This window comes from Apium graveolens, chromosome 7 (assembly GCF_009905375.1).
Source record: "Apium graveolens cultivar Ventura chromosome 7, ASM990537v1, whole genome shotgun sequence".
Classification (NCBI taxonomy): domain Eukaryota; kingdom Viridiplantae; phylum Streptophyta; class Magnoliopsida; order Apiales; family Apiaceae; genus Apium; species Apium graveolens.
The window spans coordinates 68877614-69021792 of record NC_133653.1 but is presented as its reverse complement, the minus strand read 5'-3'; positions in this window follow the sequence as shown (position 1 = coordinate 69021792).

Genomic DNA, 144179 nt, shown 5'->3' with positions numbered 1-144179 from the left:
TAAGAGTAATTAAGCATACCTAATGTAACACCCCCAAATCCGGGGTCGGGGATCCGGGTTGTCACGAGTTCCATTTCCCTTAATAACACCCAATCTTAATAATTACTCAACTACTCTGTACTGTGACCCCACAATAAACACACACACCACACATTATAGTCTCAGAGATGAACATCCAAAAATAATCACAAGTCGTTTTATTCCACAATTATATGACAATACACCTTAAAAGGTTTTCTGAATAAATTTACATTTCTTTGCCATTATTACGATTCATAAATATACATAAATCTGGTACATCAAAAGTTGAAAGCCTAGCCTATTGGTAGCTCCTACCTCAGCTACAGCGACATCAACGCCTATAGGAAACTGCGGAATGTTTCCTATCCGCTCGCGAATTGGGAGCTTGGTCCTGTTCATCTTGTCTATCTGATGTTGTGTGATGAAAGAAGAAAGCAAGGGTGAGCAGCAAGCCCACCAAAATAATATGTATAATGATTAACAATATATGAGCCTACTCATAATACTCATGAAAGTCTTGGTCAAAAGAAATGAACCAAGTTTGATATCTTAATGCGATGAAGTCGCAAAATATTCAGTATATATACATATATACTTTTCAAAATATTGGAAGTCCTCTTCCATGCATAATATACACAAAGTCCCAGTGTATAACTGTATAAAAATATCGTTGCAAGGTGATCTCATATATCTAACCTTGTCTCAACGTTTTTCTGAAAATCTTTGTCATGCATAAGATAATCATTTACTAGATATAAGTTTAAAAGATGAAGTTACAAGATACTCCAATATACTTATATCTTTTCCAAATACTAGTTGAACTACCACCGTTCAAGTTATAATTAGTTCAAAAGTTCATCACATAGATGAGACTACAAGACCAGATTTGAATAGATTAAATCTTTTAAAATATCATCAAAATAAAATGAAGTTACGAGATACTTCATTTGATGTAAACATCATTTTGAAAACTTGACCCTGCCAACACTCAACAATCGCCCAACCGTAGCCTTTCTATAGAAGTACTCTGGGTAGTGTTGCAGAAATTATCCAATTGGATGATGAACTCATTACGGGAGTTTGCCACGCCAGGAAGACCACTTACGATGATCAGTCGTAGTAGTACAACCCCACCATTTTCTACATGTAGAGGAGAACCTGTCGGATTTACTTGTCAACCGAACACTGAACTCCTAAGGAATGGACCGCCTTAGCGGAACTTCCAGGCCATTTGGGCCAATATAATAAGGCTGGGCCGGCGCTACTCGGCCACTTACGCCACTCCTAGTTCAGATGAAATCCATGACTCTGAAACGTAAAGCTCGTCCCCACTTTCCCCAAGTAGAAACTTGTTGATACGGCTCCACCAAGAAGTCGTATCTATTTGGAAAGGAGAACTCACCAATATTTCCCAGGCGATGCTTGTTAATGGATTAACTTGTTCCAAGAATTTTACTTCCCGAGTGTTGGGTAAGTAATCGATTCATTTAACAAAACAGCAACCTTGTTATGAATATAAAACACACCACAGAGCCGGATCCCTCAGGTTTTGAGCGAGTATTTAAATCCCCTTCGAAAGGAGAATCTTAAATATAAAAATGAGTTTTAGGATCCGCTCTAACTTTTAAAAATCATTTTGAAGACTCGCAAAATATTTTTAAGAATGTTTGGAGTGATGCTGATTTAATAAAATAAATCAATCCCCAGAATATTTAGAAAATGTCTGAATATTATTATTTAAATAATATTCCCATAAAGAATAATCTTTATAAAATAATTGAAGTAGAAGTATTAAAACTTATACTTGAAATGAATAGCACATAATCAAAGATATACTTATACGAAAGTAATATCTTTATTTGAATAATCAAAAATAAGTTTGATTATCGACACCTTATTCTTTAATACAATAAAGAATATTATTAAGTAATAAGCGGAGTCATAATACCTCGAATGAATACTATAAATAATATTCATAAAATAAAGGAGTCATACATCCTCAAATGAATATCCAAGTAATATTCAATAATAATATAAACTGAGTCATAAGCCATCGAATGAATATTCAAATAATATTCAAATAATAAAATAAACTGAGTCATAAGCCCTCGAATGAATACTCAAATTAATATTCAATTAAGTAAAATAAAGGTATCGAATAAACCTTATTCGATCCATAGTTTTAAAAACTATATCCATATATATATAAATAAATATATATATATATAATATACTCGGGAACATCGACTCCCGGTTTAGAAATATGTTCACCTTTTATCCCCTATACTAAGGGTATACGCAACTACTTGCTTATTTCTAGCATAGGTATTATGCAACTATAAGCATTGAAATCAACAGATAGATAACCAGATTACGAAACAGACATGCTTATATACCATATCAGCATGCTCCAATATATTGCAAAATTTGCTAATAACAATCATGCACTATCACAAGATAATGCATATACATATATTTACATCACAACAACAGTATATCGGGTAGAAAACTTGCCTGAGCGACTGGGGGTTACGAATGGCTCGGGACGAGTCTGGTAACCTATAAACAACAAGTAAGTTGGAATTAAACCAAAGTCACTTGTAAATCTATACTCTAACCAACTCAGACTCTAACGCTCGTTTTGCGCTTACTGATTCTCTTAAGTCACTCGAGTACCCTCGGCTCCACCATTTTTAATAATTTAACCTTTACGAGTTTTAAGGCGATTCCTTCGCGAGTGTCTTACCAACTGCCTAACACTCTTACCATAATTGTTTCATACATTAATTAACCCTTTTTGGTCTTTAACCTATGTTTCAAAGTAAGGCGAGGGGAAAAGTTTCGTTCGCGAAACGCCGTTACTTGAAACGGTCGTTTCTCCTAAACCGTGCATCGGAATCGAACGAACTACATATCAAAACGAAGCTCGTAATATGAACTATCTAAAAATGGCAATGGTCAAAATCTAGCAGGGGGTTCTCGGGTCCTAATGTTATGCACAAAAACAGTCTAAAGAAAATCGGACGTTACGACGGCTATGTTTACGCGTTTTCCCAATTTTAAACCATTCAAAACCAACCACAAATCAACCCCAAATCAATCATACAACCAATATCCCTCCAAACCACATAATAACAGCCCCAACAAATCCACATTAACCATTTATACTTATTCCCCACATGAACTAAAAGCTTTACTTAGGTTCTTTAACTAATTACCAAGATTTACAACTCCAACAATGCAACAAAACCAACTAATCTCTACAAACTCAACCAAACTTCAACCAATCAAGCATCATGCTTCACATATGCTATATCAAACACATTCAATCCTAATTACTCAAAACTAAAGCTAGGGTTTGTAGTTTATACCTTCCTTGGAGAGTGGAGAATCAAGAGAATGGCTTGGAATCACCCTTAAAGTCCTTATCCAAGCTTAATCTAAACAAAACTTCAAGAACACAAATTTTAGTTCTTGAAAAACACTATTCACCATCTTCTTTCATGATTTATAGAAAAAGATTGGCTTGGAATTAGAAGCTTAAACTTATAGGAAGTATGTAACTATCCATGGGGAAGCTTAGATAATTACCTTGCTAAATAGTAAGTGGTGGAGCTTGGATCTTCAATTTTTAAGAAATGGGCCGAGAGCTAGCTTGGGAAGAAAGAGATTTTTGTGTTTTGTTTGATGAAAAATGAAATGATTGGCTTGGTGGATGAGATTTTGATTTGTTTTTAGTTAATTACCTTGTTGCCCTTGAGTTTGTGTGGTTAAAAAGTCACCACATCTCCTTCCTTCCCATGTCATGCTTGTGTCATTCTCATGATGTCATCCTCCCCTCCTTGTCCTCTTCTCATTGGTTGGGTGACATCATCCTCTCTAATCCCTTTGATTGACTTCCTAATTGTTTGCCTAATGACCGCTGATCTGTTATACGGTTCGCTTAACTTTCGTTTTCGTTTATCGTTTGAGGGATCATACCCGGGATCTTATTACTTAGGTTCCCTTAACCTTTCTCAATATATTGTATTCCTTTTATGATCCTCTCTTATAATCCTTTAATTTAAATCCTTTTTATCCTGTTACCTTATACTCAATTCTTTCCGTATCTATTGGATTTCCGAGAAAAATCAAAGTGTTCGGATTTGGATTCTGACGATCTTTACATACACTTATATCCCATATAAAGTACTAATAAAATCTCAGAATATCCATATCAGAACCCCTACATAGTGTGGCATGAAAAGTTTTCTCATTCAGCAAAAACACTATTCATAAGGGTTTCAAAATTTCCAAAAAATTGGGGTTATTACAGTCTCCCCTCCTTAAAAGGATTCCGTCCCGGAATCAGATAGAAAATGAATAGGGATACTCTCTTAGTATTGCACTTTCTAACTCTCAAGTAATTTTCCCACATTGTGGTTCTACCACCAAACTCTGCCTAGTTTGATAATCCTTCTCCTAAGCACTTGTTCCTTTTCACTCTATAACCCTTCCTGGTTGCTCCATATAGGTTACATCTGGTTGCTTGTCTATGCGCTCATATGCCCCTATTTATCTGGCATCTGAATTACAATTCCTTAACATTGATAAGTGAAACACGTTACGACTTGCTACACGTTCGGGGGGTAAGGCTAGCTCATATGCTAACCTCCCAATACTTCTTAACACATCCAAGGGTCCAACAATTGGTGGACTTAGCTTTCCTTTCTTTCCGAATCTCATTAATTCTTTTCAAGGGAATAATTTTAACAATACAAGGTTGCCTCCTTCCTATTCTTTGTCCTTTCGTGTCAAATCAACATACTTCTTATGTCCATCTGGGGCTACTACCAGCTGTCCTCTGATTAGATCTATTATATCCCTGGTCCTTTGGACTACTGCGGGTCCGAGCATCTTGCGCTCTACAACTTCATCCTAACATAAGGGAGATCGACATTGTCTTCCCTCAAGGATCTCATAAGGCGATACCTCAATACTGACATATGATCTATTATCGTAAGATAACTTAATCCGCGTTAAGTGATCATTCCAAATTCTTTCAAGTCTATTGCACAGACTCTCATTATAGCTTCTAATCATTATAGCTTTTGCTTAGCTTCTAATCATTATAGCTTCTAATCATTATAGCTCTGATACCACTTCTGTAACACCCCCAAATCCGGGGTCGGGGATCCGAGTTGTCACGAGTTCCATTTCCCTTAATAACACCCAATCTTTTCCAGTTTGTAATCGCTATCACCTTCCGTTCCTAATATTATACTGGTTATACTTTTGCTCGTTAGCGTTCTATAACCTTTTAATAACCACGTCAACCTTAGTATCACGAATGTGTCCCCATTCCGCATACTACCACCACTTTATTACTCCTTTTTCAGTTGTTTCTATTTTCCAAAATTTGATCAATCAAATAGAAGTAAAGGAATTTGTTGAGAGATCACTATGATCATGAACACTTGTTATATCACATAGTTAGTACAGAAGGTGGCCAGCCTTTAGTACTTGACAAGCAATTAAACAATAGCTGGTATCCTACTAGGCTTCTATCACACAGATAGATAGTCATTCGGCAATACCTCCCCTTTCTGGAAGGGTTGTTTTTCTCAGCTTACATGAAATGTAAAGAAGAGAAAAGAACGAATTGAAGAGAATTGTATATATGAAAAAAATATACTGCCACAAAATATCTGGCTTGGAACCTACCTCTGAACTATAGAGGTTTGTCATAGGAGAACAAATCATATACGTATATAAATCAACATTAAGCATTATAGCCTCGTATTTCCCATGCCTAAATATTTTCGCTATCCCGTCCATCATTCTATGGACCCACACTCTTCCTCGAGCTTATACACAATCACCTTTGAAACTCCCTCGACATCGAAAATCGAATCTGTGATCTCATTCTATACATCATCGTTACTAGAATTCTATGCTTGCACCGCAACCTTCCTCGTATAATAATACGACTCTCTATTGATAAGAAAGAATAATTATTCACTAGGTAGATACTCTACTTAATTAGTCTATCAATGATAACTTATACACTACCACGACCCGATTAGTGGTACTCAATCTCAACACCCATTCCAATACAACTCTCACGGTTGTATTCAGCTCAATACTCGCAGAATCATTGCTGCCTTACTATGGTCCACCACTGACCTACTGTCGCCATTCACTTTCCGTGAAATCTTAATATCTAACCATACGGAGTCCATACATGTCATATCAAATCCTTCTAAGGAGGTAACATAATCACCATTCATGATTCATGGAGTACACTCCTGATTCTGACAGACATACATGACATGAAGCAGATAAAATTGCAGAAGAGTTTCCATCAAAGCAACGATAGCAGGTTAATACCATTCGTAATCATATGCCTTCAATAGAAGACTTAACTCAAAGGTTTGTTTAGTCCTTTTTGAAACATGGTCCTGGCTTATCTCAAGATAGGATCTTCTGAGATAGATAGCCCGCTCATGGCGATTACCCGAATTAAACCTTTACCAACTACTATTACGGTCGGGTATTGCACAGTCATCAGAAGGAATGTCAATCTTCCAAACCATAATACAACCTTCACAGCTTTAACCATCATCACTGTATTCCTCTCGCACGAGCGCCTATAATTATACTCTTACCTTTAAAGTGTCGGCCACCTCTTTGGCCTTTCCTGATAGTACAATTTCCTTACAGTCAATGTCATTTTAACCACCTCCAAATAATTTTCTACCTCATTTCAATCACAGCTTATGTGAAGATGTTTTCCTTAAAATCTGATGAGTAAAAAAAAATCACCATTATTCCATAAGTTATTGCCTCAGTCTATCCGCGTCTCATTATTTATCCTTCGAACTATCTCAAGGTTTCCTCGAATCCTCCCAACTTAAAGGGGGTATAATATATGTATCTCTTATGCCTTCAACCATCAATTTTAACTCATGGTGGATCATCATCATCCTGACGATTACATACTTTTCTATTTCTATTGCTATGAGTCTTTAGGGTTTCCTCATACCCAACTCCCTTATCATTCCTCAAACTCTATTGCCTTTATATTCCTTTCCACTTCAGTTTCTTTTTTTTATTTTCCTTTCTCTTATCATTATTTCACAAACCAATCACAATATAAGCATTGATTTCAAACATCCCGTCATTCTGGATTCGTGTCCTCAGAACGAATCTTGACAACTTTTACAACTTAGATTCATAATTTATCATACTTGTCTGCCTTTGTTCTGGCTCTAAAGCTTTTACACTATCTCCTTATCTTTGGGAATTACTTTCCCGAAAACAATTGACTGGACTTAAATCAGTTTATTATAATCTCTTGCTCCGTGCCTTCCTTGGTCTTTCACCAGCGGGTGGTCTATTTCTTAGGAGGGTAAGTGACAAAACAGTCTTTTGTGGTTCGTCAATCATTCAGAATCTCAAATAATTCCTCTATTTCCTTTAGCCAGGCTCTTGCCTCGACTAGGTCAACCTGTTCCTTGGAACTCTGAGAGCTTAGAGACTTACAGGTCCTGAAAGAATTTCCTATCGCATTGTTTCCTCAAGGTGGTGGTTGGGGATAATAGTCTAAGTTCTGTCTAGACAGGTCCATGAATTGCCGTATAGGAGTACCATCTCGGGTCTCCTTTCCTTACTCGACTTTCTGTTTCCTTAGTATGAAATGTTTCATCCTACTCCCCATAATTGGGGTCATCTTTTAATTTAAAATCCTCATTTTCCACTCCATTATGTCATGGGTTCCTTCTATCTTGATGGCGACCTCCCTGACTATCACGTTCAGGGTTTGCTCTAGATCTTATTCCTCAAACTATGGCTCTCATCTAAGTTCTCATCTTTACGCTCTTGAACTTTCGGAACCCAAATTCTATAGGAATATCTCATTATTCCCTTATCATCTTTCTCGGTATTAATCTCATATTTATTTGTTGGCTCTCTGCCTTCATTCATCACCTTTTTCTGGCATAATATGCTCTTTTCCAATAATTCGGTCTCTATTGCAATCTCAAACAGCTTTTCGGTACCGGCTCCGGTTACCTTCACTTCTATTTCCATTTTCTCAAAAACTGTTATAAACTCTCTCAAAGACATTATCATCTAGAGTCTCTCCTTTTTACTAAGGGCATCAGCCACCACATTGGCTTTCCACGAATGATAAAGAATCTCATAATCGTAATCCTTGATTAGCTCTAACCACCTCATTTGGCGCATGCTGAGCTCTTTCTGCGTGAAAATGTACTAGAGCACTTATGGCTTAGGTAAATCTCGCACTTCTCTCCATACAAGTAGTGCCTCCAATCTTTAGGGCAAAACTATTGCCACGAGCCCAAGCTCATGGGTGGGGATATCGAATTTTAAATTCCCTTAATTGTCTTGACGCAGACGCGATTATCTTGCTGTGCTATATAAGAAGCACCCTAATTCCTTATGCGAAGCGTCACTTACAAATCACAAAATCTCCTTTTTCCATCCGGCAACTCCAGCATAGGGGCCATCACCAACCTCTGCTTCAGTTCTTGAAAGCTGTTCTCGCATTTCTCTGTCCATTCGAACTTCTCAGTTGATAGGAATAAATAAATTATGATTAAATACTGCAAGGTGTGAGCTGCTAGGCCCAATAAAAAGATATATGATACTCAGACCGGAAAGGTTAAGCCTGATAGACCAGATCAGGTCTGATGGAATAAAGAAGGCCCAAAAGCCCTGATTATTAATTAATTTCGTAATTAATTAATAAAGTAAAAATCAGCTATTGAGAAGAGTCCCGATATGGATATAAATCCTTATAGATTATCCTCAAGGGGATCTAAAAGGATAAGGAATCAGTTTCCTACTATTTAGGACTCCTAAGTCCATTCTAATTATGAGACTTGCCCACCAAGTCTCCTATACCAAGTCCAATTCAAGGACTCCCAACATCTATATAAGGGGCCTCACCCCACATATCAGAACTACGTTTTTTGGCTTGATTCTCTAATTCACAGAGATACGTAGGCATCTCGTAAAGGCAGATCGAGCCACGAAACACGAGAGCAGCCATTAAAAGCCTTGAGCTCCCGAATCTTAGTAATAAATACAGCAAATAATAACCTTAGTTTTTTATTCATAACATTTGGCGCCCACCGTGGGGCAAGGAACAACAACCATGGCGAGAACACGGAAGACAACCAGCACTCTGGAGGAGGGAACACCATCAGGGACAACTCAGGTGATTTCGTCAACCGTGGAGATTCCTCCCCACTCAACTTATGCATCTACTCAAGCGGAGACCCAGATAAGGGCAACTCAATCTCAGCCACAAGGAACGACTCCCCCGACTATTTAAGGTACGAATCCTCGAGTTCAACAAGTACATATACCTGTGAATTCTCGACCCGTCGGGTATGAATATTCAACTGTTGTTACCACTAACCCCCCTTATGGGATGCCCCTTCACCCTGAGGTTGGAGGAAGCGGATATGCTGGGCGAAGTGAAGCACGAGGGCAGTCGCCCCCCTATATACGAGGTCTGGGTCCTATCCCTGAGGATCGGGAATTTTCTGGTCCTTACACTGAGAGAGACTCCGAATCTTCGGATGATGAAGTGGCCCCAAGAAGGAGGCGTCCTGGAAAAGAGCCAATGGCCGATGGAAGGCAACGCCCCCAAAGCACCCCAGGGGCGAATCCCCAAGAAGTGCAAGAAAGGATCAGGGCTCATGAGGCTGAAATCCAAAGGCTGAGGCGTGATTTGGAGGCTCACCAGACCCCAGATACCTCCTAGGGGGAGAAATCCTCCTCCTGTCATAGACCTGGATGGTCCGGTAAGAAGAAGGGCTGCTGTCCCAAGAACTGATCCAAGCAATCTCCTTCCCCTTGGAGATCCTGATGATCCAACTCCACCCTTCATAGAAGAGATAATGAATGCCCATATCTCAAGGAAATTCAAGATGCCCACTATCAAAGCCTATGATGGCACGGGAGACCCCGCTAATCATGTTAGGACATTCTCTAATGCACTGCTGCTGCAACCCGTGAATGATGCTATAAAGTGTCAGGCCTTCCCTCAAACCCTGTCGGGTATGGCTCAAAGATGGTACAGTCGCCTGCCCCCAAATTCTATTGGATCGTTCAGAGAATTAAGCCAGGCTTTTATTAAGCAATTCATCAGTGGAAGAGTCCATGAGAAAAGTTCAGCATCTCTTATGAGTCTTGTGCAGGGAGCTAAGGAATCCTTAAGAGATTACCTGAATCGTTTTACAAAGGAGGCTTTAAAAGTCCCAGACCTTGATGATAAGGTAGCCATGATAGCACTGCAACAAGGAACCAGGGATGAGTTTTTCAAGATGTCCTTGGCCAAACGTCCCCCTGAAAATATGTTGCAACTCCAAGAGAGGGCAGGGAAGTATATCAAGGTTGAAGAAAGCATGAGGAAGACCGTAGTAAGTAATGAGCCCACTGGAGGCAAGAAGCGAAAAACTGATCTGGAGTATATCGCTAAGGACAAATATCCTAGAACCGAACAAAACCCTGATTCAACCCCCAAGAAGGGAGGACCTGGGCAAAAGTTCACTGAATACGCTAAGCTGAGTGCTCCTAGAAGTCAGATTTTGATGGAAATTGAGAAAGATAGAGATATTCGCTAGCCTAAGCCCTTAAAGGCTGATCCCGCCAAGCTAGATAAGAGCAAATATTGCAGGTTTCACAAGGATGTTGGCCATGACACCGATGAGTGTAGGCAATTGAAGGATGAAATTGAGTTTTTGATTCGAAAAGGAAGATTGAACAAGTATACTGGAGATGGAGGGGACAGAAACAATAATGGAAGGAAGAACTTTGAAGATCGTAGGAGGGACCAAGACGATCAGGGGCGGAATCCCCAACCTAGAGGGCCGGTTATAAATGCAATTTTTGGAGGACCGCGACGCCCTCGAGAGCCTGTGATAAACACAATCTTTGGAGGTCCAACTGCTGCTGGATTGTCCAAAAATTCCAGAAAGGCATATACGAGGGAGGTTATGCATATTGTTGGAGAAGCCCCGAAGAGGGCCAGGACAGAAGTAACATTGGCTTTTGATGATTCTGACCTAGAGGGCGTGAAGTTTCCCCATGACGACCCGCTGGTCATAACACCGATAATAGGAAATAGCCCGGTTAAGAGGGTCCTTGTGGATAATGGTGCTTCTGTGGATATCTTGCTCCACGACACCTTTCTAAGGATGGGGTATAACGACTCCCAGTTGACACCCACCGACATGCCGATATATGGATTTGCTGGAGTAGAATATCCTGTGGAAGGGATAATCAAATTGCCAACCACCATAGGTACGGAGCCAAGGCAAGCAACGCAGATGCTGGATTTCGTGGTGGTAAAGGCTAGTTCAACTTATAATGCTATCATGGGGAGAACAGGGATACATGCCTTCAAGGCAGTCCCCTCTTCCTACCATTCAGTCATGAAGTTTCCCACCCGAAATGGGATTGGAGAAGAAAGAGGAGATCAAAAAATGGCTAGAAGCTGTTATGTGGCCTCTTTGAGGGCAGATGGAGTCGGGGGGCAGGTTCTTCCTATTGAAGATATGGATGTTCGAGAAAATGATGAGAATAGAGGAAGGCCAGCAGAAGAATTGGTTTCGGTTCCTTTAGACCCCAAGAATCCTGAGAGGATGACTTTCATTGGAGCCACATTAGAGGAGCCCCTTAAAGGGAAGTTAGTGAAATTTTTGCAAGAAAATAGTGACGTGTTTGCATGGTCAGCAGCTGATATGCCAGGCATAGACCCGGAGTTAATTACTCACAAGCTAAACGTGGATCCAAGCCGGAAGACAGTGAAACAAAAGAAAAGAAATTTTGCCCCGGAAAGACAAGAGGCTATAAAACAGGAAGTAGAAAAGCTCTTAGAGGCTGGTTTTATTGAGGAGATTCAATTTCCGGAGTGGTTAGCAAACCCTGTAATGGTGAAGAAGGCTAATGGAAAGTGGAGGATGTGTATAGATTTCACTGATCTGAATGATGCATGCCCCAAAGACTGTTTCCCGCTGCCTAGAATTGATACTTTGATTGACGCCACTGCTGGACATGAGATGCTGAGTTTCATGGATGGATTTAGCGGATACAATCAGATCAAAATGCATAAGGATGACATTCCAAAGGTATCATTTATCACTGACTTTGGTGTTTATTGTTATCTTGTTATGGCGTTTGGTCTCAAGAATGCAGGAGCCACCTATCAGAGGTTGGTGAATAAAATTTTTAAGGATCTTATTGGGAAGACTATAGAAGTCTATGTTGATGACATGCTAGTCAAGAGTCTAGTAAAGACTGATCATATAACCCATTTGAGGGAAGCTTTTGAGGTCCTAAGGTACCACAAGATGATGTTGAATCCAACGAAGTGTGCTTTCGGAGTAGGATCTGGAAAATTCTTGGGGTTGATGGTCTCAAAGAGGGGAATTGAGGCCAACCCCGATAAAATAAAGGCAATCCTGGATATGGAACCACCAAAAACTGTCAAGGATGTACAGAAGCTCACAGGAAGGGTTGCGGCGCTAGGACGATTCATCTCCAAGTCAGGAGATAAGTGCTTGTCATTCTTCAAATCATTAAAGAACATTAAAGACTTTGTATGGAGTGAGGAAAATCAGAAGGCATTTGAAGAGTTAAAGAAGTATATGGGCCAGGCCCCGTTGTTGGCCAAGCCAGTTCTGAGTGAAGTTTTATCCTTGTACTTGGCTGTTTCAGAGAGCGCCTTGAGCGCAGTGTTGGTTAAGGAGGAACTGAAAGTCCAGAAACCCGTATACTATGTCAGCAAAATCTTGCATGGTGCAGAGTTGAATTATTCAACTATTGAGAAATTCGCTTTAGCCTTGGTAATGGCTTCAAGAAAACTGCGTCCTTATTTTCAAGCTCACCAGATTGAAGTGCTAACAAATCAGCCACTGAGAAACATCATTCACAGTCCCAAGGCAAGTGGGAGACTGATTAAGTGGGCAATAGAGTTGGGAGAGTTCGATCTCAAGTATAAGCCACGTACGGCCATAAAAGCCCAGGCACTAGCTGACTTCGTGGTGGAATGTACCATACCCAACCAAGAAGTCGGGGGGCAGGAAGATACCATACCTCAAGACAAGGGAGTCGACAATGGGGACAAGGAGAAAGAATATTGGGTTCTCTATTTTGATGGAGCATCAAAAACAAATTCCAGTGGAGCAGGGTTGGTTTTGCAAAGCCCTGATGGATTCTTAATTGAGTATGCTATGAAGCTAGACTTCCCAACCACAAATAATGAGGCAGAGTATGAAGCCCTGATTGCTGGCCTTGGTCTAGCTGGGACACTTAGGGTCAAAAACTTAAAGGTCGACAATGGGGACAAGGAGAAAGAATATTGGGTTCTCTATTTTGATGGAGCATCAAAAACAAATTCCAGTGGAGCAGGGTTGGTTTTGCAAAGCCCTGATGGATTCTTAATTGAGTATGCTATGAAGCTAGACTTCCCAACCATAAACAATGAGGCAGAGTATGAAGCCCTGATTGCTGGCCTTGGTCTAGCTGGGACACTTAGGGTCAAAAACTTAAAGGTCCGTGGAGACTCGAAGCTGATTATATCCCAGGTAAAGGGAGAATTTGAGGCAAGAGATGATACGATGGCTAAGTATGTTCGCCTAGTAAGGGCTGTGATGACCCAATTTAATGAATGCCATGTTGAACACATTCCAAGGGAAGAAAATGCTAAAGCAGATGCGCTATCAAAGTGTGTTTCATCTGAGATTAAAGAGAGTTCAGGAAGTGTGTACTTCCGTATTTTGAAGACACGAAGCATAGATGTTAAGCTTGTGGCTCCCATAGGCTTGGGGATGTCATGGATTGATTCCATCAAGGCTCACATTCAGACCGGTTGGTTGCCAAGTGATGCAACTGAGGCACGGAAGTTAACTATTCGAGCACTATGGTACTCCTTGATAGATGGAATTCTATATAAGAGATCTTTCGTGGTTCCTTACTTGAGGTGTCTCAGGCCCGACGAGGCACGCTTGGCTCTTGAGGAAGTGCATGAAGGTATTTGTGGGCAACACTTGGGGGGCAGGGCCTTGGCTCATAAGATAACCCATTTAGGCTTCTATTGGCCAGAAATGATGGCTGATGCCAAAGAATATGTGAAGAAGTGTGATCGCTGTCAGAAGCATGCACCAGTTGTTAGATAACCCCCCGAGATGCTAACCTCTATCAACTCACCTATTCCCTTTGCCATGTGGGGGATGGATATTCTAGGGCCTTTTCCTATGGCCACGGCATAAAGGAAATTTTTTATTGTAGCCATTGATTATTTCACCAAGTGGATCGAAGCCAAAACCTTAGCCAAAATCACAACTAAGCAGGTTGCACAATTCCTGTGGGAAAACATTATGTGCCGATATGGAATTTCCCGTATCCTCGTCACTGACAATGGAGCACAATTCAACAATAAGGAATTCAAGAAGTATTGTGAAGAAAATGAAATTGAGTTACGATTCACCTCTGTGGCTCACCCGCAAGCCAATGGGCAAGCAGAGGTAGCAAATCGAATAATCCTGGATGGACTAAAGAAGAGGATCGAGAAGTCAAGAAATAATTGGGTGGATGAAATACTTCCAATATTATGGGCCTACAGGACTACCTGTAGAGTCACGACAGGAGCAACCCCCTTCATGTTGGCATATGGGGCAGAAGCAGTAGTTCCAGTAGAGATATCACATTCCTCTCCAAGGATTCAAGCTTTCAATTCAGAAGAAAATGAGGAAGGGCAGAGGTTAGCCCTGGATTTAATCGATGAAGTGCGAGATAAAGCACATGCAAAGATAGTAGAATATCAGAAAAAGGCTTCATTCTACTACAACCTAAGGGTTAAAGAGAGGTTTTTCAAACAAGGTGACCTAGTCTTGAGAAAAATAGAGGCTTCTGGTGTCGGACAGAAAGGAAAGCTTGCCCCAAATTGGGAAGGGCCGTATAGAGTCAAGAGCGTTCAGGGTAGAGGAACCTACAAGCTGGAGACTATGGATGGTTTTGAAGTCCCGAGAACCTGGCACGCACAAAACCTGAAGGTTTACTACGTGTAAGATGGTCGAAGTACGATTCTCACTTGTCATTATGACAAGTAGGTTTAAAAGCACCTTGAAGCTTTGTTTGCATAGGATTTTAATTTTTTAGCTATTATAGATCAGGGTCGAACCCACATTATGTAAGGTTTTGGAAAACCAGACTTGAAATTGAAGAGTTCGAAATTATTTCAACCTATGGATGTTTGAGTTGTGATAATACTTGTGTGGCCCATTAAACCAAGTTTGAATATTAAAGTATCGGAAAAATGAAGGAGAGAATGCAAATAAGGAAAGTAGCATATAAAATAGCCCCGGAGGGTAATAAGTTTTAATACAAACAAAAGTCCAGACATAAGTTAAGGATAAAATTACAGAATAGAAAAACTTCTCCTCCATGCGGGAGCCTTCATTCTCTTTCTCCTTATCAGCGCCTTTAGCGTCCTTCGCAGGAGAAGCGGGAGGAGAAGCAGTGTTAGGATCCAAGATGCGATCATCTGGCTGAGAGGAGTTGAAGAGGGCGTCTATGCTGTCCTCTGACTCAGCCTGCTCAGGACTTATAAAGTCCTTAGGGTCGACTAAGCCCGAATACTTCTCAGAAATCGCCTTCACGGCCGTATCCCATCCCTGAGTGAACTGTGGGGAATAAAGACCCTCATCATGAATCTCCATGAGGTTCTTAAACTTGTCAGAACCCATGTAGTCATCAATGAGCGTTTCCTTATCGCTCCTAAGTTTCACCAGCTCGGAATGAGCCTTATCCAGCTCCTCCTTCTTCGTGTCCAACTTCTTCTCCAGGACCTTGGCTCTCTCCTCCCACTTCTTCATCTCCTTCTCAAAATCATCAGAGTTACCCTTCCAGGATCTAGCCTGATGTAGGGCCGCCTGGAAATAGGTATTACTCTGCAAAGAAATATGTATGAGTTAGCACAAATTCATTGGGATACAAGAAAAGTTGAAATTCACAAAAGGAAGAGAAGAAAAAAGAAAATTACCGCAGCTTGGGCTTGAGAACCCAGAAGCTAAATAGTCTCGATATCACTCCCCGTAACAATGTCAGTGAAATCGTGGGCAGTGATGGAATGGTACGACCAATCCTTGGCATGTTTGGTGGATCCAACCACCGTATCGCTCCTCCTGAAGCCCCAGTTAGGCCTGAAGGAATGTGCCTTAAGTGGAGGATCCACATCGTCCCCCAGCTCGACCACCGGGACGTGGGGCTTAAGGAAAGAAGGACCGTCAGGTTTGCTCCTGGGGTCCCTGTTTAACTTGGCCCTCTTCTGGCGGCCAGATTCCCCCTCATTGGGCCTATTGACATTATTAATAGCCTCACAAGCTGAAAGGAAAAGTAGAAGGAATATTAAAATCCAGAAAAAAAAGAAAAAGTGCGATTAAAGAGAAGGAAAAATAATTACGCATGTATAAATTTACCCTTATCACTGGCCTGGGAGAGACCAACTTTCTTCAAGGAAAACTCCTCTAAAAGGGTCCAGGTGTCTGTTTTCCCATCATCTGAAATTAAGGCTTGATAGGCCACCTCCTCCTCATCAGTTAATCTGATGCTACCAGCACTACCATCTGATACTTTGCAAAATGGCCTACGGACGAGTGTGGCCCAATCACCCCCAGCCCAGGTCAGCCTGACAAACTCATCCCTCCATTTAGGGTTGTTCTCGACTATAGAGTTACTATCAAAGATATGGGGAATTTTGGGCCGTTGGCGAATTAAAACCCAGTCCGGCTGACTCATGGAACTATTATAGAATTGGAAAACTTTCCTAAAGACAGCTACGGAAAGAGGGAAGCTATTCCTGAGACAAAGGACCATAAAATAGATAATGTTCCTCCAGGCGTTAGGAGGGAGTTGACAAGGGTTGATTTGTACATCGGCTAGTAAACGAGGAATAAATTCGTGGAATGGGAACCTAAGACCTGCGGTCAGGGCTCCTCGATAAATGAACAGGGTATCCCCCTCCCAATTACAAGTCCTATCCCCAGGGGCGGCTGGAGTGATCCTAAGGTGGGGTGGAAGTCTGTACAGGGTGTTCATAGACTCTATCCTACCATCTAACTCATGAAAAGTATTACCATGATTATACGAATCTAACTCAGATAGAGAAGGATATTCATCACCTCTCGAGTTAATCATATCAATGAGGGAAGTATATGGAGATTGAATTTGAATGTTTGTACCTCTCTTAAAGACATTCATCTTCTGCAAACGAGCCAGGTCACGGTCCGCCATTGATATGCTTCGGCTGAAGGCTTGAAACCCAGAAATACTTGAGAATGGTGGAGCTGAGGTGGCTTTGGTCACCGGAAATCGCCTTCTCAAAGGGAGAACTCTAGAGAAAATTGTGAGAGAAAATGAGAAGTGGGAAGTGAAGTGAGGATTCTCACTCCACACTGCACTTATATAGGCGAAAAGCTCGGAATACGAGGCGTTTTTAGGCCCATTTAGCCAGGCCCAACCTAGAGGCCCATCTACAAGAAGTATCAGGAACAATCTAGAAGCTCCTGTGGAATTTAAAAGGTCAAAAATCGACCAGAATCTTAAAATGGTTCGATCAGAGTCCTGATCGATGCAAAAGAGGATCCTGATCAATATCTTATTCGAACAGGAGGGAAGAAATCCCCTAGGATCGATCAGAGTCCTGATCGACGCAGAAGAGAGTCCTGATCGATATTCCATTCGATCAGAATGGTCGAGAGCCACTTAATTCGATCAGAGTCCTGATCGACACAGAAGAGAGTCCTGATTGATATCTTATTCGAACAGAAGGGAAGAAATCCCCTAAGATCGATCAGAGTCCTGATCGACACAGAAGAGAGTCCTGATCGATATTCCATTCGATCAAAATGGTCGAGAGCCACTTAATTCGATCAGAGTCCTGATCGAAATCGATCAAGAATCTTGGTCGATTAAGCCCGTGTAACAATCGACTAGGGTGTCACTTTGAAGGCCAATTCGGTCAGAATCCTGATCGAAATCGATCAGGAATCCTGTCGACCAGAGTGTAAGATCCTGAGCTAATTCGATCAGGATCCTGATCGATTTTGGCTGCATCCTGATCGATTTTGGCTGCATCCTGATCGATTTTGTCTGCATCCTGATCGATTTTGAATGCATTCTGATCGATTTTAAGCCAGAAAATTAAGGATAAGTCCCAGAAAATTAGGGAAAAATCCAGAAATTAAAGGAAAATCCCAGAAAATTAGGGAAAAATCCAGAAATTAAAGGAAAAATCCCAGAAAATTAGGGAAAAATCCAGAAATTAAAGGAAAAATCCCAGAAAATTAGGGAAAATCCCGGAAATTAGGGAAAAATTCCTGGAATTAAGATAATTCCTGAATAAAAGGAAGATTCATTGTAAATGTGTAGGTCGCTCCACACTTTACGCAAAAACGAAACCCTGTAAGGGAATAAACAGACTTAACTTCTGCGAAACCTAATCAATGTTTCCCAAAAGTTGGGGGGCAAATGATAGGAATAAATAAATTATGATTAAATACTGCAAGGTGTGAGCTGCTAGGCCCAATAAAAAGATATATGATACTCAGACCGGAAAGGTTAAGCCTGATAGACCAGATCAGGTCTGATGGAATAAAGAAGGCCCAAAAGCCCTGATTATTAATTAATTTCGTAATTAATTAATAAAGTAAAAATCAGCTATTGAGAAGAGTCCCGATATGGATATAAATCCTTATAGATTATCCTCAAGGGGATCTAAAAGGATAAGGAATCAGTTTCCTACTATTTAGGACTCCTAAGTCCATTCTAATTATGAGACTTGCCCACCAAGTCTCCTATACCAAGTCCAATTCAAGGACTCCCAACATCTATATAAGGGGCCTCACCCCACATATCAGAACTACGTTTTTTGGCTTGATTCTCTAATTCACAGAGATACGTAGGCATCTCGTAAAGGCAGATCGAGCCACGAAACACGAGAGCAGCCATTAAAAGCCTTGAGCTCCCGAATCTTAGTAATAAATACAGCAAATAATAACCTTAGTTTTTTATCCATAACATCAGTCTTACGAGTAAGCCGCGTTAAAGGGGCTACTATCTTTACAACTTGAACGAACCTCCGGTAGTGACCGGCCAATCCTACCTCTGGTAGTCGACCTAACCATGGTCATCAATTCATCAGTGGTCCTTTATCCAATCTTGTCAGGATCCTCCATGGGATCCTCCTCAACAACTATCCCTTCTAGGACAACATCCTCAACCGCTACATCCTCAATATCAACATCATCCGGTCCTGCATTAGGATACTCAATCGGATCCACAATCCGATCTCCAATTAGTAATAAAACATCATCGCGCTGTTGCTCCTCAACCTCAGGGTTCGGAGTCCCGCTACCATATATGATAACGAACTACGCTCCTATTACGATATTTATAAGGGTTCCCATAAGGGTTTTAACTGTCAGTACTACGTTAGGTAGCCCGACTATGAACTTGGCAAGAGTTCTTATTATCTTTGTGAACTTATTATCTTAACGTCCCATCATCTCTGAGGTTTATAACGCTTAGCTCTGATACCACTTCTGTAACACCCCCAAATCCGGGGTCGGGGATCCGGGTTGTCACGAGTTCTATTTCCCTTAATAACACCCAATCTTAATAATTACTCAACTACTCTGTACTGTGACCCCACAATAAACACACACACCACACATTATAGTCTCAGAGATGAACATCCAAAAATAATCACAAGTCATTTTATTCCACAATTATATGACAATACACCTTAAAAGGTTTTCTGAATAAATTTGCATTTCTTTGCCATTATTACGATTCATAAATATACATAAATCTGGTACATCAAAAGTTGAAAGCCTAGCCTATTGGTAGCTCCTACCTCAGCTACAGCGACATCAACGCCTATAGGAAACTGCGGAATGTTTCCTATCCGCTCGCGAATTGGGAGCTTGGTCCTGTTCATCTTGTCTATCTGATGTTGTGTGATGAAAGAAGAAAGCAAGGGTGAGCAGCAAGCCCACCAAAATAATATGTATAATGATTAACAATATATGAGCCTACTCATAATACTCATGAAAGTCTTGGTCAAAAGAAATGAACCAAGTTTGATATCTTAATGCGATGAAGTCGCAAAATATTCAGTATATATACATATATACTTTTCAAAATATTGGAAGTCCTCTTCCATGCATAATATACACAAAGTCCCAGTGTATAACTGTATAAAAATATCGTTACAAGGTGATCTCATATATCTAACCTTGTCTCAACGTTTTTCTGAAAATCTTTGTCATGCATAAGATAATCATTTACTAGATATAAGTTTAAAAGATGAAGTTACAAGATACTCCAATATACTTATATCTTTTCCAAATACTACTTGAACTACCACCGTTCAAGTTATAATTAGTTCAAAAGTTCATCACATAGATGAGACTACAAGACCAGATTTGAATAGATTAAATCTTTTAAAATATCATCAAAATAAAATAAAGTTACGAGATACTTCATTTGATGTAAACATCATTTTGAAAACTTGACCCTGCCAACACTCAACAATCGCCCAACCGTAGCCTTTCTATCGAAGTGCTCTGGGTAGTGTTGCAGAAATTATCCAATTGGATGATGAACTCATTACGGGAGTTTGCCGCGCCAGGAAGACCACTTACGATGATCAGTCGTAGTAGTACAACCCCACCATTTTCTACATGTAGAGGAGAACCTGTCGGATTTACTTGTCAACCGAACACTGAACTCCTAAGGAATGGACCGCCTTAGCGGAACTTCCAGGCCATTTGGGCCAATATAATAAGGCTGGGCCGGCACTACTCGGCCACTTACGCCACTCCTAGTTCAGATGAAATCCATGACTCTGAAACGTAAAGCTCGTCCCCACTTTCCCCAAGTAGAAACTTGTTGATACGGCTCCACCAAGAAGTCGTATCTATTTGGAAAGGAGAACTCACCGATATTTCCCAGGCGATGCCTGTTAATGGATTAACTTGTTCCAAGAATTTTACTTCCCGAGTGTTGGGTAAGTAATCGATTCATTTAACAAAACAGCAACCTTGTTGCGAATATAAAACACACCACAGAGCCGGATCCCTCAGGTTTTGAGCGAGTATTTAAATCCCCTTCGAAAGGAGAATCTTAAATATAAAAATGAGTTTTAGGATCCGCTCTAACTTTTAAAAATCATTTTGAAGACTCGCAAAATAATTTTAAGAATGTTTGGAGTGATACTGATTTAATAAAATAAATCAATCCCCAGAATATTTAGAAAATGTCTGAATATTATTATTTAAATAATATTCCCATAAAGAATAATCTTTATAAAATAATTGAAGTAGAAGTATTAAAACTTATACTTGAAATGAATAGCACATAATCAAAGATATACTTATACGAAAGTAATATCTTTATTTGAATAATCAAAAATAAGTTTGATTATCGACACCTTATTCTTTAATACAATAAAGAATATTATTAAGTAATAAGCGGAGTCATAATACCTCGAATGAATACTATAAATAATATTCATAAAATAAAGGAGTCATACATCCTCAAATGAATATCCAAGTAATATTCAATAATAATATAAACTGAGTCATAAGCCCTCGAATGAATATTCAAATAATATTCAAATAATAAAATAAACTGAGTCATAAGCCCTCGAATGAATACTCAAATTAATATTCAATTAAGTAAAATAAAGGTATCGAATAAACCTTATTCGATCCATAGTTTTAAAAACTATATCCATATATATATAAATATATATATATATAATATATTCGGGAACATCGACTCCCGGTTTAGAAATATGTTCACCTTTTATCCCCTATACTAAGGGTATACGCAACTACTTGCTTATTTCTAGCATAGGTATTATGCAACTATAAGCATTGAAATCAACAGATAGATAACCAGATTACGAAACAGACATGCTTATATACCATATCAGCATGCTCCAATATATCGCAAAATTTGCTAATAACAATCATGCACTATCACAAGATAATGCATATACATATATTTACATCACAACAACAGTATATCGGGTAGAAAACTTGCCTGAGCGACTGGGGGTTACGAATGGCTCGGGACGAGTCTGGTAACCTATAAACAACAAGTAAGTTGGAATTAAACCAAAGTCACTTGTAAATCTATACTCTAACCAACTCAGACTCTAACGCTCGTTTTGCGCTTACTGATTCTCTTAAGTCACTCGAGTACCCTCGGCTCCACCATTTTTAATAATTTAACCTTTACGAGTTTTAAGGCGATTCCTTCGCGAGTGTCTTACCAACTGCCTAACACTCTTACCATAATTGTTTCATACATTAATTAACCCTTTTTGGTCTTTAACCTATGTTTCAAAGTAAGGCGAGGGGAAAAGTTTCGTTCGCGAAACGCCGTTACTTGAAATGGTCGTTTCTCCTAAACCGTGCATCGGAATCGAACGAACTACATATCAAAACGAAGCTCGTAATATGAACTATCTAAACATGGCAATGGTCAAAATCTAGGAGGGGGTTCTCGGGTCCTAATGTTATGCACAAAAACAGTCTAAAGAAAATCGGACGTTACGACGGCTATGTTTACGTGTTTTCCCAATTTTAAACCATTCAAAACCAACCACAAATCAACCCCAAATCAATCATACAACCAATATCCCTCCAAACCACATCATAACAGCCCCAACAAATCCACATTAACCATTTATACTTATTCCCCACATGAACTAAAAGCTTTACTTAGGTTCTTTAACTAATTACCAAGATTTACAACTCCAACAATGCAACAAAACCAACTAATTTCTACAAACTCAACCAAACTTCAACCAATCAAGCATCATGCTTCACATATGCTATATCAAACACATTCAATCCTAATTACTCAAAACTAAAGCTAGGGTTTGTAGTTTATACCTTCCTTGGAGAGTGGAGAATCAAGAGAATGGCTTGGAATCACCCTTAAAGTCCTTATCCAAGCTTAATCTAAACAAAACTTCAAGAACACAAATTTTAGTTCTTGAAAAACACTATTCACCATCTTCTTTCATGATTTATAGAAAAAGATTGGCTTGGAATTAGAAGCTTAAACTTATAGGAAGTATGTAACTATCCATGGGGAAGCTTAGATAATTACCTTGCTAAATAGTAAGTGGTGGAGCTTGGATCTTCAATTTTTAAGAAATGGGCCGAGAGCTAGCTTGGGAAGAAAGGGATTTTTGTGTTTTGTTTGATGAAAAATGAAATGATTGGCTTGGTGGATGAGATTTTGATTTGTTTTTAGTTAATTACCTTGTTGCCCTTGAGTTTGTGTGGTTAAAAAGTCACCACATCTCCTTCCTTCCCATGTCATGCTTGTGTCATTCTCATGATGTCATCCTCCCCTCCTTGTCCTCTTCTCATTGGTTGGGTGACATCATCCTCTCTAATCCCTTTGATTAACTTCCTAATTGTTTGCCTAATGACCGCTGATCTGTTATACGGTTCGCTTAACTTTCGTTTTCGTTTATCGTTTGAGGGATCATACCCGGGATCTTATTACTTAGGTTCCCTTAACCTTTCTCAATATATTGTATTCCTTTTATGATCCTCTCTTATAATCCTTTAATTTAAATCTTTTTTATCCTGTTACCTTATACTCAATTCTTTCCGTATCTATTGGATTTCCGGGAAAAATCAAAGTGTTCGGATTTGGATTCTGACGATCTTTACATACACTTATATCCCATATAAAGTACTAATAAAATCTCAGAATATCCATATCAGAACCCCTACATAGTGTGGCATGAAAAGTTTTCTCATTCAGCAAAAACACTATTCATAAGGGTTTCAAAATTTCCCAAAAATTGGGTTTATTACACTTAACTCACTTACCAACCTTGATAAGGTGGATTCATCTAGTGGCTTGGTAAAGATATCTGTAAGTTGCTTTTCACTTGGAATAAAATGTAATTCCACAGTACCATTCATCACATGTTCCCTTATGAAATGGTACTTGATGTCTATGTGCTTTGTCCTTGAATGTTGCACTGGATTTTCAGTGATGGCAATTGCACTTGTGTTATCACAGAAAATAGGAATCCTCTCAACTTGCAAACCATAGTCTAGCAATTGATTTTTCATCCATAAAATCTGTGCACAACAACTGCCAGCAACAATATATTCAGCTTCAGCTGTAGAAATAGAAACTGAATTTTGCTTTTTACTGAACCAGGACACAAGCTTGTTTCCTAGAAATTGACAAGTTCCTGTTGTGCTCTTTCTATCAATTCTACAACCTGCATAATCTGCATCTGAATAACCAGTTAGATCAAAACCAGAGTCTCTAGGGTACCAAATGCCAAGTTTTGGTGTTCCCTTGAGATATCTGAAAATTCTCTTAATAGCTATCAAGTGAGATTCTCTAGGATCATCCTGAAATCTAGCACATAAACATGTATCAAACATTATATCTGACCTACTAGCTGTTATGTACAGAAGTGAGCCAACCATGCCCCTATAACTTGAAATATCCACAGACTTTTCAGTAGTGTTTAGTTCAAGCTTAGTTGCAGTGGCCATGGGAGTTTTTGCAGATGTGCAATCCATTAGATCAAACTTCTTTAAAAGATCAAAAATATATTTATTTTGACTAATGAATATTCCATCACTAACTTGCTTAACTTGCAAACCAAGAAAGTAAGTTAGTTCTCCCATCATACTCATTTCATACTTACTTTGCATCAATTTGGAAAACTTTTTGCAAAGTTTCTCATCTTTAGAGCCAAATATAATATCATCTACATAAATTTGAATAAGTATACTAGAGCCATTAACATTTCTGAAAAATAAAGTTTTATCTACAGTACCTCTTGTGAAATGATTTTCCAAAAGGAACTTTGATAAAGTGTCATACCAGGCTCTAGGTGCTTGTTGCAGTCCATAAAGTGCTTTCAGAAGATAATAGACATATTCTGGAAAATTTGGATCTTCAAAACCAGGAGGTTGACTAACATACACTTCTTCCTCCAAATCTCCATTTAGAAAGACACTTTTGACATCCATTTGATAGACCTTGAAATTGGCATGGGCTGCATAGGCTAAGAAGATTCTGATGGCTTCAAGTCTTGCAACAGGAGCAAAAGTTTCATCAAAATCTATTCCTTCTTGCTGACAATAACCCTTAGCAACCAATCTAGCTTTATTCCTGATTACTATGCCATTTTCATCCATCTTGTTTCTGAATACCCACTTGGTGTCTATTGGATTCTTTCCTTTAGGCTTGGGTACCAGCTTCCATACATTATTCCTTTCAAATTGGTTTAGCTCCTCCTACATAGCTAAAGTCCAATCAGGATCCAACAAAGCTTCTTCTACCTTCTTTGGTTCTTCCTTTGACAGAAAGCTACTGTATAGACATTCTTCCTGAGTTGTTCTTCTTCTTTGAACTCTAGAAGAAACATCACCAATGATAAGCTCAAAGGGGTGATCTTTTGTCCATTTCCTTTGTTGAGGCAGATTAGCTCTAGATGAAGAGACCTCATGATTGTCTTGATGTGTGATTGAGTTTTGATTGCTAGAAACTCCCCCTGAGTTTGTGGATCTTTGATTTGAGAAGGGGGAAGTTTGGATCTTCCGACGGATGAAGCATTATGCAACTTGACGGATGTTGAGTTTTGTGCTTCATTGGTGGTAGATTTGTCTGCATTATCCTTAGACACTGTTTCTTGATCACTCTCATCATCACTGTCATCACTAACCATCTCCACATTGTCGAATTTGAGGCTCTCATGGTAATCTCCATCTTTCAGTTCTTCAATCTTTTTATCATCAAACACAACATGTATAGATTCCACAACAATGTTGGTTCTTAGATTGTAGACTCTATATGCTTTACCAACAGCATATCCAACAAAAATTCCTTCATCTGCTTTAGCATCAAACTTCCCATTTTGATCAGTTTGATTTCTCAGGATATAGCATTTGCAGCCAAAGATATGAAGAAAGTTTAGAGTTGGCTTCTTGTTCTTGAACAATTGAAAGGGAGTCATGCATCTTGCTTGATTAATCATAGAAATGTTCTAAGTGTAGCATGCAGTATTTACAGCTTCAGCCCAGAAATATGTTGGTAGTTTAGATTCTTCAAGCATTGTCCTTGCAGCTTCTATAAGTGATATGTTCTTCCTTTCCACTACTCCATTCTGTTTTGGAGTCCTTGCTGCTGAAAACTCATGCAGAATCCCATTTTCTTCACAAAATGCCCTCATGACAGAATTCTTGAACTCAGTTCCATTATCACTCCTGATTCCTCTAACTTTGAAATCAGGATAATTGTTGACTTTCCTTATGTCATTGATGATGATTTCACTAGCCTCATCTTTACACTTTAGAAAATATGTCCAAGAGAACTTTGAGAAATCATCTACAATTACTAAGCAAAATCTTTTCCTTGAGATGGACAATACATTGACTGGTCCAAACAAATCCATGTGAAGCAGTTGCAAAGGCTCTTCAATTGCTGAATCAAGTTTCTTCCTGAATGATGTTTTAATCTGCTTCCCTTTTTGGCAGGCATCACACAGTCCATCCTTTGTAAACTCCACTAGAGGAATGCCTCTTACTAGTTCTTTCTTTACCAGCTCATTCATGGTCTTGAAGTTTAAATGGGATAGCTTCTTGTGCCATAGTCAACTTTCATCCTGACTTGCTTTACTGAGAAGGCAAGTTACGGATTCTGCTTTGGATGAGTTGAAATCAGCTAGATACACATTTCCTCTTCTCACACCAGTGAGAACCACTTTGTTGTTTTGATTATTAGTCACAGATTGTGTTTGAGACCATCCACTAAGGCAACCTCCTCCATGATGACATTGTCCTTTGAAATCAAGCCATATCCCACAGTATAACCCTTGTTGTCATCTCCAAAAGTAATACTTGGGCCAGCTCTCTCCTTAAACTCTGTGAGCAGGGTAGAATCACCAGTCATGTGTCTTGAACAACCACTATCCAAGTACCAAAGATTCCTTCTTTTTCCCTGCACACATCAAAATCAAATCAAGTTGATTTTGGTACCCAAGTTTCCTTGGGTCCTGCCTTGTTAGCTTTCTTCTTCTGTTTCTTAGGTTTTATCTCATTTGACTTAGGAATTTCAGATTCTTCCTTAGTCATTTGGGTTGGACCTTTGAAACCATTCAATGCAACAGAATTATCATGCATATTGTGGCTAACAGGAAACGGCATTCTTGGTGTAAACATGTTATTCCAGTAAGGCATGCTAAATGGCATTTGAGGCATACTGTATGCAGCATAATATGGATTAGGTGCAAATGGCATATTAGCAAACTGTGCATTCATGTTCTGTGTAGGCATAACATTAACAGGCATGGGAGGCATGGCATTCATGTTAGGAAATTGAGACTGAACAGACATGGGAGTAGGCATGGCAGATTTGTGATTAACAGACAAATGATTTACACTACCACACTTGACACAGATTTTTCTAATAGCATATTTATCAGGTGTGTAGTTATTGTGTTTGTTAATCCCTAGTTTACCATTCCTATTGTTTTTCCTTTTAGTCTCTGTTTTTACCTCAATTTTCTCAAGTCTGTCACTTAACTGTTTGACAGTCATATGACCAACATTAGCCTTTTTCCCTTTCTTAACTTGACTTGACTCTCCTGAAACAAAGTTCTTGGAAACAGATCCATACTTCTCATTCAGCTTGATTAGTTTGGCTTTGCTAATGGGCTTGCTCACAGCCGACGGATGAGGATTTTCATCTTTCGACGAATAACACTTTTTGTTATCTGACGGATAGTCCTCATCATCCGTCGAGTCTACATCTGTTAGCAAACCATCTACCAAATTAGGTTCTAGTTTCTCTTTGCTCTTTTTCCAGACTTCATCACAAAAAGACTCAATTCCTTGAACTTTGGTGATTTGAGCATGGACATCCCTGGATGTTTTCCATGCTTTAATCACCTCTTGTTCACGCTCAAGCTGCTTCTTTAAAATCTCTTCCTTTTTCAAGGACTCGGTTAATTCCTCCTTGGCAAACTTACATTTAATTCTTAGTTTCTCAAAATCAACAAACTGAGACTCAAGCACATTATTCCTCTCACTTAAAAACAAGTTGTTTTCTTTGATTTTAGCATTTTCTTTAGTAAGAGACTTAAGTGTAACACGCAAATGATATGATTCTATAGACATGTCATTTATGGCATCATTACACTCAGCTTTAGATAAATATGCAAGGTTTGTAGTAATTACCTGATTGCTTAAGGAACTTGTCTCTGTTTCATCAGACTTGGCCATTAGGGCTAGATTGACATAGCTGACATCTTCATCTTCATCCAAACCATCTGCTGCCCAGTCATTCTCTTGTGTAATAAAAGCCCTTTCCTTTTGTTTGAGTAGATCAAAGTATTTTTGCTTATAATCCACAGACTCAAACCTTTTCTTACTGGAATTTGACTTTTTACACTCATTTGCAAAATGCCCTGCCAAGCCACATTTGAAACATTTGAATTTTGACTTATCCACCATGTTTCTATTTGGCTTGGCTGCATCAAAGTTCTTCTTGAACTTGAGCTTGGAAAATCTCCTGGAAAGAAATGCTAGGTGCTCATCAATGTCCTCCATGTCATCTTGGCTCAATGAATCTTCACTTTCTACTACAAACCCCTTGCCCTTGTTCTCACAGACCTTAGAAGTTGACTCAACAGCTTCCATCTTCACTTCCTTCTCCTTTTCTAAATCAGCAACTAGTGCAATGGATCCTCCTTTCTTCTTTCCTCTCTCCATCCTTTCATCCTGCTCTATCTCAAGCTCATAGGTCGTCAGGATGCCATACAGTCTCTCCAAAGTAAACTCTTTATAATCTTGTGAGTTTCTTAATGAGACTGTCATAGGTTTCCATTCCTTTGGAAGAGATCTAAGGAATTTCAGATTAGAGTCTTTAGTCTGATAGACTCTTCCATGCAACTTAAGAGCATTTAGTAGCTTTTGAAATCTACTAAAAATGTCAGTGAGTGACTCACTTTCCTCATTGTGAAAATGCTCATATTGCTGAATCAAGAGCTGCATCTTGTTTTCTCTAACTTGCTCAGTGCCATCACAGATTATCTGTATAGTATCCCAAACTTCCTTGGCAGTTTTGCAGTTGATAATGTTGTCAAACATGTCTGCATCAACTCCATTGAACAGAATGTTCATGGCCTTTTTATCCTTCCTGACTTGTTCAATGTCAGGATCAGACCATTCGTGCCTTGGCTTGGGAACTCATGGCTCGTTTCCTGTTGCAGCTCTCATTGGAACGTGAGGGCCTCTTTCTATACAGTCCACATAGGCCTCATCTTGAGAAAGCATATGAAGATGCATCTTTACCTTCCAATGATGGTAATTATCTTTATCTAGAAAAGGAATCTTGACTCCAACGTCTTTCTTGTTCATCTTGCTGAATTGTTTTGATCTTTAAACTCTTTGTAGATTAAGAGCTCGCTCTGATACCAATTGTTAGTCCCTTAACAATATAGCAAGAATTACAGAAGGGGGGTTGAATGGAATTCTTAAACCTTTTTCTCGAAATAAAAATGTTCAAACTTGAATATAGATATAAGTGTTTTGATTAGCACAATGCGGAATAGAAACTTAATTGAATCAAAACATAAGTAATTAAAAACAAGAGTCTATAAAAACTTTCTGGTGGATTTAAACAATTCCACCAGAGATATATATTATATATATCGAGAGAACTCTGTGTGCAAGAATGCTCACAGCTGCTTACAAATTAAACTTCTGAGAATACAGGGAAATGCTAATGATTCTGCTTACAAAGATTTCTCTGTTTTTGTATCTCAGCTCTCTTATTTCTATTTGCTACGTTCTTGGTTTATATATTACCTAGATTACAAAGTCAAAAAGACTGAATAAATATAAAAACTATCAGTCTTAAGCTTTGCTACTTTTCATCCTCTATTACCCAGTTAATGGGCTTCCACAGTAGGTTTGTATACATCTCGACGCCTGTGCCCTGTTGTCACTGTTCAACTGCTGTTTGAATTCTTTATATGATCATCCGTTGGACTTTATGAATATCCATTGGATATATGATCATCCGTCGAGTTTGTGAACATCCGTTGATGGCTTCATTGATCATCCGTCGACTGCTATATTAAACATCCGTTGATAGCTATTTGATCATCCGTCGATGGCTTTGTTAATCATCCGTCGGTAACTATTTTGGCACTTGACTTCATTTCACTTATGCAGAATTACAAGACATCATTTATATACAATTAATCAACCTATTCTGCATATCTAGTTAAAGTCAATATGACTTATAGGTTACTACAAAATCTATACAAAGATGTATACAGAACTGTGCTACAGACTTATTATTACATAAGCTACTCACTCGATGGATAATAAGTCATCATCCGTCGGGACTGTAATGAGTTATCCGTCAGGACTATAATTCTTATCCGTCGAGTGCTACATTATTTCACTAAGTAAAATCTACTTAGATGTTTTGTTTATGAAATCATCAAGTACACAACATATGCACAACAATTTAGTAGTTTTTGAAATCTACTAAATATGTCAGTGAGTGACTTACTTTCTTCACTATGAAAATGCTCATATTGCTGAATCAGGAGTTGCATTTTGTTTTCCCTTACCTGCTCAGTTCCATCACATATAACTTGAATAGTATCCCAGACATCCTTAGCAGTTTTGTATTTTATGATGTTGTTAAACATGTCACCATCAACACTATTAAACAGAATATTCATGGCCTTATCCTTATGAACTTGTTCAATATCTGGATCAGACCATTCTGCTCTAGATTTTGGGATGGATGGCTCATTTCCTGTAGTAGCTCTCACAGGAATATTGTGGCGCCCTCCAAACCCGGGTCAGAAGTTTGGGGTCCACACACACACCTTAATTATAACCTGCTTATAACAATAATAAAGATAATAATAATATGCAGTGACCCTACTTACCAACTACCATGGATTGCAACAGGTTAAAGTATGAACACAAGCCAAACACATCTACTTATATTACAAACCGTTCAAATTCCAACCATTCAAACTCAAACTGAGTATTAAACATTATTACAAACTTTTACAAACTTAAATTATTCCAAAAGAAGCCTGCTAGCTTAACTCGATCAACCTGAACCCCTAGCTCTCGCGCTGGACTGGGGATCCTCGCTACCAACTTGTTCCTTTTTAACTGGAAAGAATATAAACAACATCGCACAAATGAGCTAACTAGCTCAGCAAGTCACAATGACAAAACTGAGAATAATGATCATCAGGTAAATATGGTTATGATATCAAGTGAACAGTGAATTATGATTTAGTATTGGATATTATACTTTTATTTTAAAAACCAAGGTTAGACTGCTGATCAGTCACGCACTAACCCCGAGCAAAGCACACATCATTGCTCTAACTATTGGATCCAAGGCACACATTGGCCTAACTTGATCATTATATGGTCTGACCATGAATCTGGTCCACAATTTTATAAAAACAATCCAATTCTAGCATATTAACAGAATAAGCAACTATAAACAATACACAGATTCATTAACAACATTGGATGTTTTATAATGAAATGGTTTTAGAGTTCATGAGGATCAATATGGCATTTTCAAAGCTTAGCTGTTGGGTAATGAAAGAATTGGATAACAAAAGAATCAGTGTTTCAAGGTTTCAAGGATTTTGCCTTTCAAAGCATAGGATACAATGGTTTGAGTGTGTGGGTAATTCGATTCAGTGTTCAGTATTTAGTTTGTATGTATTTGTGGAGAAGTATCGTATACTTGAGGTTCGTCTTTGGGTATGCAATAATCAATGGCTTAGAAAGAATAGGTTTACGGCTCAAGAACAATAACTAGAATCAGGGTTTGGGTTTCAGTGCTTCAAAGCACTTGCAATATCAACAGGATTACCAAGTACTACAATATCTCGAGAAAGTTCAGAACATTTGCCTGGTATTAGCTAACTATACTGTACTGGCTTCCAATCTCAACCGCCTTACTCCTCAACTATCTGTTTCCCTTTCCTACGTCTTGCCTCTTCTGCTCACATATCATAAGCATCTATCAATATTCAACTCATATGATTCTATTCAACACATACTTCTATCTACCCTTCGTTTTACCCAAATCCGATTAACGGATTGAAAGTTATGCAATGATCAAGTAAATATCGAATATACAGACCGACAGTCAACCAACAAGTCACATATAACACATAATACGTTACATAATCAATGATATATCATTTATAAAGAAATTTCGGGTCATAAATAGGCTTTCTGGTATTTAAAATGATTTTTAAAATATTTTTCGGAATTAAAACGGGTCATTGGATCAATTTCGGGGTAATAAACAGGGTTCGGTTGGCCAATTCTGGCTTCGAAACAATTTTATAATAATTATCGAGCCTTGGAAATAATTTAGAATAATATTTTAAAACTCGAAACTATTTTTCAGAATTTTTAAATCATTTTTAAATAATTAAATCTAATTAAATAATTAATTAAAATCAATTAATAATTAATAAATCAATTAATCAATTAATTTTCGAATTAATTGACCAATTAATCAATTAAAAATTACCTGAAATTAATTAACTAATTAATTCAGATTTATTTTTGAAATAAAAATAATTTTCGGAATTAAAATAATATTTTTTAGAATTTTCAGAAATTAAAAACGAATTTTTATAATAACAATGAATAGGAAATATGATTTTTGAATATTTTTAAAACAGGAATCCTAAATTTGCAAAGTCTGGAAACTTCAGGGACCAAACTGCATCGTCCCCAAAAGTTTAGGTATCAAACTGCAATTTTACACCCCCGTCGCCGGAAAATGCAGGGGTGGCCGGAGAACACGATTACGGCCTCCTCACCTTACCACAAGCTCTAGATCACATCAACAAATTACCAGGAACACAACCATGCAATCAAAACAACCTAACAATCCCTGAGTTGGCCGGAATTTGGCCGTGTAGTTTGCCAGTTTCCGGCGAACTTCGAAAATATTCAAAACACAACTCCCTTCTCTACAGTCCTCGTTGATTCATGAAACTTATACGACTGGATTGCAAATTTCACAGAGAACACAACCCACTATAGCACAACATCTATCTATTCTAGGATAAGAAACCCCCAAATTTCAATTAAGAACATTCATACGGGTTATAAACCCTAATTTTATAATTCGAAAATCAAACTCAATTTTGAAAATGTTATTGAACTCCAAATCAGACGTATAATATATCAAAATCATCAGGAAAACAAGCTCTACAACATGCAATCATCAAATCATACAAACAATCATCCGAACAAAAATTCATATTTTTACTAAAATTAATTCGAAAATAAATAAAATTATAGAAAAATAACCTTGATTTCTGCAGGTGTATGGATTACAGAATCTGGTAGAGCACTTCAAGACCTTCAGATTGGTTACTCGAGCTTTCCAAACTGAATTCAATAACACCTCCAAAAACTTGCTTGATTCTTAGAACAGTTTATGAATTTAGGCTTTTTCTCTGAAAATTATATAATTATCTGTCTGCAAATGATTTTGATACGAAATAAAATACGGTAAAAGGCAATTTATAATTACGGAAAATTAGTATCCCGTTGGATCATTCCGGATATAAAACGGTACGTTTATTTATAAAACTGATCCAAACGGTATCGATTTTCAGGATAATTATCCAAACCAGTACAATTTGTACTACGGTCTTGGTCTAAGCGCCTGGTTACACGTATTACGAGGTGATAATTGGGATAGTTTAATAAAAAGCTCCCTTTTATCAAAAATATGGGTTTTATTGATTTACCCAAACGAATATTGTATCGAAAATGTGGCGCCGGGACCCGCGCAGAACAAACCGTACGCCGGATCGAAAAAGTCAAAACATGGAAAATGCTCGGAATATTACAATTAGGTTAGGAAGGAGTTCTCGGAAGAGTTTCGGGTTCCAAAAATGTAACAACGGATGATGTCGGTTGGTTCCCGTTTTTATAAAATAGATTTTAAATACACGGAAAAAGATTTTAGAAATTTCATATAATTCTTATAAATTCATAAATCATCACAAAAATAATTAGGAAGATATGACAATTATCTATATTTTATTTTGGACATATAAAAATTAAAATACTCAATTAATATTATTTTTGAATATCCAAATACAGATAACACTTAACAATTTAATTCACAGAATAGATACCGAACACATATAATAATTATTTAATAGCAAAATGCTTACACGATATATCCCAGATATTACATCATTCCCCCCTTAAAAGGATTCTGTCCTCAGAATCTCCTAAGAAAACAAATGAGGGTACTTTTCTCTCATATCACTTTCTAACTCCCCGGTTGACACTTCAACCTTTGGGTTTCTCCACAATACTCTTACTAACCTCGTTAGTCCTTTCCAGGGTGATACTTTCAGTAATACCAAGCTTCCCTCTTCAAACTCCATGTCTTTCCTTGACTGGTCTGCATATTTCCTCTGACGATTTTGTGCGGCTATTAATCTCTTCTGGATAATTTCAACAACTTTCTTTGTCTGCTGCACCAATTCAGGTCCAAGTATTTTGCGTTCTCCTACTTCGTCCCAATATACTGGAGATCTACATTTGCGTCCATAAAGGGCTTCATAGGGTGGCATTCCAATGCTGGCATGATAACTGTTGTTATAAGCAAACTCTACCAGAGGTAAATGCTTGTCCCAACTTCCTTTGAAATCAATAGCACAAACACGTAACATGTCCTCGATTGTATGGAACGTTCTTTCACTTTGGCCGTCCGTCTGCGGGTGATAGGCCGTACTCATATTCAATCTCGTTCCCAAACATTCTTGAAAACTTTTCCAAAATCTTGAATTAAATCTTGGATCTCGATCAGATACGATAGACACAGGAACTCCATGACGAACTACAATTTCCTTCAGGTACATATGGACCAACTTGTCGAGCGAAAATCTTTCATTTATAGGCAGAAAATGAGCTGACTTGGTAAGTCTATCCACTATAACCCAAATGGCATCATGATTAGCCCTTGTCCTTGGTAATCCAACTATAAAATCCATGGCAATATGTTCCCACTTCCACTCTGGAATCTCCAATGGCTCTAGCAATCCGCTTGGTCTCTGATGCTCTGCTTTACTCTCTGACAGGTATAACATTTACTAACTCATTCCGCAATTTCCCTCTTCATATCTGGCCACCAATAATTCTCCTTTAAATCTCTTTACATTTTGGTACTCCCCGGATGGATGGAATATCTTGAATTATGCGCTTCCTGTAAAATTTCATTCTTCAGCTCCGTCACCGGTGGAATCCAAATTCTAGATGAAAACCTCAGATACCTTGATCATCCTTTTGCGTGCATAATTCTTCACCTACCAAACGATTTATATCCTGATTCATTACATCTTCTTATCGTTTCTTTATTTTCTCCAACAACTCCGGTTGGAAAGTCATACTATACACTTTTGCTTCCTCAGGATTGCAAACTCTAATCTCCAATTCCAATTTCTGAAATTCCTTATATATCTCTTCAGGTATTGATAGCACATTTAACCTTTCCTTTCGACTTAACGCGTCTGCTACAATGTTCGCTTTACCGGGATGATAATTAATCGAGCAATCATAATCTTTAATCAATTCTAACCATCTCCTTTGCCTCATATTAAGTTCCTTCTGGGTGAATATATACTTCAAACTTTTATGATCTGTATAAATCTCACACTTTTCTCCATAAAGGTAATATCTCCAAATTTTCAAAGCAAACACTATGGCTGCTAGCTCCAAATCATGAGTAGGATACTTCTATTCGTGTGGTTTCAATTGCCTTGACGCATACACAATCACCTTATCGTGCTGCATTAGAACGCATCCTAATCCTTTGCGAGAAGCATCACTATAAATTATGAAATTCCCTTGATCGTCTGGAAGTGACAAAACAGGTGCCGTGATTAATCTTCGCTTCAACTCCTGAAAACTCTCTTCGCACTTGTCGTTCCATATAAACTTTTCATTCTTTCATGTAAGCTTTGTCAATGGTGTTGCAATCCTTGAGAAATTATGGACGAATCATCGATAATATCCCGCCAATCCCAAGAAACTTCTTACCTTGGTGGGTGTTCTCGGTCTCTCCCAATTCGTAATTACTTTGATCTTTGCCGGGTCCACTTTGATCCCTTCGCTACTGACTATGTGTCCTAAGAACTGAACTTCCTGTAGCCAAAACTCACACTTCGAGAATTTAGCATATAACTTCTTTTTCCTTTAAAATCTCCAAAGATGTTCTCAAATGTTTCGCATGATCCTCTTCCGTCTTTAAATAAATTAAAATATCATCAATAAACACAATAACGAACTTGTCCAAATACTCCTTGAAAATTCTGTTCATCAGGTTCATAAACGCTGCTGGGGCATTGGTCAATCCAAAAGACATTACTAAAAATTCATAATGTCCATATCTTGTTCGGAAAGCTGTCTTTGGTATATCTTCTGGCTTGATCTTCAGTTGATGATATCCCGATCTTAAATCAATTTTGGAGAAATACTTGGCTTCCTTCAATTGGTCAAATAAATCGTCAATTCTAGATAACAGATACTTGTTCTTGATTGTAAGCTTGTTGAGCTCCCTATAGTCGATACACCGTCTCATGTTTCCATCTTTCTTCTTGACAAATAATACCGGTGCTCCCCATGGGGACACACTGGGTCTGATTACTCCTTTCTCTAACAGCTCTTGCAATTGCTTCGCTAGCTCTTTCATCTCAACGGGCGCCATTCTATATGGGGCCTTGGATATTGGTTCTGTTCCAGGTGCTAAGTCGATTGCAAATTCAATTTCTCTATCTGGAGGAAGTCCTGGTAACTCGTCAGGAAACACGTTTGGAAATTCATTCACTACTGGAATATCTTCAGGTTTTGCTGGCTCCTGACTTCTGTCGATCACATATGCTACAAAATGCTCGCATCCTTGCCGTAATAACTTCTTAGCTTGAATCATTGTTAAGAACTTCTTTACTTGCTTCTGGCCCTTGAACGTTACTATCCTTTCGTCTGGCATTTTTATCATTACCTTCTTACTTCGACAATCTATCTGGGCATCATGCTTAGATAACCAATCCATCCCTAATATAACGTCAAATTCTCCTAACTTAAATGGTATCAAATCTACACAAAACTTACTACCAGAGATCTCAATCTCACAATTCTCACAAACTTGATTAACATATATATGTTCTTGATTTGTTAATTCCACAGTCATTATTTCATTTAAATACTCAACTGGACAATTTAACTTACTAACAAAATCTTGTGAAACAAACGATCGAGTTGCTCCCGAATCTATTAACACTTTGGCACATAAAGAATTCACATTAAGCGTACCTTCCACGACATCCGTATCCTGGATAGCATCCTTCACAGACATGTCAAAAACTCTAGCCCTTGGGGTCTCATTCACTGCTAGGGTAGATCCCATAATCCTCAATACATTACTAACTGGGGCTGGTGTCTTGCAATCCCTGGCCATATGTCCTGGCTTTCCACATTTGAAGCACGTAAATCCAATGGGTGGAACCTTTATTGCTGGATTCCGGATAGGCTGATCCTTATTTGCTGGCTCTCTTGCTGGCTGATTTCGGCACTCCCTCGAATAGTTCCCTTTCTGGTTGCATTTGAAACATACCACATTTAACTTATTACAAACTCCTCCATGCTTCTTTCCACATACTTGACAATCTAGAAAAGTTAATCTCAACTGATTCGGCTGATTCGCATTAACTGGACGGTTTCCCTGGCCTCCGTCGCTTGCATTCTGTCTCTTAAAATTAAAATTCCTTCCTGGCTGAAACTTTCCCTTCTTAAAATTTGGAAACTTCCCTGGTTGTGACTGACGTTCATTCCCTTCAAATTTCCTTTTCTTACTTTCCTTCTCCTTCTGTGATATCTCACTCTCTGTCTCCGCGATCATGGCCTTTTGTACCACTCCTGCATAGGTCTCCAACTCAAAAATAGCTACCTTTCCTCTGATCCATGGCTTCAAGCCTTGCTGGAATCTCTTAGCTTTCTTCCTGTCAGTATCCACATATGACGACACATACCTTGACAATTCCTCAAACTTACTTTCATAATCTGCCACCGATATGTTCCCTTGCTTTAATTCTAAAAACTTCAGCTCCATCTGATCCTGGACAAACAGAGGAAAATACTTTTCTAAAAATAATTCCTTAAACCTCTCCCAAGTAGTAACATCTGTACCTTCTAATGTCTTCACCATCTCCCATCAATAGGTGGCCTCATTCTTCAGATAGTAACTTGCAAACTCAACTTTCCGTTCCTCCTTTACTTTCACTAAGGCAAATGCCTTATCTATTTCCTTTAACAAAACATTTGCTTCAATCGACTCTAAGGAACCCTTGAATTCTGGTGGGTTTATCGCCTGAAAAGTTTTAAAGGTTACCTGGGAATTGGTCTGTCTTTGTTTTTGTTGTGCCAGGTGAACTGTTTGTTGAGCCAAGATTTGAAGAATCTGGGCTATTGCTGGGTCCATGGGTCCTGGGTTCACATTTGGATTTGTATCATCTTGGTTGTTAATGTTGTTGGTTTCTTCATTCTAGGTGTTGGTGCGGGTATTTCTTCTAGGAGGCATTTTCTGTAAAGAATCAAACAACTTATTTAGCTTTTAAATCAAATCTTTTGCATAAAAGAACAGTTTTGTAAAACATAAATATCTCTTTTTGAAAACAATTGTAACTAAGTAAATTGCATGCTTCTTTACAGAATATAAACAGTTATGGAAAACGGGGTACATGGTATCATAGGGTATAGCTGGTGCAATAAATAAGGTAAAGTAAAACAGGTGTAATAAAGTAAATGTCAGTGCTGGAAAAGAAAAAGGTACTGATATATATAGATCAAAAGTTTAGGGTAGTACAAGCGTAAAGACGCTTCGAAAGTAAAAGCAAAAAGGGTACAACAACCTACTCACTAGTCAGCATAGCTAGTCTATAAATACAACTCAAAATTCTACTGATACACACTACACACTACTGTACATACTATACAACTATAACAACACTGCTCAGCATCTCCATCTCTGAATCTCTGACTCATGGCAAGTCTGGACCTCCAATCTCCTCAAGCTCTTCTAGAACCCACTTAGCCCACTCTACTAAGAAATTAGGGGTGATGTCCTCATGTGTAGCCTCAGCAATCCTCACTGCAGCTGTCCTACGGAACGCCTGTAGCATCTCTCTGAGTTGCCTCTCACCACTCCCAATCTCTCTGGTACGCATAATATGTAGTAACTCTTGAATCTGACCCTGAAGGAATCACTGCTCCATAAGGCAAGCCTCAAACTGATGATATGGGGCAGGGTAGGAAGAGAACTGGAAAGGTACTCCTGTGACTGAATGACCAGTAAAGCCTGAATCAGCAGGTGGGGGTCCTCTGACAGGTGGCCTCATGCCTGGAGGTGGAATAGCCTGCAGTGGTACGGGCTGCAACACAGGTGGAGGTAGAATAGCCAATGCTGGTGGAATAACAGGACGTGGATCCGATAATGGCGCTCCGACTGAAGGCTCTGAGTGATCAGCTGATACGGGGGTAAAAGAGTCAGCCATCGCTTCTATCTAAAATCATATCGCAATATAAGAATCTCGAACCACGACGCGAATTATAATAATACCGGTTATACCGAAGCACTCAACCTTTCGACGTTCTATCTTTCTATTCCTTACTTCTAATCCTAACCCTCTACCCATTCCCGTCAACCTAGGCTTGTGTCAGTGACTTATAACCTGTAGCTCTGATACCAAACCTGTGGCGCCCTCCAAACCTGGGTCAGAAGTTTGGGGTCCATACACACCTTAATTATAACCTGCTTATAACAATAATAAAGATAATAATAATATGCAGTGACCCTCCTTACTAACTACCATGGATCACAACAGGTTAAAGTATGCACACAAGCCAAACACATCTACTTATATTACAAACCGTTCAAATCCCAACCATTCAAACTCAAACTGAGTATTAAACATTATTACAAACTTTTACAAACTTAAATTATTCCAAAAGAAGCCTGCTAGCTTAACTCGATCAACCTAAACCCCTAGCTCTCGCGCTGGACTGGGGATCCTCGCTACCAACTTGTTCCTTTTTAACTGGAAAGAATATAAACAACATCGCACAAATGAGCTAACTAGCTCAGCAAGTCACAATGACAAAACCGAGAATAATGATCATCAGGTAAATATGGTTATGATATCAAGTGAACAATGAATTATGATTTAGAATTGGATATTATACTTTTATTTTAAAAACCAAGGTTAGGCTGCTGATCAGTCACGCACTAACCCCGAGCAAAGCACACATCATTGCTCTAACTATTGGATCCAAGGCACACACTGGCCTAACTTGACCATTATATGGTCTGACCATGAATTTGATCCATAATTTTATAAAAACAATCCAATTCTAGCATATTAACAGAATAAGCAACTATAAACAATACACAGATTCATTAACAACATTGGATGTTTCATAATGAAATGGTTTCAGAGTTCATGAGGATCAATATGGCATTTTCAAAGCTTAGCTGTTGGGTAATGAAAGAATTGGATAACAAAGGAATCAGTGTTTCAAGGTTTCAAGGATTTTGCCTTTCAAAGCATAGGATACAATGGTTTGAGTGTGTGGGTAATTCGATTCAGTGTTCGGTATTTAGTTTGTATGTATTTGTGGAGTAGTATCGTATACTTGAGGTTCGTCTTTGGGTATGCAATAATCAATGGCTTAGAAAGAATAGGGTTTACGGCTCAAGAACAATAACTAGAATCAGGGTTTGGGTTTCAGTGCTTCAAAGCACTTGCAATATCAACAGGACTACCAAGTACTACAATATCTCGAGAAAGTTCAGAACATTTGCCTGGTATTAGCTTACTATACTGTACTCGCTTCCAATCTCAACCGCCTTACTCCTCAACTATTTGTTTCCCTTTCCTACGTCTTGCCTCTTCTGCTCACATATCATAAGCATCTATCAATATTCAACTCATATGATTCTATTCAACATATACTTCTATCTACCCTTCGTTTTACCCAAATCCGATTAACGGATTGAAAGTTATGCAATGATCAAGTAAATATCGAATATACAGACCGACAGTCAACCAACAAGTCATATATAACACATAATAAGTTACATAATCAATGATATATCATTTATAAAGAAATTTCGGGTCATAAATAGGCTTTCTGGTATTTAAAATGATTTTTAAAACATTTTTCGGAATTAAAACGGGTCGTTGGATCAATTTCGGGGTAATAAACAGGGTTCGGTTGGCCAATTCTGGCTTCGAAACAATTTTATAATAATTATCAAGCCTTGGAAATAATTTAGAATAATATTTTAAAACTTGAAACTATTTTTCGAAATTTTAAAATTATTTTTAAATAATTAAATCTAATTAAATAATTAATTAAAATCAATTAATATTTAATTAAATCAATTAATCAATTAATTTTCGAATTAATTGACCAATTACTCAATTAAAAATTAACTGAAATTAATTAACTAAATAATTCAAATTTATTTTTGAAATAAAAATAATTTTCGGAATTAAAATAATAATTTTTAGAATTTTCAGAAATTAAAAACGAATTTTTATAATAACAATAAATAGGAAATATGATTTTTGAATATTTTTAAAACAGGAATCCTAAATTTGCAAAGTCTGGAAACTTCAGAGACCAAACTGCATCGTCCCCAAAAGTTTAGGTATCAAACTGCAATTTTACACCCCCGTCGCCGGAAAATGTAGGGGTGGCCGGAGAACACGATTATGACCTCCTCACCTTACCACAAGCTCCAGATCACATCAACGAATTACCAAGAACACAACCATGCAATCAAAACAACCTAACAATTCCTGAGTTGGCTGGAATTTGGCCGTGAAGTTTACCAGTTTCCGGCGAACGTCGAAAATATTCAAAACACAACTCCCTTCTCTACAGACCTCGTTGATTCATGAAACTTATACGACTAGATTGCAAATTTTAGAGAGAACACAACCCACTATACCACAACATCTATCTATTCCAGGATAAGAAACCCCCAAATTTCAATTAAGAACATTCATACGGGTTATAAACCCTAATTTTAAAATTTGAAAATCAAACTCAATTTTGAACATGTTATTGAACTCCAAATCAGACGTATAATATATCAAAATCATCAGGAAAACAAGCTCTACAACATGCATCATCAAATCATATAAACAATCATCCGAACAAAAATTCATATTTTTACTAAAATTAATTCGAAAATAAATAAAATTATAGAAAAATAACCTTGATTTCTGCAGGTGTATGGATTACAGAATCTGGTATAGCTCTTCAAGACCTTCAGATTGGTTACTCGAGCTTTCCAAACTGAATTCAATAACACCTCCAAAAGCTTGTTTGATTCTTAGAACAGTTTATGAATTTAGGGTTTTTCTCTGAAAATTATATAATTATCTGTCTGCAAATGATTTTGATACGAAATAAAATATGGTAAAAGGCTATTTATAATTACGGAAAATTAGTATCCCGTTGGATCATTCCGGATATAAAACGGTACATTTATTTATAAAACTGATCCAAACGGTATCGGTTTTCGGGATAATTATCCAAACCAGTACAATTTGTACTGCGGTCTTGGTCTCAGCGCCTGGTTACACGTATTACGAGGTGATAATTGGGATAGTTTAATAAAAAGCTCCCGTTTATCGAAAATACGGGTTTTATTGATTTATCCAAACGATTATTGTATCGAAAATGTGGCGCCGGGACCCGCGCAGAATAAACCGTACGCCGGATCGAAAAAGTCAAAACATGGAAAATGCTCGGAATATTACAATTAGGTTTGGAAGGAGTTCTCGGAAGAGTTTCGGGTTCCAAAAATGTAACATGGAAAATACTGAACACATAATAATTATTTAATAGCAAAATGCTTACACGATATATCTCGGATATTACAAATATGAGGACCTTTCTCAATGTAGTCCACATATTCTTCATCTTAAGAAAGAAGATGCATGTGCATTTTCACCTTCCAGTGATGATAACTGTCTTTGTCCAGAAATGGAATCTTCACTCTAACATCTTTTCTGTTCATCTTGTTAACTGTTGTGATCTTTAAACTCTTTGTACTTCAAGAGCTTGCTCTGATACCAATTGTTAATCTCAAACAATCTAACAAAGAATTACAGAAGGAGGTTGAATGTAATTCTGGCTACTTTTTTAATTATAAGAATTGTTCTACTATTAATGTATATCAGTGTTTGATTGGGCTAAAGTGCGGAATGAAAGTATTGAAGAAATCAAACACAAAGTAATCAAATACAAGTATTTAAAAAATTTCTGGTGGATTGAATTTATCCACCAGCGATATATATTAATTTGATAAATCTGTGACGCAATGGATTTACACGCAGCTGCTTACAAGTAGAACTTACAAGTATAGAGAAATTCTTTACATATATAGCTTTATCTATTTCTCTGGTAATTGCTTACTAACTTGGATATTTTTTCTACTTGCTACACTTGGTTTATATATCACCAAGTTACATGATGAAAAGACATAGAAATAAGACAAAATGTTTCTAGTCTAATTTCATGCTCCTTTCTTTCTCAATCCAACATCTTTGAATATCTTCAGTCAAACATGAAAATGGTCTAAAACCTGATAATAGGCTGCCACATTCCTTTTGCATATAATTAACGCATATGACTGTCAAGTCACTATCAACTGCTCTTTTAAATTTGTTCATCCATTGGAACTCTGTGGGATCATCCGTTGAAGTTTTATTGGATCATCCGTTGAGACATTAGTTGATTATCCTTTGATGCCTTGTGGAATATCCGTTGAGGCTATCTTCATGGAAGTTGACTCTATTTCATTTATACAAGATTACAAGGCATTAAATATTCAATTGACCAACCTATCTTGCATATCAATCTGGTAGTCAACATGACTTAAAACATTCTACAACATCTAGTTCTCTAAGGCATTACAATATGCATAAATGTGCTACTAAACTTATTAATGTATAAGCTACCCTTTCAACGGATGTTAAAAGTGATCATCCGTTGAAGGCTACAAAATCACTGAATTAAATCTACTAAGTGTTTTGTTTAACTTATCATCAAGTACACAACATATTCCTAACAATCTCCCCATCCAATAGTTCCTGAAGTTTCTGAGCTAATTACTTCCTTCCTACTGGAGCCATACGGTGCGGAGCTCTTGACACTGGTTCGGATCCGGTTACTAAATCAATGGCAAACTCTATCTCACGATCTGGTGGCAATCCTGGCAACTCATCTGGAAAAACTTCCGAAAATTCCCTTACTATTGGAATCTCATCCAGATTAGGTGCCTCTTTCTTGGTGTCCACTATATGAACTGTAACGCCGAGGAAATTACGCTTGTATTATATCTTATTGATAATAAATTATGTGTTTTAATATGTCATTTATGTGTAATTAGCTATGAAACCCTAATTGCTACGTGTTATGTGTATTCCGTATTGTCCAGGTATTTTCAGGGTATTTTCTGGATGTTTTATTTCATATTTACAGCCTTCGTATTAAAAGTTATACGATCCCGAATTATGATTTTATAGCTGATATTTCAAATAAAATAATTGGCCTTATTTTTCATAAAACGGCTTGTACCATTACTTTATTCTGAACATCTAGATATTTTATAAATTTTCTCGTTTCGCGAAAAATGACTTTTCAGGGCCCCATTAGGTGTCAAAAACCCCACAAAAATCACATTTTTTTTTATAAAATTATAGGACTTTCATTTATACCATATCTTTTCATTTTTGAATTATTCACAATTTTTGAGAATTTTTGGCATATATATTGTATATATATAACATTTAAAAATTAAATTTTAACACTCAAAAATTATAAAATTAGGGGCCAATTAATTTTAAAAGTTGTATAATTAAGGCCTTAATTTTAATTAGGAGTATTATTTTAACTACTATAAATAGCCTAATTTTATTTAATTATTATTAGTTAATTACAGAAAATCAGAAAAATAATTAAAATTCTCTAAAATTCGGGTCGGGTATTCCAGGGTCGAGTCTAAGATTAAACCGTGATTTCAAGCTTATTTCTGCATCAAATCGTGTGATTCAAGTACCCAAATTGAAGGTTTTGATATGTTCTTTATATTTTTATCATCAATTTCATGTTTTAATTCGTCGTTTTTTTATTTTCGAATTCTAGGGTTTATGTTCAAATTGGGTCTTTTTGATTCTAAGGTTATTCGGATGATTTAATGATTGATATAGCTTTATCTGATGATTTATAATCGATTCATGGTGTTTAATTAAACAAAAGATTCCTGGATAGTGATATTTGATTACTAGGGTTTATACTCAATTTTTTATTTATACGTTTTAATTTTTGGTGAATGTAACACCCCCAAATCCGGGGCCGGGGATCCGGGTTGTCACGAGTTCCATTTCCCTTAATAACACTCAATCTTTATAAACAACCAATTACTGCGTACTGTGACCCCACAATATACACACACACCACAAGTTATAGTCTCAAAGATGAATACCAAAAATAACATAAGTCATTTTATTCCACAATTATAAACCATTTCACCTCAAAAGGGTTTCTGAATAATTTACATATTCTTTGCCATTATTACAATTCATAATATACATAAGTCTGGTTTATCAATAGTTGAAGGCCTAGCCTATTGGCAGTTCCTACCTCAGCTACGGCGGCATCAACGCTTCCAGAAAACTGCAGAACGTTTCCTAACCGCTTGCGAATTGGAAGTTTGGTCCTGTTCATCTTTGATATCTGTTGTTGTGTGATGAAAGAAGAAAGCAAGGGTGAGCAACAAGCCCACCGAAATAATATGTATAATAATTAACAATATATGAGCATTCTCATAGTACTCATGAAAGTCTTGGTCAAGAAGAAATGAACCAAGTTGATATCTTAACGCGACCAAGTCGCCAAATATTCAGTATATATACACATATATACTTTTCACAATCTTTGAAATCCTCTGACATGTATAATATACACAGAGTTCCAGTTTATAACTGTATAAAAATATCGTTGCAAGGTGATCTCATATATCTAACCTTGTCTCAACGTTTTTCTGAAAATCTTTGTCATGCATAAGATAATCATTAACTGGATATAAGTTGAAAAGATGAAGTTACAAGATACTCCAATATACTTATATCTTTTCTGAATACTACTTGAACCACCACCGTTCAAGGTATAACAGTTTCGAAAGTTCATCACAAAGATGAGACTACAAGATAAGACTTGAATAGGTTCAATCTTTGAAATATTGTTTAAAAGAAATGAAGTTACGAGATACTTCATTTGAGGGAAACATCATTATAACTGTTTGACCCTGTCAATGCTTCAGCAATCACCCATCCGTAGCCTTTCGATCGAATGCTCCGGGTAGTGTTGCAGAAATATCCAAACTGAATGATGAACTCATTACGGGAGTTTGCCGAGCCAGGAAGACCACTTACGATGATCAGCCGCAGTAGTGCAACCCCACCATTTTCTACATGTAGAGGAGAACCTGTCGGATTTACTTGTCAACCGAACACTGGACTCCTAAGGAATGGACCGTCTTAGCGGAACTTCCAGGCCATTTGGGCCAATATAATAAGGCTGGGTCGGCGCCACTCGACCACTTACGCCACTCCTAGTTCAGATTAAATCCATGACTCTGAAACGTAAAGCTTGTCCCCCCTTTCCCCAAGTAGCTTGTTGATACGGCTCCACCAAGAAGTCATATCTAGTTGGAAAGGAAAACTCACCGATATTTCCCAGGCGGTTCCTGTTAATGGATTAACTTGTTCTAAGAATTTTACTTCCCGAGTGTTGGGTAAGTAATCAAAAACTCTTTTATCAAAACAGCAACCTTGTTGCGAATATAAAACACACCACAGAGCCGGATCCCTCAGGTTTTGAGCGAATATTTAAATCCCCTTCGAAAGGAGGAGCTTAAATTTAAAAATGAGTTTTGGGATCCGCCCTAACTTTTAAAATCATTTTGAAGACTTGAAAATATTTTAAAGAATGTTTAGAGTAACGCTGATTTAATAAAATAAATCAGTCCCGATATGTTAGAAAGTATCTGAATATTATTATTTAAATAATATTCCTATAAGGGTGATCCTTATAAAAATAATCGAGGTAGGAGTTTTAAAACTCATACTTGAAATGAATAATAAATAACCAAAGATATACTTATACGAAAGTATGATCTTTATTTGAATAATCAAAAATAAGTTTGATTATCGAAACATTATTCTTTAATAAAATAAAGAATATTATTTAGTAAATAAGTGGAGTCATAAGTCCTCGAATGAATATTCAAAAATAATATTCATTAAAAAAAATAAACGGAGTCATAAGTCCTCGAATGAATATTCAAAATAATTTCATTAAATAGAATAAACGGAGTCATAAGCCCTCGAATGAATATTCAAAATAATATTCATTAATAAAAATAAAGTTATCGAATAAACCTTATTCGATTAATAGTTTTAAAAACTATATCTATATATATATATATAAATATATATAATATACTCGGGAACATCGACTCCCGGTTTTAGAAAATGTTCACCTTTGGGTCCCCTATACTAAGGGTATACGCAATTACTGCTTATCTCTAGCATAGGTATTATGCAACTATAAGCATTGGAATCAACAGATAGATATCAAGATTACGAAACAGACATGCATATATACCATATCAGCATGTTCCAATATATCGTAAGATTTGCTAATAACATTCATGCACTTATCACAAGATAATGCATATACATATATACATCACAACAACAGTATAACGGGTAGAAAACTTGCCTGAGCGACTGGGGGTGGTAAAAGTCCTGGGATGAGTCTGGTAACCTATAAACATCATATAAGTTGGAATTAAACCAAAGTCGCTTAAGAATCTATACTTTAACCAATTAGACCCTAACGTTCGCTTTTGCGCTTAACGATTCACTTAAGTCGCTCGAGTACCCTCGGCTCCAACATTTTTAATAAATTAACCATTAAGATTTTTAAGGCGATTCCTTCGCGAGTACCCTACCAACTGTCTAACCCACTTTATATAATTGTTTCATAATCCAGTTAGTCATTTAAGAGCCTTAACCAATGTTTCAAAGTAAGGCGAGGGGTAATGGTTCGTTCGCGAAACGCCGTTACTTAAAATGGTCGTTTCTCCTAAACCGTACATCGGGTTCAAGCGAACCACATATCAAAACGAAGCTCGTAACATGAACTATCTAATCACGACAATGGTCAAAACCTAACAGTGAGTTCACGGGTCCTGATGTTAAGAACAAAAACAGTCTAAGGTAAATCGGGCATTACGACGGCTATGTTTACGCGATTACCAAGTTTTAAACCACTCCAAACAACCACCATTCAACTCACAACCAACAATACAACCAAACCTCATCCAAACCTTACTACATCAGTCCCCAAACCTCAAGATTTTCCTATTTATACAACCCCACACATGAACTACTAGCTATACTTAAGTTTCATTAACTATAAACAAGATTTCAACATCCAAATCACTACAAATCCAATCCAAACTCTAAACACACAAGCATCATGCTTCTCATTTACTATAACCATCAAAACCATCTTAATACTCAAAGTAAAGTTAGGGTTTGGAGGTGTTATACCTTCCTTGGAGTGATTAGAGTAGCTAGGAAGCCTTAAGAAGCATTGAGATAGCTTAGGAATGCTTGGATCTTAAAGGAAATCAAAGAAAATAAAGTTAGTAATCTTGAAAACACTATTCATCATCTTCTTCCTTGATTTATTGGAAGAGATTCATGAAGAAATAGAAGCTTAAACTCCTAGGATATACTTATCTAATTACCTTAGACCTTGGGTAATTACCTTGCAAATTAACAAAGCTAGAATCTTGATTTTTGAAAATTTTCTCCTTGAAAACATGAAAAAGCCGAGAGCTCTTCTTGAATAATGAAGTCAACTTTGTGTTTTGTGATTTGTGATTTGTTTTGCTTGGTTGTTTTGTTTTATTTTGCTTAATTACCTTTTAACCATGGTAAAATTTGTTAGAAAATTAGGATTTTAGAGCTTAATTTAATTATGTTTTTGATGTTAATCCTAAAATCTAATGATTGGAAATTGTTCAATGATATTTGAACTTAAATTTTCATGTATGGTTTTAAGAATTTTCTTAATGAAATCCATAATAAATGAGAGTTGAAAGTAGCTTGGAAAAGCTTGGAAAAATTTGAGAATGTTTGTCCCACATTGAAATAAATAAAGGAGGGTGTGTGCTTTATATGGTATTACCCACATGAGTAGTATACAACTACTAAGGTGTGTGATGGTCCATTGTGTTGTTATGTGCTTCACGCGCACACACACACACACACGCGCCGCCGCCCCGCCACGCACCGCACCGCACCGGACCGGACCGGGTCGGGTCGGGTCGACGGGCGATTTGGGCAAATGTCTCGGCGTCTCGCGTACGCGAGGCGACCTGGGCGAGGATTTTATTTATTTGAGAATTATTTTAATTCGAATTTATTTATCGGTGACTGGATTATTGGGCTGGGTACTGAAATAGGCTAAGTCACTTTGTTAGTGGGCTTAGTCTAAATACATTGTTGAACCTGCAAATAATCTGATCTGTAACAAGTTCTGATATCAGAATCAGAACTTAAGAACTGATGAATAAAATCAGAACTTAACAAGTTCTGATATCAGAATCAAAACTTAAGTACTGATGAATCAAATCAGAACTTAACTTAAGTTCTGATAATAATGTGGGTGTTAATGTGAAAAGCTGTTACAAATAATTTAAATTCAAAAGCTGATCAGTTTTGATTTTTTCATTAATGAATTCAAAATCTGATCAGTTTTGATTTTTTCATTAATGAAGCAGTTTAATTCAGACATTAAGTGTGTGGACAGTTTCATTTTTTCCTCTCCTATAAATAGAGGTTAAAGTGAATGTATTATACACACTACATTCTCTTCTCTTCTCTTCAACCTCTCTACATTTCTCTCCCAAAAGTCCTGAAGTGCTGATATTTTCCGGCGACTGAGGTGCTGGTCGAAGTGGAGTTTTTGTTGTTGCTGTTAACATAAACTCCGAGCTGTTTTATCCTGGTGGAGATATTGTGCGCATCCCAAACGCAGCAGGTAGGGGCAATATTCTCTTCAAGAGCAGCCAGGACTTCGAGCAAGGCCTGGTGACTCAGCTGTGATCATTTTTCTTGGCATTTTGTATCTGTGAACCTGTATTTCAGTCACTGTTAAAAGCTATGGTTTCGGGTACATCTTTCTTTCTCTCTTCATTATTTCAGATACTGATTTTGTTTACCTGCATGTTTTGTTTTGTTAACTGTGGTCTTGGCCTAAACTTGTTAAATTCTTTATACACTTGCTTCTATGTTGCTATATTTGTTAGTGAGATTTACAACATTCTTGAAGAGAATATTGGTTATATAGAATTTAGCATAATAGTTAACGAAAGTGAGGTTATCGTTGGTGGTGGTAGCAGTTCGGGTGCAACTGCTGGGGCCATTGATTGGACCACCTATAGTTTCCCACAGGCTGTTGAACTAACCGGTTTACCGGAGAAATTCAACGATGGCATTGGCTTTTCTCGCTGGCAGAAAAGGATGAAGTTGTGGCTGACTATAAAGGGTCTGTGGCCGGTTGTGGAATATGAGAAACCAGTAGTGGATCAAGAGAAGGTTGACACAGTTAAGGCTTTTACGAAGTGGGCTGAGAAGGATGGAGTGGCTAGGGCGGCCATTCTGGCGGCACTAACAAACACTTTGTTTGATGTCTATTCTTCTGATTCCTACTCTGCAAAACTCTTATGGGAGAAGCTAGACCAGACACATAATACTGACTCACAAGGTCTAGAAAAGTATTCTGTGGCAAGGTTCCTCGAGTTCAAGCTGGTGGATAATAAGTCCATGACTGAGCAGGTGCATGAGTTCGAGATGATAGTGTATGCTTTGAAGGAGTCTGGAATGAATCTCCCGGAGAAGTTCAAGGTGATGAGTGTGATTGAAAAACTCCCGAAGTCTTGGGAAGAGTTCTCTCTCTCCCTGAAAAGACAGAAAGGAGAGATCACCTGGACCAACCTTATGCTGGACATCTCGGTGCAAGAACAACACAAGTCCAAATAGGGACATGTGATGCCAACTGAACACGGTACCTCGAAGGTAAACATAGCAACTGTAGGACAAAAGAGGAAGGCTTTTGCTAAGAAAGCTAATAGTAATAAACCTAAGAGTGACAAGGACAAGGCCAAGAAACCCAAGGAAAACAAACCATGCTGGTCTTGTGGGCAGGTTGGGCACTGGAGTAAGGACTGCCCTACGAAGAAAGCAAAGAAAACCGAGGTAGCGCAAGCAAATGTTGTGCTTGGAACCGCAAGTGGGCCTGTAGTGAACATGGTTGTTGGTGAGGCTACGGCTTCTGAAACCGACGTTGACCGGTATGTATCCTACAACCCTGTGATATTTTCTACCTATCTGTCAAATGAATGGTTGATAGATACTGGAGCTAATGTACATATTTGTGCTGATATTAGTTTATTTGTATCTTATCAACAGAGTCATAGCCTGACTGTGAAGATGGGGAATGCTAGTGTTGCTCAAGTACATGGAGTTGGAAACGTGGATCTGAAGTTCCCTTCAGGACGTATTCTATCTATGACGAGAGTGCATCATGTTCCCAACATGCGTAGAAATATAATAAGTGGAAGCTGTTTAGTTTCTAGTGGTTTTGAAATTTCGTTCAAGTGTAATAAAGTAGTTCTTATTCACACTGGTACATTCTTTGGCAAGGGTTACTTGTCAAATGGTTTATTTGTTATTAATGCGGATCCCGTTTTGGGAAATTTGAATAATAATGTTATTCCTACTGTTAACTGTATTGAGTCCTCAAATATATGGCATGCTAGACTAGGTCATTTAAACTTTGGTGCTCTTAAGAACATGATGAACTTAGAGTTGATTTCAAAATATACCATAGAAAAGAATTCTAAATGTCAAGTATGTGTGTCTGCTAAACAGATAAGGAAACCTTTTCATAACGTTGTTAGGGATTCAGACTTGTTAGATTTAGTACACACTGATATTTGTGAATTTGGTGGTGTGTTGACCAAGGACCAGTTTAGATACTTCATTACTTTTATAGATGATAGTAGTAGATACTGTTATGTTTATTTACTTAGACATAAGGATGAAGCACTTAGTAAATTCATTATATATAAAACTGAAGTAGAAAAACAAACTAGTAAGTTACTTAAAAGATTGAGATCTGATAGAGGTGGTGAGTATACGAGTAATGCTTTTAATGAATTTTGTGCAAACAATGGTATAGTTCATGAAGTTACTCCACCATACACACCTGAGTCTAATGGGGTTGTTGAGCGAAAGAACAGAACATTTAAAGATATAATTAATAGTATGTTTATTAACTCTGGGTTGCCTAAATACATGTGGGGGGAGGCTCTAAATACGGCTTGCCATATTTTGAATAGAGTCCCTCTGAAACACATGGATAAAACACCCTTGGAGTTATGGAAAGGCAGGATGACTAGTCTTAAGTATCTTCGTGTGTGGGGGTGCCTTGCTAAGGTGCTTGTTCCTGAACATAAGAGAAAGAAACTAGGTCCAAAGACTGTTGACTGTATCTTTCTGGGCTATCTTGAAACCACTACAGCTATGAGATTTTTAGTGTTAAAATCTGACATAGATGGTATAGTGGCAAACACGATAGTTGAATTTCGAGATGCGACATTCTTTGAGGATGTCTACCCTATGAAGACTAGAATACCTGAAACGACTTCTGAGGAAGATCCTACTCACACATCAAGTTCTATTCCTGATCATGTGGAAAAGATGACAAATATGGGGGCGGAACCTAGTAGTAGCTCTATTCCTAAGGAACTAGAGGAACCAAGGAGAAGTAAGCGTGCAAAGGTAGTCAAGGATTTTAGAGGTGATTTCATCACTTACAATATCGAGGACGAACCTTTAACTTTCCGGCAAGCTATGGATTCTTTTGAGTCAAGGCACTGGAAGGGCACTGTTAAGAGTGAAATTGACTCTATTGTTTCTAATGGAACATGGGAGTTGGTTGATCTCCCTCCTGGGTGTTCTACTATTGGGTGCAAATGGGTCTTTAAAAGGAAGTTGAACCCTGACGGCTCAATAGATAAGTACAAAGCTAGACTGGTAGCTAAGGGTTTTAAGCAAAAGGAAGGAATTGATTATTTTGATACATACTCTCCGGTTGCAAGAATGGTAACAATCCGAATGCTTATAGCATTGGCTTCAGTCGATGGTCTTATCATCCATCAGATGGATGTAAAGACGGCTTTTCTTCATGGTGAACTTGAAGAAGAGATTTATATGGATCAGCCTGATGGATTTGTTGCATCAGGCAATGAAAGAAAGTATGTAAGTTGATCAAGTCCATCTATGGCTTGAAACAAGCTCCCAGAGATTGGCATAAAAAGTTTGATGAAACTATATTGCCTTTCAGTTATAAGATTAATGAAAGTGATAAGTGTGTCTACACTAAAGTTAAAGGTAATGAGTGTGTTATTTTATGCCTATATGTGGATGACATTTTATTGTTTGGAACTAATATTGAGATTATTAACGAGACTAAAGAATTCTTGAAAAGACATTTTGAAATGAAGGATATGGGTGAGGCAAGTGTGATTCTTGGAATCAAACTGGTTCAGTCCACTAAAGGAATAACCTTGACTCAATCTCATTATATAGAGAAATCTATACTTGAGAAATATGGTTATTCACAGTGTAGAATCGCTAGTACACCTTATGATTCGAAAGTTTCCCTTGTCAAGAATACTTCAGGAGTGCCTGTGTCTCAGTTAAGGTATTCTCAGATTATTGGGAGCTTGCAGTATCTTGCTAACTGTACTAGACCAGATATTTCATATTCTGTGTCTAAATTGGCTAGATATACAAGCTGTCCAAACAGAACTCATTGGGATGCTCTTGATAGAGTACTTAGATATCTAAAAGGCACAATGTACCTTAGTTTACACTACAGGAGATTTCCTGGTGTACAGTGATGCAAGTTGGATAGCTAAGAAGGGTACAGTGATGCAAGTTGGATAGCTAAGAAGTCTGGTTCCAATGGAGTGACTGGATACGTGTTCACCTTGGCTGGTGGAGCAATATCCGGGAAGTCAAGCAGACAGACTATAGTTACTCGGTCTACTTTTGAGGCTGAGTTGTGTGCACTTGATGCCACAGGGACGGAGGCTGAATGGTTACACGGACTTATGTCTGCAATACCTGTAGTAAGCAGACCGCTTCCTGCTATTGCTATTCACTGTGATAGTCGAACAACTATCGATAAAATTAGCAGTAAAAAGCATAATGCTAAAACTAAGAGACACATCCAAGTTAGACTCAAGTCTATAAGGGGTTTAGTGACTGATAGGATTATAGCTATAGAGTTCATAGGAACTCAGAATAATATAGCTGATCCTCTTACTAAAGGACTGGAACCTGCAGTGATCCTTAAGTCAAGGTTGGGGATGGGACTGTCAACCCATCATAATTCATCAACAGTGGGAACCCAATACACATGAGAGGAGATCCCTCGAAGTGTATTCAATGGGTAATAACAAGTTGTAAGGATGAGTTGGTAGTACCTTTGCTACATAGATGATACTATAGTATCTGAGTCTATCCCCTGTAAACCTAGAAGGTACTGACACTGCCAGAAAAGCAAGAGTGTTAAAACTCTGAATGGGATCAAGTCATTTGACGAGATAGAGGCAGTATATCTCTGGAGATGCCCAGCTAAGCGAATGTAATTATGTGGTCGCAATTAGAGGATAGGGTTAATCCTTGAAGCATTCGACGAACAGGATCGAGACATGACCATTAATGTCTCAAAGCCGTAGATTGGCACCATAACCTTTGACTTGTCGTCGTCTATGGAATATGGTTATACTAAACGGATTAAGATTCAAGGTGAAACATTCCATCTGAGTCCAATAGCCATTGAAGTAGAGGAATTAGGAGGGTTCAAACCCGGAAGGGTACCGACTCTGAAAAACAAGTCATGATGGGAAATTGATCACATTTCCGTATGAATTTGTGGGGGATTGTTAGAAAATTAGGATTTCAGAGCTTAATTTAATTATGTTCTTGATGTTAATCCTAAAATCTAATGATTGGAAATTGTTCAATGATATTTGAACTTAAATTTTCATGTATGGTTTTAAGAATTTTCTTAATGAAATCCATATGAAATGAGAGTTGAAAGTAGCTTGGAAAAGCTCGGAAAAATTTGAGAATGTTTGTCCCACATTGAAATAAATAAAGGAGGGTGTGTGCTTTATATGGTATTACCCACATGAGTAGTATACAACTACTAAGGTGTGTGATGGTCCATTGTGTTGTTATGTGCTTCACGCGCCCACACACACACGCGCGCCGCCGCCCCGCCACGCCACGCACCGGACCGGGTCGGGTCGAAGGGCGATTTGGGCGAATGTCTCGGCGTCTCGCGTACGCGAGGCGACCTGGGCGAGGATTTTATTTATTTGAGAATTATTTTAATTCGAATTTATTTATCGGTGACTGAATTATTGGGCTGGGTACTGAAATAGGCTAAGTCACTTTGTTAGTGGGCTTAGTCTAAATACATTGTTGAACCTGCAAATAATCTGATCTGTAACAAGTTCTGATATCAGAATCAGAACTTAAGAACTGATGAATAAAATCAGAACTTAACAAGTTCTGATATCAGAATCAAAACTTAAGTACTGATGAATCAAATCAGAACTTAACTTAAGTTCTGACAATAATGTGGGTGTTAATGTGAAAAGCTGTTACAAATAATTTAAATTCAAAAGCTGATCAGTTTTGATTTTTTCATTAATGAATTCAAAATCTGATCAGTTTTGATTTTTTCATTAATGAAGCAGTTTAATTCAGACATTAAGTGTGTGGACAGTTTCATTTTTTCCTCTCCTATAAATAGAGGTTAAAGTGAATGTATTATACACACTACATTCTCTTCTCTTCTCTTCAACCTCTCTGCATTTCTCTCCCAAAAGTCCTGAAGTGCTGATATTTTCCGGCGACTGAGGTGCTGGTCGAAGTGGAGTTTTTGTTGCTGCTATTAACATAAACTCCGAGCTGTTTTATCCTGGTGGAGATATTGTGCGCATCCCAAACGCAGCAGGTAGGGGCAATATTCTTTTCAAGAGCAGCCAGGACTTCGAGCAAGGCCTGGTGACTCAGCTGTGATCATTTTTCTTGGCATTTTGTATCTGTGAACCTGTATTTCAGTCACTGTTAAAAGCTATGGTTTCGGGTACATCTTTCTTTCTCTCTTCGTTATTTCAGATACTGATTTTGTTTACCTGCATGTTTTGTTTTGTTAACTGTGGTCTTGGCCTAAACTTGTTAAATTCTTTATACACTTGCTTCTATGTTGCTATATTTGTTAGTGAGATTTACAACAAAATTTGTGTGGCTTGAAATCAACCAACAATTCCTTCCCTTTTGGTCATGCTTATGTCATCCTCCTATGTCATCTTCCCACACTTGTCCTCTTCTTCTAGGTGTGATGACATCATCATCCACTAACCTCTTTGATTAACCCCTAATTACTTGGCTAATGACCGCTTATCTGTTATACTGTTCGCTTAACTTTCGTTCTCGTTTATCGTTTGAGGGATCATATCCGGGATCTTATTACTTGGGTTCCCCTAAACCTTTCTCAATATTTTATATTCCTTTTATGATCCTCTCTTATAATCCTTGAATTTAAATCCTTTTAATCATGTTACCTTATACTCAATTCTTTCTGTATCTGGTGGGTTTTCGGGAAAAAAATCAAAGTGTTCGAATTTGGATTCTGACGATCTTTACATATACTTATATACCATATAGAGTACTAATAAGATCTCAGAATATCAATAAAAGAACCCCTACACAGTGTGACATGAAAAGTTTTCTAATTCAGCATAATCAACAAAATCACTATTCATAAGGGTTACAAAAAGTCCAAATTTTTTGTGGTTATTACAGTGAATATTTAGTTCTTGAGATGTTAAGGGTTTGATTGTAGAGTTTATAAGCTTTGATTTGCACTATAGAACGTATGGTTTCGTGTACAGATGAATGATTTCGATAGTTGGCCGGAGTTTTGATCGATTTCGCCGGAGGAGCTAATTCAGGGATGTTTTTGGTTTGTTTTAGCCGGAGATAAACTGCTGTAGTTGACTAGGATTAAAACCCTGTTAAAAACACGACAGTTGTGTTTTTGGTCTGATTTTGACTGGCCGGAATCCTGACCGGTGGTCGGATTCTGGAAAATTTCCGGTCATGTTCTTCATGACCCATAAATCGACCTGGTTGACCCGTTTGTTGACCCGACTTTGATCCAATTTTGTCAGAGTTTGATTTCTGATAAATGATTTTGGAATTTATTTTTTTTTTAATTTTTTTTTTATTAATTATAAAATTAGTTTTATTTATTTTATAAATTGATTATTAATTTTTTAATTAATTGATTTATATAATAAATAATTCTGAAATATTTTCTAAAAATCAGATTTATTTATTTCCTTAATTATTAATTATTTATTTATTTATAAATTATTTAAAAATGGTTAATTATTTTGATAATTAATCAAATAATTTTCAATAAATCATAATAAATTTATTTTATTTCCAAAAATTATGGAAAAATCATTTTTAATTTTATTTTTTCCCAAATAATTATTTTAAATTTTTTAGGGCTCAATAATTAATAATAATTATTTATATTGAATAATAAATTGATTTACTAGTATTTATCGAATAATAATTGAACCGTTTATCCGGTTCGAGTGAAACGAAAGCCCTTTTACTCAGAAAAATGATCTGTTATCATTAAAATAGTATTAAATCCTAATTTATTTTAAAAATGAGTTGACTTTCGATATTTAATTATTCGTAAGCCTTATTGCGGATAGAGACGGGTCCGATAAATTCAGAAAAATAGGAAATGAATCAAATAATGATCAGTTAAGCGAATAGTGAGTCGATTTCGATTTTAAAAAAATTATTTTAAACCTAGAATGGCTTTGTGGCTTATGTGCTTATGGGTATTACGTGGTTAATCGAGTCTTATCTATAAATACTTGATATACGGGTTAGTAATACATGTATGGGTAGACGATAAGGGCTATGTGAAGTCGATTTGAGACGAGACTGAGATACGAGATGACTAAATAAGTCTATTTCTTTGATAGAAGCGAAACCAACAAGGCAAGTCGAGCCGGAGATAGACGACGGTGAAGTAATTGGAGTAAATTGCGTTAAAGGCAAGTTTTTCCCCTATTCTAATTTCAGAATAGTGAAATTACTTCAGATCCTTATGACACTTGCACACTTTTGTTTCCTGTTCACAAACACTAATACATAATTATTATTCCTTAATTCATATTTCATTTCGATTCCTAATTTCTCCTAATTCGTTGAATCCTCCATTCATATTCCAATAACTATACACATATATTGATATATTCTGGTATTGGAATATATCAAAGCATACCGATTATTCCGGTTGCTCCTCTATGGACTGGATAGTGACGATCGGGATTAAGTATACACTTGATCCTAAGGACCCAGACTTAACCAGATCCTTGAGTTGGGTCGTGGAGCCTGGGTACTCGAATGGATCTATATAGTGAGATATAGATCTGCACTGTATCCTGGCTGATCGGCAGGATATAGGTGCAAACTTGTGTCCAGTTTAGTTCGTTTGTAATTGCCAATAATGGCCTTCATTCTTTTCTTACGAGATTATGTCTTTACAGAGGTAATCAAGTTACCGGTTCTTGTAACCTACTATAGCACCGTTGATATATATTATGGACTTGTTAAGCAATTTATGGCTCACCCTTTTTTTATTGTTGTTCACTTTATTATTTTCAGTTAAGAAGGAAAATGAAACCTATCAGGACTCGAGTGGTAAAGAAGTGAGTCAAGCCGCGGGACCCTCTCATACCAAAGGTGTTGATCCCAATCCAGGAAGAAAGTTTTGAGTTGCCTGAGCAGGTGTAGTGTAGCTAGTTAATTAGTATGTTTGAATAAATGAGAAAAGTAGTTTAAAACTTGTTAGACAATGGCTTGTAATAAAGAGAGTTTATGGGACTTTAAATTTGGTTTGTAATAAAGTTAGATAGTGGTTCTTGTTTTCATACTTCAGCCTAAAGAGATCCTAGTTGGTATTAGAAAGGGGTTATATATATATATATATCTGTTTAATTATCATACAGGTTGTTCAGGTTTGGAGATTAGCTAGTGACCCCCAGACTTATACCCCGGGTCTGGATGACGTTACAAGTTGGCATCAGAGCTGTAGGTTTGGTCCCTGAAAACAAGAACGTTAGGATTAAGATAAGATAGGGAGATCACATAAGATAGGAATAGTAAGATAGGAAGAGTAACGTTAGTTTTAGATAAGTCTAGATTAGGAAGGTATAAGTTTCAGGATTTCTAAGTGACCCTCTCTCTTTTCTTGTTATATTATCAGATGACATTGTCAGCATCTTCCGATAGGACTGTTACTGGGCCGGTTGCACCAGTTATGCCGCCAGTGTCTGCTGAGATACCAGTTCAGGTGCCACCAGCACACATATTTCCACCACTTCTACCACCACCACCATTGCCATATGAGCCAGCACCACCAGCTCCATAGATGTTACCAGATCCCCTGGAGATGTTTGAACTTTTAGAGTTCTTTGAGCCGATGCTTCCACCTCCAAATCCGGCAGAGTATCAGTTCATCCCAGAGATTGAGCCGGAGTTTCCACCAGCAGTATTACCTCCTTTACATGTGCATTCTCCAGAGCCAGAGGTATTTCAGATGGCCCCGGTTGAGGGTATGGATGAGCATGATATGGGATTATAGTTGGGATTACCACAGCAGGGTATAGCAGGGATACCGAGAGTTCCATCACAGGAGTCTGTGGGGCAGGTTGCAGCACCACATATGGTTCCATATCATGAGTATAGTGTTGTGAGGGAGGATGTTGAGTATTGGAGGTCACAGTGCAGAGAGATTATGGGTTTGTTTGACCAGAGAGATCGAGGACCGTTAGCTGCACTTCAGCCAAATTACATGATGAGGAAGAGGCTTTAGTCGACATTGATGAGTGCTACTTTTGAGTTAGATGCTTTAATGCATGATGGATCGCACTTTTATGTAGAGTATCATAGAGCTACCAGTTTGGCACAGTTGGTTATTTAGATGCTCCAGAATGAGTTGAGGCGCATTCCGCCAGGGTTTTGAGAGTTGACAGCAGAAGACCAGTTGTGTATTATATGCGACATATGTAGATAGATGCAACCTAGTATAATGTGGTTAACTATGTATGTGTGTAATATCTGGTTTGACTTGTAGTAGCAGTACCCATGACAGATCTGACCGAGACTTTTTGTATCAAGCACTTACACCTGAGGCTGGTGTCATATATATATAAAATAAACTTTTTTAACTTTTTCTTTCTGTTTATTTAAATTTCAGTCTTTATAACACTTACATTTATTTTACTATTTTATAGCTTTTCATATTTTAAATTCTGTTTAATCAAAAACAGTGTACCATCATTTTCATTTCAAGTATAAACTCATTTCAACTGATTGTTTAAATTTCAAATCGCTCAAATTTCTGTTAATATTAATCAAATTGTTTTCTTTTCATAAGTCATTGTTTGAATTTTCAGTTTTAATATCGAATAAATTATTTCTTTATCTATTATTAATTATTTAATAAAACATTAAAGAGAATTATTTGTTTATTATTAGAAAATGGTACCAAAAAGAAAGACCAGAACTGAAACCTCCAACAGCAACTCTGAGGGACAGACTAATGACAGTATGAACCAAATGTTCCATCTGATGCAACAGCAGATGGTAATAATGTGGAAACAACAACAACAACAACAGATTCAACAACAGATGTTACAACAGCCAACTCGTCCTGAACCTCAGTTACCACCAGTTATGCCCGTTGTTACTTTTAAGCAGTTTTAGTCAGTTAAGCCTCTAGAATTTGAAGGTACATCAGATCCTACTAAGGCTAGGGATTGGTTAAAAGAAATAAAGAAAGCATTTGCACTCGTGAAAGTTGAAGAGGATCAATAGACGGATTTCGCTAGTTATTTCCTGAAAGGATAAGCGAATTATTGGTGGGAATCCAGGAAAACCTTAGAGGGTGAAGACATTGTGACTTGGGATAGGTTTAAGGAGCTATTTCTAGAGAAACATTTTCCTCTCTATGTGAAGAACCAGAGGGAAATCAAGTTCTTGGAACTGAAGCAAGGGAATATGTTCGTGACAGAATACGAAGCAAAGTTTACGGAATTGGCTAGGTTTATACTGAAGAAAAGTGGGCTAAGAGATTTCAACAAGGATTGAAGCCATAGATTCGTAGCGGAGTGGCAGTATTTGAATTGACGACTTACACCGTCATGGTCCAGAAAGCTATGATCATTGAAAGAGAAAGTGAAATATCCCAAAGGGAAAAAGGACAAGGAAGTTTTCAGAACCGTTTCAACAGAAAGCCGGGATTTCAAGCCCGGAAAAATATAAATTTCAAAAGGACAGGACAAGGCAATCATAGAACATGTAATTATTTTCAACTCCTATTCAGCAGGGAATCATCAGACCCCCACTGCCGTATTGCAAAATATGTGTCCAGAAACACACGTGAGTCTGTATCAAGGCAAATGTGACATGTTTCAGATACAAACAGAAAGGGCACTATTCCAATGAATGTCCAGCAGGAAGAACAAAGGTTACTTGTTTCCAGTGTGGAAAGAAAGGACATGTTGCTAGGGATTGTCGAGGACCAGCTATGGCCGCTGGTGTTCCAAAGGTATTAGCAGTACCTCCGCCACCACAACATAATCAGCCTAGAGCAAGAACTTTTAACATGACAATGAAGGAAACTGTACAGAGTCCTAGTGTGATTGTAGGTACGCTTTCCATGAATTTCGTAGATACAAGAGTATTGATAGATTTTAGAGCTACGAGATCTTTTATTTCTGAAGAAATCATTGATAAGATATGTTGCAAAATTGAATGGTTGGGCGAGACATTAATTATAAAATTAGCGAATGATGACCAAGTTCCTGTAGATCGAGTATGACCCGAGTGTGATATCAGTATAGCTGGACATCATTTCTCTGTGGACTTGATTCCTTTCAAGTTAGGAGAGTTTGATGTTATTTTAGGGATGGATTGGTTAGCCTGTCATAATGCTCAGATTGATTGTGCGAATAAGAAAGTGAAACTGCAAACTGCGGAAAAGGCAACGATAATGATTAGAGGTGAGAAGCAGCGAAAGAAATTCCTGACCATAATGCAGACCAAACAATTGCTACGTTAGGGAGGTGAAATGTATATAGCCTATGTATTGGATACGGAAAAAGAAAGTCCCAAGATAGAAGATATTCCGGTTGTATGTGGATTTCCCGACGTCTTCCCAGATGAACTTCCAGGGTTACCGTCGGACCGAGAAATTGAATTTACTATCGATTTAGCGCCGGGTACAGAACCAGTTTTGAAAGCTCCATATCGAATGACACCGGTTAAAATGAAAGAATTGTTGACGCAAGTACAAAATCTTCTAGACAAAGGAATTATAAGACCTGGTGTATCCCCATGGGGTGCACCAGTGTTGTTTGTAAAGAAAAAAGACGGCAGCGTGCGACTATGTATTGACTATCATGAACTAAATAAGCTGACTATCAAGAATAAATATCCTTTACCATGAATCGATGATTTGTTTGATCAACTGAAAGGAGCCGCATGGTTTTCCAAGATAGACTTAAGGTCGGGATACCATCAATTGAAAATCAAAGCTGAAGATATTCCCAAGATTGCTTTTCGTATCAGATATGGACATTATGAATTTCTCATAATGGCATTCGGTTTGACCAACGCACCAGCAGCATTCATGGATTTGATGAACAGGGTATTCAAGAAATACTTGGATAAATTTGTGATTGTATTTATTGATGACATCTTGATTTACTCAAGGAATGAAGAAGAACATGTTGAGCATCTGAGAATTGCTTTGGAAAATTTAAGAAAGGAATAGCTTTACGCGAAGCTCTCGAAATGCAAATTTTGGTTAAAAAAGTACAATTTCTAGGTCATATCATCAGCATGGAAGAAATTAAAGTTGATCCAGCAAAGATTGAAGCCGTACTAAATTGGGAAAGACCAAAGACCCCGACAAAAATCAGAATTTCTTGGGGTTGGCAGGTTATTATAGAAGATTTGTCAAAGATTTTGTGAAGATAGCAACGCCATTGACCAAGTTGACTCAAAAAAGTGAAAAGTTCGTATGCGATGGAAAGAGTGAAGAAAGTTTTCAAGAACTGAAGAACCAGTTAATAACTGCACCGGGACTCGTATTACCGGATGAGCAAGGAGATTTTGTTATTTACATCGACGCTTCATATCGAGGACTGGGATGTGTATTGATGTAGCATGGTAAAGTAATTGCCTATGCTTCGAGACAATTAAAACCTCATGAACATAAATATCCAATGCATGATCTGGAATTAGCAATAATCGTATTCACACTGAAACTTTGGAGACATTATCTTTACGGCAAGAAATGCGAAATCTACACGGATCATAAAAGTTTAAAGTATATTTTGACACAGAAGGAACTCAATATGAGACAACAACGATGGTTAGAGTTAAGATTATGATGTCACAATCAGCTATCATCCAGGAAAAGCGAACGTCATGGCAGATGCGCTAAGCTAAAAAGAATGATTGAATTTGTTGACTTCTTCAGAAGAATTAGCCAAAGAATTTGAGAAATTGGAAATTGAGATTCGTATTCCAAATGAATCCACTGAATCTATTTATGCAATGACCTTCCAGCCAGAATTATTGGAAAAGATTCAGAAACATCAAGAAGAAATGATGAGTCAAGATGATGATAATTTGACTGAAGAAGAAATCACAACTCAGAAGGATAATGAAGGAATTCTACGCTTTTCATCAAGAATCCGGATACCTAATGTGACGAAACTAAAGGAAGAGATATTACGAGATGCTCACAGCTCAAAATATTCCTTAAATCCCGGAAGTACAAAATGTATCTAGATCTAAAAGAAAACTTTTTGTGGCCAAATATGAAGAAAGGAATAGCAGAATGGGTAAGTAAATGCTACACGTGTCAGCGAGTCAAAGCAGAATATCAATGCCCAAGGGGATTACTACAACCACTGAATATTCCAGAATGGAAATAGGGACATTTAGCGATGGATTTTATGGTAGGACTTCCAAGAACCAGAGTGAATCATGACGCAATTTGGGTGATTATTGACAGACTAATAAAGTCAGCACATTTTTTACCCATCAACGAAAGATTTTCACTTGACAAGTTAGTACATTTATATCTCAAGGAAAATGTGATGCGACATGGAGTCCCAGTATCTATTGTATTTGATCGAGTTCTGCGTTTCAATTCAAGGTTTTTGAGGAAAATTCAAGAATGTATTGGAACCAAATTGAATATGAGTACCGCTTATCATCCACAAACTGACGGACAAAGTGAAATAACTATCCAAACAATCAAAGATAAGTTTCGCGTATGTGCTATTGATTTCAAAGGTAGTTGGGACGAGCATTTAACGTTAGTCGAATTTTCTTACAAAAACAGTTATCATGCGAGTATTGGAATGCCACCCTATGAAGCTTTATACAAAAGAAAATGTAGATCACCTGTATATTGGGATGAAGTTGGAGAACGCAAAATTTTGGGTCCAGAATTGATTCAACAAACCAAGGAAACGATAGAACTTATCCGGAAGTGACTTGAGACAGCGCTAGATCGACAACGTAAATATGCAGATCAAGCCAGAAAAGATATGGACTATCAAGAAGGAGAACACGTATTACTCAAGATATTGCCAAGGAAAGGATTAACATGATTTGGCAACAAGGGTAAATTAAAGTCACGATATGTTGGTCCATTTAAAATCTTAAAGAAGATCGGGAAAGTTGTGTATGAGTTAGCTTTACCACCTCACATACATCATATTCATAACGTATTTCATGTATAAGTGCTTAAACGATATAATCCTGATTCCAGACATGTAATAGAATATGAGCCGATAAAAAGTTAACCTGATTTGTCTTATGTAGAACAACCAATAAGAATTCTAGATCGGTAAGAAAGAGAATTGAGGAATAAGTCCGTACCTTTAGTAGGAGTTTTGTGGAGAAATCCAATGGTTGAAGAGTCAACATGGGAATTTGAAAGCGAAATGTTAGAAAAGTATCCCTATTTGTTTTCTTAGCGGGATTCTCAGGACAGAATCCTATTAAGGGGGAGGATGTAACGTCTGGGAAATTACGCTTGTATTATATCGTATTGATAATAAATTATGTGTTTTAATATGTCATTTATGTGTAATTAGCTATGAAACCCAAATTGCTACGTGTTATGTGTATTCCGTATTGTCCAGGTATTTTCAAAGTATTTTGTGGATGTTTTATTTCGTATTTACAACCTTCGTATCAAAAGTTATACAACCCGAACTATGATTTTATAGCTGATATTTCAAATAAAATAATTGGCCTTATTTTTCATAAAACGGCTTGCCATTACGTTATTCTGAACATCTAGATATTTTATAAATTTTCTCGTTTCGCGAAAAATGACTTTTCCGGGCCCCATTGGTTGTCAAAACCCCCCAAAAAATCACATTTTCATTTTTATAAAATTATAGGTCTTTCATTTATGTCATTTCTTTTCATTTTTGAATTATTCATAATTTTTGGGAATTTTTGGCATATATATTGTATATATAAAATATTTAAAAATTAAATTTTAATACTCAAAAATTATAATAGTAGGGACCAATTAATTTTAAAAGATGTATAATTAGGGCCTTAATTTTAATTAGTAGTATTATTTTAACTACTATAAATAGCCTAATTTCAGCATCAAATCATGTGATTCAAGTACCCAAATTGAAGGTTTTGATATGTTCTTTCTATTTCTATCATCAATTTCATGTTTTAATTCATCGTTTTGGATTTTCGAATTCTAGGTTTATGTTCGAATTGGGTCTTTTTTATTCTAGGGTTATTAGGATGATTTGATGATTGATATAGCTTTATCCGATGATTTACAATCGATTCATGGTGTTTAATTGAACAAACGATTCCTGGATATTGATATTCGATTACTAGGGTTTATACTCAATTTTTGATTTATACGTTTTGATTTCTGATGAATATTTGGTTCTTGAGATGTTAGGGGTTTGATTGTAGAGTTTATAAGTTTTGATTTGCACTATAGAACGTAGAGTTTCATGTACAGATGAATGATTTCGATAGTTGCCCGGAGTTTTGATCGATTTCGCCGGAGAAGCTGATTCAGGGATGTTTTTGGTTTGTTTTGGCCGGAGATACACTGATGTAGTTGATTAGGATTAAAACCCTATAAAAAACACATCAAACAGTTGTGTTTTTTGTCTGATTTTTGACTAGCCGGAATCCTGGCCGGTGGCCAGATTCTGGAAAATTTCCGGTCACGTTCTTCATGACCCGGAAATCGACCTAGTTGAACCGTTTGTTGACCTGGCTTTGATCCAATTTTGTCAGAGTTTGATTTCTGACAAATGATTCTGATATTTTATTTTTTATTTTTATTTTATTAATTATAAAATCATTTTTATTTATTTTATAAATTGATTAATTAATTATTTAATTAATTGATTTATATTATAATTAATTCTGAAATATTTTCTAAAAATCAGATTTATTTATTTCCATATTTATTTATTATTTATAAAATATTTAAAAATGGTTATTTATTTTTATAATTAATCAAATAATTTTCAATAAATCATAATAAATTTATTTTAATTCCAAAAATTATGGAAAAATCATTTTAAATTCTAATTTTTCCCAAATAATTATTTAAAAATATTTTTAAGGTTCAATAATTAATAATAATAATTGAACCGTTTATCCGATTCGAGTGAAACGAAAGCCCTTTTACTCAGAAAAATGATCTGTTATCATTAAAATAGTATTAAATCCTAAATTTCTTTTAAAAATGATTTGACTTTCGATATTTAATTATTTGTAAGCCTTATTGCGTATAGAGACGAGTCCGATAAATTCCGAAAAATAGGAAATGAGTCAAATAATGATCAGTTAAGCGAATAGCGAGTCGATTTCAATTTTAAAAAAAATTATTTTAAACCTAGAATGGCTTTGTGGCTTATGTGCTTATGGGTATTACGTGCTTAATCGAGTCTTATCTGTTAATACCTGATATACGGGTTAGTAATACACATATGGGTAGACGATAAGGGCTATGTGAAGTCGATTTGAGACGAGATTGAGATACGAGATGACTAAATAAGTCTATTTATTTGATAGAAGTGAAACCAACATGGCAAGTCGAGCCGGAGATAGACGACGGTGAAGTAATTGGAGTAAATCGCGTGAAATGCAAGTTTTTCCCCTATTCTAATTTCAGAATAGTGAAATTACTTCAGATTCTTATGACACTTGCATAATTTTGATTCCTGTTCACAAACACTATTACACAATTATTATTCCTTAATTCATATTTCATTTCGATTCCTGATTGCTCCTAATTCGTTGAATCCTCTATTCATATTCCAATAACTATACACATATATTGATATATTCTGGTATTGGAATATATCAAAGCATGCCGATTGTTTCGGTTGCTCCTCTATGGACTCGATAGTGATGATCATGATTAAGTATACACTTGATCCTAAGGACCGGGACTTAACCAGATCCTTGAGTTGGGTCGTGGAGCCTGGGTACCCGAATGGATCTATATAGTGAGATATAGATCTGCACTGTATCCTGGCTGATCAGCAGGATATAAGTGCGAACTTGTGTCTAGTTTAGTTCATTTATAATTGCCAATAATGACTTTCATTCTTTTCTTGCGAGATTATGTCTTTGCAGATATAATCAAGTTACCGGTTCTTTTAACCTACTATAGCACTGTTGATATATATTGTGGACTTATTGAATAACTTATGGCTCACCCATTTTCTTGTTGTTATTCACCTTATTGTTTTCATTTAAGAAGGAAAATGAAACCTATCAGGACTTGAGTGGTAAGGAAGCGAGTCAAGCTGCGGGACCCTCTCATACCAAATGTGTTGATCCCAATCCACGAAAAAAGCTTTGAGTTGCCTGAGCAGGTGTAGTGTAGCTAGTCAATGAGTGTATTTGAATAAATAAAAAAAGTAGTTTAAAACTTGTTAGACAATGGCTTGTAATAAAGAGAGTTTATGAGACTTTAAATTTGGTTTGTAATAAAGTTAGATAGTGGTTCTTGTTTTCATACTTCAACCTAAAAAGATCCTGGTTGGTATTAGAAAGGGGTTATATATCTGTTTAATTATCATACATGGTGTTCAGGTTTGGAGATTAGCTAGTAACCCCCAGACTTATACCCCGGGTCTGGAGGGTGTTACATGAACTAAGCTTCACATCCTTGTCTTAACAGTCTCTTTGACTTTAATATTGCGAGGAACTTCTTTTCTTGCTTTTGTCCTTGATAATTTACCTTGATATCATCCTCTGTAAACCTCACAGTTTTCTTTTCTTACAGTCAATATTTTCCTTATATTGGGACAACCAATCCATTCCTAAGATTACGTCAAACTCTCCTAGCTCGAAAGGTATTAGGTCCACCGAAAAAGAATGTCTTATGATTTCTATTTAACACTTAGTACAAGAATTTATTCACCACGACTTTATCTTGGTTGGCCACTTCTATGGTCAAAGGTTCAGCTAAATCTTCCAATATTAAATCTATTTTATTCACACAATCCTTAAATATAAAAGATTTAGATGATCCCGAGTCAAACAAAACTTTAACAGGTACGGAGTTGAGAGACAGCGTACCTGTAACTACATATGTATCCTGATCAGTGGATTTCTTGGTCATCTTAAAGGCTCTTGCTCTAGTCGTACCGGATGTCGGTCCCTGGGATGCACTACCTCCAATACTTCCTTGAGTAATAGTCCTACAATTCTTAGCGATATGCCCAACCTTACCACAGTTATAGCAATTAATTCTGGGGTTCTCTGTTTTGCATTCCGACGCATAATGTCCTTTCCACCCGCATCAGAAACATTCAACATTCTCCTTGAACTTGCCACTATGTTTCTTTCCACACAGCTTGCAATCTGCCACTGGTTGCTTAAATGACCTGATTGAAGCGGAACCAACTGAGGTGGTACTGGGTCTGGCCTGGGAAAAATTCTGCCTTCAGAATCTTCTATCTCTATTCATTCTAGATCGCCTCTGAAACTCCTGACTGGATTCTCCTTGATCCTGTTTTTCTTCTACCACGTCCATTTTCCGCTTCTTACTTTTTTTTCCCTGGCGGTTAATTTCTGATCACTTTCTATTACCATGGCTGCCTGAACTACTGAGGTATAGGTCATAAGTTGTAAAATTATAACTCCACTACAAATTTATGGTTTCAATCCCTGCTGAAACCTCTTTGCTTTCTAAGCTTCAGAGTTTACATAGTCAGGCGTAAATCTAGCTAATTTTGTAAACTTAGCCTCATACTCCTTCTTTTGCATTGCTTCAATTCTAAAAACTCAATCTCTATTTGATTTTGCAGACAGTCAGGGAAATATTTTTCCAAAAAAACTCTGTAAATCTAGCCCATGGAATAAAAACCTCTCCTTCTAATGTCCTAGTTGACTCCCACCAGTAATTAGCTTTATTTTTCAAGAAATAGCTTGCATAATCAGTCTTAAAATTATCGCTTACATGAGGTTAAAAGATTTTTCCATTTTAACCATTCTCCAGCAGCTACTGGATCAGGCTCACCCTTAAACTCAGGAGGTTTAATATTATGAAAAGATTTAAAATTAACGGTCTGTTTCACCCTTTGATGTTGCTACTGTAATAGAAGTTGTTGCTGCTGAATCTGTTGGATTAACTGATTGTTGTTGTTGTTGTTGCTGGAAGTGTTGTTGCTGCTGGCGCAACAAATCTAGAATTTCGTTTATAACTGGACCCTCAACAAAACTACTTCTATTTTCTTTAGACTAGGTAGCTTTCTTGGGTGGCATTTTCCTGAAATATAATAGTGGATTTATTCAAAAACAAAACGAGGATGTATGACAGAAATATCACCGTTTAAATGGTGCACCTGTATCAGGAAAATGTTGCCCAGACAAAATACCCATGTCTTTATTATCGGGGTCCGTTTATAAAAGATATCTAGATTAACAACACGAGCAACAATAGCAACAATGACAGCAGTAAAAACAACAGTGAAGGAAGACTGGAATGTAAAGACACTACACATCGTAGTATGACTCCTCAATTTAACCGTAACTGATTAGCTTCCCACCATTACTAAGATACAACACTAAACTAATCCGATATACAACAAAACTTGGATGGCTAAATCAGCCACAACTACCTAGAGCAAACTGGTAAACCGAATAAAACTTGAGGAACTTGGGACTCTAGTAGACATACTAGTTCGAGTTTCATCCAACCATCTCTCTAAAGATGATTTCCTATCATCTGCAAGTGACTCGCCAACCATTGAATTAACTTTTTTGAGGCTACAACCTTTGCCACTGGATCCTGAATCCTCTCTGCTGGCTTCAATGCTGAAATAACAACCTGATATAGAGCCTTTATTCCTCCTAATAGTCAACTTTTGTTTACTTTCTATAACTAGGATTGTCTATCTACAAAGGTTATTGATGAAATTCATTGCCATGGGATATCAAATTGAATTTTTAAATCAATGAATCCATTATAAAGGAAAGAAAAGTGAAGAATTTGCAGATATGACTGAGAGCGACCATATAAGTACATAAGATGGCCAGTCTTAGTATCATATAATTTACAACACGTTGTTACGACCGGCATTTTCGTGTAATATTAATTGTGGATTTGGTATAATATTAAAGCCGAATAAAAATATGTTCAATTATTGTACGATTGTGTAAGCGAGAATTTCTGCATTATAAAATTTTTATGTGTAATACATGATTTTTTTTTTTTTTTCAAAGCAAAATTTTAATTATTTCCTTTACTTTTGATTTATAAGGAATATTCTAAGCCTTGGAGAAATTTTCTTTTAAAAGATATTTTGTTCACAAATTTTGAAAGTGACTTTATAAAATCTCTAAAAATCCAAGTTATTTTATGGTATAAATTTTATAATTTTTGAACTTGTGTTTTATTTTATAAAAATAAATCTTTATAAATATAATTAGCAAATTCCATAGTTATCCTTGCATGCAAATTCCTTCCATACATTCCAAAAGGGCTAAAGAGTCAATAACCACCCCACTAACTCTTATTTCCTAGCCAAATACCTTCTTTACCCTTGCATGCAAATTCAACCAAGTTCAAGTGGAAGGCTAATCATGTCAATTCCTAATTCCACTCACTTTTGCCAATACAAAAACCATAAGACAAGCAAAGTCATGATCATTTTTACTCATCACCCACACCACACTCACTCTTCTCTCCCTCCTCCTCCCTCACTCTCGGCTCTCTCTCTCTCACTCTCGGCCTTTAGCCGAGAACCACCCCTCCCCATTTTTTTTCATTTCTCCACCAAGCTTCTACTCTTTATACAAGTAAATGTTATCTTCCATACCATGATCATTCATATTTCAAAGAGTTTTGAGTAGAAAGTTTAAGTTTAAGGGTTGCATGTAAAGGTTTTAGTGAAACTCAAAATACAATCTTGATTCTTATGGATTTAAGGTTGTTTTTGAGAGGACTACAATGAATGGATAAGTGCCAAGTCTTGAGAAGGAAACTCTTGATGATTTAATGGCCATTTCCATCCATTTCATTCGGCCATGACCATATGGGAGCCGAATGAATGGTCCTTGAAATCATTCTTGTTGTTTTGTTCAATTTTTGCATGTTTATGTGATAATGACTTGAATTTTGTGGTGAAAATTTGATAAAACTCCTTGCATGCTAAGTGATCATCTAGGTATACCTTATGCTAGGCTTGCATGTCAATTTTAAGATGGAATATATGTAGAAAATATGTTGTTTGGTTTGAAAAACCCGAAGGCATGCATGCATGTGGAATTCTCTTAGTTTGTTGTAAGATTTTGATCATTTGGAAAAGATTTTGTTAGTGAGCCTTAATTTCAGTAGGAATAATGTGATAATATTGATTTATGCTTCTTGTTGCATGGTAATAAATTGTGGTTATCTTTTATAAAAATATATATCTTGTTGTTTCAAAAGCATGAAGATTTGCGATTTGTTAAGAGTAGTCTCTTTCGTTTTGCCATAGTTGCACCTTAGGTAAGGATGATCTCACCAAGGTTATTTTGAGAAAAAGGGAGTTAGTTCAGTAGAATACCAAGTATAGGTCTTGGTTTAAGTATTTAGTTGTTGTTAATTGGGTTTGTCAAGTCAAAACCTTGGAAAATGAGAGTTATAGTTTCTGCAGAAAAATCAGTTTAGTACCCTGAGGTTTAGAGTGAGTTTTGACCATGTCATTGATGTGCACTTTGAGGCCCAAGCCACCAGAAGTTAGTATGTGGAATATATAATAGGTTTTAGGAGTTGATTGGAGGTTTGCATGTCATTTGGTTAGGTGCACAAGTAGAATAACAAAATCTGTCCAGCAGGGGACAGTTTTGTTACAACTTAGAAATAGGGAGATTTGGCCATGTCATGGGTAGGCCCTCATTAGGCCCAATTGGGCCTTAGTTAGAGGGTGTGTCAGAGAAGTTTTTCCAACCATAGTTCATAGGATATGAGCTAGAACCACGTGTCACAAGTTAATTCAAGTCAGGGCATTTTCTGCCCAGAAAAAAAACAGGGGAACCTTGGACTTTTAGCTTAGGCCCAAGAAGGCCCAAGCCAGGCCTTTGAGCCACATCAAGCTTGTGAGATGCCCTTAGGTCAGGAAAGTCTTGTGTAAAAATTTTGAAGAAAAACTTGTAGTTTAAGAGTGTCTAATGCACTCAAGAAACCTTAGTTACCATTCTGAAATTTGCACCAGTGAGCACTTTCACTTATCGCATAGTTTTAGGACACTTAGAAGTGAGTATTAGGTCGACCACCATAGTTGTAAGATAGTATAAGGTCAGTAGAACAAAAGGCACAAGTGAGGGTCAATAGGTTTTGGATAATTTAGGAAAGGCACATTGAGTTAGGAAGCCCAAATTCGAAGACTTCGTTTAGTTAGCGACCAAGTAACTTGAGTGGTGAGTCGAGATCATCCAAGCCTAGTGTGGCATTATGGTGTATATGATGTTATTTGGTATTAATATACGATATGTGATTATGTGGTTACATGTGTACATTTGAAAATATAAAGGTGGATATGAATTAAGTGCGTATAGGCCTAAGTGCCATCCATGTTTAATTTCGGGTTGTAAATAGGTTAAGATGGAAAGAATATATTATAATGAGGATTATTATTATTATGTAGGATCTCGAGACGAGGGAAAACTTGCCATAAAAGTCGAGTGAAGCTCCAGTTGTTGCTCCTACCAGTCAGACCAGACCAGTCTATCTCAAGGCAAGTGATTCAACTTGACCTTCGCATTTACTGTAAACAGTTCATATATATATCGATGCAATTATCCTGAGTCATTTTGATATATTTAAATCAAGAGTATCTTTTGTTTATCTTTGAGTTACATAGAAATGCCATGAACCCTCGAGTACATATTGCAAGTAGTTCAAAAGTCTTTTATGATAGTTTAATGCCATGATAAATTAGAGATGCGTTATAATATCTTATTGATCCTTTTGTTTATCATGCTACTGATCCCTGAGAAATCTTGATGTTGCACCCTGATGCTTTGATTCAACTCTTGAAATAGCCTCGATAGAAACTTTATTTTGATACCTAAAAGCCAATCATTTCTTAAATACATTCATGATTGTTTGATAACCCTATCCTTACCCTAAAGCTTGACACCCTGTTATATACTGAGCTGATGATCGCCTTCTTTATATTTTAACACCTTTATCCTATTGGAACCAGTGATGCCTATCTTTTGATGTTCTAATACCTATATCTTGTCTACAACTGTTGCTTTAAGTCTAGTTTGGCATTACTCTTTCATCTTATCCAATAGCCTGGCTTAATTTCCTTGTCTAAGTTCTTGTTTATGGAAACCTCTCAACTACCCTAATATAGTAAAGTCTAGTAGATCATGGCCCTGAGATTTAGAGTCATATTTCCAGTGTTTCAAGTTGATCTATAATCCCTTGATAAAAATAATTACAGTCGAAAGAAATTTTGTCATAAATCGGCATCAGTTTTTAAAATGATTAAAACGTGGATTTTTCAGTCCCAAAGGGGGACAAATGTTTTCTTGAATGGTGGATCTGGACTGAGACGCGAGTCCTTTCCACACTTATATTAGGCTTAAAAGTTGCCTAGGGATTCCCAATAATGTTTTAGAACCCAGCGAGGTTCGGGATTACTTCGCGGCTGATCACCGGCTGTAATCCGTAGCGTCATAAAATGATTTTGATTAAGAATGGTTTTAAAATTTGTTTTGATGCAAGCAAATTGATGCCAACTCACATAAGATTTATCTCTCGATTATCATTGATTATGTCATTCCATTGTCATTCCTAAAGGTATATCTCGATTTATGCTTTGCGTTGTATTGTTAGCACTTGTTGAGCTTTTGGCTCACTTCTTGCTTTACCCTGATATTACAGCTAGCAGCCATGGTTAGATTCAAGCAGACTGCCCGTAAGACCTGTGATGCGGATGCTTATGTTCGAGCCCAGGTAGAATAAGTAATAATAGCTGTGTGAGGACTCGGTATTTGTAATCAGATGTAATAGTTGATAGTGTTGGGCTGTTCCAAACCCTAAACTGTAAGATCTTGGATTTTGGTTGTGTAGTACTCATTAAAATGATGTAATAACTATAACTATTTTGCTATTTAAGTTGGGGGTGTGACAGGTTTTGGTATCAGAGCTACGGTTTAGAGTCCCTGGACAGCCCAAATAGGTTATAGGACTTGTGAGTAGGTTATAGATACTATGCGAGAGAGTAGGTAAAGTAAATTATTATTAATACTCCTCTTATTGGTTGTCAGCAAAGGGCGCATTCCTCGTCATCCTCTGGGTCGGACGACACTATTGCTTTCTCCGTGTATGCTGAGTTGAGGCGCGAGTTCGACATGCTTCAGGGCAAGTACGACCGACTGATAGACCGACTGAAGAACGTGTATCCGGACAGTCGAAACTACGAAGGGAAGCCCAAGGAGCAGATGATTGCGAGACTTGAGACCTTGGTTGGGTACGTCAACACTAAGCTTGAAGAGATGCCAGCGCACCGGGACCGTACCAGCCAGTATGTCATTCAGATGGTGGCGGATGAGCTCCAGAGCATTGTGAAGACACTTCGAGAGGAAAAGTCTACCAAGCCCCGTTCAGATGGAGTGGAGCCTTAGTTCTTTCCATTTACCTTTCATGTTGTTGTACTATCAAACTCTAAGGAATCCCCAGTTGCTTCTGTCTTTCCTTTAAATAAGCCTGTTATTTCTAGAATCAGACTATGTCCCAATCCTATGTACTGTGACCTTTAAAATTTCAATAATTATGTGCTATTGTTCCATTTGCTCTCAACTGTTATTTTATGTTTTTATCATCATATCTGCTTAATTTGGAAACGTGACCCCATATGTAAACAAGAATGCCATGCGATACCCTCGAATCATTTTATCATTCATATTTGTTATAACACAACTCTTATTTCAGGATCATGCCTCCCAAAAAGAAGAATCCAACAACCACCTTCACCACAGACCCAAATATTCTTCAACTACTGGAAACCTTGCAACAGCAAACCAATGCTATAGCTCAACAACAATTAACTCTTCAACAACGAATTGAAAACCAAGATAACCGTGAGCCATATCAACCACCTGAACCACCAGTACCACCAAGACAAATTGTCACTTTCAAGGCTTTTCAGAATGTGAATCCACCTGTATTTCAGGATACCACTGATCCAGTGATAGCAAACACATGGATCAAGGAGATGGAAAGGGCTTTTGAGTTGGTACAGTTAGGGGACGATCAGAAGACGCTGTATGCCACTTACTTCTTGAAGGGAGAAGTCATTTATTGGTGGGAATCAGTAAAAGTTATGGAAGTCACTCAGCAGATTTCTTGGGAAAGATTTAAGAAGTTATTTCTGGACAAGTATTACCCTAAGTACATGCAGAATCAGATGGAGCTAAAATTTCTTGAGTTAAAACAAGGGAACATGACTGTACTGGAATATGAGAAGAAGTTCACTGAGTTGTCAAGGTTTGTGACAAAGTATACCAGCACTGAGGAAGAAAAAGCAAAGAAATTTCAACAAGGATTGGAGCCTTGGATCAGAGATAGGGTGGCTATGTTTGAACTTGAGACTTATGCGGGAGTAGTACAGAAAGCTGCTCTGATTGAGAATAATGGGATGCAGTCAAGGAAAGAGAGGGATAACAAGAAGAGGAAGGTTCCATTTTATGGAGAAAAGTCTGAAGCTGGAAGTTCGCAAGATCGGAATGTAAAGAGGATTGGTTTCCAGAAGGGCGGAAATTTTCAAAGGAAAGGAAATTTGGGCAAAAGGCAAGAATCAAAAGGGAACAATCAGGCAAACCAAGGGCAAGTTGGAGAAAACAGGTTCCAGAGGCCAGAATGCAAGCACTGTGGAAGAAGGCACCCCGGAGTATGCAATAAGCTGAGTATGACCTGTTATAGGTGCAATCAGAAGGGACATTTGGCAAATGAGTGCAAGATGCCGAAGCCAGGAGTTACGTGCTACAAATGTGGGAAGACTGGACACATGGCTAGGGAATGTAAGGCAACAGGACCAGTCAGAGCTCTGATGAACGTGGCAAGTACCAGTGCAAGCGTGCCAGCTGAGGTATTGGCATTACCTCCACCACCCGCACCAACCCCGCAAGCAACAGCAAGGACATTTGATCTAAAGATGAAAGATGCTGTTCAGAATTCTGAGGTGATAGCAGGTACACTTTTACTCAATAATGTCAAAGCCAAAGTATTGATTGATTCGGGAGCCACAAGATCCTTCATATCAGAATCTTTTGTTGATAAGATCCAATGTGATAAAACGGTTATGAGTGAGGTAGTAAATGTGGTAATTGCGAACCAAGAGAAGATTCCTGTGAATCGATTTTGTCCAAAATGTGAGATTGATATTTCAGGATATAAGTTCTCGGCCGACTTGATACTCTTCAAGCTGGGAGAATTTGATATAATCTTAGGAATGGATTGGTTAGGAGAGAATAGCGCGCAGATAAATTGTAAGACCAAGAGAGTAAATTTAAAGACGAAGAGTGGAGAGAAGGTAGTATTTAAGGGACAGAGGCAAGAGCGACTATTTCTTACAATTATTCAGGCTAAGAAGTTACTTAGAAAAGGTTGTGAGTCGTTCCTAGCATATGTAGTGGATTCAGAGAGAGGCAGCCCCAGCATGGAAGATATTCCTGTAGTTAATGAGTTCCCCGATGTGTTTCCCGACGAACTACCAGGCTTACCACCAGATCGACAAATTGAGTTCGAGATCAACCTTGCTCCAGGCACGGAACCAGTTTCAAAGGCTCCGTATAGGATGGCACCAGCAGAAATGAAAGAGTTGGCGAGCCAGCTACAAGAATTATTGGATAAGGGAGTGATACGACCAAGTACGTCGCCATGGGGAGCACCTGTTCTCTTTGTGAAGAAGAAAGATGGGAGTATGCGTCTATGCATAGATTACCGGGAGTTGAATAAAGTAACGATCAAGAACCGCTACCCGCTACCAAGGATAGATGACCTTTTTGATCAGTTAAAGGGAGCAAAATGTTTTTCGAAGATTGACTTGAGATCGGGATACCATCAATTAAAGATCAAGGAAGGAGATATTCCCAAGACCGCATTTAGGACCAGATATGGGCATTATGAATTCCTAGTAATGCCGTTTGGATTGACCAACGCCCCGGCCGCATTCATGGATCTGATGAATCGGGTATTTAAGAAGTATTTGGATAAATTTGTCGTGGTATTTATTGATGACATCCTTATTTATTCTAAATCGAAAGAAGAACATATGCAGCATCTCTGGATAGCCTTGGAGATACTCCGACAAGAGAAGTTGTATGCCAAGTTTACCAAATGTGAGTTTTGGTTAAAGGAAGTTCAATTTTTGGGGCATGTTATTGGAAATGATGGAATTAAAGTGGATCCGGCGAAGATTGATGCAGTTATGAGTTGGGAGAGGCCAAGGACTCCTACGGAAGTGCGAAGTTTTCTAGGATTGGCCGGATACTATAGAAGATTCGTCAAGGATTTCTCGAAGATCGCCACGCCATTGACCAAGTTAACCAGAAAGAATCAAAGGTTTGAATGGAGTGCAGAATGTGAAAGTAGCTTTCAAGAGTTAAAACAGAAGTTGGTAACAGCGCCGGTGTTAGTACTTCCAGATGATCAAGGGAATTTTGTAATATTCAGCGACGCTTCACATAAGGGTTTGGGTTGTGTGTTGATGCAACACAGTAAGGTAATAGCATATGCGTCAAGACAGTTGAAGCCGCACGAGTTAAAGTATCCGACGCATGACTTGGAACTAGCCGCCATAGTATTCGCACTCAAGATTTGGAGACACTATCTCTATGGAGAAAAGTGTGAAATCTACACGGATCACAAGAGTTTAAAATACATTTTTACTCAGAAAGAGCTCAATATGAGGCAGAGGAGATGGCTGGAATTGATTAAGGACTATGACTGTTCGATAAATTACCATCCTGGAAAGGCGAACGTAGTGGCCGATGCGCTGAGTCGGAAGGAAAGATTGAATGCAATGATAACATCAAAAGAGTTATCTGAAGAAATCGGAAAATTTGAATTGGAACTTTGTGCTTATGGGGAAGTCAAAGAAGTTTGTCATGCAATGACCTTTCAGCCAATACTACTGGAAAAGATAAAGAAGTATCAAGAGGAAGTAATGGAAAAAGAGAAAAATCAGTTATCTGGAGAAGAGATTAATACTAAAAGGGATGAGCAAGGAATACTAAGGTTTTCATCCAGAATATGGATTCCCCATGTATCTGAATTAAAGAATGAGATCCTCCATGAAGCCCACCATTCGAAATTCTCAATCCACCCGGGAAGCACCAAGATGTATCAAGACTTAAAGAAGAACTTTTGGTGGCCAAATATGAAGCGAGACGTGGCAGAATGGGTTGCGAAGTGCTATACTTGTCAGAAAGTAAAGGCAGAACATCAACGACCAAGCGGGTTAATTCAGCCCCTGAAGATTCCAGAATGGAAATGGGAAAATATCGCTATGGACTTTATAGTAGGACTACCGCGAACAAAATCCGGACATGACGCAATATGGGTTATAATTGATCGTCTTACGAAGTCGGCGCATTTCCTTCCAATAAATGAGAAGTCGTCACTGGACAAGTTGGTTCATCTGTATGTGCACGAAATCGTATTAAGGCATGGAGTACCTGTATCAATAGTTTCAGACAGAGATCCCCGATTTAACTCAAGATTCTGGAAGCAATTCCAGGAATGTCTTGGCACGAAGTTGAATATGAGCACGGCGTATCACCCGCAGACTGATGGCCAGAGTGAAAGAACAATTCAAACAATTGAAGACATGTTGCGCAGTTGTGCAATCGATTTTGCTGGAAGTTGGGACGACCACCTGCCATTAATTGAATTTTCATATAACAACAGCTATCATTCCAGTATCGGCATGCCACCATATGAAGCTTTGTACGGGCGAAAATGTAGATCACCAACAAGTTGGGATGAAGTAGGAGAAGGAAGAATTCTCGGCTCAGAATTGGTACAACAGTTGCATAACTCAGTCAAGTTAATTCAGAAAAGGTTGCTTGCTGCTCAAGATAGACAGAGGAAGTATGCGGATCCAGCGCGTAAGGATGTTCAATTCCAAATTGGCGAAGCTGTGTTGCTAAAAGTGTCACCTAGGAAAGGGTTGATAAGATTTGGCAAGAAAGGAAAGTTAGCACCTAGATACGTAGGTCCTTTTGAGATTTTGAGTCAAGTAGGAAAGGTGGCCTACGAGTTGGCCTTACCACCTCAGTATCAGCATGTGCATAATGTGTTCCATGTGTCGTTGCTTAAGAAGTACAATCCTGACGCTAGCCATGTGATAGAATATGAACCTGTAGAAATTCAGGCAGACCTGTCATTTGTGGAGCAACCGGTTAAAGTACTCGACTGGCAAGTAAAGAGTCTTAGAAATAAATCAGTAAAGTTAGTGAAAGTACTTTGGAGGAACCCTAAGGTCGAAGAGTCGACTTGGGAGTTAGAGTCTGATATGCGTTCCCGGTATCCTCATCTGTTCTCTTAGATTCTGGGGGCAGAATCCCTTAAGGGGGAGAGGATGTTACGACCGGCATTTTCGTGTAATATTAATTGTGGATTTGGTATAATATTAAAGCCGAATAAAAATATGTTCAATTATTGTACGATTGTGTAAGCGAGAATTTCTGCATTATAAAATTTTTATGTGTAATACATGATTTTTTTTTTTTTTTCAAAGCAAAATTTTAATTATTTCCTTTACTTTTGATTTATAAGGAATATTCTAAGCCTTGGAGAAATTTTCTTTTAAAAGATATTTTGTTCACAAATTTTGAAAGTGACTTTATAAAATCTCTAAAAATCCAAGTTATTTTATGGTATAAATTTTATAATTTTTGAACTTGTGTTTTATTTTATAAAAATAAATCTTTATAAATATAATTAGCAAATTCCATAGTTATCCTTGCATGCAAATTCCTTCCATACATTCCAAAAGGGCTAAAGAGTCAATAACCACCCCACTAACTCTTATTTCCTAGCCAAATACCTTCTTTACCCTTGCATGCAAATTCAACCAAGTTCAAGTGGAAGGCTAATCATGTCAATTCCTAATTCCACTCACTTTTGCCAATACAAAAACCATAAGACAAGCAAAGTCATGATCATTTTTACTCATCACCCACACCACACTCACTCTTCTCTCCCTCCTCCTCCCTCACTCTCGGCTCTCTCTCTCTCACTCTCGGCCTTTAGCCGAGAACCACCCCTCCCCATTTTTTTTCATTTCTCCACCAAGCTTCTACTCTTTATACAAGTAAATGTTATCTTCCATACCATGATCATTCATATTTCAAAGAGTTTTGAGTAGAAAGTTTAAGTTTAAGGGTTGCATGTAAAGGTTTTAGTGAAACTCAAAATACAATCTTGATTCTTATGGATTTAAGGTTGTTTTTGAGAGGACTACAATGAATGGATAAGTGCCAAGTCTTGAGAAGGAAACTCTTGATGATTTAATGGCCATTTCCATCCATTTCATTCGGCCATGACCATATGGGAGCCGAATGAATGGTCCTTGAAATCATTCTTGTTGTTTTGTTCAATTTTTGCATGTTTATGTGATAATGACTTGAATTTTGTGGTGAAAATTTGATAAAACTCCTTGCATGCTAAGTGATCATCTAGGTATACCTTATGCTAGGCTTGCATGTCAATTTTAAGATGGAATATATGTAGAAAATATGTTGTTTGGTTTGAAAAACCCGAAGGCATGCATGCATGTGGAATTCTCTTAGTTTGTTGTAAGATTTTGATCATTTGGAAAAGATTTTGTTAGTGAGCCTTAATTTCAGTAGGAATAATGTGATAATATTGATTTATGCTTCTTGTTGCATGGTAATAAATTGTGGTTATCTTTTATAAAAATATATATCTTGTTGTTTCAAAAGCATGAAGATTTGCGATTTGTTAAGAGTAGTCTCTTTCGTTTTGCCATAGTTGCACCTTAGGTAAGGATGATCTCACCAAGGTTATTTTGAGAAAAAGGGAGTTAGTTCAGTAGAATACCAAGTATAGGTCTTGGTTTAAGTATTTAGTTGTTGTTAATTGGGTTTGTCAAGTCAAAACCTTGGAAAATGAGAGTTATAGTTTCTGCAGAAAAATCAGTTTAGTACCCTGAGGTTTAGAGTGAGTTTTGACCATGTCATTGATGTGCACTTTGAGGCCCAAGCCACCAGAAGTTAGTATGTGGAATATATAATAGGTTTTAGGAGTTGATTGGAGGTTTGCATGTCATTTGGTTAGGTGCACAAGTAGAATAACAAAATCTGTCCAGCAGGGGACAGTTTTGTTACAACTTAGAAATAGGGAGATTTGGCCATGTCATGGGTAGGCCCTCATTAGGCCCAATTGGGCCTTAGTTAGAGGGTGTGTCAGAGAAGTTTTTCCAACCATAGTTCATAGGATATGAGCTAGAACCACGTGTCACAAGTTAATTCAAGTCAGGGCATTTTCTGCCCAGAAAAAAAACAGGGGAACCTTGGACTTTTAGCTTAGGCCCAAGAAGGCCCAAGCCAGGCCTTTGAGCCACATCAAGCTTGTGAGATGCCCTTAGGTCAGGAAAGTCTTGTGTAAAAATTTTGAAGAAAAACTTGTAGTTTAAGAGTGTCTAATGCACTCAAGAAACCTTAGTTACCATTCTGAAATTTGCACCAGTGAGCACTTTCACTTATCGCATAGTTTTAGGACACTTAGAAGTGAGTATTAGGTCGACCACCATAGTTGTAAGATAGTATAAGGTCAGTAGAACAAAAGGCACAAGTGAGGGTCAATAGGTTTTGGATAATTTAGGAAAGGCACATTGAGTTAGGAAGCCCAAATTCGAAGACTTCGTTTAGTTAGCGACCAAGTAACTTGAGTGGTGAGTCGAGATCATCCAAGCCTAGTGTGGCATTATGGTGTATATGATGTTATTTGGTATTAATATACGATATGTGATTATGTGGTTACATGTGTACATTTGAAAATATAAAGGTGGATATGAATTAAGTGCGTATAGGCCTAAGTGCCATCCATGTTTAATTTCGGGTTGTAAATAGGTTAAGATGGAAAGAATATATTATAATGAGGATTATTATTATTATGTAGGATCTCGAGACGAGGGAAAACTTGCCATAAAAGTCGAGTGAAGCTCCAGTTGTTGCTCCTACCAGTCAGACCAGACCAGTCTATCTCAAGGCAAGTGATTCAACTTGACCTTCGCATTTACTGTAAACAGTTCATATATATATCGATGCAATTATCCTGAGTCATTTTGATATATTTAAATCAAGAGTATCTTTTGTTTATCTTTGAGTTACATAGAAATGCCATGAACCCTCGAGTACATATTGCAAGTAGTTCAAAAGTCTTTTATGATAGTTTAATGCCATGATAAATTAGAGATGCGTTATAATATCTTATTGATCCTTTTGTTTATCATGCTACTGATCCCTGAGAAATCTTGATGTTGCACCCTGATGCTTTGATTCAACTCTTGAAATAGCCTCGATAGAAACTTTATTTTGATACCTAAAAGCCAATCATTTCTTAAATACATTCATGATTGTTTGATAACCCTATCCTTACCCTAAAGCTTGACACCCTGTTATATACTGAGCTGATGATCGCCTTCTTTATATTTTAACACCTTTATCCTATTGGAACCAGTGATGCCTATCTTTTGATGTTCTAATACCTATATCTTGTCTACAACTGTTGCTTTAAGTCTAGTTTGGCATTACTCTTTCATCTTATCCAATAGCCTGGCTTAATTTCCTTGTCTAAGTTCTTGTTTATGGAAACCTCTCAACTACCCTAATATAGTAAAGTCTAGTAGATCATGGCCCTGAGATTTAGAGTCATATTTCCAGTGTTTCAAGTTGATCTATAATCCCTTGATAAAAATAATTACAGTCGAAAGAAATTTTGTCATAAATCGGCATCAGTTTTTAAAATGATTAAAACGTGGATTTTTCAGTCCCAAAGGGGGACAAATGTTTTCTTGAATGGTGGATCTGGACTGAGACGCGAGTCCTTTCCACACTTATATTAGGCTTAAAAGTTGCCTAGGGATTCCCAATAATGTTTTAGAACCCAGCGAGGTTCGGGATTACTTCGCGGCTGATCACCGGCTGTAATCCGTAGCGTCATAAAATGATTTTGATTAAGAATGGTTTTAAAATTTGTTTTGATGCAAGCAAATTGATGCCAACTCACATAAGATTTATCTCTCGATTATCATTGATTATGTCATTCCATTGTCATTCCTAAAGGTATATCTCGATTTATGCTTTGCGTTGTATTGTTAGCACTTGTTGAGCTTTTGGCTCACTTCTTGCTTTACCCTGATATTACAGCTAGCAGCCATGGTTAGATTCAAGCAGACTGCCCGTAAGACCTGTGATGCGGATGCTTATGTTCGAGCCCAGGTAGAATAAGTAATAATAGCTGTGTGAGGACTCGGTATTTGTAATCAGATGTAATAGTTGATAGTGTTGGGCTGTTCCAAACCCTAAACTGTAAGATCTTGGATTTTGGTTGTGTAGTACTCATTAAAATGATGTAATAACTATAACTATTTTGCTATTTAAGTTGGGGGTGTGACACACGTAATTAGGTGGCGTCCCACCTGACCTTTTATCACAAAGACAAATAGTGAAATCATATGCATTGTCTTCCTCAATCAACATAGAATTACTGAGGAAAGAAATGATGTCGAAATAGAAAATTAATGGATAGGGAGGAGAATCTGGGTTATGATGAAATCAACACAACCTTGGGTTTGCTTACTTTAAGGGATATACTAACATTTTATGGAATAAAATATAATTGAAGAAATCTTAATTTGCGTATAAGGGTTTAAGATACAACAACAGTACTAATCCATATACACAGACTCACACTCAGAGAGGAAGTGCCTGAAGTAGGAGCATGTGGCACTAAAGGTCGGGGAGAAGTAGCCCTAGGTCCACAACCTGGTGGAAAATCTTGAACTGCAGGTACTGTCCTATGAACCAACCGAGGTCGCCCACTCGGTCCAGCAACATCACTAGGCATGAAATGAGTAACAGGTGGGGGTGGCACTGGTGCCTCCTCATCCACAACATCAAGGGTCCGCTCCGAATCCGAAATCTCATGGTCAGACTCGTTCTCTCAAGAGGGAGAACTAGAAATATCTATCACACGTTGCCAATAATATATATATATATATATATATATATATATATATATATACGAGGGAGACATAATAAAATTTAGGTCAGTTCCAACAAAACCTCAGTAGATGTCAGGGTTACGCCTTCGAAACCCTTGACTGGACTCTTAAACTCGCTTCTCTACATATGGGTTGCTGACTCACACCTTTATATAAAATTTCCTACACTCTTTTGACTCTACTCCTAACCAAAATCAGGGACTTAAATCAATAGCTTTGATACCAACCTATGATGGCCTCAACCCCGGGGTCAGGAGTTAACGTCATGATCATCAACAAAATACAACCAAACTCATTATTAGTACATAAACACGACCCTGTTACCAAGATCTTTTCCAGGTATAAGTACGATTTAGGCTACTTATCTATTATAATAACAAATTTATTTAAACACGCCTGACACAACTATCTAATTTCAGCAACTTAACAGACCTACATCAGGTCTGACATAACTACCTCAGAGGAGCCCGCTAGTGGAGGAACTGGAACTCTGCCCTAGCTATGACGAATAGGTCTCCTAGGCATCTGCGATATATATATATATATATATAACATTTTGTAAGAGTGAGCAATCAATTGCTCAGTAGTACCAATATATGAATAACAAAGTAAAATATTTTATGATAACAGTTATACGAATAGAAATCATAAAATCGATCATGTATAAAACCATGAAACACAGGAAAACTGGATATTCACAAAACTAGCATGTTACTTTAAAACATAATATAAATAACGTGTTGTTTAAATACCCGAGTTCAATTTTAGCATGTTATTTCCATTTTTAAATCATCTGTCTCATGACAGGAATTACCAAATCATCCGTGTTGCCACGGGAATCACAAAACCTTGCTCAGATATACTGGACGATTTTTAGTGACAGCTAATTGGTCTGTCACACCAAAAAATTTGTTTTGGAACTTAGAGACTAGTTAGGTCTCTGTCACGCTGGACTAAGCGGTTTAAATAGGGCGCGTAACCGACTTAGCCACTCACGCTACCACGCTGGGCCATTACGGGCCTCTTACGCAACCATCCAATATCTGATCCATTTTATCTAGTTTTCAAAACCACTTATACCTATCTCTTTTAAAAACTAATTTTATCACAACACACTTCCAAAACCTTTCCCATATTATTCACAGTTTAGAAATAATAGGCATTTTCAGAAATTATTTTTCTCTAAAACATAATTTAAACAAAAACATTTTTAATAACAGGGGATAAATAACTTTAAACGTTCTGTTCCAATATAAAATTTAAATCAACAGTTATTCATATATTACTGAACCATAAAAGATACGGTCAGGGGTACTTGCCTTGCTAAGCTTAATCGACTAAATACTAGACTATCTTTAATCTGACTTCAACACTCGGGCCTTTCGATTGGAACCTTGCCGAGCTTGTCGACTGAACACTAGGCTATCCTTAGTCTGACTTCAACACTCGGGTCTTCCGACTAGAACCTACAGAACCGAAATACCTTATGTTAGACGACTAGTTATGCTTGACATATCCTCTTAATCGATTCTACTCGAACAATATCAAGTCCCGACTTGTAATTATACGTACTATTATAATACACGTAATAGTTAGGGTCCACGTACTCAAAACTTGGTTCGATAATCATTTTCGAAAAATACATATAAATATAGTTTCAAAAAATAGGGTTGTCAAATATTTTGCAAAATATTTTATCATGATACGCAAATAGGTTTGGTAAAATATTTATAATTATATAGGTATACACGTTCGATTGGTATTCCCGATAATTACAGGATACGTTCCCGTATTCCCGAAATTAATTTCTCAAAAATCGGACATCATTTCCTCTATTTATCGGACTACCAGTCGATTTCTAAATCGACGCAACAATCCCAACAATCACAATTCCAATCCAGTCAAACTACTACGCTTAAATAACTATACCCAACTAATTACATTTCGAAAATAATTTTAGGAACTAATTATTAATTTTATAATTATAGGACTTAGAATAAATCATCACCGTCCACCGTCAGCTCTCCGGGGCTCATCGCTGACGGCGGCAAAATTCGTCGGTGCCCGATTAATTCGTGTTTCCAATACGAATTTCACCGATATAAATGAATTCCCCCACACAAATTACTTCACGAAATAAGTCAATTAATTTTTGCAGAGAATCAAATAAAAATTCCCAACAGAGATAATCGAACCAAGGCAACAAAGGCAACACGACTAACACACGCGCATAAAATCCCACACGCATCACTGTCTCCTTTCCAGAAAGCAAAGAGGGCAGCACACAGACATATACACAAATGTGTATATTTATATGTATACACAATCCAACGAGACCAACAGAACAACAACCAGAAACAGGAATAGAGGCCAGAAATATAGGGGAGGCCAAAAAAACTCACCTGAACCAGGGAGAAGAATGAAAGAAACAGAGAAAAATAAAGACGAGAGAGAGAGAAGAATTCGAGAGAGATGAGTGTAGAGAGAGATCGAGTGATGAGAGATTGAGAGATTGAGAGAGAAAAAAGAGATTGAGTCGATGAAATAATAGGAAAAAAAGAATAGGACACGTTTACATTTTAATTTGTAGTCGCGTGTCTATTAATTGACGCGTGGCCTGATTACTTAAAACCCGAATCTGACACCGCATTCTAAATTTAACGATACACTTTGCGGGTGCAACCATATCGGAATAAATCCAAAATGGTTTTAAAATTCTCGAAGTAAATAAAAACTAGTAAAAATAATTTTTTCATAATTTTTGATGCGTTTTTGGATTGCGTATCATACCCGCATTTTACGACTTAGTGAACAAACGTGCGGGTGAATATAATCCGAAAAATTTCCGAAATAATTTTAAAATTCTCGAAATATTCAAAACTTAAGGAAATATGAGTTTCGTGATTTTTGAAACATTCTTGAATTTAATACTGAATTTATACTAAAATATAATCGAAAAATCATTTATGGGTAAATAGTTGATGAAATATTATTTTCTAAATTTTATAAATTCCCATAAATAATTGTTGAAATTATAAAGCCATAAAACTGATTTTAGAGATAATTCTAATATTTATGAAAATAAATCCCTAATAAAATCACTTTTAAAAGTAAAAACAAAACAACACGACTCAGCAATTAATAATACAGTTAATATTAAATACAACACACAACCAACAGAACCATAACCCATTTTATTTATTTAATAATTACACTATTAATAATACAAAAATATGAATCGTTATATCAACCCTTTTGCCTTTAGCTCATTAGACCTCTGCTCAAACATCTTAATCTTCTTTGCATATTTCAATTCATTAGCTTCCCTCTCAGCCTTTTCCCTAGCATGCCTTTCACCTCTCTCTCTTAACCTTCCAGCTAATTCATCATTTCTCATCATTGTAAAAGCATCCTTACCATTCAAAAAAATTATCACTCTCTCAAACTCTACTGTTGAGTAATTTTCAATTACTTTTCTATTGAGTAAGTTGAATGTGTCATCCTTAAAGAAAATTTTCACTTCTCCCAAAGTTTCAACACAGACTTTGAATATTTCTCCAGCTAACAGTTTGTTGTAGTCATCATTTGTTGTATATACTGAGATAGGTAGAAAATCATTTTTGTTACGACCGGCATTTTATGTAATATTATTTGTGGACTTTGTATAATATTAGAGCCGAATGCTAATATACTTAATGATTGTACGTTTGTGTGAATGAAAATTCTGCATTATAAATTTGCTTTATGTAGAATATGATTTTTCAAAGCAAGAGTTTATTTATTTTTCTTATTTTTGATTTATAAGGAATATTCTAAACCTTGGAAAAATTTTCTATTAAAAATTATTTCATTCGCAAATTTCAAAAGTGATCTTATAAAATTTCTAAAACTCCAAGTTATTTTATGGTATAAATTTTATAATTTTTGAACTTGTATTTTATTTTATAAAAATAAATCTTTAAAAATTTATTTGTTATAATTAGCAAATTACATGGAAGCCCTTGCATGCAAATCACTCTCCCATTTTATCAAAGGGCAGAGGAGACCTTTCCAACCCCACTAACTCATTTGTTGTTAACCAAATTACCACATTAACCTTGCATGCAAAATGGCCTAACTTTAGCTAGAGGTCATTCTTGTACATTCTCATTTCCACTCATTTTCTTTGCCAAACAAAAGAATAAAACCAAAAACAAAGTGGGAGAAGTCATTTCACTCACTCCACACTCCAACACACCTCATTTTTCTCTCCGCCCCTTCCCTCCCTTGCTCTCGGCTGAACCCCCATTACCCCCACTCCCTTCCATTTTCCATCCCATTTCTCATCTTCCTTAATGTAATTCTTCCACCTACATTTATTTTATATACTTACCAAGAGTTTTGTGATTTGGGAGATGAAGTTTCATGGTTGCATGTGTAGCTTTTGTGTGATCCCCAAAGAGAAACTCTTGATTCTTGTGAATCCAAGAGCTCTCTATGAGATATATTTTCTATATGTGCTAACTAAGTGTTTTATGGAGAAAACATGCTTTAAAAACCTTTGCATGCTACTGAAATTTCATTATATAATCATATTTATCCATGCATGCTAGTTTTAAGATGTTAATATGATGATCAACCATGTTGTGCATGCTACTCTTCTCGAAATCATGTTTTCATGTTTAAAAATCTATAAATTCGAATTATTTGTGCTTGAAATAGATTGTTTCCATGATATATTTCTTAATAATAGTTAAGAGAAGATATATTTCATGATTATTAAGGTTGAGTAATAGGTACAAGTCGAATTTACAAGAATTTAAACTCTATGTTTTAGCCGAAATCTTGTTAAATGTTTTCCATGAGTTGCATGTTATATTTTTATTTGCATGTTAGTGTTCTAGGGTATGGATGATCTCCACTCCGGTTAAGGCACTATTTTAGGATGTTGATGCACTAGGTTTGCTTTAGTAAAGGTTGGATGCTTGGTTAATAAGTGGGAGTCAAGGTGGAAAGGGATTAGTTAGTGTTTGCATTTTTCCAGATTTGATGCCCTAGTTTATGGGGAAGTTTTTAATGAGCAATTGTTGTGCACTTTGAGTCCCAAGACACCAGAAGCTAGCACTAGGAGTATATAAAAGGTTTTAGGTGTTTGTTGGAGGTTTGTAAGTCGTTTGGTTAGGTGCATGAGTGAAATCACAATATCTGTCCAGCAGGGGACAGTTTTGTTGCAACTTAGAAATAGGAAGTTTTTACCATATCATAGGTAGGCCCTCATTAGGCCCTGTTGGGCCTCAGTTAGAGGGAGTGTCAGAGGATTTTTTTTCCATCCATAGTTCATAGCATTTGAGTTAAAATCATGTGTCACAAGTTAGTTCAAGTCAGGGCATTTTCTGCCCAAAAAAACAGGGGAACCATGGACTTTAAGCTTAGGCCCAGGGAGGCCCAAGCTAGGCCCTTGAGCCACATCAAGTTTGGGAGTTGCCTTATGATCAGAAGAGTCTAGTGTAGAAGTTTTGGAGGTAAACTTGTAGTGTAAGAGTGTCTAATGCACTCAAGAAACCATAGATGTCATTCTGAAATTTACCTTAGTAATCACCTTCACTTACCACATAGTTTTGGAGCACTTATGAGTGAGACCTAGGTTTACCACTATAGTTGCAAGATAGCATAAATCCAGTAGAGTGAAAGTCCCAAGTGAGGGTCAATGGGCTTTAGATGGTTTAGTAAAGGCACATCGAGTTAGGAGACCAAAGTTGGAGATTTTGTCTAGTTTAGCGAACAAGTGACTTAGTTGGGGATCGAGATCATCCAAGCCTAGTGTTGCATTATGGTGTGTATGTGATATTATTTGGTATTAAAATACGATATGTGAGTATATGTGGCTATGTGTACTATTGTATTTATAAGGTGATTATAAATTGCATGCATATAGGCCTAAGTGCCATTTGTATTTAATTTCGGGTTTTAAATAGGTTGAGTTGGTGAGAATATATTGTAATAAGGTTATTATTATTTATGTAGGATCTCGAGACGAGGGTAAACTTGCCATAAAGTTCGAGTAAAGCTTCCAGTTGCTCCTGAAAGGAATATGTCCTAAGTCCAATCATGTATTAGGATTTAGGAATAACTTTTATGTAATCTGTTTTGATTTCATTGATTTTAATAAAAGACTTGTTTTGTTTTTATTACGGGCTTTATCTATTTAAGTGTTTAAATAAGATATACCATAGTTTAGAGTAAAGCTTTTTATGGATTATGATGAGATCATAATAATGAGACCTAAAAAGATGATAACTCTAAACTTAAATAGTTCCTGGTTGTAGGATTACTAACTGGTAATTAATAATCCGCAGAGATCGGTACATACTATGCTTGCTTCATTATGAAGGATGTCTGTTCTCACAGACATTTGTGTGGTTACACTATAGCTAGTATGTAGGTGCTTATTATGGAATAAGTTCACTGAACATGACTCGCACAGCTGAACAACTGATGGAGTTCACTCACGTGTCAGCAGTTATTCACATAGTGATAGTTGTACAAGTATCCTTAGACTTGAGGTCATCATAGTCATCTTGTGTACAGTGAACAATGCTTTGGTTTAGTTCTTAGTCTCCAGGGATAATTATTAGGGCTCTTCTGGGTATAGGAATTTGTACACGAAGATAGTGTATGATCAATAAAGGATCTACGCCTTCCAGTGAAGGAAGCGAATGTTCAAGGCTGATCCACTTATGCTAGTTCAGGAATCTCTGGCCAGAGTAAATGAAATTAGAAAGGAGTTTCTAATTTGCATAGAACTACGCATAGTAGATGGTAAGCAAGTGATTGAATTAGATAGGCTTGACACGAGATCCATGCCTTGTATTTAATCGGAACATTGTAGGGTAGAAGGAGTTTATTGTATGGTAACTATTCACTGAATAGGTTCTTGATATTCTAAGCAGTGAATTCATATTATCCGGATAGTCACGATATGCTGAGAAGTATCCCTCACGATGTAGAATAAATGTGATTAATTAATTAATCATATTTAATAAATTAGAGAATTTATATAAATAATGATAAAATAGTTTTATTATTATTTATTTCTACTACCGGCTTAATATTGAACCTACAGGGTCACACCATAAAAAGAGAATGATTTAATGGTGGAGGAATTAATTAATAATGGCTAAATAATTATTTATTTGTGAAATAAATAATTAATTGGCAAATTTAATAATTGATTAAATGAGATTTAATTGATTATAAATTTAATTAAGAAAAGTTCTTAATATTATTAATTAAAGGGTTTAATTTTTGGAAATTAAATCAAGAGAGAGAATTATTTTTAAAGTGTTTAGAAAAAGGATTAATGATTAAAAGGTGTTTTAATTATTAATGAGAATAATAAATGGGATAATAATAATATTATTTATGGGAAAATTTCAGCTGAAAATTTTGCCTATAAATACAGTATTATATACCCTATTTTATTCCAACCCACATCAAACCCGAAAACCCAAAAAGTTTGGAAAACCCAATTCTCTCCACCTCCTTCCTCCTCCTTAACATCGTTTTCTTGGTGGATACCAGTGGAGTGCTTCACACTTGAGGAGCAACTGCTAAGGATCTCTGATCGTTGTCTCTGAATTATTTTAAAAGGTTAGATTCGATCCCTCGAATTTTTATTCACGATTTATATGCTTTTATTTAGATTTTGTATGTGTAAAAGTGTTTTTCCATGCCCCCGCTGCGTTTAAAATCCAACATTGGTATCAGAGCATAGGTTGTATGCATATAGATCTGTGGTAAAAATTTCAGAATTTTATGTGCTTGTATGAATTAATTATGATTTTTACAAGTTATATTATGGATTAATTTTGTCTGATGAGAAATCGTTTCTCAGATTAATTTTGAATGTTGATCTGGGTTCTACAAGTGTTGTAGATCGTCTGGGTATTTTTTTCATAATTTTATGATGTATAGATTTTTTATTATGAATTTTTGAAGTTCTTGCAATTAAATTCGTAATTAAATAAATTATATATATATAAATTGGTTGTAAGTATATATATATATATATTGCTTCTGCATGTACCTGTCTGCTGCTCTGTATTACCTGTGTAAAAGAAGAGAAGGACGGCATTCAGAGGGTGTCAGTTGTATGTCAGGCACGTTAACCGAGAAGAAACGTCAGAAAAAAAAAATAGGGGTGTAACGCATTCCGGGAATGCGTTACACACCTGTGGCGCATTCACGGAATGCGTTACACCCTTTAATGGCTGAAAAGGGGTGTAACGCATCACCGGAATGTGTTACAGGTCCTGTAACGCGTTCCTGTAATGCGTTACAGCCCGTCTGTTGATTTTAAAATTGATTTTCTGGGAGTTTCGTAACTCCGTTTTAGGCGTGCAATATACCGTTGGATTCATTTTTTCGAGACGGATCTAATGGAGTGATCAATTTTAGTTTATATAAAAGTTTTGAACTATTTATATTTCCATGAAGTGTTTTAAAGCTATTTTTAACTGTTCTAGTTGCTTTTAAATGCTTCATGTGATACATAGAGATGTATAATGCTTAGAATAATGTGCTAGATGATATAACATGCCTACCTTGATGTTTATTCATGTTGATATATTTGATATATGCTTAGTTTATCATGCGATGATAGATTTAGGTGAACTTAAATAAACATAAGGCGTTTGTTAGACAACCTAATATAGTGAAATTGTTTCATAACCTTAAGAACAATATTATGAATACAATCATGAGATTCTTGTGTTTTTGAAACACGTAATTGAATATGAATTTTCGATATGAGAGAAAGGATGATTCTGTCAACAACAGATTTCTATCTGTAAGAAAGGGTTATGAAGTGACGCCTCTTGACAATGCTCCACCCGATCTGGGAATCGTCTGATTATTGATTATTGATTTGAAATATTTAATTTAAAAGGAAGAATCTCTTTATAATATGATTATGATTGTAACGTAATATAATCCCTCTAAAATTAAATAATATCAAGTAGTAATTGGCCAATGATACAACGGGCTTGTGTCGGTCATAGCCTTCCAACATGGTAGAAAGTAGTTCTTATTTTTGAATCATTGTCGGTTCGTGCTACAGCCGAGGGATTTGATTTCGAAATAAGAAATACTTGTCTATTACATAGAGATGTGTACATTGAATAAGAATCTAAAGGTCGGTACGTGCTACAGCCGTGGGCCTTTGGGGACTGATTCAACTCTACGGAATGTTGGGTTAGACTTGACTTAGAATATTGAGTTTGTCGTGCTACAGCCGAGACTCAATTATTCAAGAGGCTAAAGTTTGATTTGGGAATAACATGAGATGTAATTGACAAGAGTTGTCTGCCTATTGAACATTACATGGCGGTTCGTGCTACAGCCGGGGTCGTGTAATGGAATGTAGGATCCCTATTCCCACTAGCATTATGAATGCTTAATTTTTCACGTAGGGGGTTGAATAAATTAGATAAACTAGTGGGAGCCACTTATGAATAAAGACCCAATTCATGTAGTGTTTTAAAATGAAATTGAATATTTGCTAAGTGTTGTTATGTGTTTATCATTTACAGATTTACTTTGTACGTTATGTCTTCTACACTATCACTCAGGAGCATACTAGATGCTCATAAATTGACTGGTCCTAATTATGCTGACTGGCTTCGAAACTTGAGAATTGTTCTCAGGATTGAGAAGCTGGAATACGTGATTGACTCACCTAAGCCTACTGAACCTGCTAGTGATGCACATAATGATGTACATGTTGTGTATCGTAAGTGGATAGATGATGCAAATGTTGCTCAATGCATCATGCTAGCTTCCATGAACATTGAGCTACAGAAGCAACATGAGCATATGGATGCTCACACTATCCTCATGCATCTACAAGAGTTGTATGATGTGGCGGGGAGGACAGCTCGATATGAGATATCGAAGGAGTTGTTCGGTTGTAGGATATCTGAGGGATCATCTGTGAATGACCATGTACTTAAGATGATCAATTTGATTGAACATCTTGGACAACTTGGTTTTGCCATGGATGGGGAGTTGAGCCAAGACTTGGTCTTGCAATCGCTTCCGAGTTCGTTCTCGCAGTTTGTTGTGAACTTTCACATGAATAAGTTGGATGTCAGCCTGCCTGAACTCCACAACATGTTGAAGACTGCGGAATCGAATTTTCCTCCTAAGAAGAGTTCTGTTCTTCTAATTGGTGAAGGTTCCAATCCTAAGAAAAGGAAGAGGAACTCTTCCAAGAAGAAGAAAGTAGGTGAGAAAACGCCGGTTCCACCAAAAGCTGAAGACCCCAAGAGCAAAGTTGTTTGCTTTCACTGTAACAAGGTGGGGCACTGGAAGAGTAACTGCAAGGTTTACCTTGCAGAATTGAAGAAGAAGAAGGGTAGTGAGACTACCGCTTCTGATTCAGGTATGTTCATGATAGAAGTGAATATGTCATTAAATCAAATTTCTACTTGGGTATTCGATACCGCCTGTGGTTCTCATATCTGCAATTGTTGCAGGGACCAAGGAGAAGTAGGACTCTTGAGGAAGAGGAGGTGATTCTACTGATGGGAAATGGAGCAAGAGTTGCTGCTGAAGATGTAGAATCATTTCATTTACATATGCCTACGGGCAAGACTATTGTTTGAAATAATTGTTATTTTGTTCCCTCGATTGTGAGGAATATTATTCCCATGTTAGACTTGGCTGGATTTTCATTTATTATTGAGAATAATGAATGTTCTATTCTTAGAGATAATATTCTTTATGGACGTGGTACTTTAAATAATGGTTTGTATATATGTGACATAATTTACTTCAGATTGAACAAACTAATAAAAGAAAAGGGATGATAAAAATCTCACTTTATAGTGGCACTGCAGTCTCCATTTAGTAGACATGGAGAGAGGACTGCAAATTTGCTAGAAATGGTACACACAGATGTATGTGGACCAATGTCTACGCAAGCCATGGGTGGATTTTCATACTTCATTACTTTCATGGATAATAGATCTAGACTCGGATATGTGTTTGATGAAACACAAGTCTGAAGCCTTTGAAAAGTTCAAAGAGTATAAGTATGAAGTGGAGAAACAAACCAAATATAGTATTATAATTCTTCGATCAGATCGAGGTGGTGAATACTTTAATGGAGTGTTTCTGGATTATCTCAAAGTAAAAGGTATAGTCTCCCAGTGGACTCCTCCACATTGGTATCTGAAAGGAGAAATCGAACTTTGTTAGACATAGTTCGGTCCATGATGAGCTATGCAAATCTTCCAGTATTCCTATGGGGTTATGCATTGGAAACCTCAGCATATTTACTGAATAAGGTGCTTTCCAAATCTGTTCCTCAAACTCCGTATGAGATATGGAAAGTAAGGAAACCGAGTCTTAAACACGTTAAGATTTTGGGATGTCCAGCTTATGTCAAGTAAGTTGACCCAGATAAGCTGGAATATCGATCCGTAAAATATAGTTTTGTGGGATATCCTAAAGAGACTTTAGGGTATTACTTTTACACCGATCATCGGGTATTTGTCTCCAGACATGCTACCTTCCTGGAAAAGGAGTTTATCCTTAAAGGAAACAGTGGGAGCAAAATTGAACTTGATGAAGTTCAAGAAGTACAAACTACTACGGATCAAGTGGAAACACCTGTTCTGACTGAACAACCTTTTGTGGAACATCCCATTCATAGATCAGGGAGAGTGTCTCGCCAACCTGAGAGGTATTATGGCCTTGTCATTGAGAATGACAATGAGTTGTCGATCATTGATGATGACGACCCTGTGACCTATAATGAGGCTATGAGTAGTGTTGACTCAGAGAAATGGCATAGTGCCATGAAATCTGGAATGAAATCTATGTATACGGGATACAAAAGATAGATTATAGCAGATGGCCAGGTGGAGACCTATAAGGCCAGGCTTTTGGAAAAAGGATTCAAACAAAGGCAATGGATTGACTTTGATGAAACCTTTTTACCTGTAGCCCTGTTAAAATCAGTTCGGATTTTGCTTTCGAATGCTGCTTACTACGACTATGAAATCTGGCAGATGGCCAAATGGTTTTCTTTCCAAGGGAAATGAAAACCTAGTGTGTAAGCTGCTGCGAACCATATGTGGTTTAAAGCAAGCTTCTCAAAAGATGGAACATTCGTTTTGATGAGACAATCAAAGAGTTTGATTTTATCAAAAACGTAGATGAACCATGTGTCTACAAAAGGGTTAGTGGGAGCGCGGTAACATTTCTTGTATTGTATTGAATTAGAGTTGACACACATAACAACATAGCAGACCCACTCACAAAGCTACTTTATGAAAGTCACTTTGATCGTCATAAAGACAAGATGGGTATTAGATACCAGAGTGATTGGCCTTAGTACAAGTGGGAGATTGAAAGGAATATGTCCTAAGTCCAATCATGTATTAGGATTTAGGAATAACTTTTATGTAATCTATTTTGATTTCATTGATTTTAATAAAAGACTTGTTTTGTTTTTATTACGGGCGTTATCTATTTAAGTGTTTAAATAAGATATACCATAGTTTAGAGTAAAACTTTTTATGGATTATGATGAGATCATAATAGTGAGACCTAAAAAGATGATAACTCTAAACTTAAATAGTTCCTGGTCGTAGGATTACTAACTGGTAATTAATAATCCGCAGAGATCGGTACATACTATGCTTGCATCATTATGAAGGATGTCTGTTCTCATAGACATTTGTGTGGTGACACTATAGCTAGTATGTAGGTGCTTATTATGGAATAAGTTCACTGAACATGACTCGCACAGCTGAACAACTGATGGAGTTCACTCACGTGTCAGCAGTTGTTCACATAGTGATAGTTGTAAAAGTATCCTTAGACTTGAGGTCATCATAGTCATCTTGTGTACACTGAACTATGCTTTGGTTTAGTTCTTAGTCTCCAGGGACAATTATTAGGGCTCTTCTGGGTATAGGAATTTGTACACGAAGATAATGTATGATCAATAAAGAATCTACCCCTTCCAGTGAAGGAAGCGAATGTTCAAGGCTGATCCACTTATGCTAGTTCAGGAATCTCTGGCCAGAGTAAATGAAATTAGAAAGGAGTTTCTAATTTACATAGAACTACGCATAGTAGATGGTAAGCAAGTGATTGAATTAGATAGGCTTGACACGAGATCCATGCCTTGTATTTAATCGGAACATTGTAGGGTAGAAGGAGTTTATTGTACGGTAACTATTCACTGAATAGGTTCTTGATATTCTAAGCAGTGAATTCATATTATCCGGATAGTCGCGATATGCTGAGAAGTATCCCTCACGATGTAGAATAAATATGATTAATTAATTAATCATATTTAATAAATTAGAGAATTTATATAAATAATGATAAAACAGTTTTATTATTATTTATTTCTACTACCGGCTTAATATTGAACCTACAGGGTCACACCATAAAAAGAGAATGATTTAATGGTGGAGGAATTAATTAATAATGGCTAAATAATTATTTATTTGTGAAATAAATAATTAATTGGAAAATTTAATAATAAATTAAATGAGATTTAATTGTTTATAAATTTAATTAAGAAAAGTTCTTAATATTATTAATTAAAGGATTTAATTTTTGGAAATTAAATCAAGAGAGAGAATTATTTCTAAAGTGTTTAGAAAAAGGATTAATGATTAAAAGGTGTTTTAATTATTAATGAGAATAATAAATGGGATAATAATAATATTATTTATGGGAAAATTTCAGCTGAAAATTTTGCCTATAAATACCCTATTATAGACCCTATTTTATTCCAACCCACATCAAACCCGAAAACCCAAAAAGTTTGGAAAACCCAATTCTCTCCACCTCCTTCCTCCTCCTTAACATCGTTTTCTTGGTGGATACCGGTGGAGTGCTTCACACTTGAGGAGCAACTGCTAAGGATCTCTGATCGTTGTCTCCGAATTATTTTAAAAGGTTAGATTCGATCCCTCGAATTTTTATTCACGATTAATATGCTTTTATTTGGATTTTGTATGTGTAAAAGTGTTTTGCACCCCCGCTGCGTTTAAAATCCAACAGCTCCTACCTGCCAGACCAGTCCAGCCTTTCTCAAGGCAAGTGATTCAACCTACCTTCCAGTTTACACTGCGGATGTGTGATAGCAAATTCTTATATATATATGAAGCGAGTATTCTGATTTATCTTGTCATACCTGGACCAAGTGATTCTCAAATCTATCTTCGTATTATATAGAAATGCCATGAACCCTCAAGTACATATTGCAAGTAGATCAAAAGTCGTATCATGCTAGTATATCAAAGTAGTTGGAATGCCATGATAAAATAAAGATTTGTTATAATACTTGATTGATCCTCTTGATTAACATGCTATTGATTCCTAAAAAATCTTGATATCTCACCCTGATGCTTGAACCCCAATAGGAACTTTACCTTGATACCTAAAAGCCAGATATTCTTTAAAGTTGTTCACGATTGTTTGATAACCCCATCCTTACCCTAAAGTTTGACATCCTGATATACCTTAAGCTAATGATCACTTTCTTTATACCTTGACACCTCTAGTATACTTGTAAACAGTGATGCTTATCTTCTTGATGTTCTAATACCTATACCTTGTCTAAAACCATTGTTTTAAGCCTAGTTTGGCATTACTCCTTCCTATTATCCAAAAACCCTACTAAATCTCCTTGTCAAAATTTTTGTAAATAGAAACCTTTCAATTTCCCTGAAAGAGTGAAGTCTAGTGGATCTTGGCCCTAAGATTTAGTGAACATAATTTCAGTGTTTCAAGTCAAACTTCAATCCCTTGATAAAAATGTTTACTGTTTAAGAGATTTTATTATCAATCGGCATCAGTTTTTGAAATGATTAAAATGTGGATTTTCAGTCCCAAAGGGGGATAAATGTTTTCTTTGAATAGTGGATCTAGACTGAGACGCGAGTCCTTTCCACACTTATATTGTAGGCTTAAAAGTTGCCTAGGGATCCCATTAATGTTTTAGAACCCAGCGAGGTTCGGGATTACTTCGCGGCTGATCACCGGCTGTAATCCGTAGCGTCATAAAATGATTTTGATTAAGATATGATTTTGAAAATGTTTTGATTCAAGCAAATGATGCCATCACCCAAAATTTCATCTCTTATTATTATTAGTTATATCTTCGCATTGTAATTCTTTAATATATATCTCGATTTATGTTTTGTATCGTATTGTTTAGCACTTGCTGAGCATTTGGCTCACTACTTGCTTTAACCCTGATATTACAGCTAGCAGCTATGGTTAGATTCAAGCAGACAGCACGTAAGACTTGTGATGCCGATGCGTATGTCCGAGCACAGGTAGAATAAGAGATAGTTTTGTGTGAGGACTCGATATTAAAACCAGTTGTAATAGATGGTAGTGTTGGGCTGTTCCAAACCCTAAACTGTAAGATTTTGGATTCGATTATATTTACTTTCTTTTAAATATTGTAATAGTTATATATTATGTATTGTTAAGTTGGGGGTGTGACAATTTTGATTGAAACAGTTCCATAGAGCACCAGCTTCAACTTTTGTTTGCTTTGATTTTCTTCCAGTAGTCTTGAAATGAGTCTTGGTTAGAGGTTTGAATGATGGAGGTTTTGACAGTTTCTTCAAAAAAAATTGATTGGCTTGAATGGGTACTTTGAGTAAAGAGTTGACTGTAGGTTTGTATAGGTACTTAGGCTTTGAGGCTTGGATGTTTTGAGTTTGTATTTGGCTAGGTGTTTGGGTTAAGGTTGGTAGAGTTTTGAATTTTTGGGTTATTGGTGTTTTCTTGGAGTCTTTTCCATCTCCCTTCTTCCCTGCATCCTTTCCTTTTTTTTGATCATCTTTGCCACCCTTAGAATCCTTATAGATTCCACTACCTTTGTTTGATTGACTTCGATTTGGGCCAAAAGGTTTGTGTTCACTTTTCTTTTTCTCATCATCATCTAAGTCATCATCTCTTTCATTTATTTGGGTTTTTGGTAGCATGGTGTTTACATTCTTCAAGTACTTAGAAAAATTCTTGATCATCTCCATATCTTCATGAGTCTTGTTCTTCTTAGTCCCTAACCATGTCTCAATTATCATCATCAGACTTTTATTTCTAATGACACAGTGTTTGGGCAATTGAAAGTATTTGCATCTCCTGGTGTTGGGGAAAATGTCGGCCACTCATTTTATAGGTTGTAGATAGGCTTTAGGGAAAAATATTATTTGACCTGATTTTAGTTCATGTAGCAAAAGCGTGTCCTCTTGACTTATCACTTTTACTTTGTTAATGAAGATGTCCAATTTTGAGGCTCCTCTTGATTGTAGAAATGAGAGAGAGGCGTGCATGTACCTATCAACACCTGAGTCATTTACATTCACAACAACTCTTTTTTTGAAGCTTTGTCATGTGACCAACATCACTCTCAGGAAGTTGACATTGTTGTTCACAGCCTTTTTGTGTGTGAAGTGATTTAGGTTGAGTTAGACTCCTAGGTCTTCAAGGAAATCACCAAACCTCTTATCAAGAAAAGGGCCTTCAGCTCCCATGATTAGTCTTTAACTCCCAACATAATCTTCTTTGTGGCTTGATTTTAGTTTGGGCTCCATCATCTTCCCCCATAGGCTTGGTAGCAGGCAAGGTGTCATGTTGAGGAATTTGGGCCCTTAATATTTGAGGAGTTTCATGTAGAGGGACCTTCAAAGCACCCATGATAGCTCCCAAAGACACACATGTCTGCATTTGAAAATATTTTTGGGAATCTATCAGTGACTTGATGTCTTGCTATTGGCTTTTGACCAAAGTGGTGAGCTGAGAGACCTGAGATGTGAGAGATAGATTGGAAGCTTGTAGTTCATTGATTTGACCCTGTAGTGCATGGACTTGATGAGATGAAGATGTGGAAGGATCAACTATAGATATTGTAGAGATTGGTGTACCAAATGTATCTTGCACCACATTTCTGATTTCTTCCATCACCAGGGCTAAAGGTTCATAATTGGCCTTGTATAACTGATCCAACTTGACCTTGGTGTCATTGTTGTTGGTGATTTGTTGTTAGATCACATCATGAAGTGCAATGAATTATTCCCTGAGGTTTTTGATACTTTCTTCAATAGGAGAGACAGTTAGAGTTTAAAGTTTGTCATAAAACTTGATGTACTTGGTCTTTATTTCATTGAGAGTAGGCATGAGTGCATCAATTCTCTTATTAACCAGCTCATTGACTTCACTTTGGTGACCATCCATAGTCTTTTCTACAACTTTCCCAATGAAATTGAAGGCTTTGAGTTGATCCCTGTAGACTTCTGTAATGGCATCATAGACCTCCTGTGGAGTGAGTACTTTGGCATTGCTGCCCATAATGGTGATGTACTCTTCCCTGAACCTAGAAAATGCTTCCTCCATATTCATTGTAAAGGTCTTGGAGAGCCAAACATTTATATTTCTATTTTTCTCAGCTTCATTTGCTATCTTGGCTTATTGATCCTCAACTTTTGTAGTTTAATAAAATAGCTTGATAGTCTTGATTAGACATATATGAAGTGAGTAGTTGTTGTACTATGTTTGCAAACCCTTCAATCTGATCGACAAGCATAACATCCACTGTATGTGGTTGGGCTTGAGCATCCTGCAGCCATTGTGAGATGAGGTGAGAGGATTGTGTAGATGTGGAAGGTATGTTGGTGTCTAGTTGGGTGGAGGTTATGCTGGATGGGATGGTTTAAAGCAAGGTACCTATGACTAGAGTTACAGTTGAACTCACTGTTAGTGTGTGTGTGTGCACTAGAGACAACACTATTATGTTTATGTTATGAAACATTTGGATTATTAATTATGATTCTATGGATTATTCTTTAGTAATTTATTATATCTTTATTTTCTGCGATAAAATGTTAGATTAATAAATATCCTTGGAATATGATATGTAAATCTATATCTCTAAGTACGTGACTTAGAAATGAGATTATAAGAATAGTATTAATATTCCTAAAGGTCCCTAGTCAAGTATTATTGTTAAGGGACAATAATAAATACGTTGAGACTTTTGTTGACTGATGATCACATCTCATTGATTATATGTATGGTGATACTAAAGTCAAAACACAGACACATGTATTAAATACATGGTGCTGAATTGACCCGTTGTGAGATACTACATGTTTAAAGTGTCATAAGTTAATCTCACAGTGATAATGATGTATTGGTCCTTAGACCTGAAATCATTATATTTCTATACGAGAATTAATATATTTTGATACTATTGAAAGTTATCCTTGACCGGGTAATCATAAATGTAGACATTGGGTATATTATGAATCGTATGAGAAACATGAATGATCTAGATGTGATTTAGCCCTCATATATTAAAGGAGTGACATTATTGGCCTCTTGATTGAGTAAGACTATAAAATGCATGTCCGTGCTCAAATACTGATTTGTTTAATAGTTTACTCATTGATCAAGGAAAGAAGGATTAAACGTTAACAGAGGATGACACAATGCATGCCTCGAGTTTGATCTATAATATAAGGCTAAAGGGATTATATTACATTGTACATTATTCAAAAAAGATTTAATTGAATCATCAATTATTATTAGTACTTGGGGAGCAATGATATATTACAAGATGCCACTCAATGTTTATAATTTTATTATTAGAAAATAAAATTATTGCCAACGTAATAATAACCTAAGGGTCACATACAAAGAATGTTTAAAACGAAGTGTTATTTAAATTATGAATTTAAATATTTTATTACTGTTAATTCGAATTTAATTATTAAATTAATTAAATGAGACTTGATTAATTGTGTGTATATTAGAATTCAAATTTAATAATCATATAATTATTTATAATATAATTGAGACTCAATTATTTGTGTAAATTAATTATAATTGATTAATAATTGATTAATTATAATTGTGTGTAAATTAATTAGGGAAAAATTATTTTAAAATATGATAATTCCTATATAATTATTTAAAATATAATTGAGACTCATTTATTTGTGAATAATTAATTATAATTGATTAATAATTGATTAATTCTTGTTTATTACGTAATAATTAAACCGTTTATCCGATTTAATGGAAACGAAGACCCTTAGACTTAGAAAAATGACCCGATTCCATTAAAAATAGTTATAAATCATAATTTCTTTCGAGAGTGAGTCGGCTTATGATACTTATTAATTACATACCCTATTATTTATGAATACGAGTCCAATAAATCCCAGAAAATTAGGAATCGAGTCAAATATTATTTGTTAATACTAATATAGGTCTAGTATCGATTATAAAAATATTTATAAACCTAAATTAATTATGTGCCTTATGTGCTATGTGATTTACGTGATTATTTAAACTCTATTTGTTAGATAATTATATATGAGTCAGATAGAATCGTATGGGTAGACGATAAGGGCTATGTGGTTTCAGTCTGAGATACGCGTACGATGTCAGTCAACTAAATAAATGTCTTTCTTTGATAGAAACACCACCAACAAGGGGAATCAAGCCGGAGATATAGAGTTGTGAAGTACCTGAAGTAGGGCGTATACCAGGAAAGTTTTTCCCCTATTCTAAGTTCAGAATAGTGAATTGCTTCCAACTTTCCATGACAGCTATACCCTGATAATTCTTGTTCACAAACACTGGTACACAATTGTTGTTTCTTTATTCCTATTTCATTTCGATTCTTGATTTCTCCTAATTCAGTGAATCCTCTATTCATATTCCAATAAATACATACACACATATACATATACTCTGATATATTCCGATGTTGGGATATATCGAAAGCATACCGATTGTTCCGGATGCTAAGCTATGGACTGGATGGTTACGATATGGGTCGGGTATGAACCGGACCCTTGATTATTAGTCCATTGTGCCTGGGTACCCTATATGTTGGTGGGTCTATGCAGTTGGGTATAGATCCGTGCTATATCCTGACTGATCAGCAAGTTATAGTGTATATGTTGGTTATCTTGTCCCGTCTAGTTCATTTGGTACTCGCCGATAGTGGCTTTCATTATTCCTTACAGAAGCAGGTGATTGCATGAATCTGCAGATTACCGGTTCATTTAACTTTCTATCTTTACACTATACATATAAATATTGCAGGCTTGTTGAGCAATTTTGGCTCACCCCTATTATTGTTGTTCACCTTGTTTTTCAGTTAAATTTAAGAATGAAACTCATCCGAACCCGAATAGTCAAGAAGCAGGTCAAGCAGCGGGACACTCTGGCACCAAGGGTGCTTATTCCAATCCCCGAATAGAGTTTTGAATTGCCAGAGAAGGTGTAACAGGATAAGTTATAGATTTGGTTTGAATAAAAGGAACTTAGTTTAAAATTTATATAGATAACTTGTTTGTAATAAAGAAAGGATTGTAAGACAGTTTATTTGGGTTGTTGTAATAAAGTTGGTAAGTTGTTCTTGTTTTCACACCTTAACCTTAAAAGATCCTGAGTAGTAGTAATAAGGGGTAATTATATGTTTTTATTATTATTGTACAGGTTCAGTAAGGTAGTTAGTGATAGTAATACCCCAGATCTATACCCCGGATTTGGAGGGTGTTACACTATAACTAACATGCAGAGTCTTAAGAAATAATCTTAATTCATAGATATCATCATTATCAAATGCAGGAGTAGACTGAGGTACCTTTAATTCAGCATTATCGGTCTCAACATCAGCATTTTCCATGAGAGCATAATTGATCCCATCTTCTGTTGTTCCTCTTATCAGAGTTTGACGAACTGGAACCTTTTCTGGAAAATCTTCTCCCTTTCCTGAAGCTTTTGTAGACCATATTCTTGAAACTCTTAATCAGTAGGGCAACCATTTTATCCATATCTTCATTATTGTTGTGATCACTGTCACTATCTGATTCAGTATCAGGATTTGAGTCATCATCAGAATTTGATGATTCAGTATTTGACTTAGCAATCATGGCTTTCCCTTTGGAGTAGCTTTTCTTCCTAGCTTTCTCCTCTGGCTTCTCTTCGACTTTGAGTGCAACTGGTCTAGCTTTTGATTCTTTCCTCTTGCTTCTTTGCCCCATCTCTAGTTCATGAGTTTTCAAAATTCCGTAGATCACATCTAGAGGAGTTTCATCAAGTTCATAGTTATCCCTTATTGATGTGACCATATAGTCCAAATTTTCAGGGAGAGCAAGTAGGAACTTCAGTTTTGAGTCCTCCAAATCATATTATTTATCGACAAGGGATAAGTCATTCAACAACTTCTGAAATCTATCATAGATCTTAGTTAAGGACTCATTCTACCTTAAGTCAAAGTGCTCATATTATTGAGTAAGTATTGTCCTCATGTTCTTCTTGATAGCAGTTGTACCTTGACTCTTTACTTCTAAAGCATCCCATATCTCTTTTGTTGTTTTACATCCAATGACTCTATTGGACATAACACTATCAAGACTGTTGTGCAGGATATGTCTAACTTTAGCATCCTTCATGATAGATGAGATATATTCAGGAGAGTAGTCATTCATGTCTTTGTCTATCTTCTTCTCTGGTTCTCCTGCAACTGAAATAGCTACCTTCATTGGTTTGTGAGGACCATCATACATCCTATTCAGATATTCAGGATCTGTGGCTTCCAAGCACATGGCCATCCTGACTTTCCATATTGGATATTCATGCACTTTCAGGATGGGCAACTTGATCGCTTCATACTTACTCATGTTGCTGCTTATCTGTTATGTGGCTTCGGATCCAGATTATGTGTTTCTTCTTCTCCTTTGTCTGACATGGTTGATTAATCTTCAGATCTTAAACTGTTTGTACGTTAACAAAAAGCTCTTATACCAATTGTTAGGCCCTTAATCAACTGTAGAGGGGGGTGAATACAGTTAATATAATCAACTCGACAAAGCTACAATAGAATCAACAGTTTTTATATTAATCTTATAAAAACTTATTACAAAAGTACTCTCTCGAAAGGATGAACAAATATCCTTGAGAGCTGCTAGGCTATGTGAAAGATATAACAATGTCGTAATGCTTATAGCATGAACCTAATCAGTGCTTTATATAGAGCACAACTACCAATGTATATAGAATCCTATTCTATTAAAAACAAGGAAACCTATACTATTGCTTCTGAGATAAAGCCCTTCACCGACTTGAGATCCTGTTTCCTTTTCCTCTTCAAAGATCAACTGATGTGACAAATACTGATTTCATCATCCGTTGACATCATCATCCGTTGATATTGTTATCCGTCAAATATCAACACCCGTCATGTCATCATCATCCGTCGATGCTAGTAATTACCATCTGTAGATGCTTCTGATAGTTTCTGTTTGATATCGTCAATTGCTCATAACAAAACTGTTGATTATGTGGAAGCTTTGTCGAATTATTTGCATAAACTATATTCACCCCCTCTAAAGTTGATTACGGACCTCACATTGTTTGACCTCACTTCTTCAGTACCTTCATATAGAATCTCTATCTTTTCCCAGATCTGCTTGGTTGACTCACAGTTGATAATGTTGTTATAAATGACATTATCAAGAGATTCAATGAGAATGAATTGCAAGCTACTATCAAATGAAAATTTCTCCTTTTTTGGTTAATTATATGGAGATGGATCTTTAGGAGCAAAGTGACCAGGAATGACCATATCACCATCTGTTGCTTCAGGAACCCTTACCATAAGAATGAAGGGTCCATACTTGAGAATTTCAATATATAGTGGATTGGCCATCCTGATGAATATCATCATCTTCTTCTTCATGGTGTAGTTCACTTTGTCAAAGATATGGATCTTGATACTGCTAAGTTTCTGTGCACTCATACTTCCAAGTTCTACTTGTTTACATTCAGATTTTGCTCTGATACCACTTGTTAGGTATGAAGTGCAACACATGGGGATGAATGTGTTTTCTTGTTTTATTTGATTTATTATGAGTGTTTGTGGCTCTTGGAACTTAACAAGTAGATTAATTTACAGTGATAAAAGACTAAATGTAAACACACAAGTATTTTATCAAAAACTCACTTAATTTGTATTAAATCAAATTTGTTTGTGATACAAATTTATGTTCTTGAAGATAAGAACTCACCTACTTCTCTTGAGAGAACGTAATATTTTATAGATCTGTTTGTTACAACTAAACTAATGACCTGTGACATATTTTATAGATCAACATGCACAGTTTACAGAACTTATGCTAAAATAGATTAACACATTTTCTAAAGCTCATATATATGTTTCTATTTCTAGTATATCATATTTGTGTAGTATCTACTAGGTATGTGGTCCTCCTTTGCCCAGTTCATCTTGTCACTTGATATTACATTCTTCTAGCTGCATTTGTAGGCTTTCTAATCCAATGATAGAATTATTTGTTGACTGATAATCTTGGATCTTCAAGTTAACCGTATTTTTAATTCCGAAGTTGTTTGTCGAGATCTCTTTTATTCTGTAGAGATGTTACATATCGAGAAGTAAAATAATTTATCAATATCTCTACTTTCCGATAAGTGTTATGACTTGTTGAGGTCTCCAGTTTTCTACAAGTAGACTTTTGACTTGTCAAAATCTTAAGCTCTCTATAAGTAGACTTTGACTTATCGATATCTCCAGTTCTCTATATGCACATTGACTTGTCGATATCTCTTGGGACTTCTCTATAAGCCATTTTTTACTTCTCGGCATATATATCTATATTTTTTTGATCTGTAACTTGTCGATATCTGACTTAGAACATTTTTCCTAAAACAACATTATTACTCCAAGCTTCTACACTTCTCATTGAGGCATGATCAAGATGGATCTTTTTCTAGAGTTTATTCCTTAGCATGATGGATGTTCATAGAAAAATCCTCCAATCTAATCTACTTAGCATTTTTACAAACTCAAAAAATACAAATACATAATACAATAGGACTGTCATACAACTTATCCGTAGGGTTGTCAAGGTGACTTAGTCTTGTTATGTATAGGCATGTCTTACACAACAGACATCCCCAACCATAAAAGTTAAGATAGTTAGCTAAATAATGATTATCTATAATTTTGTTGAATCTGTAATAACATGTACTCCAGTAGTATTGGTTATCATGAGTAACTATATTCAAAAACAATATTTTATTACTATTTTGGAATATACATATATATATATGTATGAAAATTTTATATGTAAAAATAATTTTGTTAATATTTAATTAAATACTAGTGAAAATAAAATATACATTCGATAAAACTATCATGAGTATAATAGTAATTTATACATATTGACACTAAATATTACATAAAGTTCGTATTACATATTTTGACATTTAATATTACATAAATTAAAGATATTAAATATATAATATGAATTTTAATACATATGTATTCAATATATAATAAATAAATGTATGTATTAATTTGTACATTTAGTTTTTAATAAGGCAAAAGTTAATATTCTTAGCTAATGAATAGATAATCAAGTATGTATAGCTGATATTTTTTTTAAAAAAAACTTATATCTGTTTAGCGAACCGCATATAAGCGACTTATTGACTTATAAGCTCGTAAATGTTTATCAACGTCAACCAACTTATAAGTTGAATAAATAACTAATAAGCTGATAAGTTGAATATTAGTAACAATGTACTTCTTCTCAACTTATTTTGGTTTTTTCACATTTTACTAACTTTTATTTTAAAATATAAGTTTGTAAATAAATTTTTAATTTAAAACTCATGAATTACGATAACTGTATTTAAAAATTATTTATTTAATTAAAAAAAATTTGACTTATAAATAAAAGGATTTTTCTAGTGTGTGCCCATGAGCACATGCTAAGAGTTAGTGCTTGATGAGGTGTCCACAAAATATTGGTGGGAGATTATTAATAATGATGGACCCCCTTCATGGACAAAAATCCCTACCAATAAAATTTTTACAATTCATCAATCACACTTTCTTAACATATGCACATGGGGGCACACTAGACAAACCCTAAGTAAAATTATCCAAACACTTATATAACTTACAAGTATTTATTTACTTATCACTTATAAAGTCAATTATTATTTTTTATAAGTTACATATTTTAAGATTTCCCAAATGGGTACATAGAAGATTAGACAGTAAATATCTAAAATTTTCTAAAATTTCTATGAAGTAAATCTACTAATTTCACTTTATTACAAAGTAAAAATTATGGCTCATAGCTAATGAACTTAGGGTCTATGCAAGTGTACGCGTCCATGAAAAAGTTTAGTAACAAATGAATCTCGAACTACTTGTTAAAAGTGTGGGTTGTTTTTAAAATTTTTAGCTATTTTTTATGAATTTGATACTCCTAAGTACGAGTTATGTGAGTACAAATGTTTTTTAATGTTAATGTACCAGGGGTATATCTATAATTACATAACTTGATCAAAAAAATATTAATTATATCATTAAAATACGTTATGTACTCATGTCATTCCCATAAGTATGTGTTAGGAGCATTTTTCTCTTTAAATATTTTAGTATACTTGTTTTTGCATATACTTTTGTTTGATGTTCGACTCCGGGTAGGTAAGTCTCATATGTAGGGTTGCAAATGAACAGAGCAGTTCGTGAAAAAAATTCCGGATCGACACGTTTAAGTGAACTCGACTCGCCTCGTTTTCTTGAACGAACCGATCTTGAACATGAAAATGAGGTTGGATGAGTAAACAGGATGAGCCGAGTTTTTTGTCTATTCGACTCGGACTCGGCTCATTTAGCTGGGACTCAGCCTCGGCTCGAAATCGATAACTCGACTCAACTCGGATAAAGTGTATATATATTGTTAGGTCCAAAAGGTACATACAGATGGGGGTGAATGTATGTTCTTTGTTTTGATCAATTTAATGCAGCGGAATATCAAAATTAAAAATGAAATAAACAATCACAGATGATCCTGGGTAAATATGCTTTTATTCAAAGTATAAATACCCGGAGGTTTTGCTTACAACTCCAAATACAAAGATTCGAAGCAACAATTATAAAAAGAACCAAATACAATGGCTATCAATCTAAGGTTCTTTTTATCACTCTAAAAATCTATAGCTTCTTTATTAAATGATAATCAATACAACGAAGAGGCTACAAATAATGAGTGTAACAAGATGTAAGACTTTAATGAGGCGTGAATCAGATTGGACAACACTTCTCTCCTTAATTTCAATAATTAAAATCGAACAATTCTCTGAGAAATAAATTTTACAGAGCTTCGCTTTAAATGTGCTGAAAAGTATATGTTCAATCTGCTTCTACATTTTAGTTATATAGCTGATAGGTTGATGTGAGAGAAGTAAGGATACGTGGCTGATTTATGTCTATATATTTGAATTTGTACAACTTGAAAATGTACCACTTTGTATCCCTGGGACTTGACTTGCGACTAGGAAAGTTAAAGGATGGTTTATTTACGACCATGAGTCTTGGAGGAGCTTACTGGCGACTAGGGAGAATGTAGAGCATTGCCTTAGTGATTTTTCTGAATTACGAATGAATTTCTCTTGGAATCCTTGAGTTGCGACCATAGATCACTAGTATGCTTCTAATTTGTGACTCCAGATATGTAGATATGTTACTTGCGACTTGGCCTTCTCCTTGGAGGTTTTAAGTTGTGACTTTTCTTCCTAGGAAGAGCTAAGTCGCGACCAACACCCCTAATGCAAGCTAACTGGCGACTAGATAGCATAGAGAGGGACTTTGCCTTAGAACCTACACTAACTTGCGACTACATAGCCAAGAGGGAAGAGTTACTTATGACCTGTGCAACTTGAAGGTGTAACTTGCGACCTTCATCCCCTGTATAAGTTTAAACATTGATTCTGTGGGGCCATATTTGCACATGGGTGAGTTTTCTCACTCTTCTTAGTTTCTAACATGCGACCAACTTCTTTAGTGTAGCTAGGGAATCAATTTACCATATAAATAATTTACACAATACTCAATAACTACTAACTGGAGACCAGATTAGCACAAGGTGCACTTGTGAATTCATTTTTGCTCCTATTTATTCCCTAAGGCTCGTACCAAGTCAAGATCAGTTCATGTACTAATAGATTGAACTATATTTCCAGGATGTTGCTTCTGATATTCAATATACTGATCAGGGTGACTCCTACTACAAGGTAGTGATCACCTTGACAGTTTATGTAGATCACTGCATTCCCAAAGTTGTCTTGTCTTCAATTCTTCTCTCTTGAGTCTTCTTCTGAATCATAAAACATGTATTCCTAGATACGAATCCTCACTTAACAATCTTTGTAATGATAATACTCAGTTTCCTTTCACGAATCACTAACACCTAGTGAAATGGTCTGGTTCACAGGTGACTAGTTCCGCTCTCAGGCCTTCGTACTATATCTTCTCAAATTATTGTCAAGTCCACTATCATATATAAACAACTTCACTAAGAAACATTCAGGTCTTCACACTGATTCTGATAACTGCTTCGAATGACTCCAACCTTATTCTTCCAATTCCTGAACATGTTAATGAACTTCATACGGATCAGTGTTGACGTCTTCTTCACTGTAGCTACCAAAACCATCATGTATATGCCCAATAAATAATCTGTACTGATTCTAGTGGAATGTAGATTATTTTAAAGTCCTTTGTTCTATGTTGAGTTATCCAAACCAGTATTGTTGAGTTATGCATACAACTTCAATCTTGCTCAACAATCTCCCCCTATTTGACTGTTACACCTGACGGTCAAATAATAATGGAGAAGCCATATTTTGGAGGATAACTCAACTAACCATAACCAAAAATCTTCAATCATCTTTCAATTTTCATCTCTGGACTTGGAAATAATGATATCTTATATCTATCGCATCTTCTATACACATTCAGCTTGAGCAGAGAACATATTTTTCTCTCCCTTATGTAAAGTTGTAGATAGATACGTCTTCCAAATACTGTCTTCAATAATCTTCAGATCTTACCATATAGCACATACAAAACATTTTGGAACTCAGAAAATCGAAACCCAATAAACTCTCCCCCTAAGATGAAGAATCCCCTCCTTAGTACAATAAAGTTGGAAACTCCTCTTCTTAGTTCCAGAAAAACTATTGAATTTTGATAATCTCTATAATTTCTATATAATCTCTCCCCCTTAGTTGAGTAATCCTTCAATATGTATCAGAGTGGGATCTTAGGATCAAACAACCAAGTGAAGGGATTATATATTGTAACCATTTCCTCACAGTGCAAGTGTGTGATTTCTATTTAGTGATCTCACATTATGTTTCACTCCACTCAACACTCAAGAGTTTGTCACTCAGTCTCACAGTGTGTCACTCACTCAAAGCTCCCAACATCTAAGTGTACCTGCACGAAAATCCTTTTCATAGAAAAGTTACATTCCACCTTCAAGGATGGAAACTCTCAGTCAAGAGATTCAGAAATGTTCCTTCTGAGAGGGGAAATTAGGATTCTTTTGAGTGGCAGAATTTCTTATATCCCTCAACTTCCATGAAGAAGTATACCTCATAAACTCGTCAGATGATATCTGAGTCCTCATTTATAATTTCTATTTTGACAAAGTCAAAATCATTTCCAGATTTGAATTCTGCGAGGATAATCAATTATCAATGATATGCCATTAGGGATTAAAGATTTCTTCTGAAGTATATGAAGACTTATCAAAGTAACCAATCCAAGATCATAAGTTCTCATTTAATATCAGAGATAATAAGCATAAAATTGATCCCGGATTTCAACCAGTATTATTGACCTTGATATGGTTTACAACAATTGCTGCGTCAATACCTTCCTTGTATGTGAATCTCACATGTGCATTGGAAATATTTTAATCAAGGGGTAGTGACTCTCATTCAGAGGTCCTGGATGACAGACGAATTTCAATAGATAACATTCTGTTGGGAGAATGCACCTAGTAATTGTTTATATGCCTTTTCAACTCCAAATTCTTTTGAGAGAATACAAATGAGCTTATAGATGTCTCAGGTTATAGATACTCCACTACTTTGTAAGAGACAGAGCTGTGGGGTTGACCTTTCCTTCCTTATGTTGTGTTTCTTGGCATTATCTCCCTCATTCTCATCATAACTCCAATACCAAGAGGTATTGATACCAACTATTAATTTTGTCCGACACCAATGGTTACTTTTGATGTGTCAGAGCAAAAATATGGTATCAAATGGTGAATATTTTAGAGCCAGGTAAGGATGTTGTTTGAGAAGTGTTTGGTTCTAATGACTTGGGTTAGAACCTATGAGGTTTGATAGGCTCATAGTCAATTCCTAAACCACTGAGGGTGTTGAAGATCACAAACATCCGACGTACAATATCAGAGAATTTAGTGATAAAAAACAGAGTGATCTCAGAACCAGAGAGTTTTACCGTTACTTACCACCATATGGATTCATGAAGGATGTCTCATATGATCATGCTTCTTGATTCTTTTGACAATGCTACTCAATCAAATCTCATTAGCTCAAAACAACTCAAGTTAGTCCAATACAGATAAATACTATAGAGGAAAGGGAGTGAACATTGTTTTAAGCTTATAAGACTTGCATAAGGTAATCAGAGTATATGTCAAGATCTAATATCCAGAACAGAGTATAAGCATTAAAAGATTATCAGAGTTACACATAGGATCAGCACATAAGTCATAAAATTAATCAATTATGCCAACAGTACATTCAACAAGTCTGTACCAATTGATTAGTCATAACCAGACTAAACAAATTAAAAACTACTCCTGACATAATTGAGTCACAACTATCATTAGTCATGCTACATATTTATTCTAGCACAAGATAAACATTGTTATTCTAGCATAAAGAGAGAATCAGAGTGATCAAGGAATCTGTTGTCAGAGTTACCTAGGGTCTGAAGCTCAAAAATCATACATAATTTACTCAAAAAACATGATTTAATCACACAAAATCTAATCAGAGTACTCAAGCTAGTTGCACAGGATCTTAACCTATCAATCAGAGTTAAGACGTGATCACAAATTAGATTACAGGATCTTATATCAGAGTGCAAATAAGATTGAGATGTGCGAGTGTGCTAAAATAATTATCAATATCATGAGTGTTTGCATCAGAGAAAAGCATATACCATGAAAACATTCAAACAACATATATATTGCTTCAAAAGCTCTAACTTACTTACCACTAGCATATAGCATGTAACGCATGGTAATCAGTTAGCTTCTAAATAAGTTTACAAACATGGATATATATAATAAAATATATATATAAACTTACTTTCCCCTCAAAGCATCATCACAGGGGTAGTAAGGTTTACCCGCATCAAATTACATTTGTTAATTTCCAATTAATTGGACAAATTGAACATGCCAAGTTCACTAACCAACTTATTGAAGGTAACTTCATCAAGTGGCTTCGTAAAAATGTCTGCAATTTGATCTGTTGTGAGAACATAATGAAGTTCTACAATACCATTCATTATATGCTCTTGTATGAAGTGATACCTTATATCAATATGTTTGGTCCTCGAATGCTGAACATGATTGTTTGAGATTGCTATGGCACTTGTGTTGTCACAGTAGATAGGAATATTCTTCGAATCAAGTCCATAGTCTCGGAGTTGGTTTCTCATCCAAAAAATTTAAGAACAGCAGCTTCTAGCGGCAATATATTCAGCTTCAGCAGTAGAAGTAGAAACTGAATATTGCTTCTTACTAAATCAAGAAACCAATCTTCTTTCAAGAAACTAACAGCTTCCTGAATTACTCTAATAAAAACATCAACAATTGAAAATGATAGTCTAATTGCCGAGAATAAGAAACTTAAGGAAATAAATGATCACTTAGAAGCTGAGCTTGTATGTATGCATGAAACTGAAAAAGCATGAAAAAAGGCCACACACATGAAGCTCAGATGCATATTAAATATGCCATGCTAGAGGAAGTTCTTGAAAAAGAAAGAGAAGTGTTTAAAACCTGGATGAGTATGGGTAGAAAAGTTCATAACTTCATAAATGACAAAAACTGGAAAGAGTGTTTGGGATATAATAAATACACTAATAAAAACATCAACAACAATAATTGGCAAGGTAGCTGGAAGCGAATGAAGATAATGATTCTATAAATAACAAGGATTTAGCCTACTTTAACTTGAAATAAAATAATGTAGGCCACTCTTTGTCATCCACATTGAATATTAGAATATACTAACTAGATCTCCGTTCTTTGACTAAAGTGACCAACTCAACCCCTAGTTTTTACTTCTTTCTACTATGCTTACCTTTATTGTTGGTAATTGTCCAATATCATTTGGGGGTGGTGGGGGCGGTATTCTATTATATAAACAACTAGTTAACTACATTAGTATGAGACTATTTAGAGAGTGATTGATAAGTAGATAATTATCATTAGTTTATTCCTATATTTTAAGTTACTTTGTATGACACATGTATTTTATTTGATGTATTTTAATGTTTTATTGTAGTACTGAAGAAAATAATAGATTGGAGGTCAAATTGAATCTTTTGGAGTCAATTCAATGAAAATTCGTATTTTTGGACATGTTTTATAATCTTTGCTATTTGGAATGTACCGGGAGTTCTACAAGTTTGTTTTAGGCCCAGGAGCAGTCGTTAGAAAGCTTGAGACAAATCCTACAACTCTATCTTGGGTCTTGTATTTGTATCTGCTCGGAAGGACCCAAAATCAGTCCATGAAGTCAACCCACGAATTTCCTATTAGAATTTTATTCTATTTATGATTTTTTTTCCTATTTTGACATTAAATTCACTTGTATTATAATATATCTATAGGTTAGACATGTTAGATATAAGAGTTAGAGACATTAGACATGTATAATAGTTTAGACAAAGAAAGAACACGGGGGAAGAAAAACAACGGGAGAATCTGGAAGAATACACCTTGGAGATTGATGATTGATCTCAAAGAGTTTTATCTTTCTTTCATCTTCTTCTCTATCGTATTTTTCTTTAAGATTTTGAACTAACTGTTACTAGGGCTTTAATGGATTCTTGAGTTTTTATATAAATATGTTTTTTGATTATCTATTTTATGTTCAGTATGATTGATAATATTGATTTGTGTGTAATGCTTCTCAAAGAGTAATTAACTTTGAGATTGATTTAGTAATGTAGGTGATACTTGGAAGAGATATCCTAAATTAGACCCAATAAATATAAATTGAGATTAAATCATGGCTATGTGTTAATACTACTCATGGATTTAAATTTTGCGTAGGAATATGAGAGTTAATATTATGAGTTAGTGTTATTTCTAGAGAACTAACAATGAGATTTACAGAAGGGGGGTTGAATGTAAATCTCAAAACTTTTTCAAGTTTTGAGCAGTTTATAAAGACTGTGTGTTCAAGATGAACAAGTGTGTGAATTGCTTTAAGCTGATACAGACAGATATATATTCAAACACAAATGTAAAGAACACAATAAACCTTTAAAAAAAAATTTGGTGGATTTGTTGTTCCACCAGAGATGGTATTTCAGAAATTCTGTGATCTAAGAATTTGATCACAGCTACATCCTAGTACAAACTAGATAATTTTTCTCTCAAGATTTTTCTAAACAGCTCTGGAAAAATTCTTATCTAATTACTAGCTACTACTTGGTTTATATATTACCAAGTTTACAAGTGAAGACAAGGATATTATAAAATAATAAAGTAAGATCTCCACTTGTTTCTTCTCCAGTTCACTCCAGTACTTTGTTGACTTAATGTCTCTTTATACTAGAGTAGAACGACTGCTTTTTCTGATGTTCCTGAAATTAGGCTGCCACATTTCAGTTATCTCTGTTCACCCACGTGCCTCTGTTTGTAGGTACAACTACCACTTATCAACGGTTAATCAACAGAACATCCGTTGAAGCTTTCATCCGTTGATGCACTCATCCGTTGAAGGATGTTATCCGTTGAAGCTTTAGAGACATCCGTTGAAGCTTAGCTTCTCATCCGTTGAAGGTCTTTAAGTCATCCGTTGATACCACTTCATTTATACAAAATTACAAGGCATGAAATATTTACAATTGGCCTTCCTATCTGCATATCTTCTAGTAGTCAACATGACTCATAGTTTCTCTCAACTTCTAAGAATTACATCTTAAATACAGAGACTGAAATATGCTACAACACTAGACTTATTTCTAAGTAAAGCTACACCATCAACGGATAGCCAAAGTGGTCTTATCCGTTGAGGCTACAGACACTGAATTTCTACTTAAGTGTTTTGTTAAACATATCATCAAACTAATGCACATATATTCCTAACAATCTCCCCCTATTTATGTCTATAAGAATTGTAGGCATAAATTCAGGGTTAACTTGATGATAACAAAACACTTAACAGATATATGAATTGAAACTAAGTAGAAATTTGAAAATGCTGCAAAAATGTATGTACTAGGAGGAAATTGAAGATTTACAGTATTTCCAAGGATACTCCTTTAGCCTGAGCAAATCATCTTTTTCTTCTTTGTTCCCTGGTTTTCTTTCCTAGCCCTTTGTCATTTTCCTCAATTTGGAGTTGGAGTTGTCTGAAGAATTCAGCTTCATCTTCAACACTGATATCCAACTTAGATTGCATTTCCTTGAGAGTTTCATTGCTGGCAATCTTGAGTTGGTCTTCAAGTCTGAAAAATCTTCTGACTCCTTTATCATCTCTAAATTCCATCAACCAATGAGGTGATTTGTAAATTGTAATTCCCCTTTCTTGAATGAGTAAAGTCCTGGGTAAAGCATTGGGCTCCCTCCAAGTTTTCCTTATATTGGCAATCTTGTTGAGAATTTCAGTCTTGGCAGTTCTGGTAAAGCCAGAATCCTTTTGTATAGCTGAAAAGACTCTAATCAAGGTAGAGTAGCCTTCATTCAGAATCATGTGGAGAGGCCATGTTCTTTCCCCAGCTCCTTTGTATCTGAACACTAATCTCTCTGGTAGCTGTCTGTAAGCAGCTATTCCATTTACATCCTCCAGCTCATCCAGATAGAGTTCAATGTCTGAAATTTCTTTTATGTCACAGATGTGAACATAATCATCTTTAGAAATGGATGGCTTAGGCTTAGGCTTTTGTTTTTGAGTGAATTTCTTAGAGGTTATGGGAGGTGTAGATTTGGGTTTTCTTTTCTGTTTCTTTGGTAGTGGAAGAGTGGTTAGAAAGGTAGGCAATTTGATGGTGTCCCAATCAATAGGTTCCTCTTTTGGAATGATTGGTTCACCATGGATGTTTATAGTGGGATTAGCAACAAGAGGTTCAGGTATGGAAGGTAGTGGTTTAGATATAGATTTGGTTACTTCAGTATTATCTTCACTCCTTCTATGTGCCTTGGCCTTTCTTCTGTTTCCCTTCGGCCATTCCTCTCTTTCTTCCATACTCTCACCAAATATACTCCCAAAAACCTCATCTAGGTTTGCAATCTTGTCTTCACCCCTGACTTCAATTCCTTTCTCTTCTTCAACTTGACTTGACTTTAGCTGTTATTCAAGCTTTGCTTGTGCTCTTTTGTCAGTCTTTAGTTGCTTGACTTCTTCCTTCTTGGCTATTGAGAATTTGGGATGTCCTTGCATCACACATATGCTCTTTCCCTCTCTAGAGATAATAGCCCTATTTCTCCTTACAGCCTCATCCATGGTCTCTTTGAGATAAGCAATACTCCTACCTAAAAGCTTGTTCTCATCAGCTTTTGGAGGAGGAAAGTCCACTTCTTTTAAAGGATTCTTTGTAGAGTCCTTATTGGATCTTTTATTGGGCTTGAGAATTATAGCTTGTAGTTCTTTGGAAGAAGCTTCTCCATCCTTATGTCTCCCTACTGGCTTGAGCTCCATGTTGATTGGTTCAATCTTTGTGCTATATTTCACAGATGTTGATTTATCTTGTGTAGAGCCAAACAACAGTTGCAACCTTTCATCAATTCTCCTCCTTTGCTCTTTCACTTGAATTTCAGCTGCTGCTAGCTGAATCAAATCAATTCCATCAGGCTTTCCTTTGATTTGAATGATTGGAGAAGTAGTGATGGCAGGAACTAGCACTTTAGATATTTTGATTTTTGTAGATGGCTCTCCTTCCCCTTCCCTTTTACTCTCCCCCTTTTTGTTATCATCAAGGAGAGGGGTCAAGCCTTGTGCTTTTGCCAGCTGCATTAGGAGACTGGTTTGAGATTGTTGGTTGTGAAGAATGGTGGCCACAGAATCTTCAATAACTTGAACTCTGTCTTCCAACTTGGCCAGCCTTTTCTCAGTAACTGATTCCTTTTTCAATCTCAAAACCAAGTCCTGCAATGTACCATAGGGCATGACTGAATCCAATTTTTCAGAACTGTAGGATTTCAAGTCAGCAATATCCTTCCTGAGATCATCCATACTCAGATTCTGCTTTACTTGCTGCAACTTCATGAGATGCAGTGAGTCCAGGTGAGCTTGAAGGATAGCCTTGATACTTGCATGTGAAGTGTTCTGAATGGCCTGTTGAATAGTGTTGATTTGTTTGACTAAGGAGACATTGAATTCCCCTGATCTATACTCCTTTATCAAAGCCCATTCAGGTAGATTTAGAATTGAACTAGGGCCTTCATCTCCCCCTAAGTTCATGCTTCCATCAAAAGAAACAGAGTCATCATCATCAGAATTTACTCCAAATTCCTCAGATGGCTCACCAGCTGTAGAAGGCATCTTGTTAATAGCAGCTTTATCCCTTTGAAGAGATTCTGTTGTGTGTACTAGATGTAGTGTCTTTTCTGCCTCCTCATTGCCCTGAGCAGCCAACATTTGATAGGCTGACACAGGATGAGTAAAAGTGTCAGCATCCAAGGAAATGTTATCAATTACAGCTTTGTAATGTTGCTGAAATTGTCTTTCCTTTTCAGCATCATCCACAATCATTGACTCACTAGGAATGGCTGGTTCCACCCTTATATCTACTGTACCTGCCTTTCTCTCTTTTTCTCTATTTTCTTGCATCAGGGGCTCCCCCTGGCTCACACAACTCACTCCCTCACCTTCACCTACTAAGGTGGTACTCCTCTCACTTACTTTTGCCATGCTGGAAGAAATAGCATGCATTTTTGAGCTCTCAATCTCTCCTTTTGCCTGGGAGCAACCCAGCCTCTCACTCAAATTTTCACTCCCTTCCCTCAATCCTAAGAGTGATTGCACAGTATTCATGTCTTCTACACTTGGAATTGATTCAGTTATGTGTGGAGAGACTATCAACGGATGTGGAATATCCGTTGAAGGTGAAACTGATGTTATCAACGGATAACTGCTGTTAAGCTTATCCGTTGAAGAGCAACCACTTGTCAACGGATGAGTGATATCCGTTGAAGAAGGAAAAGAAGTTGAAATTGAAAGTGATATAACTGTTGAATCTGTGTAGATTGATTTGAGATGTGGTGACACAGATCCTTCAATTATATCTGAAAGAATTTGCGGGTGATCCAACAAATCATCTAAGAGATGATGATCACCTGTATTTGAGTGGGGCTCCTCCCTGAGTTGTAAAGAGGGAGAATCAGGAATTGATGGGAATAACATATCCACATCCAGAGATGGTGATGAAGTGTTTGGTGATTGATGTGTGATTATTGTGAGAGAATGGGGCTGTGACTCCACATTTATTGGAGCCACATCAAACTGAGTTTGAGAAGGCATAGATACAGATGGATGTATCTGTGCAGTGTGTGCACCCTGTGTAGAAGATTGGGTTCTAGCCTTCTTTCTTCTAATAAAAGCTTTTGTTGGTGAGTGTTTGGCTTCAGTGTCCCTCCCTCGTTTGTTCTGTGTTCCTGGTTGGGAACTATTTTCAATAGTAACATCCTTTTGGGAGGATGCAACTAGGGATGTGCTAGATACCTTTTCAACCACCACAGCTTTTTGAGAAACTGTGGCTTGGCTAGCTTGGGAAGCACTTAACTCTCCTTCCTTATCCTGGGGGTTTCTTTGATGTTCACCCCTCCCCTCACCACTCACACCCTGTTCACTCCCCTCAGGGTTAATGGTTGGTGTTACAACTGTTGTCTTTTGAGAAACAACAGAGGTGGTTTTCTTTGTCTTTGATTTTGAAAGTTTAGTTTTGGTGACCTTGGTAGAAATCTGTTGGGGCATTGTCACAGATTTCATGGCCACACTAGAAGATAAAGAAATAGAGGGGTTGGAAGAAGTAGGAGTTGTAGAAGCAATTACCTCACCTACCTGAGGTGCATTCATGATTGGTAAATATACCAATGGCACACTGCTGTTGAGATCCATTCTCAATAAATCTGCAAGAACTCTTTTCTCTTGTGCCCAGCACTTGAGTTTATTATTCTCATTGATTATGACCAAACCTTCAGCAACATGGTTAGCCAATAACATAAAGAATCTAGCATAATAGATGTTATTAGGTCTATTAGCATTGTTACCTAATCTAGTACCCAATTCTAGCATCACATAGTTGCTAAGGTTAAAATACCTATCAGAAACAGACATATAGAGCATATTAACAAGAGATGAAGTTATGGCATCAAAATTACTAATTTTCCCAGAGAAAACCTTTATAAAGGCATCCCCAAGAAAATTCCATTCTTTCCTAAGGCCTTTTCTTCTAATACTCCCTAAACTAGCAGAGTTAAGAGAATAACCTATGGAATCTAATATGCTGGATACATCATTATCAGTGTGTGGTGTCATGGCATTGTTCTCAGGTAATTTAAAACATGCTTGTAAATCATCACAGTTAATACAGTGATTTTTACCATTGAGAGTGAAGGAGATAGTCATATCTATGGAGTTGAACTCAGCAGTTGTCCAAATCTCCTCAACTACTTCACAGTAAATCATTGGGGCTTCCAGCATTGCATAGCTAAGTTTACAGTTTTTGATGAAGTCCATCATTTTGTGATAGTCTGAATGGGCTTCATTCTTTTCTACCAAAGCTATGAAAATGTTCTTCTCATAGATGAACCCAGATTGAGACATAATTTTCACGACTGGTGCCATTGTTGTGAGTAGAAATTGCAGAGAATAACTTGAAGGTTTTGCAGAGAGAAAATGGTAAATGCTTGAAATTTTAAGAAAGCGTAAAGTAAAAATGAAAAATCAGAAGGGCTTATATGCTTTCAAAAAAAAAAATTAGTAAAAGATTAATCAATAAGTATATGTTAGTGAATTTCAGCCGTTTAAGAATAAACTGTAAGTATTCTAACAACTACCTTTAAAACCAATACATACAGATGTATGTATGAGTATCAACGGTTAAGAAAATAGAATCAACGGCTGTGAAACACCTGAATCGACTGATGTGACATTTCAACGGATAAGGCAAATTGTCATCCGTTGAAAGGTACTTCAGTTTTATCCGTTGACGGATAAAAATTCCAGAAATGTATTTGTCTTTCAACGGATAATGAATATCCGTTGATAGAGCAATTTTGACTTTCAACGGATAGGAAACATCCGTTGATGGTATAAACTTTGTTAAAAGTCAAATTTGTTCTAGCAACTAATATATTTCAGGCTTCAATTCAAATTGCAATAAGGACATGAATTTTAAGAGTAATTAAGCATACCTAGCTCACTTACTAATCTTGTGAATGTTGATTCATCAAGTGGCTTGGTAAATATGTCTGCAATTTGTTGTTCACTTGGAACAAAATGTAGTTCCACTGTACCATTAATGACATGCTCCCTAATGAAGTGGTACTTGATATCAATGTGCTTGGTTCTTGAGTGCTGTACAGGATTCTCTGTTATGGCTATGGCACTTGTGTTGTCACAAAAGATAGGAATTCTATCAACATGAAGTCCATAGTCAAGGAGTTGATTTCTCATCCATAACACTTGAGAGCAGCAACTTCCAGCAGCAATGTATTCAGCCTCAGCTGTAGAAGTAGAGACTGAATTTTGCTTTTTGCTAAACCATGATACAAGCTTGTTTCCCAGGAATTGGCAGGAGCCTGTTGTACTTTTCCTGTCTATTTTGCAACCTGCATAGTCTGCATCTGAATAACCAATTAGATCAAAGCCAGATTCTCTAGGATACCAAATACCTAAATTTGGTGTACCCTTGAGATATCTGAAAATCCTTTTGATAGCTATTAAGTGAGACTCCCTAGGATCAGCTTGAAATCTAGCACACAGACATGTAGCAAACATTATATCTGGTCTGCTAGCAGTTAAATATAAAAGTGAACCAACCATGCCTCTATAACTTGTAATGTCCACAGACCTTTCAGTCTTATTTAATTCAAGTTTGGTGGCAGTGGCCATGGGAGTTTTTGCAGATGAACATTCCATTAAGTCAAACTTCTTTAAAAGATCATGAATATATTTAGTTTGACTAATGAAAATTCCATTACTAACTTGTTTAATTTGTAAACCAAGAAAATAGGTTAGTTCTCCCATAAGGCTCATTTCATAATTACTTTGCATTAGCTTAGCAAACTTTTTACAAAGTTTATCATCTTTAGAACCAAATATTATGCCGTCTACATAAATTTGAACAAGTATACTAGAGCCATTAACATTCCTAAAGAAGAGAGTTTTATCAACAGTACCTCTAGTGAAGTGATTCTCCAAAAGAAATTTTGATAAGGTTTCATACCAGGCTCTAGGTGCTTGCTTCAGTCCATAGAGTGCTTTCAACAGATAATATACATAGTCTGGAAAATTTGGATCTTCAAATCCTGGAGGTTGACTTACATAGACTTTTTCCTCTAATTTCCCATTTAGAAATGCACTCTTGACATCCATTTGATAGACTTTGAAATTGGCATGAGCTGCATAGGCTAGAAAAATTCTGATGGCTTCAAGTCTTGCAACAGGAGCATATGTCTCATCAAAATCTATTCCCTCTTGCTGAGAATAGCCTTTAGCAACCAATCAGGCTTTATTCCTTATGATAATGCCATTTTCATCCATCTTGTTTCTGAATACCCATTTTGTGTCAATAGGACTCTTGTTCTTTGGTTTGGGTACCAGCTTCCAAACTTGGTTTCTCTCAAATTGGTTTAGCTCTTCCTGCATAGCTAATATCCAATCTGGATCCAATAAGTCTTCTTCCACTTTCTTAGGTTCCTCCTGAGATAGAAAACTACTATACAGACATTCATCTTGAGTAGCTCTTCTTGTTTGCACTTTAGATGATGCATCACCAATGATCAGTTCAAAGGGATGATTCTTGGTCCATTTCCTTTGAAGTGGAAGATGTGCTCTAGATGAGGTGGCCTCAGTATTGTCATGATGTGAGACAGAGTATTGACTAGTTGAAACTCCCCCTGAGTTGTTGGTCCTTTGCAGGGAACTTGGAGTTCTATCAACTGATGATGTAAATCGATTATCCGTTGATAAACTATGATCAACGGATGCTTCATTTAGTACTTCAACGGATGATACACCATATCTTTCAACGGATACTGCATTGCCTCTATCAACGGATGCAGAATTCTGACTTTCAACGGATGCAGTATTTTGTGCATTATCCAAGGGCATGTTTTGAATCCCTTTTGAAGTGTTATCTCCATCAGTCTCCTCTTCACTATCATCACAATATATCTCAATGTTGTCAAATTTGAGTCTCTCATATTGTCCCTCATCTGTTAGTCCATCAATCTTTTTATCATCAAACACAACATGCACAGATTCCATAACAATGTTGGTTCTTAGATTGTAGACCCTATAAGATTTTCCAGCTGAATAACCAACAAATATCCCTTCATCAGCCTTTGCATCAAACTTCCCTTTATGGTCAGATTGATTCCTTAGTATAAAGCATTTACATCCAAAGACATGAAGAAAGTTTAGAGTTGGTTTTCTTCTCTTGAACAACTGATAAGGAGTCATGCCTTTAGCTTGATTGATCAAAGAGATATTTTGAGTGAAACAGGCACAATTAACAGCTTCAGCCCAGAAATATGTTGGTAACTTTGATTCTTCAAGCATTGTTCTGGCAGCCTCAATTAAAGATCTGTTCTTTTTTTCAACTACCCCATTTTGCTGAGGTGTTCTTGGAGCTGAGAACTCATGCATGATTCCATTTTCTTCACAGAACAGCCTCATTGATAAATTCTTGAATTCAGTTCCATTGTCACTCCTGATATTCCTAACCTTCAGGTCAGGATGATTATTGACTTGCCTGATGTGATTGATAATGATTTTACTTGCTTCATTCTTTGATCCAAGAAAATAGACCCATGAAAACTTTGAGAAATCATCTACAATCACTAAGCAATATCTTTTTCTTGCAATTGACAATACATTGACTGGTCCAAACAAATCCATATGTAGCAGCTGTAATGGTTCATCAATTGTTGTTTCAAGCTTCTTTTTGAATGATGCTTTCCTTTGTTTGCCTTTCTGACAAGCATCACACAAACCATCCCTTGAGAATTCAACAAGAGGAATTCCTCTTACTAGGTCCTTTTTGACTAGATCATTCATTGTCTTGAAATTTAAATGGGATAGCTTCTTGTGCCATAACCAACTCTCAACTGAACTTGCTTTGCTGAAGAGACAAGTAATAGATTCTGCATTTGCAGAGTTGAAGTCAGCTAAGTACACATTTCCTTTTCTAACTCCAGTTAGAACCACTTTGTTGTCTTTCTTACTAGTGACAACACAGGCTTCAGAATTGAAGGAAACTTGTAAGTCATATGTCATAGCCTATTTGTATATTCGAGGATTCAACTTAACTCAAATAAGAATGTAATAAGTAAATAGTGGATCGACCGTCAAAGAGATCTCGCAAAGTAATATCTGTCAAAGGATTCAGAAACAAGGTTCATCTACAGACTTGAGGAGTTAATTCACTGGAAGAAGTTCAAGAAGTTGATCATGCCTCAGTGATATAAATCAAGATCGTGGATTTAATCAAGTGACAGAGATCTCGTCAGAGTATCAATTAATTACAAGGATTTAATCTGAAGAAAATCAAAGTGTCAGAGTCAAGACATGAAGAAACGTCACGGAAGTTAGTCACTCATGAACCAGACAGTACATCGAGTGTCAACGTTGAAGTGGTGGAATTGATTCATAATTTTCAGTGATTTTCAGAAGATTTGCAGAAGAATGGTTGCTGCTCAAGACTAGAATTAATTCTCTATTAATTAATTGAGTCATCTAATTTAATTAAGAAAATAAATTATATCTGTGAAGAATAATTTATTTATTAATTGAATTAATTGATTAATTAATTCTGATTTAATTCTAGGAATTTTAGGAATTTTCAGAAGTTTAATTGGATTAAATTCAAGCATTAAATCAGCAAGACAATTGAAAATGAACTAGCATGACAATCAGGATTGTCATACCGATTGTCATGCTAGGCCATTCTCCATTGTCATACCGAAAGTTACTCTAGGAGGGTAATTGTCTTGCTAGTTCATTCTGATTGTCTTGCTAGTTCATTCAGATTGTCTTGCTAGTTCATTCAATTGTCCTACCGAAAGTCATACAAGCTATAGGATTGTCATGCCAATTCAATTCTATTGTTGTGCTGATTTAAAAAGAAGCAGAAGACTTTTCTTTCATTAATTCTCAATCATTATTCAAGAACAAGAGACAGCAGCCGCAGCAAAACATTTTATCTTCATCTGCTTATTTCAAAGATCATAATTTCTAGATTGTAATGTTAAATCTAATCCACTAGAAATCTTTATCTTGTTCTTGTATATCAATCTAGCGGATTAAAATCCCTAGAACTTAATCTCAAATCGCGTTTAGCATTTGATTCTAATTATTGCAAAAATAGAAAAAGTTCATGTCGAATTTATTCTAGATTTGTGATAATTGATTTGAGATTAATACCTTGTAATCGATACAGTTGTTGTAACACCTTTCAAGTTTAATAATATTTTTATTTAACTTGAATTTTGTTTCACATTTTTTATTCCGCATTTTATTCGATTATTTGGTAACGTTTGTATTCAACCCCCCTTCTACAAACACATTGGGACCCAACAATTGGTATCAGAGCCTTCTGATTAACGAACAAATCAAGATCCTAGACTTTTGTGAATTTTCAACTCCTTGAATTTTTATTTATTCAAAAATTCATAATGACTTCACATAAAGTTGGAACCGTTAAAATTCCACAATTTGATAAAGAGAATTATATCATGTGGAAGAAGAAGATGCTATTATTTTTACAAGTTGCAAATCCCAAATATTCAAACTTGTTAAAGAAGGGTATAAAAACTCCGATGGTTATTGAACCGGAGATAATAATAGATGGTGTGGTGACTACTGAAGCTAGAACCTATCCAAAAGAGCCTGAAGATTTTACTCCTGCTGAGAAGGAAGAAGCCTCCTTGGATGCCAGCCTTCAATTAATATTAATTGATTCCCTTGATCCCTTGATGAACAGACATGTGATGAACTGTAAAAATTCCAAACACATGTGGGAAACTATTGAGGTGATTAATGAAGGCACAGAGGAAGTTAGGGAGAACAAGTTGGAAATCCTAACCTCTGAATATGAACATTTCAAATCAAATCCAGGAGAAGGAATTACTGAAGTGTTTGAGAGGTACAATGCGTTGATCAACAACCTGAACATCAATGGAAAGTATTATTCAACCAGGGAGGTCAACAAAAAGTTCCTTTTAACACTGCCAGCTCATCTTGAACATAGAATCACTGCCATTAGAGAAGCTAGAGATCTGAGTGAGATTTCTTTGGACAGGCTCTATGGAGTGTTAAAAACTTATGAGTTGGAGCAGATTCAACAGAAGGAAGTCTACGGGAAGGATAGAATGGTCAGCACATCTACTGCACTTGTAGCTGAAGGTCAACAACAACAGCAATCTCAACAATTAGAAAGAATGGTACAGTTTTCCAAGGGTGAGGAAAATGAGTTAGTAGCAGAATATGATCCTCCTACTACAAATCAATCAAGTGATGATTTTTATTCCTTGGAAGAGCTGGAGCAATTGGAAGATGAATCAATGGCCCAAATTGTCAAGAGATTCTCCCATGTCAGATTCAAGAGGAATCCCAAGCTTAAGTACAAGTCCAACTACAACAAATTCCAGAAAGGTGGATCTTCATCCTCTAACACCAGCAGTGGTGGATACAAAACAGGGATGGTTGATCGAAGCACCATTAGATGCTATAACTGCAATGAGTTGGGACACTTTGCCACAGAATGTAGGAAGCCAAAGCAAGTAAGAAAGAACTCTGAAAGGGCTTATCTGGCAAAGGGAAGAAGCTGGGATGATACTGACAGTGAAGATGAAGATGAAGGAAATCTTGCTCTTATGGCTATTGATGGAAAAGCTTCATCGTCAAGAATAGAGGTAAAACTTTCTGATGCTGAAATGGTTTATCATCTAAGAGGTAACTTAGATTGTGCACGTCGTGATAATGAACTGTTAAGTTTACAGATCACAGACCTTGAGAAAGAGGTCAATGAATTAAGACTTGTGCACATTAATCAAGACAAATTAAAAGAACAGGTATCTTTTCTAGAGAATAGAGTTGACTGTTATAGAAAACTCGAAACTATTCTCAAAGACAAGATCACCGGTCTTGAGACTAAGGTTAGAGCCTACTTCAATTCTTGTTCGAAGGCTAAAGAGTTCTACAGTAAGCAAGCTGTTAATCAAACATCTGGAATAGGTTATGATTACAATGCTGCTATTGGAGAATTAGGCATAAACTCCCCTCCTCATGTATGTGCTAAAGGGAGGGAAGTACCACATGTGCTTAAGGGTGTTGATGAACCCCTCTATAAAGCATCAATTGCTGAACCATTTGATGCGACCTCTTCTGTTATTCAAGAAGAAATACGTGCTGAGGATCATGCTTATGAGAAGATTGTTTCCAAGTCAAGTGAGTCGAAAGTTCCAGTCAAAGTTGTGAAAGCAACTGAGACTAACTCAGACACACATGAGTTGGATAACAATAATGCCATGTCTACCATGCATAAATTACCTGCTGTTAATCACTCTCATAAAGTATGTGGTGTTGCTAATTGTATGTCTTGTGCTTTTAATATGATGTATGCTTATTTTAATGGTAAGTATGTGTCTAATGATAAGACTACTCCTCGTCAGCATGTGAATAACAAGAAGCATGATAGGTCTAAGACTGCTAGTCCTTCTAAGGCTAGAAAGGAGACATTTGTGCCTAAGCTTAAACATAAATTTGTTAAGGCTATTTACAAGGTCAAATGTTCAGTCATTAAGGATGTTGAGATCGTTGAAATTAAAAATGTTGTTTTGCCTGACAAAGGACAATTCTACAAGTATGCCGGGGCCAACCAAGTTTGGGTTCCGAAGAAGGTCTAATCCATTTGAAGTGCAGGGCAGTATACAGGTGTAACCGGTAGTGTGGATTCTTGACAGTGGATCATCAAGACATATGACCGGAGATAGAGCCCTGCTATCAAATGTGGTTGAGAAAGCTGGCCCCCTGGTTACCTTTGGAGATAACAGCAAAGGTTTATCTGAGGGATATGGCTGTTTGCAAGCTGGGAATGTTATCATTGTAATTTTGTATATTGTGCTAGGTTATTATCAGGAAGCGGTATCTAACATATAGCACCAGTGACGAGACTTGAGAATATTACGACATATCAGACACCTGCTGCACATTACACTTGGAATTGTACTCTAGTAAGATGTGTACAAGTGTACCCCTGTTTGGTAAGTCAAAAGAGGAAGTCAGTGCACCACAGTTCATGGACTTTGCAGTAGCAGATCTATTGGACTATGCAATCTCTTCTTCACAATCTCACTTCAGGTTGGTATGAACTAGTATACTGCTCAAGCAATCGTCAAGGACATGGTATGGCACTCTAACAGAAGTTATAATTTTATATGAATAAGTAGAGTCGTCATATTAATAACTATCTTATCACTAAGCACAATCATATTGTTTTATATGTGCAGTGGTATATTGGTTATGCAACATAACAATTAGTATCTAAAGTACTTGACAAGTATCGGTCAATGATATCTTGTTAACATTATGTTGCAGATATTTGTAAGCTTTTGACATGAATGAGAATTACTTAGACTTTACCCTAAGTGATCAATGTTTTATCAAAAACTCATTCATATTGAAAAACAAAATTAAACTTCTTTCTACATTAGTGATTTCTTATTTCATGTAAAATCTTTTGAAATCACTATTGTAAATCATTTTCTCTCTATTACCATATGTTCTGTGTTACAGGTTCAGTCTCCAATGACTTTCTTTCATTAACAGTCATGAGGTTGAAAACCCACAACGTCTATCCCAGACTGTAAAGACAAACACAAAAACAGAACCAACCAACACTCTCTTACCACTAAATGTAGTATGAATGAGCGTGAGGGAGATAGTGCCTAGTGCACCACATAAGGAAGGTTCTGTAGTCAACCCAGTAGCTCTGTCTCCTACATAGATGAGTAGTATTTAAACCGAGACAACTGCTAGCCCCCATACATCTTCTCAAAAAGATGTAATGGCTGAAAAGGCACAAAAACAGTTACTAGATTCATTCTCTCAACAGGGTGAGTCTATTGAATTTTGCCTGTCGGCCAAGGTATCCGATGTAGTGTCACCACTTCAAAAATAATCAATTCTTGATGCACAAGGAGAGGTTACACACACAAATGATGAGTTGACGGAAACAAGAGTTTCGACCATTTTAAGGTCAGATTCGATTGTTCAAGGTTCGTTAGTGGACCAATTGCCTTTACAGGTGTTAGGAGAGGATACTGATCCAAAAGCCATATGTCAGTGGTCAGTGTCTACCTCCCCAGGCTTAAATCCCCTGGATGTATCTGCGGATAGTGGATCTGACATAGGTGCAGATCGGCAACTTGTTGACAATGATTCAGATATTACCTGATGAGTCACAAGGAAGTGTCTTCACAGACATTAGAAGGGAACCTTGATCTTTATGCTAAAATCTTTGGATCATTGTTTACCTTCCCAGAATTCAAATCTGGAACCCTAAAAGGGAAACTAGCAACTTGTAAATTATGACTCAGATTCATCTGACGAGTTTAACAAGGATGGGGATTTGTGAACTCCCATTGCACCACCTGTGACCTCCTTAAGGATGGCTAAGGTGATTTTCCTTGCAGGTACAGCTGATTTTTGGAGCTATGAGAGGAGTGATACACTTGTGAGAATGAGTGTAAACACGAGTGGAGAGAAGAGTGAAACACATGTGAGGTACACTAAACAGAATCACACACTCACAGTGAGGAAGAAAGAGAAACTACTTGTTATTTCTTTTCCAACCAAGTGAAATATGAGAACTCCTTCAGACGACGGCATACATTCCTTCTTTAAGGGGGAGATAGAAGCTTAAGTAATAGTTTGGAGGATTCCTCAACTAAGGGGGAGAAATAGCAGGGAGTAAGAAAAAGATCCTACATGTACACTACACCACACCATTGTTGTTTGTAACTACGGATCCTATTGTACGGGAGAGGTGGTAAACACAAGGTGATTTTCTGATAAGGGAAGAAGCTGTTAGGGGAGTACCATTGGTTTTTATCTGCGGATCCTATTGTACGGGAGAGGTGGTAAAACGAAGGTGATCTTCTTTAATCAGTTGATTCTCATAGGGGGAGAAGCAAGAGATATGGGCTTCTCAACAGGAAATGTGGTTGTACAAATGAAGATGGAACTACTTGAAGATATGTTCAGTCTAGAGGAACATCTACTTGGAATCTGGAAAATGTTAAATCTCATCCAGAGAGTACCATTGGTTTTTATCTGCGGATCCTATTGTACGGGAGAGGTGGTAAAACGAAGGTGATCTTCTTTAATCAGTTGATTCTCATAGGGGGAGAAGCAAGAGATATGGGCTTCTCAACAGGAAATGTGGTTGTACAAATGAAGATGGAACTACTTGAAGATATGTTCAGTCTAGAGGAACATCTACTTGGAATCTGGAAAATGTTAAATCTCATCCAGAACTTTTCTGCTATTTACTTTGCATGTATGTTTATATCTTTTTCTTATTTGTTAGTTGAGTTATCCTCTAGGTATTTGTGTGTTATTGTCTAACAAACAAATAGGGGGAGATTGTAAGTCATATGTCATAGCCTATTTGTATATTCGAGGATTCAACTTAACTCAAATAAGAATGTAATAAGTAAATAGTGGATCGACCGTCAAAGAGATCTCGCAAAGTAATATCTGTCAAAGGATTCAGAAACAAGGTTCATCTACAGACTTGAGGAGTTAATTCACTGGAAGAAGTTCAAGAAGTTGATCATGCCTCAGTGATATAAATCAAGATCGTGGATTTAATCAAGTGACAGAGATCTCGTCAGAGTATCAATTAATTACAAGGATTTAATCTGAAGAAAATCAAAGTGTCAGAGTCAAGACATGAAGAAACGTCACGGAAGTTAGTCACTCATGAACCAGACAGTACATCGAGTGTCAACGTTGAAGTGGTGGAATTGATTCATAATTTTCAGTGATTTTCAGAAGATTTGCAGAAGAATGGTTGCTGCTCAAGACTAGAATTAATTCTCTATTAATTAATTGAGTCATCTAATTTAATTAAGAAAATAAATTATATCTGTGAAGAATAATTTATTTATTAATTGAATTAATTGATTAATTAATTCTGATTTAATTCTAGGAATTTTAGGAATTTTCAGAAGTTTAATTGGATTAAATTCAAGCATTAAATCAGCAAGACAATTGAAAATGAACTAGCATGACAATCAGGATTGTCATACCGATTGTCATGCTAGGCCATTCTCCATTGTCATACCGAAAGTTACTCTAGGAGGGTAATTGTCTTGCTAGTTCATTCTGATTGTCTTGCTAGTTCATTCAGATTGTCTTGCTAGTTCATTCAATTGTCCTACCGAAAGTCATACAAGCTATAGGATTGTCATGCCAATTCAATTCTATTGTTGTGCTGATTTAAAAAGAAGCAGAAGACTTTTCTTTCATTAATTCTCAATCATTATTCAAGAACAAGAGACAGCAGCCGCAGCAAAACATTTTATCTTCATCTGCTTATTTCAAAGATCATAATTTCTAGATTGTAATGTTAAATCTAATCCACTAGAAATCTTTATCTTGTTCTTGTATATCAATCTAGCGGATTAAAATCCCTAGAACTTAATCTCAAATCGCGTTTAGCATTTGATTCTAATTATTGCAAAAATAGAAAAAGTTCATGTCGAATTTATTCTAGATTTGTGATAATTGATTTGAGATTAATACCTTGTAATCGATACAGTTGTTGTAACACCTTTCAAGTTTAATAATATTTTTATTTAACTTGAATTTTGTTTCACATTTTTTATTCCGCATTTTATTCGATTATTTGGTAACGTTTGTATTCAACCCCCCTTCTACAAACACATTGGGACCCAACAAAACTGTATTCCCTTTATCACATAGTTGACTGATGCTCAGTAAGTTATGTTTGAGACCATCAACTAATGCAACTTCATCAATGATGACATTCCTTGTTGAAATCAAGCCATATCCCATAGTAAACCCTTTGCTGTCATCTCCAAAGGTTATGCTAGGGCCAGCTCTTTCCTTAAACTCTGTGAGCAGGGAGAAATCTCCTGTCATGTGTCTTGAACAGCCACTGTCCAAGTACCATAGATTTCTTCTATTTCCCTGCACACCATAAAATCAATCAATTTGATTTTGGTACCCAAGTTTCCTTGGGTCCATTCTTGTTAGCCTTTCTCCTAGACTTCATTTCTCCTGCATCTTTAGACTTAGGTAACTTTGAGTCAACCTTGGTCTTAGATGTAGTTGGTTGAGGTGTAGGGTTAGTCACAGAATTATTTAGCACATTTGGAATATGATAAGGCATGGATTTTGCATACATGTTATTCCACATAGGCATATTGTATGGCATTTGAGGCATACTAAATGCAGCAAGATAAGGATTGTTAAAATATGGCATGTTTGCAAAATGTGCATAAGGATTCTGTTGAGACATAGTAGGCATAGCATGTAGAGATGATGCAAACATGTTAGGCATGGAAGAGGGTATAGTTATGGGGGTTTTCTTAATAGATTTGCAATTAGCAGATAGATGATTAACACTACTACAATGCACACAGCTTTTTCTAGGAGCATACCTATCAGGTGTGTAATTGTTATGTTTGTTAACACCTACCTTCCCATTTCTGTTAGATTTTCTTTTAGTTTCCTTTTTATCCTCAACCATCTTGAGCCTATTATTTAACTGTTCTAAGGTCATGTGCCCTATATTCACCTTACTGACATCTTTGGATGTGCTTGCTTCTTCTTTAACAAAGTTCTTGGAAGTTGAACCAAACTTTTTGTTGAGTTTCTTTAGATTTTCACTAATAGAAACATCTGCCTATTTTAATTGAGGAACCTTCAACGGATGCTCATTTTCTTCCTTCAACGGATAACCTTCATCATCCGTTGATTCCACATCCGTTGACAGCCCATCAATTAATTCCAGTTTCTTTTTGTTTTTATCCCAGGCAGTTTCACAGAATGATTCAATTCCTTGGACCTTGGCAATTTGAGCACTAACATCCCTAGATGTTTTCCAGGCTTTAATCACCTCTTGCTCTCTCTTTAATTGATTAGAAAGTATTTCTACTTTCTTAATAGATTCAGCTAGTTCATTCTCAACAGATATACAATGCAGCTTGGTTTTCTCTAGGTCAATCAACTTATCTTCTAACATAGCATTTCTATTACTTAAAAACAGATTGTTCTCTTTAATCCTACTATTTTCTTTAGCAAGAGATTTAAGAGACACACGCAAATGATACAATTCAGTAGACATGTCATTAAAAGCATCATTGCACTCTTCTTTAGTAAATTGTGTTATATCAGTAGTGATTACCTGAGTTGTTACCTGATTGCTTGATGAACTAACTTCATTTTCCTCAGAATCAGCCATGAAAGCTAAGTTGACATACTCCACATCTTCATTCTCTTCCTCTCCATCAGCTGCCCAATCTTTTTCTTGAGTAATGAAAGCCCTTTCCTTTTGCTTGAGCAGATCAAAATATTTCTTCTTGTAATCTACTTGGTCAAATTTCTTCTTTTCAGAGGTTGGCTTTCTGCACTCACTTGCAAAGTGTCCACTTATACCACAATTGAAACACTTGAACTTTGATTTGTCCACCATGTTCTTATGAGGTTTAGTGGCTCTAGTGTTTTTCTTAAACTTCATCTTTGCAAATCTCCTGGACAGAAATGCAAGATGCTCATCAACACTATCAGAGTCATCTTGACTGGAGTTGTCTTCATTCTCAGCAACTTGCTCTTTTCCTTTGCTTGATTCCTGATATCTTGTACCATCTTTGGAGTTTGATGTAGATCTCACAGTTTCTTGTCTGCATTCCCTCTCATTTTCAGCTACCAATGCAACTGAACTTCCTTTCTTTCTCCCCTTCTCCAATACCTCATCCTGTTCCAACTCTAGTTCATAAGTCTTCAAGATTCCATATAATCTTTCAAGAGTGAAGTCCTTATAATCCTGAGAGTTTCTTAAGGAGACAGTCATGGGTTTCCATTCCTTTGGCAAGGATCTTAAGAATTTAAGATTTGAATCCTTCACCTGGTACACTCTACCATACAGCTTCAATCCATTCAACAGCTTTTGGAATCTGTTAAATGTGTCATTTAAAGATTCATTTTCTTCAAAATGAAAATACTCATACTGTTGAATGAGAAGCTACATCTTGTTCTCTTTTACTTGTTCTGTACCTTCACACTGCAGCTGAACTGTGTCCCAAACCTCTTTGGCAGTTGAGCAATTTATCACATTATCAAACATATCCTTGTCAAGACCATTAAACAAAATGTTCATAGCCTTCTTATCCTTGTGGACTTCTTCTGTGTCTTCCATTGTCCATTCTGCTCTAGGTTTTGGAATGGATTGACCAACAGCAATTGTGGCCGTAGCAACTGTGGCTACTTTGTGGGGAATGTGAGGACCATTCTCAATACAGTTTACATAACCTTCATCTTGGGAGAGTAGATGAAGGTGCATTTTCACCTTCCAGTGGTGATAACTGTCTCTGTCAAGAACTGGGATTTTTACTCCAATATCCTTCTTACTCATCTTTGTTAGATTCCAAGATCTTTAAACTCTTTGTTTGTCAAGAGCCTGCTCTGATACCAATTTTTATTTCTAGAGAACTAACAATGAGATTTACAGAAGGGGGGTTGAATGTAAATCTCAAAACTTTTTCAAGTTTTGAGCAGTTTATAAAGATTGTGTGTTCAAGATGAACAAGTGTGTGAATTGCTTTAAGCTGATACAGACAGATATATATTCAAACACAAATGTAAAGAACACAATAAACCTTTAAAAACTTTTCTGGTGGATTTGTTGTTCCACCAGAGATGGTATTTCAGAAATTCTGTGATCTAAGAATTTGATCACAGCTGCATCCTAGTACAAACTAGATAATTTTTCTCTCAAGATTTTTCTAAACAGCTCTGGAAAAATTCTTATCTAATTACTAGCTACTACTTGGTTTATATATTACCAAGTTTACAAGTGAAGACAAGGATATTATAAAATAATAAAGTAAGATCTCCACTTGTTTCTTCTCCAGTTCACTCCAGTACTTTGTTGACTTAATGTCTCTTTATACTAGAGTAGAACGGCTGCTTTTTCTGATGTTCCTGAAATTAGGCTGCCTCATTTCAGTTATCTCTGTTCACCCATGTGCCTCTGTTTGTAGGTACAACTACCACTTATCAACGGTTAATCAACAGAACATCCGTTGAAGCTTTCATCCGTTGATGCACTCATCCGTTGAAGGATGTTATCCGTTGAAGCTTTAGAGACATCCGTTGAAGCTTAGCTTCTCATCCGTTGAAGGTCTTTAAGTCATCCGTTGATACCACTTCATTTATACAAAATTACAAGGCATGAAATATTTACAATTGGCCTTCCTATCTGCATATCTTCTAGTAGTCAACATGACTCATAGTTTCTCTCAACTTCTAAGAATTACATCTTAAATACAGAGACTGAAATATGCTACAACACTAGACTTATTTCTAAGTAAAGCTACACCATCAACGGATAGCCAAAGTGGTCTTATCCGTTGAGGCTATAGACACTGAATTTCTACTTAAGTGTTTTGTTAAACATATCATCAAACTAATGCACATATATTCCTAACAGTTAGAATACTTGACAATCAGGAGATCCTTGGATCCATGTACCCTAGACTATAAATTAGAACATGAAATTAGAGATGACAGGGGATACTTGTAATACTCAAGATAAAATTAAAGGCCTAGATACTTTCTTTATTGTGTGATTCTTAAATTGATTTGTATATTTTTGTTAGATATATTTGATAATGTCATGGCTAATATAATTTATGTTTAGATTTCAGATCTTACTTAACAGGATAAATCAGTAGTTAACTGTTGATCAGTACTTATACTGGAAGTCAGGACTTAAGGATATCAGTACTTATATTATCAGGAGATAATCATCAGAAGTTAGATATCAGAACTTAAGTGTTGAAGGATGATCAGATAAGGAAAGTAGCTGATTAAAGGAAAGAAGATCGAGATAAACATAAGAAGAGGTATGCATGAAGAAGGAGTTCTATGAAGAATGGAATACTTGGAAGAAAAGATATCTGATTGATATATTTTAGGAAGCAGAATTATATTCCATATCAATTAGCGATTATCTTGTAACTGTGTAGTATATAAACACAAACATAGGGTTTACACTATAAGTGTTATCATATTCGAGAAGATTATTTATTGTAACCCTAGCAGCTCTCGTGATATTTGTTCATCACTGAGAGGTAACAGTTCCATACTGTAACAGAGTTTATTGTTTCAATAAAGTTTGTTTTCTGTTACTTAATATATTAAAGTTTAATTTGATTGTATTATACACTGTATTCACCCCCTCTACAGTGTGTGTGACCTAACAAGTGGTATCAGAGCTAATCTGTTAACACACATACAGTTAAAGATCCAAACACAATCATGTCTAACACAGAAACTCCAACTAAGCCTACCAAAACTGAAGAACCTCCAAAGACACAAATTCAAAGTCGGTATGAGACTATCAGAATTCCCATACTGAGACCATCTGAATATCCCATATGGAAGGTAAGGATGACCATGTTCCTGGAAGCAACAGATCCAGAATACCTTGATAGAATCAAGGAAGGGCCTCACAAACCAACCAAGCTCGCTGTTGCAGTTGTAGGTGAAGCAGCAAAGACCGTACCAAAGGAGAAGAGTGATTATACTGCTGAAGATATAGCATCAATTGCTAAGGATACTAAGGTACGACACTTACTGCATAGTGCCATTGATAATGTAATGTCAAACAGGGTAATCAACTGCAAGACTGCTAAGGAGATATGGGATGCTCTGGAAACAAGGTGTCAGGGAACTGACACAATTAAGAAGAACAGGAAGACAATAATCACTCAAGAGTATGAACATTTTGACTCAAAGACTAATGAGTCATTGAATGATTTATATGATAGATTTGTCAAACTTTTGAATGATTTGTCATTGGTTGATAAAGAGTATGATCTTGAAGATTCAAACCTTAAATTCCTGTTAGCTCTTCCTGAATGCTGGGATTTGAAGGCAACGACAATAAGAGACAACTACAATCTTGATGAAACAACTCTTGATGAAATCTATGGAATGCTCAAGACTCATGAACTTGAGATGGAACAAAGAAGCAAGAAGAAAGGAGGAAGGTCAAGGACAGTTGCTCTTAAGGCTGAAGAAGAATCCCCCAAAGCAGCTTCCTCAAGGAAAGACAAGGGTAAAGCTCTTTTCATAAAGTCTGAAACTGAGTCATCAAGTTCTGAAAGTAATGATGACTCAGATTCTGAAAGCTTGCCTGAGACTGATGCTGATGAGGAGATGATGAAGTTGTGTGCTCTTATGGTGAAAGGAATCACAAAGATTGCATACAGGAAGTTCAGGAAGGGAAAGAAGTTTTCCAGGAAAGGCATAAGTTCTGATAAGAAGAATTTTAGAAGATCTGAAGGCAGAGGAGGAAAGTCTGACAGAGGAGATTATACCAATGTTAAATGCTATAACTGTGGTGAGAAAGGCCACATATCTCCTAATTGCAAGAAGGCAAAGCGTGACAAAGGCAAGGCTCTTGTCACAAAGCAGAAAAGCTGGACAAACACCTCAGACTCTGAAAGTGAAGAGAACTATGCATTGATGGCAAATGCTGATAAAGAAAGTGCTGAGAGAAGTTCTGAAGCTGCTGAAACAAAGGTACCTCAGACTACTTATGCTCTTCATACTGATGATATTAATGAGTTGAGAAGATATCTTAAAACCATGTTTGTTAGTTATAGAGATCAAACTTTAACATGTGAAAGATTAACTTCTGAAAATCTTGCTTTTAAGAAAAGAAATGATTTTTTAGAAAAAGAGTTAATCATGTTCCATCAAACTCAGAAGGATAGAGATGATGCTTTTTATGTTAGGGATGAAGTGCTAAAAATGAATGAATCTCTAAAAACTGAGTTAGAAAAGGAAAGAGAGATTATCAGGACTTGGACTAACTCTGGCAAAACAACTCAAAATTTGCTAAGTAGTGGAAACTGGAAAGAGGGCTTAGGTTATGGAGAAGATAAGAATGATAAAGGAACTGAAGAAATTAAGCATGTTGTTAAGCAAAAGCCAAAGTTAAAACCTGTTAAGTTTGTAACTGTAAAGTCTGAAAATGAGAAATCAGAAGTTAAAGAGGAATTAACTTCTGACAAACTAAAACAGGAAAAGACAGCTGAAGTGAACATAGGCTTAATGACAAAGAAGCAGCTTAAGCATAAGCTGAAAGATGTTAAGAATGCAAACAAGGTAAAATCACCTAGGAAAAATAGGAATGGAAAGGAAGGTGTGAATAAAAGCAATGATTATAAACCTGTTCCTGATGCTCCTAGGAAAACATGTCATAACTGTGGAAGTTCTAACCATCTGGCTTCTTTTTGCAGGAAGAATAAAAATATTAACTCCTAACCTTCCAAATCAGGAGTTAAGAGTCAGTCTGTTAGATACAAACCACATAATCCTTGTTTTCATTGTGGTAGTTTATGGCATTCCATTTATACTTGTAAGGAATATCATAGTTTGTACTATGATTATTATCAAATAAAACCTTCTTTGAAGAAAGTTTCCATTGTTCCTTCTAGTATAAATTCTGATTCAAAGTCTGATAGTGTAAGTTCTGATAAGAAAAATGTTAACATAAACTCTAATGCTAAATCCGCTGCAAATGTTAATAAACTTAATAAGGCCAAAGGATCCAAGCAAGTCTGGGTCCTTAAAACTAATAATTAGTGGTCTTTGTGATTGCAGGGCAACAGGAAAAATATTCTAGTTCTGGACAGTGGATGTTCAGGACATATGACTGGAAATAAGGCCCTGCTATCAGACTTTATGGAGAAAGCTGGCCCAAGTGTTTCTTATGGAGATGGCAACATTGGAAAAACATTGGGATATGGCAATATCAATCTTGGAAATGTCATAATTAAAGAAGTAGCTCTGGTCTCAGGACTTAAACACAATCTACTGAGTATAAGTCAAATCTGTGACAGAGGTTATCATGTTGATTTCTTTGAAGAACACTGTGAAATTGTAAGTAAATCTAAAGGCAAAGTTGTTCTGAAAGGATACAGGCGTGGTAACATTTATGAAGCTAAGCTTTCAACAAGTACTGATGGTTCTGTAATCTATGTGATGAGTAGAGCATCAATTGAAGAAAGCTGGAATTGGCACAAGAAACTCTCTCATTTAAATTTCAACAATATAAATGAACTGGTCAAGAAAAATCTTGTGAGAGGACTGCCAAAGTCAGTATTTGCTCCTGATGGCCTTTGTGATTCCTGTCAGAAGGCCAAACAAAGAAAATCTTCATTCAAGAGCAAGACTGAATCATCAATTCTTGAGCCTTATCATCTACTATATGTTGATCTATTTGGTCCAGTAAATGTCATGTATATTGCAAAGAAGAAGTGTGCGTTGGTCATAGTGGATGAGTTCACCAGATACACATGGGTGTATTTCTTGCACACAAAAAGTGAAATTGCATCTATCTTGATTGATCATGTCAAACATTTGGATAAAATGGTCAAAGATTCTGTGAAAATCTTAAGGAGTGATAATGGCACTGAGTTCAAGAATTTGATAATGGAAGAGTTCTGCAAAAACCATGGAATAAAGCAGGAATTTTCTGCTCCTGGAACTCCAAAGCAAAATGGAGTTGTTGAAAGGAAGAAAAGAACTCTCATTGAAGTTGCACGTACAATGCTTGAAGAAGCAAAGCTTCCAACCTATTTCTGGGCTGAAGCTGTGCAGACTGCTTGTTTTACTCAAAATGCAACACTCATTAACAAGCATGGAAAAACACCATATGAGATGGTGAAGAAAAAGAAGCCAAATCTGAAATACTTTCATGTATTTGGATGCAAGTATTTTGTTCTCAAGACTCATCCTGAACAGCTATCCAAGTTTGATTTAAAAGCTGATGAAGGAATCTTTGTTGGATATCCACTTTCCACAAAAGCCTTCAGAGTCTATAATTTGAGAACAAAAGTGGTCATGGAATCTTTCAATGTCTCTTTTGATGACAAGAAGATTACTGGTCTTGAAGATTTCATTGACCATGATCAGCTGAGATTTGAAAATGAAGACTCAAATTCTGATACTAAAAATCCTAACAGTCTAAGTCCTGATACTGTAAATTCTGATGGATTAAACTCTGATGTTATTGAAACTGTGGTGACTACGTCAAAGGAAGATGCACCTATGCAGGAGGAGCATATTCAAGATCCTACCACATCTCAAGAAACATCAAAACATACATCTGGCTCTTCAAGTTCTGATTCATCAAGTTCTGATAAGCCAAGTTCTGATAGTGCTGAAAATCTAAATACTGAAGAATCCAACTCAGAGAGCATAGTTTCAGGGGGAGCATCAGAAAATGAAAATGAAGACAACATGGATCATGGGGGAGCATCCAGTTCTAGAGAAAACCTTCCATCTGCAAGGAAGTGGACAAAATCACATACACCTGATTTGATAATTGGAAATCCTGATGCAGGTGTCAGAACTAGAACAGGTACTTCAAATGAATGTCTCTACAATTCTTTTCTCTCTCAGACTGAGCCAAAAAAAGTGGAAGAAGCTCTTCAAGATGCTGATTGGGTGCAAGCAATGCAGGAAGAGTTAAATGAATTTGAAAGAAACAAAGTCTGGACCCTAGTGCCAAGACCAAAGAATAGATCTGTTGTTGGTACAAAGTGGGTATTCAGAAACAAAACTGACAGTGATGGCATAATTACAAGGAATAAGGCAAGGCTGGTTGCAAAAGGATATTCTCAACATGAGAGAATTGATTATGATGAAACATTTGCACCAGTTGCTAGGTTAGAAGCCATAAGGATATTTTTGGCTTATGCTGCTCACAAAAAGTTTACTGTCTTTCAAATGGATGTGAAAAGTGCTTTTCTCAATGGAGAATTGGAGGAGGAGGTATATGTTGAACAACCTCCAGGCTTTGTAGATTCCAAACATCCAGATTATGTCTACAGGCTTGATAAAGCACTTTATGGACTTAAGAAAGCTCCTAGAGCATGGTATGAGACTTTAGCTCAGTTTCTTCTGGAAAGTGGATTCAACAGAGGAACAATAGACAAAACACTGTTCTACCTCAACCATGGAAAGGACTTACTTCTGGTCCAGATTTATGTTAATGATATCATTTTTGGGTCTACAAATGACAAACTTTGCAAGAAGTTTGCCAAACTAATGCAGTCAAGATATCAGATGAGTATGATGGGGGAACTTAGCTATTT